This window comes from Episyrphus balteatus, chromosome 2 (assembly GCF_945859705.1).
Source record: "Episyrphus balteatus chromosome 2, idEpiBalt1.1, whole genome shotgun sequence".
NCBI classification, from domain to species: Eukaryota; Metazoa; Arthropoda; class Insecta; order Diptera; family Syrphidae; genus Episyrphus; species Episyrphus balteatus.
In genome coordinates, this window is record NC_079135.1 from 58107459 (window position 1) to 58251637 (window position 144179).

Consider the following 144179-nt stretch of genomic DNA (forward strand, 5'->3'; position numbering starts at 1 on the left):
TTTGGGCACATATCTTCTTCGCTTTTTTCTTGCAGTTTCTGTATTCCACTTCGAGGCGTGACTTTTGCTCTGTATTATTAGAGGGGCACTTCGACCAAGCTTTGAAAGCCATTTTCTTTTTACTTACAACTGCTCTAGCTTCATCATTCCACCACCATGTTTCTTTGCCTTGTTGGTTGTGTCCTTTTGAAACCCCTAACAGTGTTTTGGCTTTTTCTATGCGCTGTAGGAGGTCCCACATACTTTGTGCTGTACTCTCTTCATTTCGAAATGTATTGGTGTTTTTATACAGACAGTTTTGCATATTCGAAATAAAAGCTTATACCATTTGATCTTCCCAAAAGTCTTTGTCTGTTTGTTGTCGTTCACTGTCTCCATAAAAAATTCTGTCAGTAGGAGACGGTGTTGGTGGGCGATCGCTTCTCCCAGAATCACTTTACAATCCTTGACCCGAGGTTTCATGAAACTAGATACCAAATGGTAATCAATCTGGGTCTCATTTCCACCACCGCTGTAAGTGACCAGGTGTCGGCTTTGTTTGATTAACACTGAACCAAATTTGGTAGTCATATTGATGAAAAAGTATGTAGATTTGAAGAAAAGGTGATCAATATATGGTCAACACCTCCTATCCGTCATTTTGAAGAAATGAATAAAATTTTTCGTTGCGAAGGGGAAATCAACAAAATTTTGTCAAATTGAATAATATTTATCGTTATTTCATGAAGTTTAGTGAATAATAATTTTTCAAATTAACTAATAATTCTTCACTTGATTCTTTATAATAAAGAAATTTTCTTCCAATTGACGGATCAAGTTTTTTAATTTAATGAATATTTATTCATTTGAACGTTCTAATTTCTTTGAATTGAAGAAAAGTTGTTATTTTAACCTGCTTGTTTCTTTAATTTGAAGCACAAAATCTTCAATATAAAGCATTCTGTTATTCAAATTAATATTTTTTTCTTCAGTTTAATGCAAATTCGGTTCAAGCAGAAAACATTTTTCTCCTTTTATCAAATTTATTTCCTGAAAACTGATTTAATGAAAGAAAATAACCAAAACAAACAAACAAACAAAATTTTCTAAATACAAGAATTATGTTTTATTTCTTATCTTATGGACCTATGTATTAAATACTAAATATAAGAATTTTTTAACTGATTTATGAGTGAGTTTACTTTTGGATGGTACTTATAATAACTACTCTCAATTTTATAAAGAAAAGTTTTCGGCAAAGTAAAGCCTCATACCAAACTTGAACAAGTAGGGTATATTCTAAATTCAATCGATTAACAATTTTGAAACACAAATTGAATTTTGTTTGAATTTTATACCATTGTCTCCGGAGAATCTCTTCGGCGCTAGAGTTGATCCAACTGAAATAAAGCTAGCTTGCGAGTCCCGAATAGACAAACGAGTAATGGTCTTCTCAGATCCACTTCCAGTGATGAGTTTAGCCGTTGGTATAAGAATGGTGTGGATTAAATAAAAAATGCTACAGGTATCTATGACCATCTGGAAAAAAATAAAAAAAATCATCTATCTTTAAGTTGGGTCGAAGGAAATTCGGAATTCGTAAATTTAAGTACTTACTTTCGGGAAAATTTTGTCCGTTATTCATCATTTCGGTTAATATCTCTCGACAAGTTTATTTTGTTCCGTCTTTAAAAATAGGTGTTCAAAAACATCGGATTCTGGTTCATCTACATTGAAGGCATCATCAGGAAAAAAAATCAATTTTGAATAAAATCATTCTTACCAGAGTTAAAAATTCGTTTGAACAAAGGAACTGGAGATAAGACTGAGTAACACCTTTTTTTGTAAAATTCCACTCTTCTTGAAAAGTCGTGTAATATTATTTATCACAGATCTTCCCCTGAGGCTTTTTATCGCTGTTTTCTAAAATAATAGCCCTAAAAGTGTGGAAGTACATATTTAAACATTATTAACATAATAGAAATCCAGGTATATTTAATGTATTTCTTACCAAAAACACCGTCTTAAAAAGGTTTCCATTTTCCAATTGTTTCTGCTATTTGTTTAGGAATTCCAAACTCCAGTCGTATTTTTTTTTTAAGTACCTATGTACTTAATAATGATTCCAATAGCAAAAATGTTCGTGAACCTTCATTCAGATTTTGACTGCTTTTATATAAACTTAAAATAGATTTTTCTTGACATGATGCTCAGAAAACGCACCAGAAATTATTGAAAATGTATTTATGAAATTACTTACATTTTTATTGAAGATATTAAAGTCCAAAACGACAAAATATGCTTATTTATTAGGTAATATGTACATATATTAATTTGCAATTTTTCCACGACTAGACGCGATCAAACTTAACTTACAAGAATACAACTTATCACTTAAAAACAGTTAACAGCAAAATATTGGACAAACTTCTTCACATTGAATAATTTCTTTAATCTGAAGAGAATATTTTCCTCTATTTGAACACTTTTCTTCAATTTGAAGAAAATGGGACAAAAAATGCCAATAATTATGAAAATTCTTCGGTTTGAAGTAAGATTCATCAATTGGATTAAAACACATTCTTCCATTTGAAAAATCTATGGAAAATCCGTTAGTTTGCAATTATTATTTGGTTACTAAGTATTTTATATTTGTAGGGATATATGTAAGTCATCTCTAACATATTGAGGAAAATTCTTCAAATTGATCAATTTCATCAACATGAAGAAACCACTTTTACGTCTAGGAGATTTGTAGGTTATAGGTAAGAAGATTTATGGCTGTCCATATGAAAAAAAATCGTTCGTTTGAATAAAATACTAAAACTATTAAAGAATATTTAATATTCATTTTCACTAAAAAATTCATGAAATATTGTCGATTTGAATAAATCATTCTTCAAAAGTTAACAAAATATTTCCGTCAATATGACCTACGAGATTTGGTTCAGTGAACATGGTATTTAGTACGATAAGACCATATGTTTTGCACGGGGCCTCCATGGCAATCTTCATAGTCTTCGTTTGTTTTCCCGACATGTCCATTTAAATATCCACCCACGAACAAAAACTCTTCCTTTGGGACTATTAAGAGAGAAAAAAATTCAAAGTAGATAGAAATAAGAAAATCGGCAAAACTTGTATCGTTTTGGTAGACCAAAGCTACATACAGGGTGATTCAGGAGTAATGTGCCAAAAAGCTAGAGCGTGTAGGTTAGGTCGAGACAAGAAAAAAATCGTATGGGAGGGGGGGTCTATTCCCCCTCGTTTAGCGGGGAGGGGCAATTTAAGAAAAAATTGACTTATTTTGGAAAAAACGGTTATACTTACAATAACGTGCTACACCTTTTTGTAAAGCCAAAACCCTAGTCTTTTGCAAACATTTTAAACAAAGCCATTTTATGGCACAGTTTTTGAAAAATTAATTTTTAAAATCAAAATTTTGAAAAAAAAATTGAAAAAAAAATTTCAAAGTAATTTTTTTCAAAATTTCATGTAATTAAGTACTAATTTAGTTCTTACAATTCGATGCTTTTATTCATTTTTAAACAAAAACAGAAAACCAGATTGAAAAATATCTTGTGATTTTCGGAAATTATCAAAAAACCAAAACTACTTTTTTCTAAAAAACCTCTTTATTTTTGTTTTTACATGGCTGGACTTATTGATAAATTAATTTATAAAACATTAACCATTCGTCAATTATTTTTTAAAAATTCAGACTTAAGTAAGGACACATTAAAGTGATACCGTATTGGATTAACCCTGAATTGATCAACGTTTTTCATTGATAACACCTGAAAACTTACCTGAGAATTTTTGTTACTATGTCTGGGGTGCTCGCCGCCCATGGAATATTGCCCAACAACAGGTAAGCGATACAACCAACACACATCATCAACTTGATTCCCATTCGGGAAACGAGTAAGAACCAACTTCGAGGGCCAGAAGCTGGTTTCTGGTATCGATGGCCCCAGAACCAATATTCAAGTCTCACAGACTAAACGAGACAACAAAAGTCTGACAGTAGAGGCAACCATAAACAACAACCAACACGTGGCTACAATTGACACCGGTGCCACTGCCTCTATTGTACGAAGAGACTTGGTGAAGATGTCATGGCTACATAACACCAACAGCTACCGTCTGAAGACCGCCACAGGAGAAGCAGCAAGAGTGTACGGAGAAGTTCGTCTTGAGGTCCGTATAGCAGAACTAAAGTTTTCACATTTGTTTTTGGTGGCAGATATATGTGACGAGTGCATCATTGGAATCGACTTTATGAAGGAGCATGGAATCATTTTGGATATCGGCAATCAAGTCCTGAAATACAGAAATGTAGAGATTCCAATGGTATGGCAGCGAAAACTCGACAACAATTAGAACTGTCATCAAAGAAGACATGTGCCTGCCTCCTTCTTCAAAAGTTTTTGTGTGGACGAAACTAAAGGGGAATATTGGAAGCCATCGATACCTCATGGTTGAGCCAGAAGTTGAACAAAGTTCCCAAAACATCATCATCGGGAAGACTCTTGTGGCACCAAAGAACAACATGGTACCTGTACCGATACTTAACATCAAACGAAGAAAGACAGCTACCCACTGCCAAGAATCAGCGATACTCTAGATGCAATGGAAGGAGCACAATGGTTTTCGACTTTGGATTTGAAGAGTGGCTACTGGCAGGTAGAAATCCATCCAGAAGATCGGGAGAAGACGGCTTTTTCCACAGGAAATGGTCTGTGGCAGTTTAATGTCATGCCGTTTGGGCTATGTAATGCCCCAGCTACTTTTGAGCGCTTGATGGAGTGCGTTTTAAATGGATTAACCTGGAAATCTTGCCTAGTCTATTTGGATGATGTCATCGTTTACGGGAAAACATTTGATGACCATTGTGAAAACCTAAAGGCTGTTTTCCAAAGGCTACGAGAAGCACATCTTAAGTTGAATCCAAAGAAATGTGCACTTTTCAAGACCGAGGTTAAATACTTGGGGCATATCATCTCATCCCAAGGAGTAAAGACTGATCCTGAAAAAGTTGACACTGTGAAAAATTGGCCGACCCCTCAGGACAAGCATCAACTTCGGAGTTTCCTCGGTCTGGCAACGTACTATCGACGATTCGTGAAGGATTTTGCGAGAATCGCCAAAAGCTTGCACCAGCTTACGGAGAAGGGTAAACCCTTTAAATGGTCAGGTGAGTGTGAGAAAAGCTTTCAGGAACTGAAGCTGCGATTATGTGAAGCTCCTGTGTTGGCCTATCCAACTCCCGGCAAACAATTCATTATTGACGCAGATGCAAGTAATGTTGGAGTTGGTGCTGTTTTATCGCAAGTTCATGACGGAGAAGAAAAGGTCGTTGCCTATTTCAGCAAGGTACTCTCGAAACAAGAAAGAAACTATTGCGTGACCAGAAGGGAACTTCTAGCTCTAGTATCGGCAACAAAACACTTCCATAAGGAAGTTGTCGCTGTTAGAAGAACGAGAGCTGATCCCATTTGCGGCTGGAGTAATGAAGAACTCAGAATGGCCCAACAGGAAGATTCGGACATCGAACCCATCCTTGCATGGAAGGAACATCAAGAGATACCAGAATGGGCCGACATCTCCGACCGAGGTCCCACTCTAAAAGCATATTGGGCACAATGGGACTCACTTCATGTGCAAGAAGGGCTACTCAGGCGTAAGTGGGAATCCGCAGATGGTAAATCCTATGTAATGCAGCTAGTCGTACCTCAGTCAAAGGTAAATGATGTTCTCCGAGAGATGCACGGTGGAACTTCTGGAGGCCATTTAGGCATCAACAAGACGCTCGAAAAACTACGACAGCAATTCTACTGGTTACGTATAAGAGAAGACGTTGAAAAGTGGTGTCGAAAGTGTGATACTTGTGCCGCTAGCAAAGGACCAGCTAGAAAAATCCAAAGCAAGATGCAGCAGTATAACGTGGGTGCACCTTTTGAGAGAATTGCAATAGACGTAGCAGGTCCTTTTCCCGAAATTGGTACATCCTTGTAATGATGGACTACTTCAGCAAATGGCCTGAGGCATTTGCCATTCCAAACCAGGAAACCAAAACAGTTGTGGATAAGATCGTCTTTCATTGGGTGAGCAGGTTCGGAGTACCCATGGAACTTCATTCCGACCAAGGAAGGAACTTCGAATCTAAGATCTTTCAAGAGATTTGCTCACTCCTTGGCATCAAGAAGACGCGAACAACACCGCTTCATCCACAATCTGATGGGATGGTTGAGCGATTTAACAGGACACTTAAGGAACACCTGTCAAAAGTAGTCAATGATAATCAACGAGACTGGGACCGACATATTCCATTATTCTTGATGGCTTATAGAAGTGCAACACATAGTTTCACTGGACATACACCATCTGTCCTATTTGTCTCAACAATACGCCTGCCAAGTGAGATAAAATTTGGAAGTGTTCCAAACGAGCCACATCAAATGGATGAGTACGTAGATAACCTGAAAGGAACACTGGCTGACATTCACCAACGGACAAGGATAAATATAAAAGCGTCTAGTGACAGGATGAAAACAAGATATGACGCACGAGCGACAGCAACAGGGTTTCAAGAAGGAGGACTTGTGTGGTTTTACAATCCCCACCGACAAAAGGGACTATCACCGAAGCTACAACAAAACTGGGAAGGCCCTTACACAGTAATAACCAGAATTAACGACGTGGTTTACCGTATACAAAGAGGGGTAAGAAGCAAACTAAAGGTAGTTCATTGTGACCGTTTACATCGTTATAATTGTGAAAGAAGCAATGGAGTTGTTCGGGACGAACAATCCTAAGATGGGGGCAATGTAACGATGAATTACTGAACTACTTTCAAGATAAAAGTCTGAACACACTACCTACTACTGCAAAGGTAGAAATGTGAACGGACCTTTAGTAATTAAGAAACTACCCTCTGAACACATCCCAAAATATCCCACTGAACACATCCCAAAATATCCCACTAGACTGGAAGTATGAAGTGCCCCTCCTGGAAAGGAAGTTTCGAGAGGCAGGGACGAGAGCCTTCGAGGACGTTCTCGAGTCTCGAGATTCCGGTATAAAAGGGCAGCGTAGACACCGACCGGAGACAGTTTAATCTTGAAAGTGAAAGAGTACAGTACAAAGTGAAATAAAGTGTTGCGAATTGTTAGTAGTAAATAAAGTGATTTAAAAATGTGTTTGTTTGAGCGAATAATAAAAGTAAATTGAGTTGAAATAAAGTGTGTTCTTATTTGAACGGAAATATAAGTGGAAATTAAATAAGTTTTATTGTGAACCCGGAATAAAACATTACACTATTTAAAACACAAGCACTTTCAAATATTTAAGACTTTGTTTATTTATTTTTTTCAAACACACGCGCACTTTCTATTTATTCGCGAAATTATCTGAATCGCACAAATAAATAAGTTTTATTCCACTTTTCTGACACCAATGTAATGTTTTATTCCGGGTTCACTTATTTCGTTTATTTTAATTTCCACTTATATTTCCGTTCAAATAAGAACACACTTTATTTCAACTCAATTTACATTTATTATGAGCTCAAACCAACACACGTTTAAATCACTTTATTTACTACTAACAATTTACAACCCTTAAATCACTTTGTACTGCACTCTTTCACTTTAAACTGTCCCCGGTCGGTGTCTACTCAATTTCTTACTTTTATTTCAGAGCAACACACATAAAAATTTGTATTGTGTGACTCTGGTTTATTATTTTTAAAACTCTTCCCAGTATTGCAGTTTTCAAAAAAGTATAAAAGTTTCTAAAGTTGAAGTTAGATAAAAAATATTACAGTTTGAACTCAACAAAATAGGGTTTTTCGGAGCAAAAACCCTTGTATGCATCATAACTTTTTTCTTATAATTTAAGTCGAATAAAGTGTTTTGTCAATAATGTAGAGCTTTAAATTATCTACATTTTATACCTTTAGTTTTTTTGTACAATGCACGGTTTTTGCACTATAGCTCATAAGACTCGAGTTAGGCTCACAGGGTATTAAAATTGTATTTTTGCTCCCAACACTACAAAAAGAAATCTTAGGAGGGTAAAGGGTGATTATCTATTGTTTTGGTTTACCATGAACCCAAAAAGTGCAAATTAAAAAATATTTTTATTTTTGTCGACCTGTGTAATACGCATATGCGCACATGGGCTTATGTCAAAATGGCATGAGTGAGTTGTCGAACATACACAATTCTTATGGGATAGCCATAATGCGCATATGCGCGCTTCGTCAACTTTCGTTTCAAAAGTACTGACTCTGAGTTTATTTTCTCCATTCCAATAAAATTGAGAACAAATGAACAAAAAACTCAATTGTATTGCGACAAATCAACTCAAAAATAACAACAAATCATGCTTGTTTGAATGAAATAAATGCTAGAGAAAAAAATAAACGAAAATTCTGAATTATGTCGTTTTCGATTGGTCTCACTCACAAATTCACTCATTCTGAAATCGAATGGAACAGGTCAAGTCGCTTCCACTCAATTCTGTTTTTTTTTTTTATTTTGTGATTGTGAAATTTCAAATGTCAAATAGTCAAATATTGATATTATTTTTTTTTTCAAACCAAAAAATTATAAAAATTATAAATCTGAAGACGACGGAAGAAGAAAATGTTAAAAAAAAAACCATTCCATTGCATTAAGGTACCCATTTTTATATATTTTAATTTTAATTCAATTTAAATTTTTGAATGACAACAAAAAAAGAATGATTGAGTATTTTTTTGTTGACATTTAAGTGTTCATGTATTAGTGCTTCTGAATTTAAATCGAGAAGAGAATTTCTCTTCTGAGAAGCGTTCTGTCTGTCAGTTTTGTGCGAATAAAACAATTTCAGAAGGCTTCTGAATGATTCCGGACGCTTCCAATCGAAAACGCCATTAGTTTATTAATGATTTCTATGGTGACGACTCCAAAATAATTGAAATACTATTGTTTGCACGACTGGGGTCGCACGTACTTGCTCTTATGATTAAAGTAACTCTAATGTTAAAGCTTTTTATTCAAGAAAATTAGGAAAAATTTGATATTTTCAAGAAATTTCATAGGTAGTGTAAGAAAATAAAATCTGTTTTTATAATTAATTAAAAACCGTTTTAAATGATGTTTAAAAAAAAAAACTAAGTATGCCATTTTATTACTTGTATAAAAAGGTATTTTTAGAAAAATATTTTCGAAAATCGTACACTCAGAGAAAAAATCCCATAAAATCAATAGGAAAACTATTGTTCCAATAGTTTTCTACTATTAAATTTGGTCAATGGGATTTGTACTATTATTTCAATGGTTTTCATACCATTATGTTTAGGCGATGTGAAATAATAGGTTCATACTATAAATTCAATGGTATATCCTATAAAAGATTTCGAAATAAGAAATAAGAAATTTCGAAATTCGAAGTTTAAATAATTTCGAACACACACATTAATGGTTTAATACTATTGAAACAAGAGTATGATACTATTGATATAATGGTATAAGACTATTAATTCAATGGTGGTATACTATCAATTTAAAGTAATGTACTTTTAATATTATGGTATCTTACTATTAATTTAATGGTAGTATACTATTAATTTAATGGCAGTATACTATTAATTTAATAGTACTGTACTATTAATTTAATAGTACTGTACTATTAATATTATAGTATCTTACCATTAATTTGTAATAGTATTAAATTGGATAGTACTGTACTGATTTAACAGTATCGTACCATTAATTTAATGGTAGTGTACTATTGAACTTTTATTAATATTCACTAAGCTTACCAGATGCCGAACTTATCCACAAATTGTTCAAAAAGAAACCTTATTAAATATGTAAACAGCAAAATTTGCAATTTTTTAAATTTCTTTTATTATAATTATATAACCATAACATTTTCTTAAATAATACTTTTAAATGTTAATTCATTTAATTAAATAAATATTATTTTGTTAGTCTCAACACTTTAAGATACTTGTATAAGATTAATTCAAATTAATTCAATTAAGTAGATTAATTTTTTTCAGTCTAAAAACTTTTATGATTATTTGGTAAGAAATGGATATGAATTGGTGGACTGTCGAAATACGTTATACAGTGCCATGACATTTGTTTTTTGTTTTACATTTTTAACTCTTTAAATTATGATAACAGCTTACACGTGTTAAACTTAAAAAAAGGAACTTAACAAATGAGGATAGAAAAAATTGAAATGGGCAAGGAAGCAGGAAGCAATATAAAATATTGAAAATTAAAAATAATTAATATGTATTTAAAAAGAAGGATACACCTACTTGCGCTAATACTCTCGAGATCGTTGAATAGAGCCCATGAACCTTTCTCCTTCACTTGTTTTTTTTTATAACGGGAACGATTTGTTTTATGAATGAAGGCCAGAGTTTGAAAAGTTGCGATTGATTGTTTGGTTTCAGGATATTATAGTCGATTTCAACCTGGAAGTATGTATTTTGGAAATAAAAATTTAATGTTACTATTTATTCAGATTTCCAAGTGAAATTATATGAATGATAACTTACAAGTGTATGTCCGAGTGATGCTTTTCTTCATCATAAGAGTTAAGTATGCTTTGACCCCTCTCTGTCTGCCTTAACAATTCTTTCAATGTGTTGTTGTCGAAAAAGATCGAATCATTTTCAAAGGACCGATGTGAAGATGAGGGTGAACTTATATTACTATGTACTGAACTAGAATTCGGTTCTAAGTAATTTGACTCAATCCAGTTCTTGCATGCCTCAGAAATATTTTTCGGTGGCTAATTAAAAAAAAAAAAATTAAGCTTCAAATCAAGTTATCATTCAAATATATTGTACATACATTCTTTCTCCAGAAATTCAAATGAAACTTAAATTTTGCCCTTGTGCCTAAGAGAGGAGCTGGAAATAACTCGTTCATTTTCGATTCGGTTGCAACCAAAAGGCTCTCCAAGTCGAAACCATTGTCTTAAATGCATGTGAAATGAGTTTATTTTTAAAAATTTGGGAATAGTTTTGAAGGTACCTGCCACACGCTTAAACACATTTTCGTCGAATCCAAATTTTTCGCAATTTAATTCCTTAAGTTCATTTTGCTCGCTTGCGTTGTTTTGCATTCCAAGAGATGATGCATCGAAAATAATGCTGCCCTCCACATGTATGGTTTGTTCATTTTCTAATTCGCATTCATTTTCAATAAGCAATAAATTGCCAAGTGCGCAGGGATCCATAGCTTTTTATAAATAACAATAGAAAAGGGTTTTCAATCGAACACTTTCTTTTATACTAGCGGACAAATGAAGAATTGTTTCATGTTTTTCAAGTGGCTTTTTATCCGTCAATAATGATCGTTAACAAATTTTTATAAAAAATCCTTAAAATTTGAGATCTTAAGATGAAAAAAAATTTGAGACGACTTGTGAACCCCCAATTTCAATGATTTTTTATTTAGCTCACTACTATGCTCTGATCAATTTATAGAATTAAAAAGGTCTGCACGCACGGACAATAATGAAACGAATGTGGAGAATTTTAACAGTAAAAAAAAAATATTACACATTTTAATCGGATACCATTGAAGTTAGTGGTATATACTATTATATATCTGAAGTTTTAATGGTTTAACTTTAAGGTTAATGGTATATACTATTAAAATTGCTCACTAATGGTATTCGTACCATGAAAATATAACGGGACTCTGGCGGCGTCTGATATTATAGCATTTTAGATTATTGAAAAATTATTAGCAAAAAACATTGAAAAACCTTTTATTTTAAGACAATTTAAAGTAAGGAATACTACCTGACTTATTTTCGATTGAAATATGTAGTATACGTAGTTAAAATTTGTATCACTTTTTTTATTTAGCTCACTACTATGCTCTGATAAATTCTATAAGTTTTAGAAAAGGTCTGCACTCACGGACATTAACGAAACGAATGTGGAGAATTTCAAGAATTTTTTAAAAACATATTCCACTTTTTAATGGGATACCATTGAAGTTAATGGTATATACTATTATAAGTCTGAAGTTTGAATGGTTTAACTTCAAGGTTAATGGTATATACTATTAAAATTGTTCACTAATGGTATTCATACCATGAAAATATAACGGGACTCTGGCGGCGCCTGATATTATAGCATTTTAGATTATTGAAAAATTATTAGCAAAAAACATGGCAAAATCTTTTATTTTAAGAAAATTTGAAATATTTTCGATTGAAATATGTATTACGTAGTTAAAATTTGTATCACTTTTTTTTGTATTTAGCTCACTAATATTTTACTTACCTTCCATTACTTACCTACGCAATTCGAGAAAAATTGTAATTTCATTAACATGAACTCCGACAGTTCAAAACTCAATGCTTAAGCCCGTCAGCAAAGATAAATTGCGATTAACTTTCGAAAATGTACTATTTTTTTATTAATTTTATATTTTATATTGATTGTATATATACATATGTAATACTTTTACTTGCTCTACCTATATAATAGAGCAAGTATTGCAACTGCAGTTTTTGAGATTTTATTTTCCGGAACTCTGCGATTAAATATATAGGCCCTTCGTTGACCTATGTTTTTTTCTTTTCAAAAGCAAATAAAAAGGCTTGGAGGATTTAGTTGAAATTTAGTACAGGTGAAATTTTTGATAATGTTTAGGATTTTTTTCTTAAATATTCTCGAATTTAAGGGTCACCATACATCAAAAATGTTTTCTCAAAAACGGCTAAACGATTTGGCTGAAATCCTGTGGGTGTTCTTAACTCTTTCAAATACACCTTGTTAAAAAAAATTTGATCAGAATCCGTCAGGTCGTTTTTGAGAAGAAAATGATCTGTTAAATTTTATTCACCAAATTGCAACAGGTATGCGCGGCCTTTCCGGCTTAGGTACTTAAATTATGCCGACCAAGCGAATCTTATTCATCTTAACTTTATCTTTTATTCCTCATTCAAAATTTTAGTGGGCGCGATGACGGAAATTTCTTGTTTGGGGGCTCCCTACCTATTAATAAAGGAAAATTATTAGATAATGAAAATTCTTACACTCGAAGGAATTTTGGATAATGAAAGCAAGTACGGGTTACAGAGTCGTGTATTTCCTTATTTACTTATAATTAAATCAAATGCTATTCCTAACTTGCTCAAAACTGTGTTAATGATTGAAATATATTCTTAAAAAATGATTTCTTAAAAAAAATCTTCATATAAATATAATTTTACTTCTATACATGATTTTTATTAATATAAACTCTGGCAACACGGTCGTGTTACATTACATTCCTGGCAATCCTGAGATATTGGCAATTCTTTTTATTAGATTAATAATAATTCATAATATAACAACGTCAATAATTGTATTAAATTTGTGTAGCTATGCTGAAATATTCAATATTAATAATATTTTGAGCTGATAATACTTAACAAAAGTATGAACTATAAATTTTAGTCTAAAATATTTATGAAACACTCAATATGACAAAACCTACTAAAATAAGAATGTATGTTTACGATCGAAGCCAATGGTACTGTACTATTAGTATATACGATTAAAACCAATAATACTTATCTTATTAAATCATTAAACATCTAATAGGATCCACCATTAAAAAATATTTTTCGAAGTTCGACAGAGTTAAAAGTACTGTAATATTAAAACTGTAGTATATACGATTAAAACGAATGGTACTTGTCTAATTAAATCATAAAAAATCTAACAGGATCCACCATTAAAAATTACTTTTCGAAGTTCGACAGAGTTAAAAGTACAGTACTATTAAAACTATAGTATATACGATTAAATCCAATGGTATTTGTCTTATTAAAACGAAAATTATCTAATGGGATACACCATTACAAATTATTTTTCGAATTCCGAGACAGTTAATAGTACGATACTATTAATACAATAGTAAATACCATAAGTTTAAATAGTATTTACTATTAAATTAATAGTTTCTGTCCTATAAATAATAATAGTTTCAAAACTATTAATACAATGGTACAAAACTATTGAAATACTATTAAAAAGAGTCTTTTTTTCATTAATGGTAGTCCCATTACCGACTTATGGGATTTTTTTCTCTGAGTGTAGGAGCCGTTTTTTTTTAAATAATTTTTTATATATAAAAAATTTCTAACATTTTTCAAAAAAATAGTTGGTATGCCATTTTGAAGAAATAATTAATTTACACATAAAAACTAAATTTCAAAATTTTTCCTTAATTCGTTTTCAAAAAAATTGATTTTCAAAAAAAAAAAAATTGAAATATTTTTTAAAAATCCAAAAATGCGTTTTTTGTTTTTTAAACACTTGTATACAAATTTTCATTAAAATCGGGTTAATGTTGTACGAGATATTCAGAAACGAAAAAAACCGTTCTATGACAGGTACCGTTAATAACGGTACAAATAATATTTTTTTTATTTTAAAAGTTGGCTCTTATGTGTAATACTACAAACAAAAATTTTAATCAAAATCGTTAGAGCCGTTTTTGAATAAAATTAACTTTTGTATTTCCGTTATTTGGCAGGTACCGTTAGTTTTGGTCATAAAAAAAATTTCAATTTCCACTCTAGATAATCACCAAAAACTGCTAACTACCAAGTTTGAAGAAAATCACTTAACTCGTGCAGCTCCATCATCGTAATGTTATGTAAAATTGTTATCTCGAGTTCGATTTTTTTTACGAATCCTTAACTTGCCCTATAGTACCTATATCGCAAGTAAAAAATAATTAAATTTGTCTAAAACATCGCGTATTTTGAATTATCTAACGATTTTAAAACGTTTCTTTTTAAAGAAAAATCTTAGGAAAAGTGCAATGCTGTCGTTTCATCCCGACAGACAGAGTAGCTTATGTCGCCTAAGAAATTTTTGAAAATTTCATTTTCAATGTAATTTTTTTTTGAGGTTTTTAATTTGAATTGAACTGAAATTTTATCTCTACATTTAAGCGTGATTTTGATTCTGTGATTTTGTTTTTAAATTTAAACTTATATGTAATGAGTACATGCAGATAAGAGTTGTACCTGGATGAATTAAAAAAACAATACGCAATTTTATTTCATTTGCAAAAAAAAAAATTATTTTCAATGCAAATTTTTTTAATAATGGAAGGCAAATGCATTTATAAAAAATATTTTTATAAGCCTGCTTTGGTGTAATAATGAAATAAAATCCTAAAAACTTCGGGTAAATCGAATATAAAATATGAAACATCCAAACAAAAATTAATTATCGCAATAATTATGGCAATCCGGAATTGTTCTTCGATCTCGAATCCCAATTGAACAGTTTGTTTTTATTCCGAAGAATCTGAAGTTTGGTTTAAATGTATTGGTTGAATTTGAAATGTGTCACATATATGTGTATCTGGGCCAAATTTCATTTGTTTTTGTTTTTGGTCAAGTGTGACATCTCACATTTAAATCTATGAATGTGTGAGTGATTCTGCTTCTGATTCTGTTCTTAAAACCAGAAGAGAAATTCTCTTTTTTTCAGAATCAGAACTGTCAGTTTTGACCAATTGAACGCTTTCAGATTGCTTTTTTTTGCTTCCAGATTGCCAATTAAAAACGCCATAATTGAAGTAAGATTATCGTCATAACGATATCGTCTGTGGATAATGAATTGCGGAATGACCCCGTTTGTTACTCAGGTATTCTCTTACAATATTTTCCATTATGTATGACAAAATAGTGAATAAAACAGATAGATTTAGGGCCAGTTTGTTGAGGGTGGGTTAAATCGTCGATTTGATTATTATGGATTCCCCTTAATTGAATCATAGAGCGTTTGTTTACATTTTTTCAGCTTGATCAACAAATCATAGTTTTTCCAAAAGTTGTTCCATTTTCCAATCTATCTGTCAGTTTGGTTGTCGAAACTTAATAAAGAATTAAGTTTTTTTTTTCATTTTTGAAGTTTGTTATTATTTTGTGGAATTTGAAAGCGCTAGCAGTAAGTAAGTTAAGTAAATAAATACTTTTTTATCTAATCTTTTTATATTATTTTATTTGTGAATGTGTAATTATGTATATATTTTCAGGAATGTATAAAAAAATCGAAGACCCTGACGACAAACGAAATAAAAAAAACAACAAATTTTAAAGCAGCAACAACTGCAATATAACCAAGAGGAATAGCAACAAAAGCTTTTGGACGCCGCGGAGGAGCACCGCATTAAAATGCAAATCATGGAGCTCGGGTTATAAGCCGAATAAAAAAAAAAAAGACATTATTACGATTGGCGTTTGTCATAAAACGACAAGAAAACGACTTGATCTAGAAGCGCCAATTTTTGTAAAATTAAAAATTAAACTTCGCAGTGTCCTCCGCTCTCCGCCCTTCTTCCTTACTCCTATAGGCTCCCTAAAAGGGCCTGATAAATCAATGGACAGAATCTTGTCAAGACAGCTTAATACTCCTGGTGCAAGCTCACTTCCCAGGTTGTAACTCTGAATTGGAAAATGATTCTACAAACTCTTTGCACTCATTTTGTGAAATTCCTAGAAAAATTATTACGAAAAGAAAGTTGATCTGGGCCATCAACTCCTTCTCTCCTTATAAATCTCCGGGCCTAGACGGCGTCTTCCCCTTAATGCTGCAAAAAAGTAGTGAATTCATTATTCCATACCTTATCACAATATTCCAAAATAGCCTTCATTTGGGATATGTCCCTAAAACATGGCGTGAAGTCAAAGATGTCTTTATACCAAAAGCTGGTAAATCCAGTTACACAGAACCCAAAGATTTCAGACCTATCAGTCTAACTTCTTTTACACTCAAAACACTTGAAAGGTTAATCAATATACATATCCGCAGTTACTTAAGGCCGAAGGCTATATCACCCTTTCAGCATGCATACACAAAAGGCAGAAGTGTAGAGACAGCTTTACACTGTGCAGTCAGAACAATAGAAAAGTCACTTGTGGTTAAAGAATACACCCTCGCAGCATATCTAGACATAGAAGGAGCATTTAATAATGTTCATAATAGTGCAATTGAAAAAGCACTCACTGATCTTAAAATAGAAAACACGGTCATAAAATGGATCGTGTGCATGTTGAAAAACAGGCAAATCAATAGTGAATTAGGTGGGTCACATATAAAAATGTACGCATCTAGAGGAACCCCACAAGGTGGTATTCTATCACCTCTTCTTTGGATCTTGGTGATGAATGAGATTCTCATTAAAACGGAATAACAGCGGTGTCAAGGTTATAGCCTACGCAGACGATCTAGCTCTTCTAGCGACAGGTAAATACCTTACCACTGTAAGCGAACAATTAGAAAACGCATTTTCTAAGGTCAGTAACTGGACGAGGAAATGCGGTCTTAAACTAAACCCCCTTAAAACAGAACTGGTGCTTTTTACAAACAGAAGGAAAATTCCTCCTTTTGTAGTGCCAAAAATTGATGGCACCCCACTTAAGATTTCGGATAAAGCGAAATATCTCGGAGTGATCTTGGATAAGAAACTTAACTGGGGTCCAAACATTCAAGAAAGATATAAGATAGCCACGTTTGCACTTTACTCATGTAATATAATTCTTGGCAGAAACTGGGGACCAAATCCTAAAATAATCATGTGGATGTATACTGCCATTGCCAGACCCATTCTGACTTATGGCAGCTTAGTCTGGTGGCAAGCTTTGGAAAAATCCACGAACTTGAAGACCCTAAAAAAAGTACAAAGAACAGACTGCATTAGCACTACGGGGGTGATGAGGTCCACTCCAACCGCAGGTTTGGAGGCAATCCTTAATCTCACTCCCTTAGATATATTTGTACAAGAATTAGCAGCAAATTGCCAGTTCTTTCAGACTCCCCGATTACAGCAGAGATACTGGCAGTGAAAAATGCTGCTACACAAATATCCATGATGGCGATATCAACTGCTGACATCACCTTTTTTATTGATAGCCAAGCGGCAATAAAAGCGATTTCTGCCACCTTAATCAATCAAAGCTTGTTTCTTGCTGTCGCGAAGAGCTAAGGGTTCTTGGTATGCAGCATAATGTAAGACTCTGCTGAGTTCCCGCCCACAGTGATGTGTTCGAACAGGAAGATACTACTCACTTCTGAATAAGTCCCAAAATTGTGTTTCCTAAGTCTCCTGAGAATCTGTGCTTGCTAAGGGGGAAATCTTCCCTAGGGATTTCATTTCCAGCTCCATGATATAAGGGTTCAATCTGGGATTCAAAGTGAATTACGCAAAAAAAAATTGTCTTTTTTTTGTGTAATTTTTTGTTTTGTTCAGATTCATTTCTGATTCTACTCAGTACTCGTACTCTTATGTTTCTTTATTAGCTAAGACATAATTTCACGCAAAAAAAATCAGTTCTCCGTTGATTTGTTTAACAGGTAACGGGAATTTTAACTTGTAACAATAAATGCCCTAATTTCAATATTTATTTGCGAAATGTTTCCAATTTTTTTTATGAATCTGAGCCTTAACATGTTCAACAGTTGGATACATGCTTAAAATAAGCAAAATGTATTACTTTACCTTACCAAAATTGAAAAAGAATGCTGGTCAAAATACTTATGCCGCTCAAAAAATAGCACTTCTTATACAAAAAAAGCTGCCTGAAAGCCAAATTTCACTCATATGACTTACTTTGACCACCATGAGATTCACCATAACATACTTAATAAATAACCATTAACTTTACCTATATAAAGTTTAACCGTAAGAAATTATTCTTATCAGATCGAGAATTGTAAATTAGTCAAAATAATTATGCCGACGACGCACATAGGGGTATTAACCAATTTTACGCGGACAAAATTGTTTTTCCGGTTTATCTTCATCAACAAGGTAAAAGCTTGTATTTAGTACTGGAATAAAGTGTTTTAAGTGTTGATTTCAATGAAAACATTTTTCTTCCTAAACCACTTTTTGATCAAACAAAAAAGTGTCAAGAATGGATCCCAATGCTTTGTTAAAACGCTTATAAATGGAGTTCTATTAATGGTATCGCCAAGATTAAGGTCTTAAAATTTAGGAAAAATCATAAGGATTCAGGTTCTGTAATTCAAGAAGTTGAATCTTAAAAAAAACTTAAAATATGGATGCTGAATACAAGGTAACCATTTTTCAAAACCTAAAACCTTTACTTCTTAAAGCAAATGTGTCGAAGTTGCACTTAGTTGCACTTATTTTTTACAGATTCAATTAGATAAGAGTATAACTTTTAGAAAACATTAAATTTTATCACGCAATAATGTGAAATTGTATAACTTATCTCCTTACCAACACAGAAATTTCCCTTTTTTACGATTAATTTATATGTATTAAGATTCAACATATCACTTTTTTATTTATAAAGTAATACAACATTTAGATACAACATCTAGTAGACAGTTTCGTATCTCCTTATCAATATTCCATAAAAACTTTTTTCTACATCCACTTAAAAAAAAGTACTTACTTAAGCACAGTCGCTTAATTACAAAAAAAGAATTAATTTTATTTTTGGGCTAAAAACTTTGAACTCTAGACCGCTGCTGTTAGTCACCTGAAGTGATAATCAATTTTAAAATCATAAGAAAATGCTAAGCAAGTTATCTACTATTAGTAGGATGTTGATTTTTTACGTTTGGATCAGTTTAAAATTTCGTGTTTTGTCTGCCTAAATTGACTAAATACCCCTATGTGCGACGGTAGAATTAATAATTAATTATAAAATTCAAACTTTCAAAAAAGTTATTATTTATTTTTTAATAATCTTTATTTTATTTTAAGTCATTTTTCGGAATTTTAAATTCAAAGCCTGCCAACCCCTGCTTGCGGCAATATTTTAAATGGTAACCCTGGTTTATTTTAAACAGGAATAATAAAACTTTTGTTTTGCATTAGAGTTGACTGTGCCAAAATAAGCTTACAAAGCCGAAAAATTAAATTCTGAAAAGAAAGTAGTTGGTCTTTTTTTCAATTTTATCAAAAACTAGACGACACAAAATCATACGGTTTTCACTATTTGGTAAAAGCACAATAGGGACAGTTAATTTTGCCAGTAATTTTTTTATTAAAATTCAAAACCTTGAAAAATTTATAAGTGATTTTTTTTTAAATTTTGTTCTCAAAATTTTGACTTTAAAATCAAGTATTTCAAAAACCTTTGTTTGAAAAAAACTTCATTTAAAATTTATGATTAAGGGTGATATTTTATCTTTATCAAGTTATTATTTATAACTGTAAGTGTTGCCGTTGTTTGAAATAATTTGTTTGTCATTTTTTGCAATTTTAAATTCAAAGCCAGGGAACCCCTACTTGCGGCAAGATTTTGAATGGCAACCCTAGTTTATTTTAAAGAAGAATAATAAAGCTTTTATTAAGTGTTAGAATTTTCAAAAAAAAAAAAAGAGTGTGTGTACACATGTACACGCGACTGAAGTTATACTTCTCACTCAGTATATTAAATGAATATTTACGTTTTTGTTTTTTGTGGCAACTTGTCACATGCAACTTGCCACATGCAACTTGCCACATGCAACTTGCCACATGGGACTTGCCACACGCAACTTGCCTAACGCAACTTGCCACATGCAACTTGCCACATGCAACTTGCCACATGCAACTTGCCACATGCAACTTGCCAAATGCAACTTGCCACAGCATTTTACCACATGCAACTTGCCACATGCAACTTGCCACATGCAACTTGCCCCATGCTACTTGCCACATTTTGCATATTGAATGCCACATGCCGCATGCACTTGCACCATGATTCATGCCACATGGTTCATGCCACGCAATTTGCGACATAAAACATCCAACTTGCGACGTGTTGTGTGTTTTTTTACCGTACCGCAGCGTACTGCATTTTTAAATACTGCTACCAACTATAAAGGTGAAACGACAGCCCTGCTGCCTAATTGTCTCGGAGTTGGCGTCGCGTCATAATCCCTTTGACATTCTTGTCAAAAAACAATTTTTCATACCCACCGTCCCATAAGAAGTATAAAGGCTTGGCCACACCGGAGGGTACGCGGTAGCGGTACGGGTAGCGGCAACGATATTTGTATTAAAAAACTCCACACCCGAACGTTGATGTGTCAGTTTGGAATTTTTTCCATACAAATACCCGTACCGTTACCTGTACCTCTACCGCGTACCCTCCGGTGTGGCCAAGCCTTAACTTCAAAAAACAGGTGGATGCAATTTGTTCCAAAAGTATAGATACCTCTTTAAACCTGGCAGCACTAGGGTTGCGGCAAGCTGTGACCAGGCAACCCTGATTTTTTGTAATCTTTGGGTCATTTCTTTTGATATGATGTACATTTCATCAAAAAACAGATAGATGCAAAATCGAGCAGTGGGATCCTGTAATATTGGCAGCTTGTGATTTTTTCCTCTTAACACTTTTTTGGGTTGTTCTTAACAAGTTAGGCACATTATTTGTATGGATGCATCATCTGGAAAAATAGAAAAAAAGGTTAGTAAAATGTACATGTGTATTAAAAATTAAAATAAAAAGTAGTTTTTTACGAATTATATTTTGCTGTAGTAGTGAAGCAACTAAAGCTCAAAAATTGGCAATATTAGGGAAACCGGCCGAACAGCTTAGATTTTGATGATCTTTTTTCCAATCGTCGGTAATTAAAAGTACTTTAAAGTCTATAGATTAAAAATTGCCGGTGTTGCCGTTTTGATTTTTTAAATTTAATTGAAGATTTTTGTGAATAAACAAAATTTTTTTTCAAAATTTTTTCTTAAATTTCATAAATTAACTGATGCCAAAAGATTGCCTAGAAAATTCAAGGAAAAAAATATACGGGAATGAGGGACTATCTTCTATCGTTCAAGCGATAGATGCAATTTTCTTATTAATTGACTTCAAACACAAAAAAAATATTTCAACACAACGGCAACACCTTCAACATTTTAATATACATTTTTAAAAAGCTAGAAGTTTAGTCAAATTTGTTAAATTAAAATGAAGTTAATTGAATGAAGGGCTTTCGAAAGAATGGTAATTGAACTCAGATTTTTGAAAAAAAAAAAATTATTGACAAAATTTTAACATGGCGTTTTTAAAATTTTTCGTAATAAACATAAAATGCATTTATTTTCAAATTTTGTTGGCCACATTTATTATGATTTGACATTATAAAAGGAAATGTCAATATTTATTACGGTTTATGAAAAAAAATTAAAAAGTATTTCATTTTCGAAGAACTTTTTTTAAAAGTAGTTTTGAAAACTTAACTTATTTTTTTTTTTAAGTTCAACATTTAAATATAAAGTTGTTTTTTATTCATTCAAAAGCCCTAATTGTTGAAAGTAAATAGCAAAAGTTTAAAGTTCTTATTTGCCTAAGTCTTTGAGAAAATCAATTATTTCAATGCAAAAATTCAGTTTTTATCAAAAAACCCATTGAAATTGAAGTAATTTTTAATTTTTTTTTTCAAAAGTGTGATATACAGGGTGTCCCAAAAGTAATGGATCAAACGAAATATGCTAATAGGCCAACTTAAGGGCTCTCAGAATTTGGTAACTTGTTCATCCCAATTCCTTACGGTTTTCGATTTAATGCAGTTTTTGTGAAATTTCGAAAAATTTCAACTTTGCAACAGTATTTTGCTTCCTCCGCTCATAATTGATTTTTGTTTTTTACAATTTTTTCACTAAAACATTGCCTTATAATAAGAAATGTTTAATTAATCAAATTTTTTTTATTTCATACGCCATTTTCCTCCAAATCAATTAACAGTTCCATGTTTTATAAAAACTCAATTTCTTGCTTTTATTTCAGAGCAGCACACACAGGCGCATAAAATTCTTAACTCATATTTTAATAGTTAAAAATTGAAACAAAGTTTACCTTAAAGAAAAACAACTAATCGCGGTTTATTCCTTGTTGTGCTTTTTAATTCCAAATATTAAGCCGGGAAAGTGTTTGACTTATTTTGAATCATGGATTATGCACCTGGGGATATTTGTCTATGTGTTTTGAGTGAAGTTTGTGTTAATTTCTCAAGTGTTTAATAAAAAAAAGAAAAAAAAGTATTTGTTCGCAGAGCCTAAAAAGAAAACCATTTCATAAGACTTAAAAGTATCAGATCCAGTAACATCGAACTACCTTGTTAGACTTATATAAATTGTACACATATAAGCTTTATATATATGCCAAATTAAGCTGCTACAAAGCGCTACTCTGCGAATTATACACATAAATATTGATTTGAATACGACAAAAAAAAACAAATTTCCTTAATTTTAATTTTGATTTTAAGCTTACTTTTTGTATTATTTCAAGGTTTATTTTTCTGAAAATGTGGTTATATACCGTAAAAACTTAATACGGATCCATATGTACCAGATATTTTAAGAAAATATACAAAAAAAAAAAAATCAAAAAAAAAAAAAAAAACGAATATCCCAAAGAATTGAAGTATTTATTAGATAATGTATGTGTTTATACAAAAAAATAATGGAATAATGTTTAAAATAATTGTTTTTATGAATAAATTATGTTGTACTTAGTATTTCCTTACTTTTTTTTACCTAGAAAAGTGATTTATTAGTTTTGGCCACAAATTTAAAGAAATCCGCCTGTGTGCAGCACCCTGAAAAAAATTTGTATTGTGTGGCACAGGTTTATTATTTTAAAAACTTTTCGTGTTATTGCAGTTTTCAAAAATAAATAAAAGTTTCCAAAGTTTGAGTTAGAACTAAAGATTTAAATGCAACAAAACAGAGTTTTTCAGAGAAAAATAACAAAGAAAAATAAACAAATTTTCTCGACTGTTATCTGTTTATTTCTTTTTGAATAAATGCCTCGATTTTTGTTTGTTATTTTGCTCTGAAAAACCCTGTTTTGTTGCATTTAAATTGTAATATCTTTAGTTCTAACTCAAACTTTGGAAACTTTTATACATTTTTGAAAACTGCAATAACACGGTATGTTTTTAAAATAATAAACCTGTGCCACACAATACAAATTTTTTTCAGGGTGCTGGCTGCTCTGAAATAAAAGTAAGAAATTGAGTTTTTATAAAACATGGAACTGTTAATTGATTTGCAGCAAAATGGCGTATGAAATAAAAAATATGTTGATTAATTAACTATTTCTTATAATAAGGCAATGTTTTAGTGAAAGAATTGTAAAAAACAAAAATCAATTATGAGCGGTGGAAGCAAAATACTGTTGCAAAGTTGAGATTTTTCGAAATTTCACAAAAACTGCATTAAATCGAAAACCGTAAGGAATTGGGATCAACAAGTTACCAAATTCTGAGAGCCCTTAAGTTGGCCTATTAGCATATTTCGTTTGATCCATTACTTTTGGGACACCCTGTATATCACGCTTTTGAAAAAAAAGTGATCGAAGTGTTCGAACGTGATCGAAAAATCATGAACAGTTTGAACAATGAAAACAACCACTCCTAATTTCTACGAGTACTTACTCGAGTACTTACTCGAAAAAAACGATCTCGAACAAACAGAATCAACACAATTCAAATATGTTCGAGCTTTCCTGTTTAGGAGTATGATGACTCGTAAGTAATCCTACATTATAAACGAGTTCAAACGATCATTTTTCTGTTCGAGTAAAATCGAGTAAAATGATCGTGAACAAATTGTTTATGATCAATGTGATCGAAATTACTCGAACTGGAAAGGAAATGTTCATAGTGTTCGAGGGTGGTTTTTCTTGTAGCATAAATAAAAGAGAATCAGTTTGGTACACAAAAGCAAGTTACATTTGTTTTATTTAAATTAATTACTTTGACAAGATAATTAAATGAAGAAAAACATATTAGAATAAAATTAAATTAAATACACAAAAAAAAAAAAATTAAATAAAACTTAATGCTAGATACAAAAATTGAATAAATTAATTTAAATTAAAAATTATGAAAATTGTGATGTTTATGAAAAAAAAAATATTTAAATTGGATTTATCTTTAAGTTTGAATTCGCAATCATCAAATTATTTACAGTTTCTGGGTTCAACCTCGATCGTTTTTCTGTAATTATATTTCCAGCCTGTGAAAATGCTCGTTCTGATGCTGCTGATGTTGCGGGAATACAATTCAAGATTTTATGTGCTTCATAAAGGTTTTTGAATTGGCCTTTATTTTCACACCACCATTGAAGAATATCCACAGGGCCTTTCGAATTAAACTGAATGTATCTTTCTATTTCAATATCAATAGAGTTCACGCTCGTTGTTGTATTTTCATTCATAAAATACGAGAAAATATAACTGGCCCTGGAACTAGTTGTTGGTTGTTCGTCCAAAATATCTTCAGATGCAGCAGCAGTACCAGGAACTATTGACTTTATGTAATCATATATTTCAGTCTTTTCAGTTGGGGACAATAATTGCTTTATTGCACGGGGGATATAAAAACGTCGCACTTTTGAATGACATTTTAATTTCGGGATAAAACAAATGTCTAATATCTTCAATACACAGCTTTACGGACACATCAAAAACTGCGTTCTTATCGGCCATCGACACAATCACTTCTTTGTTTATATTTGGCAAGGTTTCTTTAAAACATCTGTGCCTCAAAAGGTTCGTCGTTGTTTTAAAATTTTTCATCACTTTTTTGCACGATCTGCATGCCACAAAGTTTGGTACAGTATAACCATTTTGATTTTTTATTTCGCCAAAAGTCCCCCATACCTTACTTCGGCAGTTTCTTTTGTCGCAAATAGAAAATATATTATTATTAAGATTTAAGCTAATACTTTGTTCTCCATTGTTTTTTTTTATAAAACTATTACTTTTTTAAATGAACTCAGAAGATTACTATTTAAATATTGTTCTCGCAAGAAATCAGCTTTTGAACTAAAATATTTCATTCATAACTTTCCCTTTAACCCTTTCATGCTGATTTGTAATTTCCCCAATATACCTACCTACCCGAAAAAAAGTAATTTGTTTTAAAACAATCATCCCAAATCACGTTATTGCATATTTTTTAGGGATATGTTTCTACTACGCACCTACCTGCACAAATTAACTGGGCATTCCCCGCCACTACCCCATTTGTATTGTTACCTAACGACTAATTACTTTTTTATTTACACAGTCATTGAAAATCCCTTTCTAAAACCACAATGGTAAAATTAAAATAACCTGCTTTAATTGCATTACCGCAAACAACCAACCCTCACAACCTAAATAAAAAAAATATGCAACAGGTACCTATAGGACGTAGAAATTGGAAGTGGTTGTTTTCATTGTTCGAACCGTTCATGATTTTTCGATCCTGTTCGTACACTTCGATCACTTATGATCATTTCGAGTAAAGCCTAGTGTTTATGAACAGTCAATCTGTTTACGAGTAATTTTGTTCGTGGGTATTGAGGATCGAGTACCTATACTCATGAGTTCAAACAATTTGTATGGTTTTGTTTGTGAGTATTTTTGTTTATGAGTAAAATGATTTACGAGTATAGAGAGAAAACGATCGAGCACGAACGATCATTTTAAAAAATTGAAATTGTTCGAACAGGTTCGAACATACTCATTTGGATCTCTGGTAGGTACCTACTTTTTGTTCTTTCTAATGATAAAATATCTCTATGGTTTTCATCCAGGAAGGAAATCAAAAACAATCGGGTTTTGAAAAAAAAAAAACGGCGACTAGGCCGGGGATCAAACCGAAGTCTTCAGATCATTAGTCGCACACCCTACCACCTGAACTAACCGGGTATAAAATAATTGTTCGCGATTTTTGTTCTAGTGCCAAGTTGAAAAAAAAACTAACTTTTCACTGAAATTTTAAGAAGATTTTCTCTATAAAAGCAATAAGACATCCCTATAGAAAAACCTTATTAATCGTTGATTTTAATAAGATTTCCTTTTAAAACATATGGGCACTAAAACAATAGGTATGGCAACCTGTTAGTTTTTATGTGGTCATATTTTTTTCTGTGTACAGAAAATTGTCGCAGCTTTGAATGCACTTGTTGTGAATTCTACAACTTTGTACTGGGAGCGGGTCAAAATTTTGACTTCAAAATTATGATTTAAAAAATTCTGCTTTTTTCAATAAAATTCTGTTTTTTAAAACTCTGCTTTTTTTCTATTCTGTCTTTCAAAATTCTGCTTTTCAAAAAATTGTGCAAATTTTTTTCATAGCATAGGTATGCGTTTACTTAACCAAAATACACCTAATTAATGTACCTACTAGGTACCTATACTGTTGAAAACTAATTAGGTATAGAAACGATGTTGTGTGGTAAAGTATATTCCTATTCTTATTTAACGTTTTGAATATCAATTTTTGTTTGAATACCTAATTAAATAATGTTCAATTATTATACGAATATTACAAAAAATTGACAAAGTACTGTAAGTACTTTGTATTTTTGACAGAATTTTGAAAAACAGAATTTTGAAAGCAGGGGTCGAATTACCCAACACGATTACGATCATACGTTAACGTTTTGTTTATTGCTCTCTCTATTTAATTAGTAGAACAAGATAGGGACACATAGCAACCATACGTTAACGAACGTTTGCCGTAGTTCGACCCCAGAATTTTAAAGAACAGAATTTTGACAAAAGAATTTTGACCCCGGCAGAATTTTGACGCCAACTTTTTTGTACTGTAGATATCACACACATTACACATATAAGTACCTACCTATTCGTACCTACCTACTTTTAACAGCAAAATTTTGACAACGCGCTGTCGGTCGTTTTTAAAAATTTGCATTGATTTTTACATTTTTACGCAAAATCGCTGTTAAGCCTCAAATTATTTGTGAATGTTACTACAATTGCTGTTAAAAATACATGTTTTGCTTTTATTGTTTAATTGACTGCGACATTTTGTAATTTTGCAGCGAATGTTTTTCTGGGTTTTCATTCAATTATCTTTAAAAATGTGAAAGTTATCCACCAAAATATAAACGTTGAGCCGTTTATGTGGTGGTACCCAGCCTTAAAGAAGGCCACTAATTCATAAGAATCATAAGAAGGTTCCTATTTACGTAAAGTAGGCGCCAACCTACTTCACGCTTCCAACGTCCATTGGATTAATTAATTTCAAATTAAAATTCACCCCCTCAATACCCAAAATTTAGTTCAAACTCAATTAGAAACAAAAATACCAAACCCCAGTCCATTGATACCGACATGTAGCCTATTATCACTGGTAGCATCAAGAATACATCCTATGTTTTTAAATATCTACCTACATAAGTATAGGTACTCGGAAAAAACAATCTATCTCTCAGGTCTCAGTGTTAGTTTTAGTCCTTGGGAAACCACACCAAGTGAAAACAGAATTAATTAAGTTTTATCACATCAAAGCAAAATAAAAAAAACTAGGTAGGTAGGTAGGTATACCTACCACCACTGCTGTCCAACCATCTTAAAAACGTATTATTTCTACGCCATATTTTACGGTCTGAGTTAAAGCCCGAAGAAATCTGCCACAAAACTTTGACGTCATTTATAAAATTATCACTACGGCGCACACCAATTAAGCAACCTGCCAACATATCAAAAATTCTGAACCCCACCAACACCACCTCCGCGCCGTAGCCACCCGCACATGGCCAAACCAAATGGTTTCCACCAAAACCACTCTCAAGCGATTTTGATGCCAAGCAAAAGAGTGAAAGAGATATAAGGACATAATGGCGGCGATATACGGACATAAGAGGGGGCTTCAGTTCGGCCCAAAGTGGAGAGTCAAGGTGACAAAGTCATAAGGTTTCCATACACTACACTACGCTACACTAGAAGAGTGGGGAATGAGTCTGACAACGAATTGCCGATTGTGAAGAGAGTACCTATGTAGTCGGGAAAGTAAATCCTTAAATTGATGAACGAGACGAACATTTTTTGCTAAAGTAGAGGTACAGTACCCGATTGTTATTTGGTAAGTCCTCTCAGAATGGACTCATGCAAATAGAAAAACCTCCGGAAAGTGAACTGAAAATGATTCATGCGCATTTTCTTTAAATCGAGGCGTTTATGTTAACAAATTAAAAGCAAATTGCTCGCCTTAAATCCTATGGTGGTGGTAACTCCCACTGGTAATTCCCCCATCCTAAAGGCATTACACTTTGCTCTCAGCTTGAAACACGGGTGAATAAAACGATATTTCACGACAAAATAATTTCAAACAAAAAAATTACCAGACTCCTCCCATTTGATGAAAATTCCCAGTATTTTTATTCCATTCGTTGCTTAGTTGGCTCTCTCAATCATCAAAGATGTGGTTCATTTATATAAAAGGGTGAGTATTAATTTGCTGCTACAAAGCCAATACCGTGGAACATCTACCATTTCTTGAAACCATCTCTTTTTCACAGTTATATTAATGGAAAATAACCATCTCCCTTTAAAAAAATAAAACAATGGCAGAACTCTCATTGGAAGGAAAATTTGACCCGCCTTTCTTTGAGTGTATGTGATCGAATACTACACTCTGTTACTGGACTTCATCGAGCCCTACAACATTTTTGAAGTTTAGTTCAAGTCGGATAGTTGGGAGTAACGGTCGACGAATTATAAATTTTTTCTGTAAATCTAAATCTGTCAGTCAGAATGTGTGTGTATATGTGCGTGTGTTGGTTAATAATAATTGGCTCTAATTTACTGTAATTGAACTGACAGTACAATAGAAAATTGATTTGCCGTGGCGGGGTAAGCATTTAATTAAATGTGGATTTCTCAGCGATTTCTCGTGTTGAACTTTTTTATTGATGTGCATTGTTTGAGCTTAATTAATTAGTAAAGATTGTTTCAAGTGTTTTTCGTGGAATGATGGTGCTTGAACAGTCGACAGAAGTGGTGTCAAACGTACCGTCGGAAGGGTTGCATCCTACCGCTGCGTTGCAATTATACGCAGCAGCAGCGGCACAATTAGGTGCACCGGGAAATCGGGTGCCGGCATGGGGACCGTTCTTACAATTCGGAGTGCCCGGAGTTTTTGGTGGGGCTGCAGCAGCTGCAGCTGCCATGAGTGGAAACGTAGGTGGTACGGGTGGACAATTTTTGGGGAGACATCGATTTGATGCTAACCCGGTGCATAGTGCAGCCGCCTTAGCGGCCAGTTCTAATGCAAATGCCTTCGCTAATTTAAGTGGATTAAACGCGGCGATGAGAAATGTATCGGCTCAGCAGACTGCAGCAGCAGCAGCGGTTGCATCAGTAGCGATACACCATCGCTTGCTGATTACATCTGGGAACAGGCAAATGCCCCAAGGACCTCCAAGTGAGGGGTCTAATGAGGACAATGGTGAGTTATACTTTAATGTTAATCGAGGTATGTAATTACCGAAGAAAGACGATGACTTAACGCGCACGGATAGGTGTTACATAATACACATGTACGTTTTAGGGTAGTTACCTATGCAGGCAGAGGGGGGCAATCGAGTTCGAATAACACAATAACAGTTAAAAATAGAGATGGGTAGTTCCGGAGCCAAATAGTTCCTGGAGCTAGTTCCTCACTCGGACACAGTTCCACTAATTCCACAAAATGAATTTTAACATATCCATCGTTCCGACTATGTAGCCACAAACACAAAACAAGAGGAACGAGAAACAAAGTGAAAGCGAACATGTTTCTGTTCCTTAATTTAGTTAAATGTCTTTTGTTGTTATTGAATTTTTTTTTACGGAGTATGAGTAAAATCTGTTTGTATAGTTCCTTCGAGTTGCCATTCGCACGAAAATTTTTTCAGTTACTTCGTTTTTAAGGCAATTTCAATCCAAGTTGAATCCAGGTACACGCTCAGATCCGAATCGGGGAGCTGAATCGAAAACATGCATATATACCTATTTCCAAACTTATTGTATATATATGTTATCTATTTTCTTTTGCCCTTTGTGTTTTGGTTAGATTTTTCTATTTTTATGTCAATATATTGAATAGAAAACTGAATACTGATCGATTCCTCGATCTAGTATAATCATAGAACTGGATTCAATCCGATCTTTAAATCGGACTTATAAACGGGCTACATTTAAGATTTAGTTTGAATTTTTATTTTTTGTTTTCATGAATACCCCAAATTTAATGTTTTTTTACCATGGACTTGTACTACCTTCAAAAATAATGGTAAATCTTGATAGTTCCTGGGATATGTTTCCAGGAACTAGTTCCGACCGAAAAAAGAACCGTTCCTTGTTCGTTCCGGCTTTGGAACTATTTAACGCATCTCTAGTTAAAAACAATCGCTGTAAAATAAAAGTGAAGGGCGCAAGGGCCGAAAAGTCATAACACAATCTGTTTCTTACAAAAATTAAGAGTTGTATTAGTGTCAGTTATGGACGCATTTGTTTATATTTTACACCCAATTCAATCGAGGTATTTTTTTTACTAGGGTACCCAGGTACTAATGCAATAATTTAGTTGGCTGTGGCTGCTAGTACGCGCACAGTCACGTTCTAAGCGAGAAATAAAAAGAAAAACCTTCACAATTCCATAAAAATCCTCTGAAAGAAATTTTTCGAAAATGTGTATATCCGTTGAGGCAGATGAAATGTGTACAGAAGGATGTACAGATGCATAGACGTACAGACGCACAGACCGACACGCCGACGTAATTTTCCATGGTCCAGAAAAGATAAGCAAGAAAACTCAAAGCATGCCTATCATTCTTCGGAAGTTTCTGACAAGGAACAAATCATTAAAAAAATTGAATTTTTTTTCATACACGATTCTATGCGTTTAAAATGGATAATACGCGTTTAAAATGGAAGAAATAAGTGAATTTATAAAACAAAACAGGATGGTTATACTTCGTTTTATAAATTCAATTATTTTTGAATTATTGATTTTGTCCACTGCCAATATTCTTTAATTAATTTTTTTGTATTTTAATTGTTTCTGGTTGTAGCTGCAATGAAACTTGGCAGCGAATTTAGAAATAAAGACATCTTGCAGCTCTGCGCTGCATGCAGATTTTCAAGCCATAAGACTCCGTGTTATTTTATTTTACTGCACTTCTGTTTTGGCCTTAGGCTACAATAATAATATTGTAGTTTCATTTCAGAAAAATTACTCGCAAAATTGAGCGTTTACCAACAAGATTAAAGTGTTTTGTCATTTTGGGCGATAGTACCATAATTAAGGCGGTAAAAATTAGTGGATAACGGATTCTTGTAGAAAAGTTAAACGGATTCTTGTAGAAAAGTTAAACAATTATTTTTTATTATGGTAGGGGGTCTATCTCTCCACGTTTAGGAGGGAGGGGCAATTTTCTAAAAGACGACTCAAAATAAAATTTTTATAAATTTTTTTGAGGGTAAATGTACAAAAAAATTGTCTCTCTTTTTTATTCATCATCGATGGAGAGTGAAGTGCTGCGGTACTGAAAGTGGTATAGTAGTGAAAGTGGTAAAGTCGTGTTTCATCTTGTATCCCAAATATTTTACACAAGCAGCAAGCAGTTGAGTCATACTTCTTAAAAAAACACTTTATTTCGTGCTAAATTCAAAACAGTTTACAGATTTATTCCTATCACGTCTAGTTTTTGAGCTATACCTACTCATCACTATTTTCGGTATAAACCCCCATGTTCCGCTATTCGAACGAAAGTGAATTGGAATCACTTTCCAATTTCACGTGAAATGAAAAAATATCATATTCTTCATTTTGATCGATTTCGAAAACTTTGAAATTGCTCCTAACTGGAGGATTATCCATTTTTATTTTGGCAATTTTAAGGAAAAAAGAGAGTTTAAAAGAAAAAAATAAGAAGACGCATTTTTCGGGACAAATCAAATAACAAATATGTAAGTGAAATGCAGAAAAAGGGCGATATTATTGCAAATTTTAATAGAAAAATGAGCTAGGTAAAGTATAAAGCGAATGAGGTTGCAAACACAGGGTGCGATTCTCCCCTATAGAATTGTACACTGCAAACGCAGGCAGTGATGAATTATTATATTTCATACCTCATGTGTTTTGTGTATTTTGTATTAAATTTACAAAAAATAAACATTACAAAATAGTAAAAATATAAGTTTTGATAGTATTTTGTTCAACGAGTTCAGAATCAATGAAAAAGGCACCAAATTCGCGTACAGAAACAAAGTGAATTGAATTCGATCAGAAAATCTAAATGAGTGAAAAAATGCAGACAGAACACTTAATTTCACATTAGGCAAGTGAATGGGCAAAAACCAAAAAGTGAAATGCAGAACGTGAGAAGTCTCAAAAACTAATTTTCAATGAAATTCTTCTCGATGTTTAATCCGAAATATGTACATTAGGGCATTCGTTATTTAGGTTTTTTTCGAAAATCAAGTTCCTAAGTGGAAAAACTGTTTCTAAATAACAAAAAAAAATCCCCTAATTTTTTCAGATTTTTATTTTGACGCTAGATGGCGCCCCAAGAGGGTTAAAGTTTTTTCTTAATTGAAAAAGGTAAATGTTGGCTTATACGGCCATTTTTTTAATTATGGCCCTAAGGTAAATTTTTTTGATGAGGATCTTGTCTACATGAAACACTGTTTTCAAAAAGGTATAAACCATTTTTCTAGGGCAAGGGGTTTAGTCAGGACATACATGTCGTTTTTGGGTTTTATTTTATTTTTCATGCTACTCATATGCTTGTTTAAATAAAACATGCTTGCTTTAATAAACCCAAAAAAGACATGTATGCCCTAACTAAAACTTTTGTCCTAGATGGTTTATACCTTTTTGAAAACGGTGTTTAATATAGACAAGATCCTCATCAAAAAAATTTACCTTAAAGCCATAATTAAAAAAATGGCCGTATAAGCCAATATTTACCTTTTTCAATTAAGAAAAAACTTTAACCCTCTTGGGGCGCCATCTATCGTCAAAATAAAAATCTGAAAAAATTAGGGGATTTTTTTTTTATTATTTAGAAACAGTTTTTTCACTTAGGAACTTGATTCAAAAATAACGAACGCCCTAATGTACATATATATGTATGTTTTCGTAAAATATTGCTTTTTTAATCCAAATCAGTAGCACAAACTGGAATGTGCTTAAAGAAACCATAGTAATGTTGACCACTAAGATTTTGAGATATCAAAAATTTCTATTTCTAATATCATTGAGAAAAATATTATTTTTGAAAAAAGTAAATATGCATAAGACGATAAAATACGGCATTTTGAGATTTCAAATTGGACTAATTGGGCTTGAGCCCACCCCCCTCAATATGCCACTGCCCCCTCCCATCATAAAAAATACTTGTATTTGACTGTTCTACAAAATTCCGTTACTATTTTTCACCGCCTAAGTTATCGTACACTTGCCTTTTTTGAATGATTTAAATAAAATATTTTTGGTAACTAAAAGATAAGAAATAATGTATAAAACAGAAAACAATTCAGAAATTCTTCAAATACTTAAGAAAAAATTGTTTTTCGTCATACAATTCTTTGTTTATTATTTCGTGCACTGTTGAATGTGTTTGCCCGACGATTTCACTGTCAGTTTTTATTTCATGGATCGATTGGGGTGTATTTAAAAGGTTTAAACCCAATAATTTCTCACCACCTGATCATTGTTTTTTAGCGGAGTTATTCACAAAAATGCATTTCGGGATATTTTGCTTCTAAGCGATTATCTTAGCTCCAGTTTGTCCTGGATAAAAATATGAAAACGATGTCTTCCTTATAAGATTGTCTATCGTCTTAATATAATTTCACTGTATTAAAGTGAGTAAATATTTAATGGCAGCCAATTAAAGTCAAATTCTAGTTGTTAAAAAACACATTTTCGTTTTTATTTCGAAAAAAAAACTCATATTATGATTAATATTTTTTTAGCCTATTTTGTGGCCTTCTTTATTCCCTGCATTTTAAAGAAAAAACTCAACTCTTTATCACCAAAGAAATTGATAAATGAACACAAGTAAAACCGGTGTGATGACGATGACACCCGAAAATATCGTTTTTTGAGAATATCTCGGCTTTAGGATGTCTTACGGCAAAAATAAAGAAATTTATTATTCTTTACAACATTTTGTAACGATTTGGTGCACATTCTTTTTGTTTAAACAATTAAAAAATAAATAATATTAAGTCGAAATTGGTTTTTTTTTTTTGTTTAGCAAACTCTTGCTTTATTAATTTGCAAACGGTGTAAGTAATTATTTTTAGAGAACTATTTTTTTTTTAACTGTAGATAATTTACAGGACTATTTCATTACTTGCACCGCTTACAAAATATTAAAGCAAGAGTTTGCTAAACAAAAAAAAATTATTTCGACTTAGTCAGTTAACTTACCTTTTTAATTTTCCGCCCTGCTATAACCTGAATAAATAAAATTAAATACCAAAAGCAAAAATTAAAAAAAAAAAACAAAACTATAAAATTTTTAAAAATTTGTTTGGGTTGCTGTGTGAGTCCCCTGCAAGAGCGAGGCCCCGGGCGATTGCCTTGTTCGCCACCCCCTAAGGTCGCCACTGTTCACGGGAGAAAAATTTTCCGTCGTTATAACCGGATGTCGCTTTATCCGAATAAAAAAAATTGTTTTTAATATATTTTTTTTTTTTAGATTCTGTTCTATAAATTGATTTTCCGAAATTCAAAGAAAAAATCGTACCTATCATCAACAAAAAACATAACTGTATCATTTCTAGACAAGCCAAAAAAAAATTGTCTTGAGCCTTGAGGAACTTGTCTTGTATTTTGATTTCGGTCCTTATATCCGAACTTCAAGACAAACAGCACCCGTTAAAATGGTCGTTTTAACCAAAGTGCAAAGCGGTCGTTATAGCCGAAGTCATCACAACCAGATGATTTTGTTGACAATTTAGTGTCAAACCAAATTTTATCTTAAAATTTCGTCGTTATAACCCAAATGTCGAAATGTTATAGGTATAACCGAAGAGTATCTATGCCAATTTAACTGCATGTGTGAGTGCATAAAGAACGATAAAACTATATGCAGTTCATACAGGAAAGAAACTTGCCCAAGCTCAAAAATATCATTTTATTTAATGTATTTTGTGATATGAATACAAATTCTAGTTAAAATGGATTATAATTTTGTTGACCTCCGAGTTGCAAGAAAGTCAAAAAATATTTGGCAGTGTCATAATCCTTTTGGCTGGTGACTTTCGACAAACTTTTCCAATTATAGGTTCCAGGTCGAAATAAAAGCCTGTTTAAAATCTTAAATTTCGTGGCGATTATGTCCGAAAATTTAGATTGGCAAAAAATGTTTTTGTTTAAATAAAAAACTATATATCTGCGGCAGAATTTTCTAACTAGTTATTGGAGAATCAAATAATGCCACTTGATTCTGAAGGTCAAACTACACTACGAACCCATATATGAAGGAAAAATACAAAAATCAACATTGGTGAAATGAATAAGCAATAATTTGTGGTAGGTACAGATAAAAGTGTTTTTTAAAATCATAGTAACACTTTTGGGCTATATGCATGAGTGAACAATTCTAAGCCTACACAAATCAGTTCACACAATTACAAATAAAAACGATGTGTATGTAGTTAATTACCCGACGGAGTTTTTGAATTCCTTGGATGAACTGGGAACTCCTCAATTTTATTTAGTGCTGAAAGTAGGAGGGCCAATTATATTGATTCGGAATATCAATCAGCCTAAACTGTGATGGTACGTGGAAATTTCAAAGACGAAGATGTTTTGATTCATCGAATTGCAATGAATTTGCCAGACTTTTTATTTGATTTCCTGTTCATCTTACATTCGCTTTAACCATAAATAAAACGCAAACGCAAAGTCCATTGTGGAAAATATGCTGTATTGATTAAGAATAACCTATTTTTCCATGGTCAACTTTCAACTAAATATGCGTTAGCTGTTCGCGAGTAGGAAAACCATCTGATCTTTTTAAAATTTTGTGTACCAAAAAACATTAAAATAAATTGAGAAATGTTCACTGCAATAAACATACATTCTCTTTTCGGTTTTAAATTTTTTTCACACAGATTTAATTTTTTCATGAATGCACTCAGCAGGTAGATTTTCAAAAAGAGGCCAAAAGAGGATTTTGACAAAAAAAGAGGCCCCAAAAAATGTGAAAATAGAAAAAGTACGACAGTCACACGAAATACATCACTTGCGCCTTTCCCGAACTGCAACACAAACCTTTTAACACAATTTCTTAAAATTAAAATTGAATGAACATAATAAGAATAATACAAAAACATTAAGTACCTTCAAGAAACAACTCACAATTTATAAAAAATAACCTTATAAAAATCAAACCAGCGCTAAACAAAACAAAAGTAACGTACATATATATTTTCTTATAATTGAGTCGTAAGAGAGAGATTTTGAGATTTTTCGAAAACTTTTAAAAAGTGGAGGGAAGGTGGATGGGACTAAATAAAGAGGAAAAACGCTTCTTTATAGGCGCAAAGGTAGCTAGTAAGGTAGATAGTAATTAAAAAAAACGTTATTTTAAAATTTGAAAGCGATCAGCAAAGAACTATTCGAGATTAGCTATGAAGGGTTATAGAAATGAAAATGAATTAGTAAAAATTTTCAAATAAGTATATAGATAGTTTTATGATGTTTTAATTCGATTTGAAAGACAAATGCTATAGGTATCAATCGATTATTATTATACCTAAATGACTCAGAGAATTGATATGTATCATTTTCTGATTGAAATTTGAATCAAAATGAAACAAATCGTTCTCAGGTGCAGTGCATTAACGTCCACGGAATTAACACCTGCGGGAGCGGGTGTTAATTCATTAGCCTCAAAAACTGTTAAAACGGCATTTCAGCTTTTGCAACGAGAATATTTCAAATGCGTGATGTGATAAGATTTTGCTGACGTCCAGACGGACGACGCGCAGTGTGGCCAATTGTATCAAAAGCTGGCAAAAATACATATTTTCAAATTGTACCGAAATTGCCAAATAGAGATTTACTTTAATAGAGGGATTAATAGGCTACACAAAACCGGTTTTTATTTCACGGTTTTAGCCTAACGGGGGGAGTAAGAACACTTTAAAATATCACATACATGAAAAAAGTTCGGAAAGATTTAAACAGTTTTCTGAAGAAGAAAAACAGATCACCGCGTCAAAATATGCTGAAATATATAACCACACTTTATTAGCATAGTCTCAAATAACGTTTTTTTGCATTTTATAACGGTAATATTAAAAAAACGCAAGCTAATAGAATTTTCCCGACGGTCTGAACCATGATTTTGATATGATTGTGATTCTAAACACTTACATAACTCGGGATTCGGAAAAAAATAAAATTGAAAAACAAAAGCAAAAGCTGCATTGGGTCGAAAAAAGTATTAAAAGACTTTTTTTTATTTTTAAAATGACCGGTCCCATTGACTTACAAAAACAAAGAACAAAATGGGCTTATAAAACCCATATCTTGCATTTTATAAAACCAATATCTTGCATTCCTTCTTTCAAGACCTGATAGATAAAATGTGCCAAACAACTGAAGATATCTCGGGCAGTAAAAAAGATATTGGAAATATTTAAACAGATCTTGAAAGAAGGAAAACATTGATAGTGATTCATTATATTTTTATGCTTGTCTACATTATAATCTTAATTCAAAATTTTGGGTGTTGTTAAATAGTTTTAACTTTATTTTAAAACATTTTTTTTTAATTATTTATAAAAATTTAGTTTTTTTTTTAAACGGCTCTAACGATTTTCATAAAAATGCATCTTTATAAAAGAAATAAAAATGCATACTTTTTTTGGAGCTCGATTTCATTTTTTTCATTTCAAATTACCGTTAAAAACAAAATGGCGACAAAATGACACTAGATGGAGTTGTACAAAATATAGTTTTCAGCTCGTTTACTTATACTCTATCAAATAAAAAAGTCAAAATTGCCCGAGTAAAAATGGAATTCCGCCGCACCACCGCTGCACCACGTCCGCAGCACTTTTTGACCGCCGCACCTACGCTGCAGCACGTCCGCACTATGATCAAACATTTCTAAACCGCCGCACCACCGCTGCAGCACGTCCGCATTATGATCAAAAATTTCTAAACCGCCGCACCACCGCTGCAGCACGTCTGCACTATTTAATTTTGTATGAAAAAAATTCTATTCTTGTACTTATACAAATGTTTAAGTCGTCTTCAATGTTATTTTGGCTTAAGTAACAACTTGCCAGTTCATGCAAACATGACTTGGTGGTCGAGTGGTTAAAGCGTTGGACTTCTAATTGAAAGTGCTCGGGTTCGAATCTCCTTCTCGTCGGTAGTTTTTTTTTTTATTTTTCCAAATTCCAAAATTATGAATCATGGTGCGGCGAATTTTTCATACAAAATGAAATAATGCGGACGTGCTGCAGTCGTGGTGCGGCGGTGGGTGCGGCGAAAATTCCTGCAAACGGCGGTGGTGCAGCGGTGGTGCGGCGCTCAAGATTTTTTTCTTTAAAAATTCAATTTCTATTTTTACTCGGGTGACCTCGGATTTTTTTCCCAGAGCACCATACAAAAATTTCTAAATTCCTCGTCGGTACTAACTACTATACAATTCTCAAACATAATTATGGAACTCTGATGTTCACCAAACAACAAACAGAATAAATTGTCGTCTATGAATTAAATAACATAATGCTTCGACCTTATACCCTTACTTTTACTTGTTTGATTGATTGAAAAATGTGACTGTTTCTCATTTCTTGTTCCGAGTTTCGTGCACCCCACTCTTTTATTGAAAGTGATTTTCAAAATACGTTGTAGATTGTAGTGTGATTTTGTAAAATCTAATTTCTTCTAGTAGGCTCGTGCAAAAATATGATATAATATAATTCTTGTGAAAAATGTAAACTCCCTGAACGGGCAGCTCGTGCGGATATGATTAATGATTTTTCTCCTTTTATATTATGACACATCATAAGTGAAGTTTGATTATGAAAATTAAATTTTAAAGGCGCATTACCAACCTGCAACTCAAAAGATGTGTTTTGTAATTTTCACTTAGAAAAAATTAACATGGCACACTGAGGGAAAAAATACAACGTAAAATGTAATGTGGTCAACGTTGATTTAATATCGAAAAAACTAACAGAGAAAACAACAGGAAACATCGCAAAATTAAAGTTAAAATAACTTTAAAATAATTTAAAGTTATTATCAGACTTCAGCTGTAGTTGCAGTTTATCACAAGAAATAGCTTGATGGTGAAGCACGCGCCTAGTGAACCAAGTGTTGTAGGATACCTAACGACGGACAGACGGCTGCCAGTTTTTTTTTTTAATTTATGCTCACGTTCCATTTGAGCATTTGTGGTATAGATTGCAATTTTATCTTAAAATGCCCTAGCTATATGACAAGTCTTTAAACTACACGTGCCCAGAGAAAAATAGACCACATAAAATAGAACAAAAACAATAAGATTCCTTTATGGTTTTCATCCAAGATGGAAACCTTATTAAAAAAATCGGGTTTTCCTTATTGTTTTAAAATCTGCACTTGAAGGGTTTTGACAAGACAAAAAAAACGGGGACCAGGCCGAGGATCGAACCGAAGTCTTCAGATCATTAGTCGCACACCTTACCACCTGAACCAACCGGCTATAAAATAATTGTTTGCGATTTTTGTTCTAGTGCCAAGTTGAAAAAAAAATTAACTTTTCACTGAAATTTTAAGAAGATTTTCTCTAAAAAAATAATGAGAAATCCCTATGGAAGAACCTTATTAATCGTTGATTTTAATAAGATTTCCTTATGAAACATATTGGCACTAAAAGAATTTGGCAATCTGTTAGTTTTTAGGTGGTCAGGGTGTTGAATCTTTGGTTGGACCAGATATCAAGGGTACGAGTCCCAAGGCAGCCCAATACTTTTTTTATTTTTTTATAAACAATATTGTGAAATTATTTTTGACAAAAAGTACTCGTACTCAAATTCTCGACCTATGGTACGAAAGACAAATAGTTTAAAGATTTAAATTTTCAAACTGCTGACTCTATACTTGTGAGTTCTGACACATTTCTCTTCCACACCATCGGCCGATGCGTCCTAATAAAAGAGAGACATTGGCAACGGCGACACACAACCAGTTTTCTTATGACGCGACGTTATCACGTAAAATTATCATCAGAAAACCGACTTCAAAGGCAACTATTTTTTTTTTTTTGTTAAATGTGTGATGGCTTTTTGAATTTTGAAAAAACTTTGATTTAAGAATGTTTAATGATTAAAAACATTTAAACTACTTTGATTTTTACTTGCGATATAGGTACTATAGGGCAAGTTTAGGATTCGTAAAAAAAATCGAACTCAAGATAACAATTTTACATGACATTACGATGATGGAGAATGTCAAAAAAGTGGGTCCGGCAATTCTGTCTGTCTGTCTGTGTGTCTGTCTCTATCTGGAGCTGCAGCCTAAACGAGTGAAGTGATTGTCATCCAACTTGGTAGTTAGCAGTTTTTGGGGATTCCCTAGAGGGGAAATTGAATTTTTTTTTTATCACCAAAACTAACGGTACCTGCCATATAACGGAAATACAAAAGTTAATTTTTTTTCAAAAACGGCTCTAACGATTTTGATTAAAATTTTTGTGTGTAGTATTACATATAAGACCCAACTTTTGTAATAAAAAAAATATTTTTTGTACCGTTATTAATGGTACCTGTCATAGATCGGTTTTTTTCGTTTCTGAATATCTCGTACAACAATATCCCGATTTCAATGAAAATTTTTATACAAAAGTGTTTATTAAAAGATAATATTAAAATTTTAGAAAATGTTCAAAAAACCCAATTTTGGATTTTTAAAAATATTTCAAATTTTTTTTTTTTGAAAAATCAATTTTTTGAAAACGGATCGATGAAAAATTTTGAATTTAGTTTTTATGTGTAAATTAATTATTTTTCCAAAATGGCATACCAACTTTTTTTTTGAAAAATGTTAGAAATTTTTTATATATAAAAAATTATTTTTTTAAAAAACGGCTCCTAAAATTGTAAAAATACATTTTTATACAAGTAATAAAATGGCATACTTGATTTTTTTTTTAAACATAATTTAAAACGGTGTTCAATTAATTATAAAAACAGATTTTATTTTTTTTACACTACCTTTCAAATTTCTTGAAAATATCAAATTTTTCCTAATTTTCTTGAATAAAAATCTTTAACATTAGAGTTACTTTGAGCATAAGAGCAAGTATGTGCGACCCCAGTCGTGTATTTTATTTAATTATAGTCTAAGACTACAAGATTTTGTATCAATTAATTATATTTATGCTGTAGATCACTGATGGAAAGAAAAAAACTTACAAACAAAAAAAAACTATTTTGATTTAAATACTTTGGGGGATGATTTTGCGCTGAAGACTATTAGTCTTCAGCGCAAAATCATCCCCCAAAGTATTTAATGTCGTTTTCTTTCACTCCAATGAGAGTACCCTTTTAGTACTTATTTTTGCACTTTTGAAGTTTTTGTGTTCTTTGACGCCACAAAAGTGTAAAAAAAAAATTACTCCGGAGTAATTTTAGTACTACGGAGTACCCCGGATTTACTCCACATTTTTAGTCAGATCTACACCGATTTGCACACACACTTATGAAGTTGAAGTTTGACATTTTAAAATTTTGTTTGAAAAGTGAAAAATGCGAAAAGTTTTTCTTTCAAACTCTTTTGTTATTAACAAAAACAATCATTATGAATATATTTTCTATTGTATTATATTCCGTCAGATATATTTCTTCCATTTTTTCTTTAATTCTTCACTTTTTCCAAAAATGAAATTGAAAACCGAATAAAAAAAATTTTCAGCCAGCGTTGTGCATCAATAAAAAAAAATCCTGTGTCATATAATAAAAAAAACCCATTTTTTTCTGCGTTGATGGGATATTTTTTATTTTACAATTATGAAATCAAACTAAGGGTGTGTGTCAATTAGGCTGAAAAAACCGATCAGAAGCATAATGAAAAATATACCAAAAGTAAAACTTAGTCCGCTTCTACACGAAGACGCAAAGCGCGAGACGCGCATAAGAGCAAGTAAGAAAGAAAATTCAAAAAAAGGGAAGGAAGAATTTCTACCATGAGTCTCCGGCAAAAAATTGTGTGACTCTTTTTAACGTTTCTCTTTGATGTTGTTCTTTTTTTGTTGTTTTGCTTTATTGGATTTCGTTGGTCGCAGAGTCTGCTTCGTCGGTTGTGTATTATTTGCGTGTTTAGTAACTTTTTTAATTTATTCAAGTATATTTTGGTGCTTTTTTTTTTGAATAAAAATACATACGAAAACAAAAACAATATAAAACCAAAGAAAATAGCTGTCAAATTGGCGTCTTCTAAAAAATACTTTAATTTTCAGATAGTTTTGTATGGGCGAGTATGGGAGGAGTTTCATGAAAAACCCTAATATTCGAAATCAAAATATACCATGAAGCATTTGCATGAAGTAATTGCCCCCTTGGAAGTAGAAAAAATATTAACTACTGCGATTTTGTTTTAGTTTTTACAAATTTTTCCCTAGGCCGGTTATCACTATTTTTTTCAAGGAAATTATCCATTTTTGCCTTGTCACACACACAATTAAAAACAAAAAAATTACTCTAATTATGTTCTTTCACTCCAGAAAATGGAGTAAAAATTTAGAGTACTCCAATAGAGTGAAAGAAAACGACATAAATCAAAATAGTTTTTTTTTGTTTGTAAGTTTTTTTCTTTCCATCAGTGATCTACAGCATAAATATAATTAATTGATACAAAATCTTGTAGGTACAGAGGGGGCTATAATAGCGCGTTATATTTACGGTGTAATGAGATTTGATCTCTTTTTTCTATAAATATTAGTCCAGACAAAATAAACATAAAAAAGGGCAAACCCAGATATAATTCGCATAGAGCTGAAAATTGGTACACAGCTTTTAAATGTCGATTAAAGTAATAACAATATAAATATCCACTTTGAGTCGACACCTTACTGATTTCATAATAATTTTTTACTTTTAACAAAAAACAAAAACTTTTTATGCTAAAAGGAGTACCTTGAATGCATTTCGGAATGTTGTCATTCCATCCTCAGCATCACGACTAAAGTTGAAAGTAGGTGTTGTTATTGTTGTTGTAGGTGATATGATGTTAGATAACGCGAGAGAACAAGTACGATTCAATGTTCCCGTTATCTAAATTCATAGCGTTTGAGTCTTTTTTTCATATGCATCAAGCTTTCGGTCAACGAATAGTTCTTTCACCAGTCGATTAAAGTAAAATGTCAAAAGTCCCATATGTGCATAAAAAGTTATTCAAGTTTTAATGTCTAAAATTTAGGTTTTTCATGTACATATAACTTTGAAACGGGAGAAGCTATCAAAAAAAGGTTTACGGATGATTTATAGGTTTTGTAATTCCCTAAAAGATGTTAAGGCATAACTACACTCAAGTAGCACAAAAGTCTAAAATACACCAAAATATTTGGGGTATTTTTTGCACTTTTGTGATATGCATTTTGAATATAAAAAATATACCATTTTCTCGTATATAATAAACTCCGCTGGTTAAAAAATTAAATCGATTTTGGTATATAAATAGAGCTAGTGGTATACAAAATAAACTGGTTTTTGGTGAAAAATTATTCCTTTGAAATTGAAAAATACACAATAAATCTATAGATAAAATACACCATTTAAATTATTCTGATTTATAATTTGAACCAAAGTTTATTTTTTAACCTTAAATAGTACACTATTTCTCATGAAAAAAATGAAAATAAATTATTCTCTATCCTATCACAATACAATTAACTAATGATTAAATATGAATTTGAGTGCCTAATTTAAGAACGAAACAAATTCCATCTACTTATTTTAGACACTACCCCGTCTAAAAATCGAGCGCCTCAAATATTTCAATGAATTAATGATTTTTTTTTTTAGATTTTAAAAATCAGTTTTTCAAAAATAATAATTTTTTTGTTGTTTTTACATTTTTTTAGAAGCATTCTCTTATTATAATATAAACGAATCGAAAAAAGTAAGAATGCGGGATATTAGGCGGATATAGTACTATTATAGTAAAATAATTAATCGCTGTTTTCATTATTTAAATGGCGGCCATGGAAAAATATGACGTCTCCCATTTATGCAGTCTGGTGAATTTTATGTCCACAGGGTGAACTTCCTACACCAAAGAGAGTGTAAAAAATATACCGTTTCGGTTCATTTGAGAATCGAATAATTTTATGCACCAATAATGGTGTATTATAAAAACAATTGAATATCGGCGTATTTTTTGCACGGAATCTTAAAAGAAATGTTGAAATTTTGCACAGAAAAGATGATGGTATAATTTTTATACCATCTTTTTTGATAAATACACCATTTTATTCAAATTTCTCAATTTTACACCAAAATTAATGAATTTACACCAATTTATACACAAGTGTGCTACTTGAGCATACACCACTTTTTGAAAAAGTACAAAAGTGAAAAGATTTTTATTCTGGCTATCGCAATTGTTTTTTAATAAAGAGTGTACAAATTGTTTTTTAGACCAAAAAATAAGCTTTCTGCATCATTTATTTTAATTTTCCAGCCCGAAAAACTATACAAAAATGCGTTTGAAAATTTTCACTTTTGTACTTTTTCACTTTTTGAGCCAATGTAGTTATGCCTTTATACACTTTTTTTTCTACGAGGTATCGTCTAGAAGATATCGGGGTTTTAAAATGTGTCAAATGACGAAAATATCAGTTTTGTGGCTATTATTCTTAAACGATGAGTCCTATCGAAAAGTTGTGTTTGAAAAACTGGTAGATAATGTGCTCCTTTATAATATTACTACATTTTTGTTTTTTGTTAAAGTAGTCTTTCAAAAAGAAAAAAAAATTTTTTTTGAAGATATGCTCAAGTAACACTTATCGTTTTAAAGGTAGTGCGCTCAAAAGAGTGGTATATTTGGAAATATTGTTTTTTTTTTGTATATTTTCGTCATATGGTCAGTGTTATCTAAACAAATTTTCATAGCATGTGTATATTATGTGTTTTGTTTTCATTATATCAGTTTTTATATCTCCAGAGCTGTAATTAAAAAAAAAACTTTAATTTGGACAAAAATCAAAACTATAAGTTTTTTATACTTAACTCTTCTAAAATGCAGTTTTTGAAAAATATTTAAAAATTATTTTATAGCCGATGATATTTTCCATGAAAAATATTGAGACATGCTTTTTAATAAATGCCATCGTTTAGAAGATATTAGCTTTCAGAGAGACTTTTAACATTTTACATTAATCGACATTATTTAAATACTCTGTACCAATTTTCAGCTCTATGCGAATTATTTCTGGGTTGAATGTCAATTTTTACTGGAATTATTTTGTTCTTCTTCTTTGACAGCTTTTAACTACATAATATAAAACCTTTATCTTGCTCTTTAATATTATTCAAACGCACCAGCCCTACTATCTTTTGACAGATTACGTATGTCCTCATCTAAACCACAGTACACTTATGGCGTTTTTAATTGGCAATCCGGAATTTATTGTTCTTCGATTCGGAATCCCAATTGAACAGTTTTTTTTTATTCCGAAGAATTTGAAGTATGGTGTGAATGTATTGGTTGAGTTTAACATGTTTCACATATATGTGTATTCGCGCCAAATTTCATTTGTATTTGTGCTGCAAACATTTTGTACTGCTTACATTTAAATCTATGAATGTGTGAGTGATTCTGATTCTGTTGTTAAAACCAGAAGAGAATTTCTCTTTTTTTCAGAATCAGAACTGTCAGTTTTGCGCAATTGAACGGATTCAGATTGCTGTTTTTTGCTTCCAGATTGGCAATTAAAAACGCCATTATAGAAGATAATATATATTGCGCAACTTGTCACTCATACAAACAAAGAAGATCAAAAGTGAGGAACTACCAAATTCCATGTGTGTAATAAAAAAACTATTACTACATATAAAAAAAAATTGTAAACAATAAGTTGACCAATAAAAATAACAGAAAAGTGAGAGCTCCGATTTGGACAACCTGCGCCAAATTGAAAAAAATGTGAATCTGAACAACTTATTCTTCCCGAGTGTCAGTTCTACATCAGCGCTATTCGCTCGTAGAATTCCTATTACAGCACATGAGGAGTGTGCGGTTGCGGAGCATAGTTCACTTTTACAGAGAACTAGATAAATGCGTTGAGGGAAAAAAACTTAAAATCAACGAAAACCTTGTTAATTCAACTATTTTTCAAAATGATTTTGCGTTGAAGAAGATAATTTTAAAATCAAAGAAGAACATCGTTAGTTTGAAGTGGTTTCTAGCTATAAAACATTATTTTATAAAAGTTTTTTTTTCAACTTAAAAAAAAGCATCAATAAAAAAAAAATTGGCAGCCATTCGGGATCGATCCTACAACTCCTTGTCCTGGGTCACAAGGCTAATAGAATGGCGATTATTGGAAATAAGTGTTAAAAAAATTGCATCAAAAATTTTTTACTTGCTCTATATGTACGGTGACCATATTTCTGGAAGCGAAACCAGGGACAGATAAAAAATTCGTTGGATCGTTTTGAAAATATTGATTTTTCAAAAAAAAATTTAATTTTTTTTGAATGAGTTTTCATATTTTTCCTCATTTTGATATTTAGATATCCTAAACGATTTTATGGGAGCATTTTTGTTGAAATCATTTAAATCTTTTACTTAATCAGAAATCAAGCAAATGGTTTTATAACATGACCCCCCCCCCCCCCCCCCCCTGGATCCACCACTGCAAGGACGTGTAACCGCAGTCGTGCATTTTATTTCAACAAAATAAACAGCAACCTAGAGCAGTAGTAAAATGCATGATAAAACAGCTTGCGCTAACTTTACACCATGCATGTCAAACTTGCGCACAGTGGGAAAAAAGTGGAAAAAACTCATTTGTGTGAAAGCTGGATTTTTTTAAATGTTGGAAGTATTTCTTACAGTAATTATGTTGTAGAATCGGATGTGAAAGCATTTCGTTGAAAAAAATTTCCAGATATTGAAATGTGTATTCAATTAAAAAATTATGAAAACTGATGTAAATATGAGTATTTCTTTGATGGTATAAAATCAGTTAAATTTTGACTTTTCAAAATTTTTTTTTGTAAATACCTATATTAAAAATAAACAGTTTATAACAATATCAGTTACAAGTTTAGCGGAAAAAAAAAATTTCGATTCTTGATTTTAAGAATACTTATAATTTTCAAGAATTTTGAGTTCAAAAATTGTTTTACTACTTCCTCTGTTTGCCTCTGTGGGCGGTGTTGGAGCTCAAATCATCATAAATTACTTTATTTTTGAATTAAATTTTGAATAATTAACTTACTCTTAAATTGAATAAAATGTACTACTTTTAATATATTTATTTTTGAATTTGGCGCTTCATTTATACGATTCGCCATAATAACTTATTGTTGAATTCGCCTTAAAAATGTTACTTAAAAATAACGTAATTAATTTCTCTCTCTAAAAAACTGCAATAAAATGTATGTATAAATAGAAGCTTTCAACTTTAGTAAAATCTCTTTCTTGTTTAAAAACCCTTAGGGGAAAAATCGCTGCATTTTCATTTCGTCGTTTGCTACAAGTTTATAGTTTCGCTTTTATAGTATATCGGCTATAATATAGTAATTTAAAAGTTATAGGATCTAAAGTAATTTCGCTTAAACGAATATTAGATTCAACCACAAAAAAAAATTAAAATAAAGATATGACTAAAATTAAAACCTACAAATTGTTTCTTAAATTTCTTCCTAAGTCTTAAACAATAATTAAGCTTGCAAGAAAATCTTATTTTCTGAAACTTTATTAGAAAGAGAGGGATTAGTAAAAAAAAAAACAAAATTAGGGTTCAAACCTATTTTCTCTTTTTGTAGGCGTGGCAGTGGGCGGTAATTTCTGGAGTTGGTTCCCCTTGCTTTTAATAATCTTGCCTGAAAATTTCATTAAAATCGGTTCAGTGGTTTAATTGAGTTTTTTCCAGTTTCCCATACAACGTGCATAACGGTTTCTATTAGAACTTTTTTCCTTCTTTCAAGACCTGTTTAAATCTTTTCGATATCTTTTTTATTTCCCGAGATATCTTAAAATGTAGTAAGTGGGTTCGGCTTCATTATCATAAAGGAGATAATGACGGTATAATTTATATGGTAGATATACCATGCCAAACAACTCAAGATATCTCAGGCAGTAAAAAAGATATCGAAAAGATTTAAACAGGTCTTGAAAGAAGGAAATCAGTTGTTATATAAACCGTTACTAAATATCTTCAGACAATTTTACTTATATGTATAAAAAAATAAGGTCCGAAATAGTCAAAAAAAAACTTTTTTTGCATTTTCTAACGGTAATATTTCAAAAACAAGAGCTGATTAATTTTTTATGACTTCGGGTTCGAGTTCAGAACATCGAAAACCTTCATAAAAGTATAGTTTGGTTACTGCAAGTCACGTTGTCTTCGTTAAATTTCATACAAAAGTACTAGTTTTTGACTTTTTTTCACTTTAGTGGCCGGGGAAGTGGGCGGAAATTACTGGTGTTGATTTATCTTCTTATTTCCTACTATTCCCCAAAATTCCATCAAAAACGGTCCAGTAGTTTAGATTTTACGGAGTTTTTTCCACTCTCCCAAACAAGGTTTCCCACTACGAATAACTTTGCGGCCCTCCAAATTTTTAATAACTTTGAACTTTAGGTTATAATTTATATTTTCTTTTCAACGCATATTCACCTCTTTTTTTTAATGAACAAATAAATGTAAAATGAACTTAAAATACAAAATTATTATTTTTTAAAATCTCGGCTTTCAAATGCAACTTAGCTGTTTTTGGACATCAGAAGAGAAACAAGAATTTGACATGTGCAACATGTCAAATTTAGGTAAATCTTTATCGTAGTATCAAAAATACTATGCGGAAAAAATCTAAACATTAAAACTGATTTTGAAAGAGGGTTGTAGATACGTTACAATTTCTAGAAAAGAAAAAAAATTGAAAAATCAACTTTTTTGAAAATTTTGACCGTTACATATGAAATTGAGTCGTATTTTAGCGGAATATTGAATAACAAAAAAACTAATCGAGCAACAAAATCGAGGTTTTTGGATTTCGTCTTAATATAGGTTACTTCAAATTTGTGCAAACAAAATTTTTTGAATTTCGCATATTTTTGAATTTTGAATAGTTACTTTTGAGCTATGTTTTTAAAACAAAATCTTGAATATTTCAAAAACAGTTTGAGCTACAAAATTGGGGTTTTTATCAAAAATAATGTATTCAAAAGCTACAATTAATGGCAAAAGAAAAAAACTTAAAAAAGTGATTTTTTAAAAAAGTCTCCACTGGCCTCATCAAACCGGAAGTGCACTTCTGAAACAATTTTGGGCATCAAAAAATATTAATTTTCTCACTTTCGTCCGCTTACTTCAGTCTTATTTTAGCGGAATTATGAATGACAAAAAAATTGTTCAAGCTACAAAAACCAAATTAAAGTAATTGGAAAGCATTTAAAAAGCTACAAATTTGGAGGTCAACTAAACTCATTGATTTCAATCACTTTAGATTTTGTCCGCTAAATTCAGACTTATTTTAGCGGAAAATTCAAATTCAAATTAAAAAAACTATGCGAGCTAAAAATTTTTGGCTTGCGCAACAAGTTAGCATTTAATTAGCTACAATTAATGAGATAATTTTTTTTGATTCCGCCACAAAGTGTCCGCCAAAGTAAGGGACGTAAAAAATTCCATCTTTTAATAGGGTAAATAGGAGTAAAACAAAATTGCAAAAAATTGGCTATTTTCTAAATGCGACAATGTAAATAAAGAGTTGAATTTTTTTTTAATCCATAGATAAATTTATTACAAGACTAACAATGGTATCAAAAAAATTTCAAAACAAAGTCATAAATGTAGTGATTATAGGTAGAGGAAATTTTTTTTGACAATTTGAAAAACGTCATTCGAAGCGTAGCGTTTAAACTTTTAGAACATGTAGTCTTAACCGTGCGAATACATGTGTGTGCAAAAAATTGGTATTTTAAAATGATTTTTGACTGAATAACGGGAAAGACAAGTTTTTTTGTCCCAGGTTTTTTGAACGAACGACAGGACTATTAGTCCTGTCTATTATCTATCTACAATATAAATTTCATTCATTTATCTGTTGAAAAAAAGATAAAAATAAAAAACGGTTAAAAACGTTCAAAAAACCTGGGACAAAAAAACTTGTCTTTCCCGTTATTCAGTCAAAAATCATTTTAAAATACCAATTTTTTGCACACACATGTATTCGCACGGTTAAGACTACATGTTCTATTTTGTAGTCACAATTTTGAGATAACGGTTAACTAAAATTCTTCGGACTTATCGCGGATTTTCCCTATTTCCCAAAAAAAAAACACTCTTTCACCTAAAATATTTATATAGACTGTTTGGATTCTTAATTTCTGTTATAAATGAAACATTTTTACCAATTTTCAACAGACAATATCTTTTGATCTGGAGCAGATACAAATTTAAATTTAACTTTATTGAGCATCCTGATGATATTACCTTTAATTTTATAGATCACACATAGCTGAACATTTACTACAAGCTATACAATGTTAAATTAAAAAACTTCAGAAATACCTCAAAACACCTGTGGAGATCTGTATCCCATGACCAGCCACCAGTGTGGGAAGTACCGTAATCTCAGTTTGGAATTTCGACATGTTTGGCTTTAAAAAATTCTTACTTTTTTTCTAGGCATCGCAAAAATAATATTGAAACGTCATTTGAAAGGTGAAATAATGAGCTTTCACATGATATAAAATTGTTTATAGGTTGTCATTGAAAAAATTGATTCAATAGCGTGAGAAGATAAAATTATATGTTTTTTTTTTGCTTTTTTTTATGAAAATCGATCGATTTCAAAAAATTCTAGCTCTTTTTGTAGATGTCTAATAGACATGATCGATATACATGTATATTTTGAGCTGAAGCAATAAGCTTTCAGGTGGTATACAATTTATTACAGGTTGTTATATCAAAAACATGGATTTTTGGATGGAAGTGATTTTTTCACTTATTTCATAAGAAATGATTGTTTTTAATAAATTATTTCAATACTTTTTGCGCATTGCAAAAATTTAAAAATGGTTGTAGGTATTCTTTAGAAGAAATATTTGGCTTTTTAATGATATAATTTTTTTTGTAAGCTTTTAAAATAAAAAAATTAATATACATAAATGAGAAAAGAAAAAGAGGTATTTTTTTAGCTTTTTCTTGTAAATTAAGATTGTTTGAAATAAATAAACGGTTCAACAACTAGTTTTCTTACGACGTTATCACGTAAAATCATCGCCCGTAAACCGGCTTTACAGACAACCTCTTTTTTTTTCTTAGAATATACCCATCTCTCAAAATCTACTTATCTCATCCCGGGACACCCTGTATATGTAAATCCACGTACCTAATTATACAAAAGAAATATCATTTAAAATTTTTTTAATAATAAAAGAACTTTAATGAATAACAAACAAATAAATAAAATGTATTTTCTTCAACAAGTAAAAGCAACTTAAATAAATTAAAAAAAAAAATTAAACTCAGAGAAAATCGTTAGTAATTTCAACAATTTTATACTTTATCGTAATTATGTGGGTTAAAAAAATTCCCAACAACATTATTCTTAATTATTTAAGAATGCAAAGTGTTAGGAGCAAATATTTATTTTTTAAGAATAAAATGTTAAACCAACAATTTATTTCTTTTAAAACCAAAAGTATTAAAAATAAAATTGTTGTAATAAAAAAAATATTTTTGAAGCAAGAATTGAAGGCTTAAAGTTATTTAAAAATGGATTGTTAAGCAAACAATAATGTTTTTTTCTCTGAGTGTTGCTATTAAATTGATAAGTTACATACCGTCGGTCTCATAAAAAACCTCGTAACTCCCAAAATCAAAATTTTACAGAAGATACGAAGGAGTAAACAAACAACAGAGTAGTTGGGAAGAAACGCTCTGTGCAAAATTTGAATTTAAGTCTTTTTAGAGTTTTCGGAATGACCCCAAAATTTCTGGGTTGCTCCGCTGACATATTTTTAAAAGAATGGCATTCAAAAGTCATTTTTGAAAAAAAGTGGAGTTACGAGGTTTTCTTATGAGACCGACGATATTACATATTTTTAAAAAATATTTGACAAAGGTTTGTTCGATGAATTAAATTTCTTATAGGAGTTATTTCTTATTATTAATTAATTAATTCTTTCTTTGTAGGTTTCACAGCAGATGGGGAAGATGATAGTAGTTCATCAAAAAGACGCCGATCGAGAACGAATTTCAATTCCTGGCAACTTGAAGAACTTGAAAGAGCATTTTCCGCAAGTCATTATCCCGATATATTTATGAGAGAAGCCTTAGCTATGCGTTTGGATTTGAAAGAGAGTCGCGTTGCGGTAAGTTTAGTTTTAATTAAATAAAACTAAAATAAGAACTGTGTTCTTTTCTTCTCCGATTTTATGAATTATAATAAAAGTAACATTTAGGCTAGGCGCACACATGCGATTTTAGTCGCGCGATTATTCAGTCGCAAAAATGGATCACAAGGATTTCAATGGCTATGCACACACATGCTTCCCGCGATTAAAAATTTGAAAATTGTGTCTACAGTCATTGAAATTGTTGTCTTCTAATTTGCGACTGAATAATCGCGCGATCAAAATCGCATGTGTGCGCCTAGCCTTAATGATAAAGGCATCTAATAATATACAGGGTGATTCAGGAGCAATGTGCCAAAAAGCTAGAGCATTTAGGTTGTGTTGAGACAAGAAAAAAATCGTATAGGAGAGGGGGTCTATTCCCCTTCATTTAGCGGGGAGAAGCAATTAAAAAAAAATCAACTTAATTTGAAAAAAAAATTATTAAAAATCAACTGGTACCTACACCTACAATAACGTGCTGTACCTTTTTGTAAAGCTTTTGAATTTATCAACTTTTTTCATTGATAACACCTAAAAACTTACCTGAGAATTTTTCTTATTATGTCTGGGGTGCTCGCCTAGAACCGGCCATGAAGCTATGATGTTGGGGACATCAACAAATTAAATATTGGTTCAAGGACTGCGACTTTAAAAGATGCCACCTTTCCACTAGACCTTGTAATGTTTTTGCATTTTACTAAGTTTTGATCATTGGAGATGTTGTTTTGAATAAAGACAGATTTAATGTGATTAAGAATATCGGTGAGAGATGTTGAAATATCAAACTTTGGAGCAGAATTAGAAATAGCTGAGGGAGGGGTGATACTAGTTGAGTTTTGAGCTAGAATCAATTTTTCAATGTTATTATTGCGTGAACTAACATCATTAATTGAAAGATTATTGCTGAAATGACTGAAAATTTGCAGTTCTTCTTGAATAGACGTTGGGGCAGGGTTTTCGAAAGCATTAACCTATGTTTGGTTGTTACTGGGAATTGTGAAATTAGAAATTTCAATATTAATAAATCTATTAAAACTACCTTTTATACTTTTTAACTCTTGCTCCAAAGTTTCAAAATGATTGTTGCATTCATCAAAATTTCATACTCTCAAAATCCTTTGAAAGTTTGAAAACAGATTCAGAAATTTTAGTATTGCTTGAATTATAAAATGTATTGTATTTTGTAATGTTATTACTAATCAAAATCAAATTTTCATTGATTTTTGTCAAAAGTCGCGAATTTTTTTCAATTTCCGAATTAATTTTATATATTTTACTGTCTAATACCTCATTAAGGGTATTGTCTAAGTTATTCAATGATTTTACAACTTTGGAGTAGTTTTTTTCACTGCTAAGAGTGTTAAGTGATACAGCTCTTGTGCTGGAATGTATAACTTTTTCGATTTTATCGATATTACCGGTCAGATCAATAAAATGATCATAAAGCAATCCAACTTAATTTTCCAGTCTAAAGAATCTTTCGGAATTATTATCCACTACAAACCTTACCTCGTCTACATTATTTGTGACACTAGGGAAACTAGTATGTATTTAAATTTTGCAGTTGCAAAGAAATGTTTGAAGTTTTGCAGTGGTTACACAAAAGTGAGAACTTTTGCAGATCGATCGTTTGCATTCTTGTGAGTCTTTCTGAGGCTTCAGTAATTTTTGAATTACAAAAAAAACACATTATTAAATCCATATTGTAAGTACCGAAAAAAAGACAAATATTTGAAAAATAAAATGGCAGGTGGTAACCTAGAATTGTCTATGCCACTGTGTATGTATGTAGCATCAGATCACACAATAACACAACACACAAAAAAAAAACAAATATTAATTGAAATGCAATTGAATTAAAAAAAATATTATTTTTTTAAAAAGATGATTGATTATTAATTTAAAGTATCACTTACCCCTGAATCAGAAGAAAAATAAATCAATTTTAATTGTTCAAGCAATAATAAAAAGAGAAGTGGAAATATTTAGTACATACTAAAAAAAAAGAGAGTGATGGATTGTATTAGGTTTAGGTTAGACAATAGACTAGACACTGTAAAAAGCTACCAACAACAATAGACCAAGAGAACAAAACTGAAAGAGTATGAAGCACACAACATGTACGTGATGCAACATACAAATACACTATTATAAAAGTCGATACAAAATTACATCACATTTTTTTTTTATTTAAATAAAATTTATATATTTAAATTGAAACAAAAACATTCATAGTGGGTATATGGGTTGTAAGGGTCTGCTGATCGTGATCGTGATAGGATGATGAACTCTGCAATAAAAATTAAAAGAAACATATGAGCACCGAAAAGAAAATTTTACTTCGGAAGAAAGATAGAGAGGATAAAAAACAACAAAAAAAAAAATATTCAAAATTATCTATTTCCTGATAATAATTAATTGCCTGTATCATAGATCGCCGAGATTAACGATTTAACGATATTTTTATTGAACAGTAATTATATATATACAATTTGCTTAAAGCTAGTTATCTAAAAATTTACATTGATTATATTAGTATTATGTTGGCACAAAAGGGGCCCAACGTTTTTACGTTTTTTTTTTTTTAATAAGCTAAATTTACAGTTAATTGTAATTGTGTTTGTTTTAAATATTAATTCTGCTGGCAGCTTCTTAACTCAGGTTGTTCAAGTCCGGTTGTCATTGTGAAGGTTGGATTAGGGAGGGGGTGAGGCTTTCAGCCACGATGGTGAGCTGATCCAGGATCAGCGTAGAAGGGGATGTTCTCTTCGTCGTTGGTTGATATCAAATCCTCATCCAAAAGTTCCTTAGCTTCTAGGTACCGCTGCACAGTGTGTCGTCCCCTTATGATAAATCACTTTTTTTTTTGTTAAAAATTAATATTTTTGCTATTAAAATATAATTTAGAAGTGTCAACTCATATGAAAACATATTTATCTTACAAAATAACCCAGGTTATGTATTCAAAATAAGCTCCGAAACATGAGTACCTCGGAAATCGAAAATATTTTGAGGAATTTATGGGAATCTTTGAGAGTATATATTTCACATTTGGTAATTGTTTGAAAAATTTTGTTAATGTTATTTTGTTTATTTGAGTGTTGTTGTAAAACGTATAACAAAAAAAAAATTAAATTTATAAAATTATATAGGCCAAAAAAAAAAAAAAATTAATTTTTAAACTTAATTTAAAAAAATACTTATTAAATCATATCGATAATTTTTTTATATTATTTTGCCATAGGCTTATACTTAATATTGGCAAAGTTTGGTCTGCTTCTGTTTGCGATTACCAGAGATATTCACATTTATGTGCTACGAGTCAAGTACTCAAAATAATTCATTTTTTGAGAAACATCTTCAAGGGGATCACAAAAATGAAAAAATCGATGTTTTTAATAATTTTTAGCCATACACAAGTAACAAAAAGCTGTTTATGTAATTAAAAATATTTTAAATATTGTTTTCAACAAGAAAAAAATTATATTTTTCTGCATACTAGATTTTTAATATAATTACTTGACCCGGCCACGCTCTACTGTGTATTATAGCGTATTTACCAACCTCGCCGATATAAGAATTTACGAAAATGCAAATAAAACGTTATTTCAAAATTTGAAAGCGATTGACAAAAAACTATTCGAGATTTGCTATGAAACGCAAATAAACATACGATTTTTTTGTATAGAGAATATAAACAAAACAAGTTGACTCCAACTTAAGATTTCTCAAGGTAGAAAAAAGATATTGAAAAGATTTAAACGGGCTTTAAAAGAAAACATTTAGTTCTTTTAGAAACTGTCACAAATTTATTTAAAATAAATCACCACGTTCAAGAACATAACCTCAAAAACTGTTAAAAAACGACATTTCAGATTTTCTAACGGGAATATTTCAAAAACGTGATATGATAGAATTTTTCTGAGTTCGGATTCGAGATCAGCACACCAAAAACCTTACGAAAAGTATATTTTTGTTTATATATAAAAAAAAAATTAATTTTGCTCACAAGTGGCTTCTTCAATAAATGTTAATTTCATAAATTATACTAAAAAAAAAGTAATAGGTTGTTTAATTTGTTAACTTGTAATTTTTTTTTCTATTCCTGCCATAAAAACACAAAAAAAGATATTAAAACTCCAAAAACTTAGCTGCAAGTATTTATGATAAACTTTTGTATGGGCTCGACACACTGTGCGCTGGTTAGACTGTCTTGGCTGGTTTATGACTCTTCCTATAATTGGGTTTGGATGGTTGCTCAGGTTCTGTAGGCATCTTCTGCTTGATTGGATAAGATACTTGTCGAGTTTTATAATTTGGGATTCTTCATACAGTCTCTTGTTGCTGACGTGTTTCCTGCGTATCCTGTCGTAGTGCATGCCTGTATAGATCCTTAAGATCTTCCTCTCCAGGATTGCTAACTTGTTTATGTGGGATTTTGTCAACGTGAACCAGATAGGAAAACAGTAGGTGATGATAGGCCTTATAAGCTGCTTGTACAGGAGAAGCTTTGTCTTTTGGCTGAGTCCGTTTCTTTTCCGCATAAGTGGATAATTGCGATGAAAGGCGAAGTTGGCTTTTTTCAAAACGGCTGCTGCTTGAGGGTTGAATCGGTTCTTCTCATCGAATTGTATTCCCAGATATTTGACGTTATTTTTTGCTGACATTTGTGTTCTATCGGGAAGGCTTATCTTGATTAGACTGGGCCAAAAAAAATAAAATATTTTTTTTTTTTGAAAGTTACTTCGAAAATCTTGTTCAGGATGATGAAAAAAAAAATTGGTGAAAATTTGAGCTGTTAAAAATAATTTTAAGAGGTCTATCATCGGTGTTTTTTATTTTTATACATGATATGATGTGTTACAACAGAACTGCTAGACGATCAAAGTAAAAAAAAAATCTGTTCATTTTTTCTTATATAAAATTAAATTTCTAGCAGTTCTGTTGTAACACATCATATCATGTATAAAAATAAAAAACACCGATGATAGACCTCTTAAAATTATTTTTAACGGCTCAAATTTTCACCAAATTTTTTTTTCATCAAAAAAAAAATATTTTATTTTTTTGGCCCAGTCTAATCTTGATGTTCCTGCAGTTCCTGGCAGATCGAATTCTAGGACTTCCTGGGGTGGCTGGTCGTCTAAAGCATATCAGTTCAGATTTGGCTGTGCTGATTTTGAAGCCCCAGCGCTTATAAAACTCGTAAAGTCGTCTTATGTGGGCTTCAACTTTCCTTGCGGCTAATATGGGTGACTTAGACTTCGCGTACGTGAGAGAGTCGTCTGCAAACAGGAGATTCTGAGCTAATTCTAGGTATGGCTGATCGGATGTGTAAATATTGAAGAGGAATGGTCCTAGCTTCGATCCTTGGGCAACTCCAGCATTAAATGTCTTCATTGTTGATTGGCTGGATTGGATTGGATTGTACAAAGAACGATCTGGAATGAAGAAAGCTGTAAATAATTTTGATAAGTGAAATTGGAAATCTTAGCTGGAAGAGTTTGTGAATAAGTCCTTGTATCCAGACACTGTCAAATGCTTTTTCTATGTCGAGAAAACACCCAACAGTGACTTGGTTTTCGTTTAGGGAGGCGACAACATCGTGTTGGAGTTTTAGGAGTGGATGGGGTGTAGAGTGTTTTTCCCGGAATCCGAACTGCATGTCAGGCACTATGCAGTTGCCGCTGCAAAATGATTTCAGACGCCTAAGTATAAGCTCCTCGAGTATCTTGCTCATATTGCTTAGAAGTGAAATGGGCCTATATCCAGAGACGTCCTTGTTGTTTTCCTTATTTGGTATGGCCACGACTTTAGCTTTTTTCCATTTGCTTGGAAAGAAGCAATTGACAACGCAGTTGTTTAAGATAATTGCCAAGAAAATTATCGCTGAATGAGGCACTCTTTTCAGAATAAAATTAGAGATGTTATCTGGTCCTGTTGACTTCTTTTGATGGCTCCTTTGTAGAATTGCCTGGTCTCAGTGATTGTTTGGGCGCGTTGCACTGAAGTGTTGACTTCTTCTAAAAACTCGGTTCGGTTTGAAGTGATTTTCAAAGTAGTCGGCAAACGCTTTTGCTTTATCTTCGCTAGTTGTAACTTCGCTATTAGGTGTTGTGATGATGACTGGCATAGGAGGCTTCTTTCCGATAACACTGTTGATCTTCTTGAAAGTGTCCGGACCTGGCTTGATTGCTTGGAGTCTCTTCTGGAGCTGGATATCGTTGAAGTGCTGTACTGAGTTCCCAAACATAGTGTTTACACAGTTGAGTTCGCTGAGTACAGTTTGGTAGTTGCTGTTGTTGGTATTTAACTCCCTCTGGTGAATCCTTTGGAGCAGTTTTCTCAGCCGTTGTCTATGGTGGTAGAGGTTCTGGATATATATGGGCAGATGTTGGTATTTATCTTTGGAAGTCCTTCGCTGTTTCTGATTTTCTAGGGCAGTACTGACAGCATTCTCCAAGTAGTCAATTGCAGCATCGATCTGATTGTTTTGAAGATTGCTATTCTCTGCAGGTAGAATGATTGCTCCGTCGATGTCTCTCTGAAGCCTTGGAACATCCAGCTTAGAATAGTTGATGAATCCTTCTTCTGGCTGGTTTGCGGTGGAATCTGGTGTTGTAGATTTATAGAGAGAATAACTGCTTCGTGGTCTGAGTCACTAGTGAGTGTTGTGCAGATATAGTTTCTCAATTCTGGTAGAATGAATACTAGGTTTGAAGTTGCAAGAAAGAAGTCAAGCGTTGATGGTGTTCTCGGGAATGTGGGCTTAGGTTGAGAGATGATGACTAGGGAATGTTGATCACTGTTATCGTGACTTTATAAACTTTATACGAATAAAAACTTTATAGCACTGAACATGAAAGGTTCAAGTCAACGATCTAGCCTCGCACGGAGAGTAAAAACATACCCTCCGAACTGGATTCCCCAGAAATTGACTTCTTCCATTTCAACACTATTTTACAAACAAAATTCACACGGATACCCCAGTGAACCATTCCGCAAACCAACTCATTGGCCAGAACGAGAAAGGAAAACACACAACTAGAACGGATACCCCATTGAACGATTTCGCAAACCAACCCACTAGCCAGAAAGAGAAGGGAAAACACGCAACTTAAACGACGCAACTAGTCGGCAATATCAGAACAAAAGGGCCCAACCCATAGAATCCGTTGCGTTCGTTCCGTCGAAGTTTTCAACTGACAGCTCGATAAAATACACACGTTCTTATGGGAAGCGACCCATAAGCAGAGCCGGTTTTAGGGGGGGGGCAGCCTGGGCCGTCGCCCAGGGGTGCAAGAATTGAGGGGCGCCGCAGGCGCCCCGAACTTTTACAAAAGTTATATAAATAACGAAGTTTTCCAATCGATGTTTTATTTTTTTTTACATTCACAAAGGCGCCCCAATTTTTTTCTATTTTACATTTTCAACGGCGCTCGTATTGTTTGTCCTAAACTTTTTGAAGAATGAAGGCGCCCCCCAATTTTGGGTTAATTTATTTGGCTTCCGGAAGGACAATGGGGTCCAAAATCTTCGTTCATCTTTGAAGAACAAGGCGCCCCAATTTCTTTTGAAAGACTAAAGCAATCCTATTCCTCCTACCAATTTAATTTTTGCAAAGGTGCCCCTATAATAATGAATAAGGAAAGAGAAGGGGACGGACAGAATCCCGAAATTAAAAATCCAGAAAGCCCAAAATCCAGAAAACCCTAAATTCCGAAAACCCAAAAACACAAAATCCCGAAAACCCACAATCCCAAAATCCCGAAATCCCGAAAACCCAAAATCCAGAAATGCCAAAAATTGACAGCTTCTCCATTTCTCATAAAAACTACGTTTGTGTGTGAGAATAAAAAAATAGGTCTGTTCGTTGTTCCCCCTTCCAGGGCACTCTAAGTCATTTCAATTAACTGTGAAAAAAAATCAGAGTTTCTCGGGTTTTCATTTTACATCGAACACCTCAGAGCTTTAGTTTCATCAGCGAACATCGAACACAGAGGAAATAACTCTGGTTGAAAAAGGAGCTACAAAAAACGCTTGACAACGAATTCGGAGCGACCCAGAGTGCCCTAGAGTTCACAACGAACAAACCTTATACATAATATTATAAAGGTATGTTGTTTTCGATTGGCCGTCCGGAAGCGCCTGGAATCATTAAGAAGCGTGCTGCAAGTTTTTTACTCTCCTAGTGAAAAAACAATAACAAAATATTTGATTTTTCACCAATACAGATATTAAATTTTAGAATTGGGTGGAAGCGATTCAAAGTTTTTTATTGGATTTCAGAATGAGTGAATCATTGAGTGATTCCAATCGAAAACGACATTAATGTACCTAGTTGAAAAAGTGTTTGAAAAAATATTGTTCAAATAAAACCAACTGTACCTAATCTTTAAACAAAAAAGTCAGAGATAAAGGTAGTCTTGTCAATTGAGCCTAAATGACATGAATAATTAATTTTTTTTTTTAAGTTAACCTTTTTAAATTAATACACTGCACATTTTTAAGAAATGCATTAACAAGTATATGAGAGGTAAGACATAATCTGCTATTGCTTTTTTTCGTGATTTTAAAAAATTGTTTTTAGATGAATTTTTTTTTTAGAGGCGCCACTTGCAATCTTGCCCAGGGGCGCCGGTAGTACTTAAACCGGCACTGCCCATAAGCGACGGATCGGAAGGAGACGGTCGGATTCGACGGAAGAAGTAGCCCAACTTTCTACTTTTTCATCCGTCGTACCCTTTGACATTGGTTGTCAACAATAGACCAGTTCGATTTTCTGTTTCTGAGTGCACGCCGGGGAATTTTAGAACTGTGTTCTTTTCTTCTCCGATTTTATGAATTGTGAACTTTAATTGTTTATTTGTGAAGAAAATGTAATAAAAGTAACATTTAATGATATATCTAATAAATTATATCAATTAAATACTAAAATTCTGTTGTAGAGTTCAATTTCTCTATGCCAAAGTCATATCTACAAATGATAATCTGTTATTAAAAATTGTTTTTAACTGAAGAGCAAGTACCTACATGAAATCTAGTCGCGCATTTTATTTTATTAAAAAAAAGAACAACAATAATAGTTAAACATTTCTTGCATCAGAACTTCCTTAGTGCACATTCAGCGATAAAATATCGAACACACCTTGGAATTTGGAGTGAGCTGTCAAAAAGCAATCCGTCATACGACGTATTCTATGACGGTGTTCTCATTGGCCTCAGTCAACCGACTCATTTTGACGTAAGGCCACACCGTCGCGTCGTGTTCAGACACAAAAGTAGTGTGAACACTCCGCATTCATTTTGCCTTTTGTAGTTGTTGAATTCTATTCCAATTACTCATCTTAATTGTTTATTTCAAGAAATCAAACACGAGTTTGCAACTTTGTTTCAAAATATTTATTTATAACGGTAGTATTCGTTGACATAACACAAAGGAAAATGTTGAAAAAAAAATTATTTGTTTTCTCGCTCCAACCTTAAGGCAAGATTGGGAAACTTCAAATGTCAAAATAGCAAATGTCAAAAAGAGTCCAAAAATTTTAAATCTGTTTAAAATTTCTGCCTCACTTCGCCATCTCTTTCTCACCATAAAGTGCGAGTGAGAAAAAACACAAAGACGTTGCAGTGTTGCCAGGACCGGCTAATTCAAATTCTGATTTCCGATTAATCAAAATTTGGCTCCTTAAGTTTTCAATTTGGCGATTTTTGGCTCCTTCAAAATTAAAAACTTTATAATAAAAGAACTTGATTTTTTATATTTTATTATGATGACTCCTTAAAAGTCTTCGAAGTACAACTAAACTTCTTCCTAATAGAATCTGACTTCTTGCTGAAAAGCGCAATTGTAAATATATCTACTTCCATTTCGTTCATATGAGGCGTCAATATAATAATGGGTCAAGTCCACTTCTCTAGGTTGGATGTTTTAAGGTCTTAAAAATTAAGGGTTTCGTTTTATATCCAATAAAATAAAAGAAAGACATTTTGGAGATATGTATCGATCTGTGAAACATTTACATATTTCAAAAGTTCCTTTAGTTTCTGAAGAAAAAAGCTTCTCAAAGTTCAGAATAATGCACAAATTTCAAATGGACTTGACCCATTATTATTCTGAACGCCTCATATTTTGTTTCCACTTTTCCACAATGTATATTTGTTTTGTTATTCATTACTAAAATAAAAATTAGAGAACCTAACTTGAAGTCTTATAAATTTAATACAAAGTATTCATTATTTCTTTTTTTAATTTTTGTTTATGTTATAATACCATCATCTAAGTTAATTAGAAGTTGAAAAAAAAAATGATGAAAAAAAATTTAAAAAAAATAGTACAATATAAATAAATTATGAGCTTTCATGAACAATTTTTGAAATTGCCGATTTTTGGCTCCAAGGCTTTTAAAATTCGGCTCCTTGCCTATAAAATTCTCTGGAAACACTGGTCGGTTGACTGAGGCCAATGTGAACACCGTGTATGGGTCACCCCTTTCTGTCCCATCCTTCAACTTCAACGAATTGATTGACGGAACGGACGCAACGGATTGGGCTGGGGCCTTGAGAACAATCAAAGGGAAAAGAACAGTTTGTGGTTAGAGTGAAGAATCATAAAAAAGGAAAAAAAAACAACGACTGAATTTTTCTTGCTTATTCCTACACAATGGACACATATATATTAGGTTTATTTTTTTTGTTATGTATTATCTTTTATTTTATTTGTGGTTAATTTGTTATCTTTTTTTTCACCAATTCATAACACCGGCACACAAAAAAAAAGTGTCATGCACCAGAAACCAGACCTATCTTTCCATATGTTTTTGGACACGTTGAATCCGAATTTCAAGTCCGTTTGGCCCTGTCACCCTCCAGTTTTGAGCTGTGACTGCATTTCGTTTGAATTTGTATGACTTTTATGGAGTTTTTTGCATTTTCCTCAAAACTGGAGGGTGTTCGGGCAAAACGGACTTGAAACTCGAACTCAGAGGGTCCAAAAACATATAGAAAGATAGGTCTGGCTCCTGGTACATGAAACTTTTTTTTTGTGTGCCGAAGATGAAAGTGACATGTCGACGGTTAAACTGCAAAACCTCGTAAGTCGTTTTTGCAAGTTTTTCAGAAATCAATAAACAAAATGTTGTGTTTCTTGTTTTTGTATGGGATCTATCAATACGAGTGTTTGAATTTTGTCATTTCTGAAAAATGTTCAGAACAACATTGTAAAGCTGAATATACCAAAAGATAGCTCTGAATTTTCTGAATTGTTTGCATTAATAATATTTTTTTCGAATTTTTAGACTTACGAGGTTTTGCAGTTTAACCGTCGATGTCGCGAAAGTGCCAGCACACCAAAAAAAAAGTTGTATGTACCAGGAACCAGACCTATCTTTCTATATGTTTTTGGATCCGCTGAATCCGAATTTCAAGTTCGTTTTGCCCGGTCACCCTCCAGTTTTGAGAAAAGTGTAAAAAATAAAAAATACCCCAAAAAAGGCAAAAAACTTCCTTTTTTTTTAGTTTTTTGCATTTTACTCAAAACTGGAGGGTGACAGGGCCAAACGGACTTGAAATTCGGATTCAGCGTGGCCAAAACATATAGAAAAATAGGTCTGGTTTCTGGTACATGACACTTTTTTTATTTTGTGTGCCGGTGCAATTAAATTAAAAGAAACAAAATGAAGTACACTAACAAAACACAGAATTTACATTTAAAAGAGGGAAAATTATATTTAATAGTTATTCAGACAAAAATTACATGAAAGTTCAATTATGTGTCTTCTACGAGGACACTAGTGATCTAGTAAAAACGGACTTTAAAAGTTTATTTTTATTCATAAGAAGCTCCGAGTGGTTCGGCTAGGGAGTTCCTAACTTGGTAGTCATTTGTGGTATCACAATGGACCCATAAGGGCCAACGTGTGTGTACTGTGTGTAGTGTACTTCGCCCGACAACTACTATAACCTAACCTATTCCATAGTTATATTTGGAAAATTAGTACTTAAAGTATACTTAATATTATTGAATCTCCTAAAAAAAGATATAACAGCCTGTATAGAAATTATCTTTTATTTTTAAATTTATGCACTACACTCTCGCTGATTAATGTTTTTTGCGATTGCGCAAAAAATATATAAAAACAGATAACTATTCTGAACGAACAAATCGGTAATTTTCTAGTGTTCTAGTGACTCACGGTTACGATTTTGGTAGAATCCTAACAAACTTGGTAGGTTTTTTTTAGATCACCTTCTTAAAGAAGTCAATTTTCATAAACCGAAATTGTTTCGTATTGCACAAAATAATTGTATAGTTTTTAGAATGACTATTAAAAGCATTATTCTCAGGTCAGTAAATTACATTTAATTAATTTCTTTCTTAAATATAACAAAATCTGTTTCTAAAAGTTGCAATTTCAATGTAAGGGGAAAAAAAATATAGCTTCAAAACTTCAATTAAAAGTTCCAGTGTCCTCTACTTCAAAATGCATTTCATCCAGATAATGTCGGAAATCGAACAAATTTTTGGGCCTTTGAAGGGTATGACTTTTGAACCACATTGGGTTCATTTAGACAAAACTCATTTTGGAGGAGAGGTCACTATAACTTATAATTTAATTTCATCCAATCACTCCGCTTAAAATATAAATATTTTTCATAGTTTTTCTCCTTTGTAACTTCAAATCTTTGAAATCTTTTTGAAGAGCATCAGAAAATCTTCGTAAAGTTTTTTTTTTGTATCAAAAACTAGAATTTAACCTCTTTTATTTATTTTGCTTCATTTTAATTCTCTGCGATTTAAAAATTTTTTTTTTTCATTACTTTGCTTCATTATTTATTCTCCGCAATTTAAGCAAAAAGTGGTCTTTGAAGTTATTCATACATTTTAAGGCCGTGTGCGAATTGTGTTAAATACCTCTGTTAAATTGTTGACACTAGGCATATACATTAGGGTGGGTCAAAAAAATGGAAATTCGTTTTTTTGATTTGGTACTTCGAAAATTCGATTGCTAGACACCTCTAGAATATACTCACCTAATATGAGCTCTTTATCTTAACGGGAAGGTCCTCCGCTTTTCAATTTTCCATTTTTACATCAAGCTTCTACCAAAAAAAAATAATAGAAAATTGAACGCTCTACAAAAAAGGATAAAGACACTTTTTTCAATTATCTAACCGTTTAGTAGATATTTGAGGTCCAAAAATCGGGAAAACCTTTAAAAAATTCGTTTTTTGTTCTTAATTTTGTAACAAATTGAAAAATTATAATAATCAAACGCGCATGACATATTCTTGTAGGAATAAGATTGCTCCACAAAAAAGGTCCTATAAACTTTTTTATTAATCTAACCATTTGAAAGATATTCGAGGTCGAAGTTAAACAAAAATATAAAAACTTTTTTTACTTTTCAAAATTTTCTACTTCACTGAAAAGTCATTATTATTAAATTAGTAAGAGAAGCGGACCTTCCCATTTAGATAAAGAGCTCATATTTGGTGAGTATATTCTAGAGGTGTCTAGCAATCGAGTTTTCGAGGTACCAAATCAAAAAAACGAATTTCGATTTTTTTTTTGACCCACCCTAATATACATATAGCTTCTTTTGCAGTAGAGGGTTAATGTATAGTTATTAGTTTTAGTGCAACAGGTACATATTCTTAGAAAACCACTTCCCATCCCATAATGGTAGAGGGATAAAATTCGGCATGAACCTAATAATGCATATAATTTTGTGTGAAAGGGTGTTTTTTACGAGAGAAAAAACGTTGTGCAATAAGTAGCAAAACACCCTTTTAAAATAATAGTAGATTTAAAAAATTTTTTTAAAATTGGTTAAAATATTTCCATGGCCATTAGATCAAAAATTAAAAAGACCATAATCATATGATGAGTGAGAGTGTTTTTTAAAATACTGAATTTATGCATGTATTTTTACTTGTTGCGCAACGTTCTTCCTCCCTTAAAAAACACCCTTTCACCCAAAATATTTTGATAGCCTTTTGGTTTCTTTCTCTTTTTCTTGTTTCTCATTGCAAATTAATTGTTTATCCCGAATTTTATCCCTGTACCATCATGGGAAGTGAAAATATGAAAATATGTACCTGTTGCACTAAAAATAGTAACTACATTAAAAGGACTTTTATAAAAGTCCTTTTAATGTAGTTACTACACCTGGAGTACTTAGTAGTATAAATTTGGTTTTAATTTTGTTAGATTCAGCATACAAACAAGATCGTTTTTGGTTTTTAAATTACATCTCAAGAACAATTAGTTTAAAATATAAAGCTCGACCTATAATTGCATTATTGATACAGTTTTTTTTTATGATGGTGGCCAAACCCGAAATGGGATTCGCTGAAACTTTCAACATTTGAGTAAGGATATTGCTGCCAACGATTTCCACCAATAAAAATGCTTTTGTCCGGGTTAGCTCTCTTTTATGTCTATACTAGCCTATACTAATTTTCTAAAATACATATCTAACAAATATTTTGTTGTTTGTTTATTTCTTTTTGAATAAATTCCCTTTTTTGTTTGTGGCAGTTTATTTTTGAAATAATTTAAAACAAATTTTAAAATTCTGAACTGAAAATTGCAATTTATTCATTTTTTTACCATTTGCTAAATTATACACTTTGTTTCAGATAGGTATGGTTCCAGAATCGACGAGCAAAAGTACGAAAACGTGAGCATACAAAGAAAGGACCTGGCCGACCTGCTCACAACGCCCAGCCGCAAACCTGTTCCGGTGAACCAATCCCGCCAAACGAACTCAAAGCCAAAGAAAGGCAAGACCCTTCAAAATGTTTTAAATTATGTTTTCTCTGTCAACTTTGGGTTTTTTCTCATAATTTCAGAGCGCGACGCCGTAAAAAACTCGCAAAAGCAATTGACCGACAGGCCAGAAAACTGCAGGCTAAGGGCATAACAGTTGATCTAGAAGCCTTAAAAGCTGAATACATATCTCAACATCGAGGAAGTGGGGCTTTCTCAGATTCCGATCTCGAAGATGATGGCATTCAAATAGACGTTGTCGGTGGAACAGACAGCGACGATGAGCCTGAAGATTTCTCATTTCGAAGTTCCAACAATGATTTGGCAAGTTTTCCCTCGACTGCAAGTCCAACCAGTATTGGAAGTCCACGTTCCCAACAGAATCCCGCCCACCACCAAGAAGACGTCAATGAAAAGCCGTTGTTCCTGTTCAATAACACCCAAACGCATTACATAAAGAAGGAGTCACCAACCCACCATCAGATAAGTATTCGAAGGAATAACCCATTTAGCATAGAATCACTTTTATTTAGCAGTAACTCATCGTGAGAGTAGAGTAAGAAACTGTTTTTGAAACACAAGACAATAGTTGCATTTTATTATAAATATGATATGATTTGGGTCATTTTAAAAAAGGAGGTCCGTCAGTCTGTGTAAACTCCTTTTTTTTGTTATTGTAAAAAGTAGAAAAAACTACACATAAGTATTTACATACAAAAGTTACTAAAGCCTAGTACGCAGATCGCGCTACGAGCTAAATCTCCCATAATAGTTATCTATAATTTGTAAGGGATACATTTTAGCTCGGCTAAATTTTAGCTCCCATACAAGTTATCGATAAAATTTAGCCGAGCTAAAATGTATCCCATACAAATTATGAATTATGGGAGATTAAGCTCGGCTATCTGCGTACCAGGCTTAAGAGTTAAAAGATTTTGTTTGTTACAATTTATTTGATCCATATCATATCATGATAATAATTTAAATCAGCTTAAATCGCAATATTACTTTAAAAAGTGTTTATCGATCCTTTTCATATGTATGTTAAAATAAACACCTAAAACAAAAATCGTTTGAAACGATCGGAAATCTGAATAACATAAATAAATAAATAAAATAATTTTATTTAACTACCTATTTAAGTTGAACACAAAAGACCTATGTAATTATAGTTAGGTACCTATATTAATACTTGTAGAAAAGATTATTTATTAAGAAAATAAAGAGAAAATGCAATAATTATTGTAGAGTAAAACTTAGTTTGAATATTTTGAATTAAATTAAAACCTAATACAACCCAACACTATTATCTGTGTGATAATTTGGTAAAATCTTTGCAAATTTAATCTGAGGATGGAAAAAATATGCTAAAAAATGATGACTTTTAACGGGATTATCCAAATGATTAAGTGACGATTTGTTTGGTTAAAATTTTTCTTAAATAAATGTTGTTTTGTTAAGAAAAAGTTTTCCTCGACACAGTTAAGTAGGTATGTATATCATAAAATGAGTTTAAACGCAAAACAAAATCATTTGAACGCAACACAATTGGACTCTTGAAATACATGTCAGATTTTAACTCGAAAAGAAGCTACAATTCGAGAATTTTGAAGTTGTTTTCTGTGCTACCAGTGGCGTACGTTGAGTCGCCGGGGCCCCGGGGTAAACCTAAATTTTGGGGCCCCTTTGATATTTGGGGGCCCCTTAGTTACAAAAAAAATTACGTATACGCCATACGTTTTTTTTTTTTGTATAGCTTATTTATTTTTAGGTTTATTTTAATGTTTTAATATGTTCGTAATACACTTTGCTCTACTTACTTAAAATGTCTCTCATAAAAGTAGTAAACACTTGTACTAGGGGCCCCCAAAATTAAATATTTAGAGACCCCTAAAAAAAAAATTTGTTTAGCTTAGAATCGATAGTTCTTGGGGCCTCTGAAGTAATAAATACATATTTTATTTTCCATCATCAGACATAATTTTTTTTATTTTGGGACCCCTGAAAAATTATTTTTAGAGCCCCAAAATTAAGTGCTTAGAGGCCCCTAAAATATAATATATTTTTTTGGAGCCAAGAATTAATAGGTACTGGGGCCTCTGTTCTGAAGTAATATTCGGAATGCCACCAATAACGTAATGTTTCTATTTTGGGCCCTGATGTATTTATGTTGGGGCCCCTGAATTTATATTTAATTTTCCATTTGATTGTTTTGAACCACTTTTGAGGATCCTCAAATAATATTTTTTTGCTTTTTTGGGGCCCCTAATGTATTATTTGTGGTGGCAAAGATTTTTCAAGTAATAGTTTTTGGGGCCCTCAGATAAAATTATAGTTTTTCTTTTAAAAAAGCAGTTTATTTTTTTTTGGGCTCCTGGGGTAACCTTTTTTTAAAATCAATATACACATATATTGTGTAGCTACCAATGCATTATACATTACACTGAATGACATAATTTGTCTCCCTGGTTACTTCGTAACTCAATTTATTCTGACAGTTTCCTTCTCTAAATTGTCTCCAGTGAGGGCCCTGGGGTCGGTCGGGGGCCCCGGGGCACCGCCCCGCTTGCCCCAAGGGAGTGTACGCCCCTGTGTGCTACTTATCCTGTAAGCAAAAAAGCCCAATACGATCTACACAATATTATGTTGTACAAACTTTACGTTTTAATAAAAGAAAAAATCCATTCTCTGTGATACGCTTTATATCTCGTTATTTTAATGACCAGTTTTCGAAAAAAAACAAACAACTACAAAATAATGATTTTGAAAAATAAAAATGTTCAAAATAATTTTCGAACTAAGGGTGGGCTAACGAAAAAAAGTGATGTTATTTCTTGGAATTAGCATGGTTAATTCAGTTAAAAAGGACAATTTTTAAACTGCAAAAAAAAAACAAATTTTGATTTTTAAGAGGTTTGTAATTTGAATAAAGTTTTTTGTTATAACTTTTGAACTAAGGGTGGGTTAACGAAAAAAGTGATGTTATTTCTTGGAATTACTATAGTTAAACAAATTTTGATTTCAAAGAGGTTGGCAATTTGAAAAAAGTTTTTGTGTCATAATTTTTGAAGTAAATATTTGAAAAAAAAGTAATGTCATTTGTTGGAATTAGCATGATTAACCCTCTGTCAGTATCACACCAGTGCGAAATTGGCACGACAAAAAATAAAAAATAATATTTTTTTTTTTCATAGTCAATGTGGGTAAATGTAAGCAATTTCATGTCTTTTTTTTCTTTCGACTTTAGATTTTTATATGTTTTCACGGAACAACTTGAATGGTATCTTCAAATGCAAATATGAAATGATGGCAATTCTTCTTTATAAATATAAACAAATATTTCCCAAATTGTTTACATTACTGTCAAAAATGGCATGTTTACAAATACCCCACCATGTTTGTGTTTTTTTACAAATTCGGGGTAAATGTAAACGGTGGTTTAAAATTTAGAATTTTCTCTTTATCATATGGATAACAACTTGAAACACGTTCAAGAAGGTATTTGACAAAAACTTTTTCAAATTCCAATAAAAGTTTTTGTTTTCTTCCTTTGATTCTTTATATAGGCGCCCAATATGCATCCTGAGCAGCTATGAACGTCATATTTTTTGTTTTTTTACGTCAAAGACCGGTTTTGCATCATCATCCACTGAAAATGATGGTGTTGGCTACTTTAAAATGTGACTCCGCGGCACTTTAGCAATAGTTATTGACTTAAAATACGTTATTTTTATTAAAACCAATAATTTCAGCAAAAATATATGTTTATATTTACCCCCAGAATACGTTGTTTACATTTACCCATTATGAAAAATATTCTGGGGTAAATGTAAACACATGCAAATCGACATAAATGTCCTGTATTTTAAAATTTGCTTGTATCACATAGAATCTACATCAAAATTATAAACAAAAAAGTATTTGCAAATTATACTGACTTAATTGAATCTGCAAAAATATTTAATTTTTCTGAAAGACTAACGACTTGTATGGCACTTTAAAAAATTATCTTTCACGGAAAACACGCTCGTCGAATGAATTCTCTCTTGACAGCAATGAGCTTGACGTATAAGTTAAAGGATACATGCGTCCGCGATTTGTACTTATGTATGCATCAAAGAGATTTAACTTAAGCTTGTTATGAGCCATGTTTTCATTTACCCCTGTTTACATTTACCCACATTGACCCTGCGTATTCTCTTTAAAATATGAGACATAATAAAGATCTAGCGACACGAAAAAGTAGAAGCCAAATTCGCACCCGTGTGCCTGCCACTTTAAAAAAAGAGGTGTGTCTATGTCTACAGAGGGTTGATTGAGAAAAAGTGGAAAAGGACAATTTTGACACTGAACAAAAAAAAACAAATTTTGATTTTAAGAGGATGGAAATTTGAAAAAAGTTTCTTTGTTATAACTTTTGAACTAAAGGTAGGGTAGCGAAAAAAGTGATGTTATTTGTTGGAATTACCATGGTTAATTGAGAAAAGTGGAAAAAGCACAATTTTTACACTGAAAAAAAAAAAATAAATTTTGATTTTTAAGGGGTTGGTAATTTGAAAAAAAGGTTTTTTGTTATAACTTTTGAACTAAGGGTTGGCTAACGAAAAAAGTGATGTTATTTGTTGAAATTAGCATGGTTAATTTAGTTAAAGTGGAAAAAGGACAATTTTTACACTGAAAAAAAAAACAAATTTTGATTTTTAACAGCTTGGTAATTTGAATAAAGTTTTTTGTTATAACTTTTGAACTAAGGGTGGGCTAGCGAGAAAAAGGGATGTTATTTGTTGGAATTAACATGGTTAATTGAGGAAAAGTGGAAAAAGCTAAATTTTTACACTGAAAAAAAAACAAATTTTGATTTTTAAGGGGTTGGTAATTTGAAAAAAAGGTTTTTTGTTATAACTTTTGAACTAAGGGTTGGCTAACGAAAAAAGTGATGTCATTTGTTGGAATTAGCATAGTTAATTGAGAAAAAACGGAAAGAGGACTATTTTTACAATGAAAAAACAAATTTTGATTTTTAAGAGGTTGATAATTTGCAAAAAAGTTTTTTTTTTTCGTGTTAAGAAAAAGAAATCACTTCACACCATTTTATATTTATTGTTACTTTGGAAAAATGTTTGTATGTAGCTTTTCTAGGTGGTTATATGGCAATCCAACAAAAATCAATGATTTTAAGACTTGAAAAAATATTGTGGTTTTTAAGGTGAAATGTCAATTTAAGCTTTTTAACAAGAATATTACACGGTTAAAAATTCTGGAGTATTTTTTAATGCAGCTCTTCTATTAAAGCAATACAAAACAAAAAATATTACATTTTAATACTTCCAAAATATTAAAATTATTTTTAATCTTTTTTGTATTAAATTTCAATCTTTTAGTATTAAGTTTACTACTTGCTATACAAAAATCATTAGAAAATAACCTCCGTGGGTTAAATTCTAATCTTGTATTGAATTTTAATGCCGCTGTATTAGATTTTAACATTTTTGTAGGTATTACATTTTATTATATTGTATTACATTTACAACATTTAACATTTTTGTATTACATTATACAATTATATTAAAATGTAATACAATTATATAACATTTTAATGTAATTGTATTAAAATATAATACAAATTAATTAAAATCTAATATAAAAAGTATTAAATTGTAATACAAGAATATTAAATTTTAATCAAACGACAGCAGCAGTCATTTTAAAAAAGAAAAAAATCCAGTGTTTGAGGTACCTACCTTTTTTAAAAAAAATTTAAATCAAAAATTGCAAATTTGTACTAATTTGAAGGCGCTTTGTGTTTTTTCGAAGCAAAACGCATACATTGCATATGAAATTTGATCGGCAGTAAGATTTTACATGCCACAGTTTGTGTAACAGATAAAATAGAGACAATAATATCACTTTAATTAGGGTAAGGTGGTATAAGAGTGCGCACTTTAGACAAAACACCAAATAACACCATAACAAAAAGAATTTAACAACTTTTTTAATATATATTTTTTAATTTATAATCAAAGCAACGAAAAAAACTAAAAACGTATTAATTCAATAGTTATAAACAAAATACCACATTAGGTCATTTGCGAACTCTTGTACATACTATTGTGTAAGAGTGCGCAGCTTAGTTTGTAATAGTGCGCAGCTGCGCACAGGTGTAAGTTCGCACAAAAGTCGCAAATAAAACTGCCTATCTTTAAATATACACAGAATTTTTCGACCTATCACTCCTTGCACGAGGAACATTCTATTTAGTCTTCGATTAATGGTTCCGAGAAATTTTCAACATTTCCTGGTTGCTTCCATTCGCTTGTTTTTTTGCAAAACTTGTATTTGGTTTCTTTTTGGTAGGAATTGCCTTATCTAGCTGCTGCTTGCTGGTATATGGACAAATGCCAGTTTTTTTGAGTCCTTGGATAGCATTTACTGCTCTTATAACCCGCGCACTCATATACTCCATCATGGTGCGCACTCATACACGTTAAGACATGTAATCGAAAAGTATATGTATTTCACAATGCACTTTATGACCAATCTTCCGTGTTCCTCAAATGTTGTCTTTTTGTCGACTTTTCAATATCCCATACTTTGTTTATTGTAATTTTTTTGTTGTTTAACGGAAAATTTAATTTGTTTCGCAAGAAAAATTAGAAAAAAAAGAACTAAAAAACTTAAACTTAACTAGCACTTCTGTTTACAAACACATTTGCATGAATTTTTGACAGCAGATCAAACTCACTTAGATCTTTCGAAAATAAGTGCATTCAGTCTAATATTCCCTTTCAAATCGTAGGCACTGGGGTGCCAATAATAAGTGCATCGGGACCAGAGAACCAAACGAGTCGAGTATTGTTTACGAACATCGAGTACTTACTCGAAAAAACGATCTCGAACAAACAGAATCAACACAACTCAAATATGTTCGAGCTTTCCTGTTTACGTACAGTAACCCTTTCATGCAGATTTGTAATTTCCCCAATATACCTACCCGAAAAAATAGTAATTTGTTTTAAAAACAATCATCCCAAATCGCATTATTGCATATTTTTTAAGGATATGATTCTATTACGCACTTACCTGCACAAATTAACTGAGCATTCCCCACTACCACATTTGTATGGTTACCTAATGACTAATTACTTTTTTATTTACTCAGTCAATGATAAACCCTTTCTGAACCACAATTGCAAAATTAAAATAACCTGCTTTAATTGCAACAGGTACCTATAGGGCGTAGAAATTGGAAGTGGTTGTTTTCATTGTTCAAACTGTTCATGATTTTTCGATCACGTTCGATCACTTCGATCACTTTCGATCATTTCGAGTAAAGCCTAGTGTTTATGAACAGTCGATCTGTTTACGAGTAATTTTGTCGGTGGGTATTGAGGATCGAGTATACACATGAGTTAAACAATTTGTATGGTTTTGTTTGTGAGTATTTTTGTTTATGAGTAAGATGATTTACGATTATAGAGAGAAAACGATCGAGCACGAACGATCATTTTAAAAAATTGAAATTGTTCGAACAGGTTCGAACATACTCATTTGGATCTCTGATCGGGGCATCAATCTTTGTCACTGCCAATAATTGTACTTTTTATACTGAAAATATTTATACCCTGTATCCGTTGAAGTTTCAGTTTGAAAAATTAGAAAAAAAAAGAGCTCAGACGGATTTGTAGTTTTGCTAAAAACTCGGTACAGACGATTTGTACGTGATTTCCAGGAGCCGTTTTTATTTTATTTTAATGTCTCCATATTAACGGATATCTCCAATTAAATATAAAAGTTTTCGAGACATTGCAATTTTCTCAAAAACGGCTAACGATATTGCATGTAATGTTGCAAATAAGGCTGCACTTTTAAAATAAAAAAAATATTTCTTGGACCGTTTTTAATGTTTCCTTCATTAAGCTATTCCAATCCTATTAACTGCTTAATTTTGTTCGAAAAGTTTTAAATTTTCACAATCGAGCCATATTTTGAATAAGTCACCACTTTTGATGAACGCATTTGATCCCATAAAATTTCAATTTCATAAAGAATTGCAAGTTGGAGCAGGATTTTTTTAGTGATTTAGTTTAAGAACACGTTACTGATTATAAAACAAAAAAGAACCCAAGACCCATTTTCGACCATTTTTAGAAAATACTTATTAAAGTTAAGAACGATGCTTTTTTTTTAGGCACAAACAAATACACTAAAAATGGACATAAAAAACACAACCACAAAAAAAGTCCGCTTTTTTAAAAACCATTTTTAATGAAGATACCTTCATTACTATTATTAATCATTGTTGAATTGATTTATAACCACACAAACAAAACTATCAAAAAACTTTCAAAAAATAATCCGAAAAAATACAAATGTTAACCCTTGGATTACTCGTACATCAATTGATCAATGTATTTTTTTTTTACATTTAGAACTTTCACCATTATCTTTTCCAAACTATGTCCAATTCTTAATATTTTTTTGTAACCAATTAAGAACTTATTACAGTTTTAGTTTGTCAAAAAACTTTTTTTCTGCGGACAACCGTTTCTCCGCAGTTTTGCATCAAACCCAATTTTTTAATTTGTTTATTTTTTTTTTCCACTTTAATAAAAAAAAAAAAACAGAAACAAGCAAATAAGCAGTGAATTTGGAAAAAAAAATATGGAAATTTGTATCAAAATATTTTCATATATTTTAGTTGACATAGAATGGTTATAATTTAATCTATTATAAAATAACACAAAGTGATCAAAACCAAACAACTGCATTACTTTACTGCAAATTTCAGTTTTATTTGTAAAATCATATATAATTAAGCTCTCTGATATTCCTATTTGAAACCATAGGAACAACGTAAGTCTCCTATGAAGTTAAATCACAGAAAAATTAGTTTCAATTAAATATTCTTAATAGTTTATTACAAAAAATCAGCTTTAAAACCACAATGTTACCCTGATTTGCAAACAATTCAATATAAATTTGGGTTTCAAACTTATAAATGTAAATTAAATAATGACTCCAAAATAATTGAAAAAATAGCAAAAAGATATGGCTTTCTGAGGTTAAGCCCAGTGGCGTACGTTGAGTCGCCGGGGCCCTGGAGTAAGACTAAATTTTGGGACCCCTTTGATATTTGAGGGCCCCTTAGATACAAAAAAAAAGTTCGCATACGCCATACATTTTTTTTTGTATGGCCTATTTATTTTTAGGTTTCTTTTAATGCTTTAATATGTTCGTAATGCACTTTGCTATACTTACTTAAAATGTCTATCATAAAAGTAGTAAATACTCGTACTAGGGGGCCAAAACTAAATATTTAGAGACCCCTAAAATAAAAATTTGTTTAGTTTAGAATTGATAGTTCTTGGGGCCTCTGTTCTGAAGTAATATGTACATTAGGGTATTCGTTATTTTTAATCAAGATCCTAAGTGGAAAAACTGTTTCTAAAGCCTAAAATTTTAGCTAAATTTTAGCTCCCATACAAATTATCGAAAATTTTTAGCCGAGATAAAATGAGTCCCATACAAATTATCGATAACTTGTATGGGAATTTTATCTCGGCTAAAATTTAGCTCAAGGCTTAAATAATAAAAAAAATACTCTAATTTTTTCAGATTTTTATATTGACGCTAGATGGCGACTCAAGAAGGTTAAAGTTTTTTCTCATTTTAAAAAGGTAGGTATATGTATATGACTTATGAGGCCATTTTTTTAGATATAGCCTTAGTGTAAAGGTTCTTATCAATATTAAACACCCTTTTCAAAAAGGTTTAAACCATTTTTCTAGGACTAGTAGTTTAGTCAGGGCATGCATGCCTTTGGAGCCAAGAATTAATAGGTATTGGGGCCTCTGTTCTGAAGTAATATTCGGAGTGCCACCAATAACGTAATGTTTTTATTTTGGGCCCTGATGTATTTATGTTAGGGCCCCTGAATTGATATTTAATTTTCCATTTGATTGTTTTGAACCACTGAAGTAATAGCTTTTGAGGATCCTTAAATAATATTTGTCCTGCCATCAGAAGTATTGACTTGAAGTAATATTTGGTATTAACAAAACTTTTTTTGCTTTTTTGGGGGCCCCTAATGTATTATTTGTGGTTGCAAAGATTTTTCAAGTAATATTTTTTGGGCCCTAAGATAAAATTATAATTTTTCTTTTTAAAAAGCAGTCTATTTTTTTGGGGCCCCTGGGGTAACCTTTTTTTTAAATCAATATAATATTGTGTGGCTACCAATTCATAATAGGGGAGAGTGGGGCACTTTTGAAAACGGGGCACATTTAAACATTGCATATAAAATTTTAGTTTATCAATCTTTTTTAGAAGTTATTCGATATTTGAACCCGTCAACACCATATCCATAAACGTAAATGACTTTCGTTGGTTATCTCAGATATCTTTCAGATTTATAGGTCGAAGGTGATTTTTATAGTGGTTTTGCATTATTTCAGTTTTTTAGTTGTAAGAGTTTAAAAAAAAATTTGTTGCGTGGTTTCAAAACGCAATGAAATTTTTTTTAATGTTTAATAAAATTTTAAACTATGAATGAATATATTAATGTTAAATATTTATTCAACATTTAATGTCGTTGACACAGTTGGGGCAGTTTTGAACAAGTGTGTTGGGGCACTTTTGAACATGTTCAAAACCGCCCCGAAAAGTTTGTATCAGACATTTTAAGGAAACTTTAATGTGTTTTCTTTAATTAGCCGTAATGTTCTTATAAAAAGAATAATGAAACTACCAATTGTGGGCAAAATTAAAGAAAAAAATGGAAATATGTACAATATGATTGAAGATTTAAAAAAAAATTACTGAATTCGTCAAGTTCTACGAGTACTAGACTGATCTCGATGAGAACTCGATTATATACCGCTAACCGCTTAAGCGGTATAGAAATTAAAGTCAAGCTGCTTACACCAATTAACGTTCCTGGTACATGAAGAACATCCACTTTGTTAACATTTGCATTTAATGTCTAGAAATGTAGCTAGGTTGATCACAAAATAAATTAACTTTACTCTGAGAAGCATAAATGGTAAGAATTCCATTTTTCTAAGTTATGTTTAAATGAATTTTTGTTGTTTTTTGTTTTTCTTTTTAACTAATAAATGTGAAAACTATAGTTTAAATTTTAAGGTTATTTTTTCAGAGTTTTTATTATTTTTTGGTTCCTTGAATATGATATAATAATCAATTTTGAGTTTGTGTATGTTCTTATAAAAAAACTAATAATAAGTTGAGTATTATTTATTCATTACAACGAAACTAATAGGTACTGCTGTTCAAAAGTGCCCCTTCCATGTTCAAAGCTGCCCCATACCTGGGGCACTTTTGAACATCAGAGCCTATATTGGTTAAACATCAAAACTTAATATAAATATTTCGTCTAACTAACCAAATGCTATTTGAAATCGAAGTTCAATGTTACTGTTTAATGTTAGTAAACCTTACAGATCAAGAACACGAACATATTTCGTTCAAGCAAGAACACGAACATATTTCGTTCAAGCAGCTGCGAAAGCAAAAAGTGTTCAAATGTGCCCCACTCTCCCCTACATTACACTGAATTAATGTATCCGAAGTGATTCAAATACATTTTAATTTACATCGTAACTCAATTTATGCTAACAGTTTCCTTTTCTGCATTGTCTCCAGTGGGGGCCCTGGAGTCGGTCGGGGGCCCCGGGGCGCCACCCCGCTTGCCCCAAGGGAGTGTACGCCCCTGGTTAAGCCTAGTACGCAGATTGGGAAAATTTTTTTTTCTCATACAAATTTTTTCTCGGGACAAATTTTGTCTTGAATATTTTTCAAAGCAGTACGCAATTCACGCGCAAAATTTAAATATTTGGAGCCGCTGTAAAGAAAAAGTCTCCACTTAATTTTGCGCGGACAAATAATGTTCGAAGCATTATTCTGCATCTGCAGGCAAAAATTGTGACAAGGAAAAAAAAATAAAACAAAATTGAAAAATATTCAAACAAAATTAAGGGTGACTCTTTAATAAAATACTTGGAAAGTCAAGACGAGGAAAATACAACTCAGAATCAAATCAAATAAAAAAAAAAAATAATTTAATTTGAAAGAAGAAAAAGACTATAGATAGAAATTACTTAGGGTAAACTATCCTATTATTGCCACTCCCTATGTGATTAGCACCTTGAGTTTAAGCTACTGTTTTTATTTTTTGTTTAAAAATTCACTCTTCCCACCTTTTTTGGCATAGGTATTCTTAGCAAACGAGATATTGATAATTACAAAAAAAGTATTAATTACACTGGAACCAAAATATACTTTTCTGAAGGTTTTCGGTGTGTTGAACTCGAATCCGAAGTCAAAAAAATTCTCGCAGCTCGCGTTTTTGAAATATTACCGTTAGAAAATGCAAAAAAACGTTTTTTTGACTACTTCGGACGTTTTTTTTTTCATGTAAGAAAATTTTTTAAGTAAGTAAGTGTATTTTGCTCAAAAATCATAGAGGATATAATAACTTTATAATACATTGGTAAGCCAAGCAGCACATGTGTTTTCGAAAAAATTTTAGCTGTTGCTGACTACATATTTATTTATTTTATTTATTTATTTTCAAAAATGTAATTAAAAGACTTTCATCAGCTCAAGTTTCTTAGTTTCAGCAAAGTAGATATAAAACAGAAAAAAACATGTATTTACTTAGAAAAACTTTAATTAAAAAAATAAATTAACCATTAGTTTCCAAAAAACTTCGTTTTAAGGCTCTCCTCTGGTGTGCTGACTTTGGAAAATGACCAACAATAGTCGGACATCATATTCGTATCCCAGAAACCCTGGTAGCGCTCTTCCATTACGCGTAAGTCCAGATATTATAAAGTTATTACATCCTCTATGATTTTTGAGCAAAATACACTTACTTCATCTTAAGATATCTCGGCCTATACGAAAGATATCGGAAAGATTTAAACAGATTTTGAAAAACAGGTCTTATAGAAACCGTTACTATTTTAATTTAAAAAAAATTTCTTACATGAAAAACAAAAACGTCCGAAGTAGTCAAAAAAACGTTTTTTTTGCATTTTCTAACGGTAATATTTCAAAAATGCGAGCTGCTAGAATTTTTTTGACTTCGGATTCGAGTTCAGCACATCGAAAACCTTCAGAAAAGTATATTTTGGTTCCGGCAACAAAAAAAAAGTTTAATTCTGTAAACCAGTGTTATAGTTTTATGCTATACGAAAAAAACTGCGAACTAAAGTTGGTGTGACATTCGCTTAAAGTGCCAATGATTGGGCAGTTTACCCTAGGTAATTTCTCCAACTTCAAAATTTTGCGCAGGATTAAAAAATGTTCTGTAGAGATTAAAATTGTAGAGATAAAATTTGTTTTTTCCCGATCTGCGTACTAGGCTATAGTTTGGCAAAATAAAGCCAATCAAGGGAAAAGAGAGCATAAGTCTTAAAAACCCGTCACAACTTTAAAATGGGACGAAAGCGCGAAAATTACGTTTCAAGTTTTTTGACTTCAAATTACCACAGGAACCCATGGTTTCCATTTAAGGCGGTGACTGTGGGCCACCCTGTATAAATATATGTACATATACTATATACAGAACAAAGAAGTGTCGTAGAGACAAAATTTTTTTTGTTAATTTTTTTATGAAGTTTAAATAGGAAGCGGAAAAAAAATTTGCCCACGGGAGAACCAATTTTGAGGTGTGATTATTTTCACACCTCAAAATTGATTCTCCCTCGGGCAAATTTTTTTCTGCTTCGTGTTTTGGTTCTGAAAGTAAATAGATTCTCATGTAAACAGTTTTTTTTTCCGCTTCGCGTTTGCCAAGTCATAGCACAAACATATCTTTGTTGTTTGGTATGCACATAAATACGATAATAATACCCAGTATCGAGGCGTATAAGTATGTTTTGGGGGCTGGGGGCAAAATGTCCTTCTGCAATCCCCTTGATTGGATACACTATTGGATGGACTTAGATATGTGCCAATAAGGTGGGACATAAGTCCAAAATCGCATTATGTAGCTAAGCCATATCCAGTTGGGATATAATTTTATAATTTGTTAATCCTTTGTTAGTGAGACATAACGCCCACCTCTTATATCCAACTTAGATAAGTTTGACATGAGCCCCACATTTAATTTGGGGTTTATGTCTCAATCAAGTGGTACTTAAGCCCCACAAATAAAAAGTGGCCGTTATGTCCATGGGCCTTATGTTCCTGTGCCAACAAATATGGCATTTCAATACCAAACATAGAAAATATTCCTTAGCTCCACTTAGCAGCATTAGGCTCACTGAAAAAGTGAAATAATGCCGAATCGGCGTTAATCCACTTTGTCATGGTGAAATAAAACCAAACATCAAAATTCGGTGTTCGTGTTGTTTCACTTTCAGAAAGAGAAATAAGACCAAATTTTGAAATTCGGCGTTATTTCACGGCACCATGAATCAAACGTCTCTACCAATATTTAGCTCTATGCGAGTGTGTCCAGGAGAATCTCTATTATGACTGGATTTTTCCTTAAACCAATTTATAAAAATTCCTTGAAATAGCAATCATTTATTTTTAACCTATCCATTTGTCTATGAACGATACAGTTAATCAAGAATAGCATCTGATGCTACTTCATGTTTCATCTGATGAGGAAGACAGACGACCCTTTGATGCATTTCTGGAATTTTTTTGGAAGACCAGGTTAAATTCTTTATTACTTTTTCCAGTCACGTTCGCTTAATAGCCACAATCAAAAATCCTGGATTGACGGTAGTTTTAGTTCAAAATGTATGGAAATCGATGCAATTGATATGCAGCTTCAGAACACCAAAGAACCAAAGGGGGTAGATTTCGTGTGCAAATTAAAGGAAAGTTTATGAATATGAATCGAGAAACAATAAAGTGTACAGTTCAATCTTCATACCAATGACATGTAAAAATATTACTGACTTGTTCCTTTAGAATACCTAGCACCAGCAGCGCTACAAAAGGAGAATAAACGTTCTGTTAAGCTGATTTAAAGCTTACTGGTAGAGATTGGGTAGTGAGGTGTGAGGATAAATGCAAAAAATTTCATATCATACTTAATCAAGTATGTTCGTAGCTACGAGTTGTAACTCAAAATTTACTATTACAATTAAATAAGACACAAATTTGGTTGTTCGTAAACATTCCCGTAGCCGGGATTTCGTTTCGAGGGGGTTTGGTTCAAAATCTGACAGGGAATTTAAAAAAAAAGAGCTTTACCTGTTTAGGTTTTTTTTTTGTATTCCAATATATAAATAGATATTTCATTTTTTCTACAACAAAACTAAGATATAAGAAGGATTTAGTCAAATGACCTTAGATTTACTCAAATTGCTCTTATAATTGGAATGACCGGTCACTGATGTTAGGAAGTTTTTAACTAGAATAATGAATGGATCTATTTCATGTTTATCCTTTTTCGGTCGCATAAGCTTCAATGTCAGTCAGACTAGTTTAAGAGGGAATTTACCCACTTCGAAATATTTTAGCAGATCAACACTATGGTGTTAACTTATGAAACGAGCTACGAGCTTCAGGTCAGGTCAAATGAAACAAATGTATTGTTGTCACGACGTTTCTTTCATGTCTATGAACATCATCAGGTGATGGCAAAGGAATATTTATTAACATTAATAAATACATAGGTTACAAATTTGTTTTCATACATCAAACACAATAGTAAACTTACACTTGTTACTTTTATATTGCACTTTTAAGTAAAAATAACAAAATCAATTATTACGCTTTCCTGTTTACGAGTATGATGACTCGTAAGTCGTAAGTAATCCTACATTTCAAACGAGTTCAAACGACTGGACAACCGGGACGGAACACCCCGAGGATAACCTAGTCAGCAGACTTGTTAAATTAAGTCTATTCATGTACTATATTTATTTATATTTTATCTTTTATCCATTGTATAAGGTTAGGACCCATATGTGTCAACAAATTTTATATCTATCAATGTATCTAATTAGAAATAAGTTAAGCTTAAGTCAATTAATAGTATGTTCAATAAAACAAAATTGAATTGAAAAAAAAAACGAGTTCAAACGATAGTTTTTCTGTTCGAGTAAAATGATCGTTCAGGATCAATGTGATCGAATTTTCTCAAACTGGAAAGGAAATGTTCATAGTGTTCGAGAGTGGTTTTTCTTAAATAAAAAGAGAGTCAGTTTGGTACATACATAAAAGTTACATTTGTTTTATTTAAATTTAATTTGAAAAGATGGCAAGTGTTCGATAACTAAGGCGGTGAAAAATAATGACACAACGGCAATACTTACAGTTATGAATGATACCTTTTTCAAAAGCCAAAATTCTACACTTAAATCTAATTTTTAAATCAAGTTATTTTAATCAATGGTTTTCGAAATAACCGATTTCAAAGTCAAAATTTGTGAAAAAAAAGTTTAAAAAAACGCATTGAATACAATTTTTATCATGACTGTGACATTAAATATGAAATTAATAGATGAAAATAAGTGAACATTGCTGTGAAAGTGATTGTTTCAATTTGCGTATCGCTTCTTAAAATTTTCAAATTTAAATAATAAATAACTCACAAAACTTTTAAAAAAGTATTTATACAAGTTCCGCTTATTTATTTACTCAAGAAATGTGTCAATAAAATAATTAGTTTACACTTTAAAATAATTTATAAAGGCTGGTATCGATGTCACATGACCACTAAAGAAAATTAATTCACACTTCACCAGAATAAAACAGATCCAAAAAATCCTCTTCATTTACTTCCGCTCAATTCAATACACTGCACAGTGTGTCGAGCCCATACAAAGGTTTATCATAAATACTTGCAACTAAGTTTTTGGAGTTTTAATATCTTTTTTTGTGTTTTTATGGCAGGAATAAATATTACTTTTTTTTAGTATAATTTATGAAATTAACATTTATTGAAGAAGCCATTTTTTTGTTATAAAAACAAAAATATACTTTTCGTAAGGTTTTTGGTGTGCTGAACTCGAATCCGAAAAATTCTATCATATCACGTTTTTAAAATATTCCCGTTAGAAAATCTGAAATGTCGTTTTTTAACAGTTTTTGAGGTTATGTTCTTGAACGTGGTGATTTATTTTAAATAAATTTGTGACAGTTCTTACAAGAACTAAATGTTTTCATTTATAGCCCGTTTAAATCTTTTCAATATCTTTTTTCTACTTTGAGGAATCTTAAGTTGAAGTCAACTTGTTTTGTTTATCTTCTCTATACAAAAAAATCGTATGTTTATTTGCGTTTCATAGCAAATCTCGAATAGTTTTTTGTCAATCGCTTTCAAATTTTGAAATAAATTTTCGTAAATTCTTATATCGGCGAGGTTGGTAAATACTCTATAATACACAGTAGATAGAGCGTGGCCGGGTCTATTGAAAATTTAGTATGCAGAAAAATATAATTTTTTTCTTGTTGAAAACAATATTTAAAATATTTTTAATTACTTAAAAATTATTAAAAACATCGATTTTTTCATTTTTGTGATCCCCTTGAAGCTGTTTCTCAAAAAATGAATTATTTTGAGTACTTGACTCGTAGCACATAAATGTGAATATCTCTGGTAATCGCAAACAGAAGCAGACCAAACTTTGCCAATATTAATTATAGGCCTAAGGCAAAATAATATAAAAAAATTATCGATATGATTTTCAATGTTTTTTTTTTAAATTAAGTTTAAAAATTAAATTTTTTTTTGTTGGCCATTTATCAAAGAAATTTTAATAACTCATAATATATAATTTTATAAATTTAAATTTTTTTGGTATACGTTTAACAACAATACTCAAATAAACAAAATAACATTAACAAAATTTTTCAAACATTCACCAAACGCGAAATATACAATCTCAAAGATTCGCATAAATTCCTCAAAATATTTTCGATTTCCGAGGTACTCATGTTTCGGAGCTTATTTTGAATACATAACCTGGGTTATTTTCAAAATGTGGTGAACAATTTTGCTATGTATAAGTTAAAGATTGGGCATGCTAACTGTAATAAAAGCTATATGACGATTCGTAATTTCAAATTATGTAGTATTCTTTCACGTAAAATTATTTTCAGAGGAGTCAAATTGTCTTGGTTTTAGTTCCATTAGACTCAGCATCAAATAAGCCATAACCTAAAATTATTTTTTAAATGCCGCTTTGCTTGTTTTTATGGAAAATGTACATGATGAACTAAGAACCCACACCCATCATTAGGCGTGTTTTTTTGGCAAAGCTATTCCCATTAGGATTCCCTACATATTAACATTGAACAAAAATGTACATATATGCAGGCACAAAGAGAAAGGAAAACGTAAACTTATACAGTTCGGTAAAATTCTATCCGCAGCTTGGTTTAACTCTTATTCTTATCGAAAGCTGCGTGTTGTTTTTGTGATGCATGTAAACGCCAACTGCGGATACGGATAGCAATGCCAAAAAAAGCCCAGCCATTAAGTAGGTAAGGTATGTGGATCTGTTGATACATATCATAAAATAATTTCCATCTTGGATGGGTCTTTGATTTGAATGTATAAGATGTGAAATTCTTGCTGAGCCAAGTGCACTAAAAATGAACTAAGGATGATACGTAAAAAAAAAACGATACCATATACTGCCCTACACACGATCAGTTATTTTTGTCAAGTATTTATTATTGACGTCTTTTTCTGTCAGGTAAAATTGATGAAAAATATAGTCACCACACGTATCAGTTAACATTGAAAATAATATAGCTTTAACTTAGTTTTAACTCTTTATTTATATAGTTTTTCGACTTTATTTTGAGCAAGAAATCATTTTCCGTTTATAAATTAATAAAAGTACTTGAAAAATCCCGAGTACAAGGTAAACATTGAATGTTCAGAACAAACCATCAATATTCTGTCAGGTAAATTGACCAAACTCAATTTTTTTTAATTCTCATCAATGTGACTAACATTGATGGCCCTGCGAACGATCAATATTACCTGAAACGAGACTCGTTCAAGTAAAATTGACAGGCAACATTGATGGTGTGTAGGGACCTCATGATTGAATTTCCTTCCACGATACGAAAAAGTTTAGTTTGAAAACGGTGTAAATCTTTCCTTCTGACAATAAAATGTACTTGAAAACGCATACTTTAAATGCATGTTGTGGTAAGATGTATTCACAAAAAACATTCATAAACCAGACAATTTGGTAAAAGCTAACAAGATCTATAAGCAGATGCACATAATGGCTGTGGGTCCTTAATCCATCATGAGAATTTTGCATAGTCTTTTGTGTTATCACAATGGAACCATAAGGGTCTAAGTGTGTCTGGTACTTCGCCCGACAACCACTATAACTACGGTGACCATCCGTCCCGGTTTACCCGGGACTGTCCCGTATTTTTACAGCTTGTCCCGGGTTTTTATTTAAGAAACCCGTGACGTATAAGTGCCCCGTATTTTGTAATTTGTCCCGTGATTGTCCCGTATTTGCACATTCTCTGATTTTTGTATTCAATATTTTAAATACTTTGTACGGAAAACAAGAAAACCGTGGTTGGAAATTAAATTTTTTCAAATTTTTCGGATAAAGCAATAAGCCTAGTACGCTGCTGAATGTTGCGGGAATACAATTCAAGATTTTATGTGCTTGCATTCTTCAAAAAAATGTTTCATCTGAGGTGTTTCAGCACTCGCTTTCTCCAAAACATTGTGTAAAAGATGACCGAAGCAATTGAAACGAAGATTATTTTCCAAAGCTTTGATGACATTGGATCCTCTGTCAGTAACAAAACGAATATAATTTATGTTGTCTGTGATTCCATATTCCAAGAAAATAGTTTTTATTTTGTCAAAAATATTTTCTCCTGACAATGGTGCTTCAATTTCATCGACAGCCAATACTCGTTCAAATAAACTTTCATTTATTATGTAATGAATAGTAAGCGCCAGGTAGGATCTCAATTTAAAGCTGTCAGTCCACAAATCTGTTGTTGCCGAAAAGTTTTTAACAAAACCGAGTTCTGTTTTGACTATTTCCACTAATTTGTTTTTAATATTTTTTACATTGTTGCTTATGGTTGTTCCAGTGGGAAGCATGTCTTTCAAGTTAACATGTTCTCCGTATTTAGCACCGATTTTTATACACTCTTTAACAAATGCCTGCATTCCAGAGCCTTCTACAGTAGAAAACGGTCTAATATCTTCAATGCACAGCTTCACGGACACATCAAAAACTGCTTTCTTATCGGCCATCGACACAATCACTTCTTTGTTTATATTTGGCAAGGTTTCTTTAAAACATCTGTGCCTCAAAAGGTTCGTCGTTTTTTGTACGATCTGCATGCCACAAAGTTTGGTATAGTATCACCATTTTGATTTTTTATTTCGCCAAAAGTCCCCCATACCTTATTAGAAATCAGCTTTTGAACTAAAATATTTCATTCATAACTTTCCCTTTAACCCTTTCATGCTGATTTGTAATTTCCCCAATATACCTACCCGAAAAAATAGTAATTTTGTTTTAAAAACAATCATCCCAAATCGCATTATTGCATATTTTTTAGGGATAGGTTTCTACTACGCACCTACCTGCACAAATTAACTGGGCATTCCCCACTACCCCATTTGTATTCCATATGGAATTTATGGTACCTAGAGGAGGTTGAAATTGGAAGTAGTTGTTTTCATTGTTCAAAGTGTTCATGATTTTTCGATCACGCTCGAACGTTTCAATCACTTTCGATCAATTCGAGTAAAGCCTAGTGTTTATGAACAGTCAATCTGTTTACGAGTAATTTTGTTCGTGGGTATTGAGGATCGAGTATACTCATGAGTTCAAACAATTTGTGTGGTTTTGTTTGTGAGTATTTTTGTTTATGAGTAAGATGATTTACGAGTATAGAGAGAAAATGATCGAGCACGAACGATCATTTTAAAAAATTGAAATTGTTCGAACAGGTTCGAACATACTCATTTGGATCTCTGATAGGTACCTACTATCAAAATAGATTTTTAAAAATTGAAATTTGGCACGAGCCCCCGCCTACTTAAATGTAGTAGTAATAGTAGTGCCTACTTACATTATGTTTTAGACATAAACAGCCTTATTTATTAGATTTCACTAAACAGCTCTAAACGGCTGCATAGTTATACAATACATAAAGTTTTATGTAGCCTTTATGCAACGTTTCATAAATTTCTATTTATAAAATATTTTCTTAGCCATTATAATTATGCTAGGTTTGTGTCCAAATAAGTACTAAAAATGGAAAAGTAGTACTTTTAAGCACGACAAACAACTCCATCTGTCAGTAAAATAATTCCATCTGATTCGAAAATAAGCAAAAAACAAACAAAAACGTGAGTGAAAGTTCTCAATGTCAAATAATTTATTATAATAAATCTGGAAATTATATCAGGAAAAAATCTAAAAATTTCTTATTTTTTGTTTTAGTTGATTTCAAATTGTCAAAAAATTAATTCTTCAATGAAAAAAAAAAATATATACAAATCATTGTTGTTTTCTTTTTCAGAAAATTATGTGAAGTTCAAATGACATTTAAGCAAAATAAATTCTTATTCAGGCTCTAAACAACCTAAAAACACGTTTAGCTTATACAACTTCTATTAAACGTTGCATAAAGTTTATAAATAACAATTTTCTGTTTACAATGAATGCTATGAACTGTCTATGATAAGTTTATAAATAGGGCTGAAAGTGTTTTTTCTATTACGACCGCGACTGGGCTAAACTGGACAAAAAACACTACCGGGGCTAAGCAATTTGCATGTTAAATGCAACAACACCTTAGCCTCTCGGGCCTAGCTAAATCGAGTGGCTAAGGTGTTGTTGCATTAAACTGCTTAGCCTCAACTGCGATTTTTTTGTCCAACTAATCCCATTCGTTATATAAAAACACACCTATTTAAAGTAAATTATGGACGTAACTGTTTCTAAATTAAATTTTTAGCCTTTTTTACAAAAAAAAAAAAAACAAAAATACGTAGAACATTATTAAAATTTGTAAAGTGGAAATCATTTCAGGGGGGGGCTTGAGTCCCCCAAGCCCCCTACCCCCTGGCTACGTGCCTGGGTTCGAGGCCAGATGCTTAATATCGCTGACCCTCAAGAAAAGATCGAAGGAGTCACAAGTCTGCGGCTAGGAGAAGCGCGGCAAATGTTGGATGTCGTCAAATTAATCGAAAATAATTCAGTTATGAAGTATAAAATTGATACTGGCTCCAACAAAATTACATCAAATATGTTGCGGAACTCTGCAAAGCTCAAAGGTACAGGTGTCTTTGTTCAACGTGATTTTTCAAAGCAACAACAACACAAACGCAGAATCCTCCTTGGCTACAGAAAAGCGATTAAAATAAAACAACCAACTGAAGCAGTTCAATTAAAAAACAAATCTTTGATAATATCCAGCAAATCTTTTTATTTAAATTATAATAATGAACTTAAATACGAAAATGAAGACGGGGAGAACAAACTTCGAGAAATGTTTGGCGAACTAGATTTCCGAGCTGTCAAACGAATGGTGCCCTTCAAGCAAACAAGTCCGACCTCGGTCCAAATCCGCTCCGCCTGAGGCGGAGTTGAGTCCTACCTCGGATCAGAAACTGGTCCGAAGGCGGCTCAAATTAGTATGGAAATTATAATCACCGCGAAGTCGATTGCATATGTATTAGTGTGGTGAAAATCTCCATTCCGAGAAAACGGAGGCGAAGTCGGAACGAATGACTTCCGGCATTTAGACATCGATCGATACTCGAGTATCGAATATATTTGACATTTCTAACCTAAAAAAAATCCTGTATTAATTTTTTTTACTGAAATTGTTTTTTTTTTTATTTTAATGTTTTTGTAGCAAAAGAAATTACAATAAATACAATATTAAATATTAAATTAAATATTAAATAAAATATATCTTTTCATTTGTTGTTGCTGTTTTTGTATGAAACTCATGTAACAGAAGATAACATAGGCAAGTAAATTTTCAAATTATTTTAGAAATTTTAAATTAGTTTGGAAAGCAGCAATAAAAAATAATGTTAAAGGTCGTGCAAGTGGAGGTAGCCTCTTTGGTATTAAAATATCGCTTTTAACCCTCTACTGCATACGAAGCCAAATATGGTTTTGTCTGTTTGTATGAACTTTTCTCTTCTCTGTCACAAAAAATGGTAAAGATTCAATACAATCCTCTTCTTTGTGTTTCTGAGAACCTATAGAGATAATTTTTTCGTGTGTCCGACACAAAATAAAGGTGTATTTTATGATCACAGGTGAGTCGATCAGTCGTGTGCATAGAAATCGAAAGCGTAGAATATATTCATACTTTAAGTGTTAATTACTGCGTTTGTTTGGAAAGTAAAGTGGAATTAAAAATTTATTTTTGATCGATTGTCTAATTGTGTATGCTATGAACCAATTTTTATTGAAAAAAAATTATTGGCCTGGTCTTGGGAGGGCAAAATGTACGGAAGCCATATTTGGCTTCGTATGCATTAAGGGGTTGTAAATCTACACAATTTGTAAAAATTTTTTGTTGGAAAATTTTGTTCCTTTACATTTTTATTTTGAAATGGAGCCCCTTCGCTTTTAGAGAAATTTTTCTTATGTTAACCCCATTTCCAGGGGCGTAACCACAAAAATTTTAGGGGGAAGGGGGCTCACCTATAATAATATTTCAATCATTTTATTACTTTTTAGTTTTTTTAAGACCTGGGAGTGGGTGAAAATGTTTGAGCAAGACTTACTTCGACAGTGGAAAGAATGTGAACCAGAAAAAATATATATAACGGAAAAAACAAATTGCTTTTCTCGGTTCCATGGCTTAAAATGAGCCAAATATGAATTAATTCTTAAATTTTTGTAATGCTATGTATTTATTTTGCTTTATTATGTTTTTAAATGATAAATATTTATCTTTTGATATTTTTAATTTCATTCTTTACATAATCTGAATAAATAAAATTAGTAAAATTTCTTACCCCTTAATGCATACGAAGCCAAATTTGGCTTATGAACAAATTTTTTAAACAAATTAATTTAAACAAATTTTTTTAATGAAAATAGTTTTGAAACAACCCAAAGAACCCATGTAAAGCATTTTTTTAATTTTTTCTTCCGCTAATATTAATTCATGCAGTAGAGGGTTAAAACTTAAAAACTTATTTAAACTACTTAAACTACTTAAAAACTTATTAAAACTACTTAAACTACTTAAAAACTAGAACAGCCACAGCAAGCAATTTTGTATTTTTTTGTATTGTTTTTGTATTTTTTTTTTTTTATTTTTTTTTTTTTTATATTTTTTTTTTTTAATTTTTTTTAATTTTTTTTTTGTTTTTTCTTTTTGTGCCACCCCGACTGTCCCTACTTAAATCTAAACACCTAAAACTATGTAAGCCGGCCAAGGCATAGAAAGAAACAAAGACCACTTTAACGATTTACACTATTATGAAGCCACCAAAACTGGTTCTCCTGCCTTACCCTATCTCTTCGGTCCCGATCGAACACAGTCCTACTGAACCGAAGACGCCCTTCTCCGCCTAATGCGAGGATGTCCCTGTCATACAGCAGTCGCCTGTCCACGGTTCTTCGCCCGACGTGGTAGATTAGCGGAACTGCCAATCTATCCTGTACAAGCCCCGGACTATCTAAATAGAGGAACGCCTCAGGCGGAATATAGCCGCTTAAACACACACTCTTGAAGTATTCGTCGTTAGGGTAGTGAGCTCCAAAAATGTAGCTATTTGAAGAGGCCATCGCTCTTGAAACGTGGCCACGAACAAGCTTCAGCATAAAGTTATCAATTCTATTTATGTTGGCCCTATTGTATAAAACCTCATTGGAATAGTAATGCGTGTAATCAGATTCAGGTGTTCTGTGCAGACCAAGGCAACGTCTAAGACACTGCCTCTCAAACACCCGAAACTTTTCCATTTGAGTTGGAGCAACGTTGAACCACACAGGGCATCCATAGACAATCATCCGCCGGATTAGGGCCATGTAGCAAATCACCTTAACCCTGGTGTCAAGCCGACTGCTATAAAACAGCAGTTTCGTCAGATCAAAGGCTCCCCTAGCCCTAGCCAGAGCAGCATCCATATGTTTATTGAAATATAGAAATTGATCTAGCAAGATGCCAAGGTCCGTGTGGTCCAGCGATCGCCAGCTTCCGCCAGTTCCTTCGCGTATTCCCTGAGGCCCTAGCCAAGGGAGTCCTAAATAGAATCGTTTCTGATTTCTGAAAGTTAATTTTCAACCGGGAACGGGTCGTTATTCTGTATTCCAAAATTCTGTATTAGCAAAATTCTGTATCTGAAGAAAAAATTCTTCATGAACATAATTCTGTATTCCATTATTCTGCTTTTCTATTATTCTGTATTTCAAAATTCTGTTAATCCAAAATTTTATTTTTCAAAATTCTGCAAATCCATTATTCTGCTTTTAAAAAATCTGTAATTCTAAATCTCTACATTAAAACATGTCCCTCAAGTAAGCAGAGCAAGTACCCCAAAATTATATCAAGTGCTTTTTTCTGTGATCGTCGAAATTTTTTTTTTTTGAAATTATCTTGAATAATTAAGAGCTTTGAGTTAAGTACCCAATTTTCGAAAAAATTTTACATTAAAAAAAAATATTTTCATTTTCCATACAAATTCATGTTCTACCAACTTGAATTTGTTTTTTTTTTTTTTTCAAAAAATTCCACTTTTTCGAAAAAATTGTACATAAATAATTGAATGTTCGACTTATTTGAATTAAGCGCTCCATTTTCCGATAAGTTTTCCGAGATTTTCATGTTCTGTTGGCTTGAATTTCATTTTTCTCAAAAAATTCAATTTTTTTCGACAAAATTCGAATGGAGTTGTCATGCACTTTTTTTTTGTAAATTGTTCTTTCTTCGTTATTAAACATAAAACCATCGACACACAACTTATCCTTTCCTTTATTAGGTTTTAATAATTTAATATTTTCCATTTTTCTGAATTCATTTTATATCACGATTAACTCATAACACTTAACTTAAGCTGTCGAACGCAAACTGCTTCAAGGTTCTGCATATAAAATATCAAAAATCTGTGCTCCAAAATTCTGTAAATGATAAAAGAAAAACTGTTTTGATAATGAAAAAAGTGCGCACTTTTTTCATTATCAAAACAGTTTTTCTTTTATCATTTACAGAATTTTGGAGTACAGAATTTTGGAATACAGAATTTTGAAATCCAGAATTTTGTGTTTACAGAATTTTAGAATACAGAATTTTGAATTTACAGAATTTTAAAATACAGAATTTTGGAATACAGAATTTTGGAATCCGAATTTTGGCCCATACAGAATTTCGACCCCAACCCTTTTCAACCTTCAGTCATCACAATATCGCTGAATTTTGTCAAAGTCACGTTGCAAGAGAATTCTGATGACCTCAACTTTTGGAGCTGTTCTGTACGCAATTAGATCGTCGGCATACGCAATTGCCTCACTTAGACTTCCTATCAAATCGCTGGTGTAAATACTAAAGAGAATCGGTGAGTTCACCGCTCCCTGTTGAAGACCATTTTTAATATTAAAAACTCCAGTAGAAGTTACATTGCCACTTTTGACAACAAACGTTCTACCATTGAGCATGTCATAAAGCATATATAAAAGTGGTTTACTTATACCAAGCCTTGTTAATTTTAGATAGAGACCTTCTAATCAAACGGTGTCGAAAGCTTTTTCCAAATCAACAAGACAGGCACCCGTGCACTGTTTTTTAGATTTGTTCCACTGAATATCAGATACAAGTTTAGACGCAGTATGTTTAGTGTCATGTCCTGCCTTAAACCCGAATTGATTATCCGGTATGATATTGTTGTCCTCAGCCCACTGAGACAGAGCCCTATTGATAACTTTTTCAAATACCTTGCTGATACTTGGAAGGACACTTATCGACCGGGGATTTGCCGGATTCGAGTTGTCCTTTCCCTTTTTCGGTAGAGGATGTACCACCGCTGTTTTCCAACGCTTTGGATAATATGCATTATTCAAAGCGTTGTTGAACAGAGTGGCAAAAATGTCAATAGCTTCTGGCGGTAGATGTCGTAGTACAATATTGGATATACCATCGATTCCTGCTGACTGGGTGTTAGCCCCAGCATGCTCGGCGATGAGGGCGTTTGCCAAGTGCTCTTCATTAAACCCGGTAAAACCGCGATTCTCAGATCGCCATTGCGTAATATCATTACGTAGATAGAAGTGATGAAGGAGGGCCCTGTTTTCCAGGTCGTGGTTCGGGTTAATGCTAGCATTTACCTTGTACACTTGCTGGAAGGCAGCACCCACCGCCTCCACTTTCTCTTACGGATCTTCGATTATAAAGAGGTCGTCGTCCAAGATGGCTTCCCCTGGATTTATGCCTGCTGTCAGAAGTACGTCTCTGTTTTCCACAGTTCTCTGAAGCATAAGACACGGAAGCTAGTTTTGATCATTCCATCTAAAAATCTTATTAATCTGCGGAAACATACTCGGATCGCTAGTACTAACGGCCCGAATTTTTTTGTCCCAATACTGATTAATAGACAACCTATAATTTTCTTTGATGTTTTTGATCGACGACTTCAGTGTTCTAATCTCCATATCGTGTGGGTCGGTAAATCGCCGGTATAAACGTTTAAGTCTTGTCAATAGTCCGCTTTTTTGTCTGTGAAGTGCATCAATAGTCGCGTTACGGTAAACGTTATTTTGGTCACGTTCTTTGTATTTAGGTATCGTTCTGTTCATCGTTTGTTGGATGGTATCGTCCATCTGTTGGAGATAACCATCGATCTCACTTTCGACACATTTCTGTCGTTTGGAGGGGCTATGTTATTCGAACGCAGTTCTCTTGCTAAGGCGTTGGTGAAGCGTGGCCAGCGCATCTTACCGTAGTTGTAAGAATGCTCCGGTACATACTCCTCCAATTCCACAAGCTCGTTCGGAAGCTGTATTGCGGCGGCGAGTCCGCAGTGGTCGCTGTCGTACTCAATTGTACAAAGGCAGTTTCTTGGGTGTTGGCCCACAGAGTCTGTTATTGTCAGTCTTGAGTCTAGAAGCAATAAATTCAGAAAAGAACCGCTTCTTGGAAACGATGGCCTTTCAGTAGCCAGCAGATCAACCCTATATTCAATATTGTTTCGACTCATCCAATTATACAGATGATAACCCCGCTGATTCTGTATTTGATTTCCCCAATCTTGGTGTTTGGCGTTCAGATCACCGGCCATGAGGATATAGTTTTCCTCCAAATTCAGTCGTAGGACTTGAAAAAGTTTTTCGAGTTCTGCCATAAAGTCAGCTGGTTGAGATGCTTCTGGCGCATAAGCTGCGACTGCATACACCCGCTTTCCATGTTGAAGAGAGATGCATACAATGCACACCTCAAGCGATCGAAATTTTTGCACTTCACTATTGTATATTACCTTATAACTAATGCCTTTACGTATGAAGATTGCAACACCGCCTCCTTGAGTGGTCTCTTCTTACGATATTGTAATTAGTATTTGTCAGTTTATGTTTCTCGTTTAGCTTAGTTTCGCTAGCCATAAACACATCGGGACATAGATCTTTCAACAATTGGAAAAGGTTAGCTCTACGTTCGACCCTAATCAGTGAATTTACATTCACAGCTAGGATCCTATGGGGCCTCTCTGACAGCGCGCCCATTACGACCTAGGTTGCGTTAAGCTAGGCAGTTGAGTGTAGATATGATCTACCCTCACTGTCTGCTCCCTTATCTGGCTTTGAAGCCCTGTTAACTGTGCTTGAATGCTCAGTAACAAGGTCAAAACCTCTGATTCTGCCGCCGGTGCTTTAGGCGCGGGGGCCTGTTGTGCAACCTTTGGTGGCTTCTGTGTCACCTTCGGCATTGCTCTTTGCGCCATTTGGGCGAAAGAGATGCTTGGGTTGACAATCGGAGCACGTCCTTCTGGACGTTTTTCAACGACAGCCTGCTTCGCCGTTTTCTGTTGCTTCATTTGCTGAAACCTCGGACAGCCCCGATAATTAGCAGGGTGCCTGACACTTCCGCAGACTGCGCATTTTAGCTGGGCCTTATCTTCGACCCGTTCCTCCCCGAGTTTGCACCCCCCCTTATTGTGGTTCTCTCCACACTTTACACAGCGCGACTGCATTTCGCAGTTGGCTGCGGCATGGCCGAACCTTTGGCAGCGCACGCATTGAAGCATGTCACCTTCTTCTTTTAACAAAATTCTAATTTTTTTATGATCGTCCACTGTATTGCAGTGGATCGCATGTTTATTACTATTTAATCTTTTAATATAAAATTTTTCGCCAATGGTCGACTTACATAGCTTTATGGTGTCCTCTAGCTCCATTTTGTAAACATTGATGGGTGGCACGTTTTCCTTTGTGCTACGAATTTTCTGTGCCTGCTGCTGGTGTACTCTCCCTCGCTGCTGCTCCGGGGCCTGCTGCTGTTGAGTCCGCACCTGCGGCTTGCTTCCGCTGGGCTTATCTGCCTCTGCTGGTTGTTGTTGTTGCTGTTTATTTTGCTGTTGCTGTTTTTGTTGTTGTTGCTGCTGTTCTTGCTGCTGCTCTGACACTTGGACGGGCAGCTGTAGTTGTTGTTTTTGTGCAACTTGCTTAGCTTTCTGCTTTTGCTTTGGAGCTTGTTGTTGTCGCTGAGGTTCAGGGACTTGCTGTTGCTGCAATCGAAGCTGCTCTTGTTTTTGTTGTTCCGCTGCTTTGGCTGCTTTAGCGGCTTCCTTGTCGGCGAACTCTTGTTTGTCTTTGGCTCTGCGCGCTTGTTGCTTTTCTTTCAAGAGCTGAAGCAGGGGCGCAACTTCTTGTTTAAGGGCCTCCATTTGCCTCTCAAACTGGCTGATTTTTATTTGGAGGGTCTGCTCCTCCTCATCGTCTTCGTCTGATGACGGCTCTGATGATGTCAGACCTAGAAGATTGTTGCTATTGCCCGAAATGAAATACCCTTCTCCCCCCTCGGACATATAATTTAACTCCTCATCTTCTTGATGTGGCTTCATCTGTTGATGAATTTTAGCTGCCGCTTCGATTTTCGCTATTCGCGCCGCCGTCTCCCCCTCTTCAGCAGGCAGCTCGGCTGAAGGGTCTTTGGAACGACGCTTCGGATGGTTCGGCAGGTTCGGCTTCGCAAAGATCCGCCTTCTCCTCTTGTTTCTTCATCCCATATCGGCTGTTGTTGCCGTTGGCTTGATTGCCGTTGGCTTTTTTTCTGTTGTAGCTGGGGCACCTTTCGATGTCCCCGCTATATCACCCGATTGCATATGCTCTGAAGCCACGCGAATGATATTTTAAAATTCTTAGTTTTAAAAAAAACCTCCAAATATACGTTGACCCAGCTGGGAATCGAACGCCGTTCCTTCAGCTCTCCGGTCCTACGCCACTACCACTGAGCTATCGATGTGTTAATGGCCTTACTGGCTAACTTAATACTTGTTTACTTATAACTTTCGGATTACGAATTAAAAACACTGTGAAAGCCGATCTTCCACAGTACAAGATCGACTCTAGGCGAATGCTTTACCACCGTGCTATCTCACTGTTGAAAATTAGGGTGATTTATTAATTTATTTAAGTTTTTGTATTCTGAAAGGTTCTGAAAGGGTACAAAACTTAAAAAATATGGACAAATTACCTAATAAAAAAGTCGGATTTCTTAAGAAAAAAATTTTATCTCGGTTATTTATGGAATATTCTCAACAATGTTATACCTTTTTGAAAAGAGAATTGAACACACCAACTTTTAAGGTAACTTGCCGAAGCATCGTAGTGTATTTTTTTTACACTACGGTTCATTGAACTAGAGTCATGTAAAATTTTTTAGTACTTAGTTGGGCAAAAAAGTAATTTTTGCTTTAAAACTGATGCAGCTGAGTTAAAATTTTTTTATGCATTTGGTAGCAGGGTTATTCAAGGTTCCGTAACAAAAGAAAAAAATGAGAAAACTTAAGATTTGTAGTCACGGCACATGGGTGACCATTTTTTCGACTTTTTTTCAAATGTCCATAACTCACAAAATATATGGCTGCGATTTTTTTATTATTTTTCTGATAACTGTCACCACCTACCCTATCTACCGTTTTCGTTTCGACGCTAACTTTTGGGACACCCTGTATAATGCATGTACCAAGAGTAAGGAAAACGTAAACTTATACACTTCGTCAAAAATCTATCCGCAGCTTGGTTAAGCTTCTGTACGCCAAGGTACGGATAGCTATGCCAACAAAAAAAAAAACACAGCAATGGGAAAAAAGTCACTCAATGAAAGTACACATATGTTTGATTTTCTAAAAATTGAACGAGTTAAGCACGTTCCGAGAAATAATCCATCTGGTTGTGGCAAGGTAACGTTTGCACCCTGGTACTGAGTTAGGTTTTTTAGCAATAATTTTTATTTATATTTTTACGATTGAATTTTGATTAAGAGAACTGCTTACTTTACTTTTTCCGACAAACTCCATTTCTTGCCCATTTGTCCATTCTTCCTCCCCCACTCCGCTCCCAAAATTGAACCCGATTGAATTTATTGAAATGAATAAAAACAAAAAAATAAATTATTTGCTGCGTCGAAGTCAAGAAGCCGCCATTCAAAATCTCCTTTCCAATTAGTTTAATGTTTACAGTTGTGTCTAACATGTCTTAAATTAATCCCAACGACTTAATTTTTGTCTTTTGGTGTTTGACTTGGTCCGTAATCATATAAATTTTTTGTTTTTGTGTTTCCTTTGGGAACAGTCCGAGTTCCATTTGGGAGCATGGGACTACACTAGTTCAATATCTCATGATGACTCTTCCCAAGACGCAATTGTTGATGTCATAAATAACAATGATTCCTATTCAGGAGCACATATCATCTGATTTTATTGGGGTATCTATTGATGCTTACAAAAATAATAAATCTTTAATATTCTTATCTTTAACTTCACAGGCTTCGTAAACCGAAAATGAAAGGATGAGTTATAGAATTTGACTTTCAGTTTCTCCTCTCTAGACACATTTATAAATCAAAGCAATTTGATAATTTTACTTGTTATCATTAAAAAGCAAAGTAATTAAACAATTTGTCAGTTCAATTACAAAAAAAAAGACATGAACTCTAGATTGCAGTGAAACTCCAGTAAATTTTTTGGAATAATTTTATTGAAGCATAGTAATCACTAATCCTTATCAAACAGTCAAAGCGAGCCTACTTTGTTAAATATCTACTATTTCTTTTGATCATAACCTAACAGGGTAACAACTTTCTGAAACCGTTGAGAAATAAATCACTCAACAATTGACAAGTCGCTGGCTGAGAATTATAGGGTTGTATGTCTGCTGGGGTTTCCATAAAACATACAACCTTTTAATTCTCGGCCAGCGAAGTGGAAAAGTCAAAATGCGACACTGGTGCGAAAAATAAGCAACTACATATACACCTCATAAACCAGGAGCCAGAAGAATACATGTGTTTATATTCAGGGAAAATAATTAATTAAAAAATATAAATGAAATTAATTTCAAACAAATTACATCTACCTAAATAACTTAATTGACATTTTTTATTTCCGTAGCATTCAAGTTTTACCCCAAAAACTTAATCACAATCAGAGTAAAGGAGAAATAAAAAAGATCCATTTGATATCTCTATTCTGTCAGTAGGTATTATTTGCAACAAATTTTTATTTTACACAATATTCCAGTCAGATAAGGGTTTAACCTCGGAATGAATGCTAATAGAAATTTTTTTGCTCAATACCCTCGTTTTGGCATTCTATAACATACCTCAAAAGTCTAGAAAAATCTCATGTCTGCAAGTCGTGATTTTCAAGGTCAAAGCGCGAAATGGAGATTTTCAAAATTAGCAATAATATACAATGGTATTATATACACATATGATACATGATTTCAAGGTATTTTTTAATGCTGATTCCAAAAAATCAAAATCAATCAAAAAATCAAGGCAATCTGACATCTCTGAAAAAAGTTATATCTATTTTTCATCTGTCAACCCATATTATTATAACAGTTGCAATCTTACTACCGAAAAACCCTTAATAGTTGTGGTAGAGGAACCAAATTTTGCATGAAGGTTTTTTTGTCCATTATCATTAAGAATCAAAACAATGCAATGCAAAAAACATTCCTATCTGTGACAAAATGGTAAATTTAAAAAAAAAAGGGGAAATTTTGGGATATGCACTAAAAACAATCCTGGTACAGTCTTTTAATTAGTGCTAATAGGTTTATTTTTTGGTTTCTATGTTTTATGTTAAAAGTCCAAAAAAATCTCATGCCCGCAAGTCCTAATTTTCCAGGTTAAACTAAAGCTATGTGCAGATTTAAATGCTAATTTTGAAAATCTCTATTTCGCGCTTTGACCTTGAAAATCGCAACTTGCGGACATGAGATTTTTCTAAACTTTTGAGGTATGTTATAGAATGCCAATAATAATTTTTATCAAAAAAAACAAAACCGACTTCCATGATTCAAAACGAGGTTTTATAGTTTTTTTAATAGTTCCTATGGCTTTAACTGAACAAAATTAAAATGGGACCACACTGCAGCGACCAGCTTTCCAATACAAAAAGAATTATCAAAATTGATTGACTCCGTCCAAAGTTATGCGGTAACAAACATAAAAAAAAAAAAAAAAAAAAATACATACGAATTGAATACCTCCTCCTTTTTGGAAGTCGGTAAAAAAGAAGGTATTGAGCAAAAAAAATTTCGAGGTTTACCCCTTTTTCACATTTTTTTTTTTTTTTTTTTTACACTTCAGAAATTTCCGATGTAGTGAGCTTAGAGCAAGCTGCAATCTACAATCAGAGGCTCATCATAAGTGCATGTGTTAGTGGTTAGTAAATAACACATGCACAAAAATATATACTACGATACAAAACTAACAATTAACATATATTACATTATAAAATTAATACAGACATTGAAAAACAATTACGATAGTGGTGCACTGGTCCGAAAACTTGTTTTCAATCCCACCTTACTTATATTAAAGTCGATATAAGATGTGTTTAAGTTAAAAAGTTTACACATACGATTAAGAGGTTCATGTATGCCATAGTTTGTTCTATGAAAGTCAACATGTAAAAGTTCAAATCTTCGAAGGTGAGACCCTCCGCGATAACACCGGCACACAAAAAAAAAAAGTGTCATGAACCAGAAACCAGACCTATCTTTCTATATGTTTTTGGGCACGCTGAATCCGAATTTGAAGTCCGTTTGGCCCCATCACCCTCCAGTTTTGAGCTGTGAGTGCATTTTGTTTGAATTGTTTTGACTTTTTTGGAGTTTTTTGCATTTTTCTCAAAACTGAAGGGTGACCAGGCAAAACGGACTTGAAAATCGGATTCAGCGGTCCCAAAAACATATAGAAAGATAGGTCTGCTTCCTGGTACATGAAACTTTTTTTTTTGTGTGCCGGGTATGACAGCGACATGTCGCGACAGTGCTAGCACACAAAAAAAAAAGTTGTATGAACCAGAAACCAGACCTATCTTTCTATATGTTTTTGGGACCGCTGAATCCGAATTTCAAGTCCGTTTTGCCCGGTCACCCTCCAGTTTTGAGAAAAGTGTAAAAAAGACCCCAAAAACTACCTTTTTTGAGTTTTTTGCATATTACTCAAAACTGGAGGGTGACAGGGCCAAACGGACTTGAAATTCGGATTCAGCGGGTCCAAAAACATATAGAAAGATAGGTCTGGTTTCTGGTTCATGACATTTTTTTTTTTTGTGTGCCGGTGTAATTAATCCCGATACAGGCTAACAAGGTTGGAGCATCAATGTATCCGTTAAGAAGTTGATGGAGAAATATTAGGTCATTATTAACTCGTCTTTGATATAAAGTTTGAATCTGAAGAAGTTGGATCCTTTGTTCATATGGAGGCAGGTTATAAGGATCAGACCAAGGAAGTCCCTTTATTATTTTTGTATTACAATAATAATAATGTAATAACCAAATTCTTTTTTCAATTATTCCAAGATTAAATGCAGAATCTTCTACTTTTGTTCGTCAAAGCACAAGAGGTACTGCAAAGGGCTTGAGGTTCGTCAACATACGTCAACATACCTTCTTGCAAGGGGTAAAGTTCTAGCCAAAAGTCGTTATGTTATTTGATCATGTTTTGGAGGAACCATGGGTTTTTGATGATTCTTTGAAGAAAAAGAACCCCTTTTTAAAATTATCATCGAATATATTATATTATTCTTATAAATGTCAGGCTTTCTATATGAGTTTCTCATGGACTCACAGTGTCCATGATTAAATTCAAGTGCCATTAACTCTTTAAATATTGACCACCTAACAACTTTTCGTTCATTTGAGAAAACGGAAACAAATCGCAAAGAAAATTAGCAGATCACACTTAAACTACTTAAAAAAATGACAAGAAATGCAAAAAAAAAAAAAACAAAGCAAAACAAAACAAAACAAAAAAAAATTACAAAGTGGGGTTTCATTTCCTTTATTTTTAATAATGAATGCTGAAAACAAGAAAAAAGATAAATGACGGCCAAACAAAAACTCAACTAATCCACAGATGCTTTTGGAAAGCCGGAACATAATTTTTTGTAGCAACATCGTCACAAAAGAAGAATGGATTCCTGTGAACTCGGGATTTTCATTTATTATTTTAAATAAAAAGCAAACCATTAAAATATTATAAAAAACATTTGTTTTAAAGTCGAAATTTGTTTTTTTTTATTTTGTAACTCCAAAAAATTCAAAATCAAAATCACAAAACGAAACGAAAATATCAGCTAATATAATTCACTTCCTTAGTGCATCTGACATTTCAATGACGCTTTTAAAATCTAATGAGCCAAAAATGGGCATTTAGTTTAAAAGGGTGTTTAAAAGCTTGTTAAATTTAAAAGTGGTTGGCAAAACCAAAAAACCCCATTTTAACCATGTTAAATGTTTAGAAGTCCTTCGTGAAATAGGCCATTAAGCTTAACTTATTTCTAATACGATACATTGTTTGATTTAAAATTTGTTGATACATATGGGGCCTAACCTTATAGGTACATACAAATATACAATGGTTAAAAGATAAAAAATAAAATACACTGAAGTCTGTCTGTCAACCCGCGAGCCTATTAGAGGTGAGTCATAAATTTTCATGGAGTAAAAGCTGCTCACTACCTCACGGAGCTAGTGAGCCTTGTCAGACCTGCGTTAAGTGCCCAAAGATGTACGCAAATGCAAATGTACGAACACAACGCGACGCAACTGGAATCGGAGCCGCAGCCGGAGTCGGAAGAGTTGACCAACTTTTGAACTTTGACGTAAGACACATGTGACGTTTCCATTTTTGAAGTGAATAATTTGGTGATTATATTTTTTTTAAATAGTTTTTCAATAAAAAAGTGGAAAAATATGTAAATAAGAAATATAAGTGAACAAAAAAATATTTTCTGAGAAATTTGATGTGGGTTTATTAAACTGCAAGTATACCAAATAACGTACGACACATTGTGACAGCTTTTCCGACTCCAGTTATCAAGTTACGGTTCCGGCTCCGATTTTGCATTGTGTTCCAGCAGTTAATCTGATGCACGATGCATGCTAGAATGGTTTAAGAATATCTTCAAGATTTTAATATGCCAGCTTTGGATCGACCACACAGAAATCCTGATTTAAATTCAATAGTACATGTCTAGGAAATGTTGAAGAGATGCATTCGCGACCGAAATCCAACTGAAAACTGCAGTGAAAGAAGATTTATAACAAAACCTTCATTTCGTAAAAAGAGCAGACGACTCCAAGTGCCCATCCGCCTTGTCGTGGCGGATGGGCTTACGGTGACTACTACTATGAAGCTAAGTGCTTTGCGTTCGCGAAACTTGTTTTCCATGGTCGACAGGTCGAAGCGGAGTAGGCTGTTGCTACTAATTACCCCCCGAGAAAGTAAGATATTTGAAAATAATCTTGCATTAAATGTGAGATATAAATTCTGAAAAAGTGTTCACGGTAATTTATTTTTGTATCACTTAAATTTTTAAAAGAAAAAAAAATAATTTTAATAATTTTATATTATTTTTGTTATTTTTTTCTTCGTTATGAAAAAAAAAGAATATTAAAGAAAAAAATGACAAAATCTGCACCTTATCTTCAAACCAGGAAAATTAGGACTTGCGAACATGAGATTTTTTTAGATTTTTGACATAATTTATAGAATATCCAAACAAAGATAGAAACAAAAAAATTAGCCTATTAGCACTAATTCCAAGATTGTACCAGGATGTTTTTTAGTGCATATCCCAAAATTTCCCCTTTTCTCAAAAAATACCAATTTTTCATAGATATGAATGTTTTTTTCATTGCATTGTTTTGATTGTTAATGATAATGGATATGAAAACCTTCATGCAAAATTTGGTCTCTCTCCCATAACTTTTAAGGATTTTTCGGTTGTAAGTTTGCAACTGTTATAATAATATGGGTTGACAGATGAATGACAGTTATAACTTTTTTCAGAGACGTCAGATTGTCTTGACTTTAGATTTTTTGGCATCAGCATTAAAAAATACCTCGAAGTCATGTATCATATGTGTATATATGTAATACCATTGTCTATTATTGGTAATTTTGAAAATCTCCATTTCGCGCTATGACCTTGAAAATCGCCACTTGCGGACATGAGATTTTTCTAGACTTTTGAGGTATGCTATAGAATGCCAAAACGAAGATATTGAGCAAAAAAAAAATTCTATTAGCATTCATTCCGAGGTGAAACCCTTATTTGACTGGATTAATGCCTTAACTGTCACTTGAACTCGGTACCCTCCACTCGCTGACCGACTGCTCTACCTTCGGACTACCGAGTCTTGGGATATTTATTGTAAAACTATGTCTATATGACCTGCGATGGCCAAAGGTACAAATATTTTCTATTTTTTTGCCAGATTCCAGTAATTCCAATGGAATAAAAAATTTACAGGGTTGCTTCTCACTTCGAAATACAGACACAGGTTATTTTTGTTTCAAAATTTTTCGATGCGAGAAGTTCTCGACTAAGTTAAAGAACGTTGGTTTTTAGGTGGTCAAAATTTTTCTCTGTGCATATGCTCCCCAAATTGGATTTGAGCAGGTGAAAAAAGATGCATTCTGGCTAGACTTTCACAACCTCATTAAAGACATCCCAAAGGCAGAGGTTTTGTTTGTGGGTGGAGATGTAAATTGACATGTGGGGAACGGAAACAAAGACTATGAGGACTGTCATGGAGGCCTTGGGTATGGGCGGAGCTAGGAACAATCCTGGTGAAGAAATTCTAAGCATGTGCAGGCGACAGGGTCTTATAGTTTTAAATACCATGTTCATTAAACAAAGCCGACACCTTGTCGCTTAAAGCAGTGGTGGAAATGAAACACAGATCGACTACCATCTTGTACCTAGTTTTATGAAGCCGATTCGACAAGCTATAGTTTGCATAGGTTTAGTTTAAGGCTTGATTACGCAAGTCAACCATTTTGGAAAGAAAGGAGGTCTCCTTAAGACTACCTAGAAGTGTATAGAGGAAGCCTTGTAAATTTTAGTTAAAGAAGGCCTTTTTAAGACCTTTTTGAACCGTTCTAACATTTTATCCTGCAGATATGCAATGTTTGTAACGCATTAAAAAAAACATTGCATTCAAATGTGAGGTTTCAATTAGCTCCCTATTTTCCACTCATCTTTAATATCATGGTCTACTGGTAAGGTGCTGGCTTGGTATGCAGAGGTACGTGGGATCGATTCCTGGCCGGGCCATGTGAAAATTAAAAAATGTGTTCTTTTTCAATTTAAATAATATTCTCATCATTTAGGAACAACAGAAAAAGCAGTGGATTATCCAAAATAGGAGAAAAAGAAAAATAGAAAAAAATTAAAATAAGTAAAATAGGTAAAATAAAAAGTAGAAAACGCAAAATAGAAAAAATCAAAAGAAAACAAAAATAATGAAATATAATTCCATAATTTTTGTTATGGATAGGGTAAAAGCGGGTGATATGGCGCGGCGGGTGAGATGGCGCACTTTAAATATCTTTTACATTTATTGCTCTAAAAATGTACTAAAAATATTTTTAGGTTTCTTTAAATATTTTGAATCGAAGTAGCCAGTAATCGTCTCTTTACCTGTGATACAAAAAATAAAAAAAAATTTCAAAGCAAATCATGTGATGATTTTTTTCGAATTTTTTTTTCTCCCTTTTTTTTTTGTTCCGATATTTTGTGAGTTGTTGGGATCTTAGATGCCCTTGATACACCAATACATACAAGAAAGTATAAGTTATGCATTGCGTGTGAAATCTGAGCTCTAGTTCTATCTGCTTTTTATGGGTGCTTACGAATATAAGTTATGCACAAAAAGGTGAGATGGCGCAGTTTTTTGAGGGTGAAATGGAGCATTCCCTACTAGAATTTTTTAATTGAGTATAGTTTTAGCATGTGCCATATCACCCTCAAAATATTTTTTTAAGTAATTAAGCCAAGTTCAAATTTTATAAAAAAGACGACTAGTTGCTATCTATTATACAGCATGCATTGGTGCTTGACTCCTTCACATCGTTCAACCATTTTTGCAATGAATTTGGCAATAGAAACCTAAAACAAACTCATGCGCCATCTCACCCACCCTATAGGGGGAGATGGTTTTTTTTAAACTTTTTTTCTATATTAATTTAAAAATATAAATTTAAAATATAAAATTCTGTAAAACAAACGATACGTTGGATATTGAATATAGAACATTTTTGCATTGTTAGAAATATGAAATGTGGTTTACTTTGAAAAATATGACAAAAACAAAAAAGGTATGCCATCTCACCCGCTTTTACCCTAAATTCAACATCTTATAACAACTTCTATAAGGCCTTATAACATCCCACGCAAGTAATCCGGTTTGTGCATTAGATAAACCCTCTGCAGTAAGACCTCCGTAAGGCCATTTAAAGCTGTTTGTCATAAGCTATCTTGTGGAAAGAAAGTCCTATGCAATTTCGGTAAAATGCGCCAAAATGATTTGTATAAGACCTGTCCTTCTTCTAATGCAAGTCAAAAAATAGCTTGCTTGACCCTTATGAAAGCTTAATTGTTACTTGGGATGAAGAGTGCAGAGTACAAAATATTTTCTTCGTTTTGTATAAATAGTTGGCTTCTCTGCATTATCTCCATTCAGGGCCCCGGTTAACGCCCCGTTTGCCCCAATGGTGTGTACGCCCCTGCTGGAATCACGTACTAACTTTGACAACTATGAATCTGTTATCGGACTTTTGTAATGGAATTTAAGTGCATCAATATACAAATTTTGCTCAGAGAGGAGAAAACCCAATTGCAGTTACACTTGCCCTTTTGGATTCGCATCTGCATTAAGTTCCTCAATTATATCATTCATTAGCACAATAGACGTCCATTCCACCACAAACCAACACTCAAACAATTTTCCTTACTCATGTTTTTGTTTATTTTGGTACTTGATTATTATCACACTCAAATCAACCCTAGAAGAACGCGTGTCTATTGTGTTCCCATCCATTATAGAATTGTTTAGAAAAGATCCTGTGGTCTCATCCCTCACGAGTTTTTAGAAAGAATAGAATAATTTATCACTCCTGAAATCGAAATCACACCCTTCTTTTGGGATATATATTATCCAATCAATCTTTAACAAAACGCAAGACTTGTATGAGAAATTGAAATCAGATTCAGCCACATCGTCGCGTCGTCGTCAAAAGAAAACTGTTATCAACGCATGTGTCATCTGAAACTTTTGATGATCCATATCTCACACACAGTCTATTCGCACGGTTTATTTAGCAAACATAAGCCCTTGTGACATTTCATTAAAGCACAAATGCATTATACTTGTAACTTCATAAATAAATTTAATCACGCAATAAAAACTATAAGTTTAGGAGAGATTTTGTTTCAGAGAACAATAAGATATTCGCTTGCGATAGGTACCTTTTGTACCTAAATAACACCTAGATTTTTTATTTATAGATAGAGGAAGTGTACACTGTACAGAATATAGAATACTTAAATATAAACTCATTTTTTAACACAAACAAATCAAATTTTATTCAGTCTTTTGAATTCAGGTTTATAAAAGTACTAATAGGGCACGTTCAAACACCTATCGGATTGGCTATCTGGGATACCCGTATCTGGAATATCTCTTTGAACGAAAAGCCATCCAGATAGCTTGCCACAGCAGCTACAAAAAAATATGTAAATATTGAAAAGAGGAAATTGTTTCTTTTGTGCAAATTCCTTTTTTTATTGTGTCATAGTACTTGCACAATTGATTTAACTTCAATTCTTGCAAATTTATTTTATTTTCAAGCTGAATAATCGCGCGAATAAAAATCAAAATAATAAATAGCCAAATGTTTATCAGCTGATCACTCGTATACCTGAGGTATACCAAAAATTCTCGGATACCTTCAGATTTATTTTTTGACAGAAAATGGTTCGTTTCTTTGCTAATTTTTAGCGTTGATTACAACAACAAAAAGCTATCCGATAGCTTTATGTTTACTGTTATAGAGTTATATTTTCTGAAAGGTAGTGTCTAAAGAAATATTTTGCAAATGGGTTGCCTGGAGATATCCTGTCAAGGCATAGGGTTGCCACGCTATAAAGTAAATTTTTTGAGTTTTTTCGACAACGCCAATTAAATTTAAAAATTTGAACACTCAGGATTTTTGGACATTTGCCATTTTAGTAGGGTAAACTGAGGGGAATTTAGAAAAAGGTTCAAAAGCAGTTTCCTCAACAAAAAGTGATATAAAAAGATTGATACTGGAATCGATAGATATTATTAATATAATAAATTCAATCCTGAGTGGGCTTGAGGTCTTGTTTATAAATTTTTTCGTATATTTTCTCCCCTACAGGAAACATTCAAATCATGCAATGGGCAAGCATTTAATGATAGTAATATGAATATAACGTCAAGTGAAAGCTTCATCATAAGAAACGCTCGCCGAATTAAACAAAGAAATTAAGAAGCTAAAGTCAAAAAAGCACCAGGATACGACTTAATTACTGCGGAAATTCTTAAAATGCTCCCACGGAAAGGTTTAATAAACCTCCTCTATATAATGAATGCCACTTGAAGGTTAGAATATATTCCAAATCAATGGAAAGTCGCAGAAGTAATAATAGTCTTGAAACCTGGAAAACCATTACACGAAAAGAAATCATACAGACCCATTTCACTGCTTCCTGTAAAATCAAAGGTTTTTGAGAGAATATTTCTTCAACGTCTTCACCCAATAATAGAAAAAAAGTTCTTTTACCTGTTCGGTTTTAAAAGCAAGCATTCGACGATTGATCAAATGATAGAATCACCGATGTTATTAAGAAAGCTCTTGAAGAAAAGAAAATTTGTTCAGCGGTCTTTTTAGATGTGTCTCAAGCTTTTGACAAAATATGGCACGGGGCCTCAAATTCAAATTAAGACTAGTCCTACCTGAAGGAGTCTTTACCATTCTTAATAATGTCAATGAATGGACACAAACATGGCGAATAGCACTTAACGAATTTAAGTCAGTCCACGTAGACTTTACGTACAAGAAAATAATAGACTACCTGTTTTCATTAATACTACTCAGGTCCCATTTGCAAATGAGGCAAAATATCTCGGGATGACTCTCGACCCGAAATTAAACGGAGACCGCATGTTAAAAACAAATGTGATCAACTTCCACTCAATTCTGTTTTTTGTGTTTGTGTTAGTTATTCTGTGAAATTTTGAATGTCAAATATAAATTAATTTTTTTTCCTTCAAATGAAATATTACAAATTAATTTTCAAAAACAGTAATATTCAGCTAATAAATGGGACAGTTGGTTTGCAGAATATTTTAAGTGAGTATATAATGCGTTTATTTGTTTAATTACAGAAAAAAATAACATTTTGAATGAAAAACCAAAAAAATTAGTGATTGAGTGATTATTTTGACTTTTAAATATGCATGTATTAGTGCTTCTGGATTTGATTCTGATTTAAATCGAGAAGAGAATTTTTCTTCTGAGAATCATTCTTGCTGTCATTTTCAATTCAATAAAACGGTTTCAGAAGACTTCCAAACGCTTCCGGACGGTTCTGGACGTCCAATCGAAAACGACATTAGTATCGAACACAAAATATTAGTTTACAAGCAGGTAATTAAGACTGTCTGGACATATGGTATTCAACTCTGGGGTTGTACGTTGTACCCGCGATACAAATTTAAAAGGATTACAAACTTTTGAAAATAAATTATTCGCGAAGAAATAAAAGATTTTGCCCAAAAGCATAGAAAACGGTTAGTCGAACATACTAATAAAACAATACTAGACATTTTCGACGAGACAAACTTATTACGACGTTTGCGAAGGACTAAACATTCCAATTTGGTACAGTGAAATTTTTCAATTTAATTCCTTTATTTCAAATTATCGGCATTGATTAATATAAATTTAAATGTTTATAGACTTTATTTGTTTAATCTTATATATAAAAGAGAGTTCGTTAAGTGTGTGTGGCCGATAAACTCGCGTTTGGCTGGTCCGATTTTGGTAATTTTTTTTTTGTTTGAAAAGTATTAATATGTAGATGGTTTGTATCAAAAAAAAATAATACCTTTTCTCCCATCTTCACATATATGTATGTCAATTTGTACGAGCAAAGAAACACTCTCACTTAAAAAAAAAAACTAAACTTGTGTCGTTTTCGATTGGTTTCACTCAAGAATTCACTCATTCTGAAATCGAATGGAACAGGTCAAGTCGCTTCCACTCAATTCTGTTTTTTTATTTTGTGTTTGTGAAATTTCAAATGTCAAAAATTGATATTATTTTTTTTTTTTCAAACGAAAAAAATTATAAAAATTATAAATCTGAAGACGACGGAAGAAGAAAATGTTTAAAAAATCATTCCACTGCATTAAGGTACCCATTTTAATCTTTTTATTAATTTTAATTTTAATTTAATTTAAATTTTTGAATCACAACAAAAAAGAATGATTGAGTATTTTTTTGTTGACATTTTAGTGTTCATGTATAAGTGCTTCTGATTTTAAATTGAGAAGAGAATTTGTCTTCTGAGAAGCGTTCTTTCTGTCAGTTTTGTGCGAATAAAACACTTTCAGAAGGCTTCGGAATGATTCCGGACGCTTCCGGAGAGCCAATCGAAAACGCCATTAATTTGTAAACAAATTTATTAGACAGGCTTTCAAAATAATTATTATCGTTTAAGGCCTGATTTTGACAACATTTGCGTACATGTTAATGGTTCACAAATATGAATTTAATCAGATTTTGTTGTGTCATGCTGTGTATATGTATTTAGGTATGTATGCAAAAAAAGAAACAACGATTAAATTCTATTTGTTTTGATCAAAAGAAGCTCAATTCTGAGGAGTACCTACATTCAACTTCGTGATGCCATTAATGATGGTAATGTTTATGATATTGGTCAATTCACTATTTTGCTAACTTCATACACTGTTGCACACTGGGGCCTACTGTATGGGAGGCTGATGTGATAGTCTTATATATAGTAAATTAAAGTTTGGTGTTGTGTACGTTCGCTAACCGGCCAAACAAAACCGGTTGTCTGATTTTCTTTAATTTTTTTTTTAATCAAAGAGGAATAAGAGTAGAAAGTTTAATACAAAAAAAAATTGATGATTTTATAGGGTAAATAGGAATAACAGGACATTGAGGCTATTTTCTAAACGGTAAGTTTTAGAGATCTGGTTTTTTTTTTTAAATTGATAGATACATTTATTGTTAGTTTGGAAAAGGTAATGAAAAAATTCCAGTCAAAACATGTGATATACCTTCGACAAAAGATTAATTACAGGTAGGCAACATTTTGTAAAGAAATTTGAATTACACCATTAGAAAGATACTAAAAAAAAATTAGGCGTCTCATACGGATTTTTTTCATAGACCCTGTACCTACTTTTAAATATGAATTCTTGAAAAAACAAGGTATTTTTAAAAAACTGCGAAAACATATTAATAGGACATATGGGTTTAAATTATGCACATGCATGTGCAAGTAATTGAATTTTTAAAATGATTTTTGACCGAATAAAGGGAAAAACAAGTTTTTTTATTTTTATCTTTTTTTCTTCAACATATAAATGAATGAAATTTACGGTGTAGATAGATAATAAGCAAGACTATATTTGTACAAAATTTCGAATTGTAAACACAATCTTGAAATAACGGTAAAAGAAAGTTCTATTTTTCAACACCTCACATCTTTTGATCCAGAGCACATAAAAATTGTATTTAACTTTATTGAGCATCTTGATGATATTACCTTTATTTGATATATCGCACATAGCCGTACATCAACTACAAGCTACATAATGTTAAATTAAAAAGTTGAGAAATACCTAAAAACACCTGTGGAGATCTGTTGATGATGACCAGCCACCAGTGGTGACCAGTGTGGGAAGTACCGTAATCTCAGTTTGATCTTTTGATATGGTTGGCTTTAAAAAATTCTTACTTTTTTTGTAGGCATTGTAAAAATATTATTAAAACGTCATGTGAAATGTGAAATAATAGGCTTTCACATGATCTAAAATTTATTATAGGTTGTCATCGAAAAAATTGATTTATAGCGTGAGAAAATAAAGTATATGTTTTTTTTTTGTTTTTATTAAGAGACAATTAAATTGATTCTCTCCATTGCATCCATGTTGCTTACAATCAATTCTGAGAAATTCACATAATGCCGTGCTTTTCAGAGCGTAGGAATAGCTTGCCGAAAGTTGAGCGAACCACGCTCAAGCACATTATGGGGAAGAATATTTTCGCTGACTCCACAGAGAAAAATAGACCACATAAAATAGAACAAAAACAATAAGATTTCTCTATGGTTTTCATCCAAGAAGGAAACCTTATTAAAACAATCGGGTTTTCCTTATTGTTTTAGAATCTGCAAAAAAATAAAAAAAAGATGACCAGGCTGGGAATCGAACTGGAGACTTCAAATCATTAGTCGTTCAAACCTTACCACCTGAACAAACCTGCCATGAAAATATTGATCGCGATTTTTGTTCTAGTGCTAAGTTGCAAAAAAAATCAACTTTTCAGTCAAATTTTAATAAGATTTTCTCTATAAAAATAATAAGAAATCTCCTTAAAAAACCTTATTAATCGTTGATTTTAATAAGATTTCCTTATGAAATGTATGGACGGTAAAACAATATGGCAATCTGTTAGTTTTTAGCGGGTCATATTTTTCTCTGTGTCGCACATACTTCACGAAAAAATTTAACTATATGTAGGTACCAAAAAGAGAGATCAAAATATTTTCTAAAGTGGAGTAAAAATGGGCGTAAGAAAGGGCAGGGCAAATGTTACTCTAATGTAACATTTTTTTTAAATTCGTAAAAAATATTAACTTAAACAATTTTTTAGGTAACGATGGCTTAATTGAAAGATAATAATGCCTAGCTACTGGATTATTACAAAAAGTTAGTCAAATATCATACCTTTAATTTTTTTTATCGAGAAAGGGACTGAAATTCACATTTTTTTTTTTGTAAAAAAAAATTTTTTTATATATGGTCATAATTTAAAAAAAAAAGATATAAAATATGTTAATGCTGAAAGTGTTTTGCTTTTTTGCTTAGAAGAAGTAGCATACATTATAGTTTCATAAAAAGTTATTTTCTCAGTTCTCCGACTTTTTTTGCTGGTCATAGGCAGTGCATGTTACTTACATGTAACATGAGAAAAACACATTAGTTTTGCTATTTATTATTTTTGAAAATAACTTTTTGCTATTCATATTTCTTAGTTGTGATGTTTTTGACCCGATAATACCGAAAAAACATTTTTTAATACTGATTTTCATGGCTTAGGTTCGAAAGGGTAAAGTGCGATATTGGTAAAAGGGTGTATTTGTAAAACGCTTAATTTTTAAAGTGCCGTAACAAGCCGTATTGAAATATTTATGGAAAATAGGTTTGAAAGAGTTAATAACTTTGCATTATGAAATTTTGTGTGGTGCAGCATTGTAGTGCATGAAGTGAGCATTTTACTTAGGCTACTTTTTGCTAAAAGTTTAAAATTGAATATTTTTAGACTCATTTAAAGTTTTGATCCCCTTTTTTTTTGTTAGAAAATAATAACTCATTACAGAGTCGAAAATTAAAAATAAATACAAGAAATGGCGGAACGAAGTCCGCCGGGTCAGCTAGTTTCCTATAAAATACTTTTTTTTGATAACAAAATGTAAATTACTTTAATGATTTAATTTAAAAAAAAAAATGTTATTAAGTTATTTTTAGATATCATCAGTAGGAACTTTCACCGGAAAGTTACCTACAACACGTAACTTAACTTCGAGAAAGATAAATTGCGATAAGTTCCATAAACAAAAAATACCAAGACTGGAAACTCGGCGGTCAACTGACGTTTGCCTACAAGCTGCGACCTGCGAGGTGTGGCCAATGTCGTGAACCTATCGTTGTGTTCGTGTCCGATGTGTGGTGAATGTCGTGAATCTATAAATGTGTGCGTGTTAACGTCATTTACCGACGTGGTGGCTTTCACATGTATTCACAGACAACACTGTACACAAAAGGGTTTTGGGGGGAAAGACGTACGAAAGTTTCCAGGTTTGGTATTTTTTGTTTATGATAAGTTCCATCTGAACTTAGTTGCAATCGGGAGGAGGAGGTGGTTTTATGAGCAGAGGCGTACGTTGAGTTGCCGAGGCCCCGGGGCTCCTTTGATACAGAAAATAAAAACAAACAAAAAAGAACGTATACAAATACGCCCTACATTTTTTTGGAGCCTCTGATGTATCATTTGTTGGTTGCTAAGATTATAATCTTAAATAATTATAATTATTCAAACAACATTTTTTCTTTCGAAAAACCAAAGGTAGTATTTTTTTTTGGGATGAAATATTATGTGGCTGGCTACCAATTCATTAAGCATTACAATGAAGAATATAGTTTGTCTCTCTGGTGTCCGAAGTGATTTATTAGGCCAATCATTATATACATTTGGAAATGCAAAATGGCCGAGAAAGCTAAATTTTGGATATGTTGTAGAGGATGCCTAAAAAAGCTTAACTTGAAGTTTTCGACCAAGATTTCCTATGAGCTTTTTCCGCCATTTTGAAAAAAAAAGGTTTTTTGACAATAACTCGGCTATCTGACGAGATGCGAAAATTTTACAAGAAGCTTTTTTGTAGCTTTTAACGAGTTCTACAATTCATGCATACACATTTTTTGTGTATCATGAACCGTTTTCGAGATATCGATTAAAAAAGTAAACAATTTAGGACATGCCATTTGTTTTCTGACATACTCTATTTTTGGGTCATGAATATCGAAAAAATTATTAAAATAAAATTTGTAGACCACATCCAGACCTACAATGTGGTATTTTTATATTTTTTTTTGACAAAAATTACGACTTCCAGCCGGCCGCAAAGTCGGCGGAAAAAGCCATCGTTGGAAACCTTGTTTTCATAGAAAATACCAAGGATAAATTTGGGAACTTGAAAATTCTTAAGGAAAGTGCCCAAAAACTAGATCTCGGAAGCATTTTTACGTTCGAATAGGACAATATTCCAACAAATACGGGCAAGGTGGTAAAGAAATGGTTGCTGTGCAATGTAAGTACGCAAGTAAAACATTCCACTTTGGCTCCAGATCTGAATCCTATTGAGCACCTATGGGTTAACGTAGAAAAAAAGGTTATCAGCACGCAATAATCAACTAGAAAGACCTCAAAACAATGGTACTTGACGAATGGAACAAAATTTCTCCAGACGCGACCGCCAAGCCTGTAAAATCGATTAGACACAGATTGCAGGAAGTGGTCAAGAGCAAAGGAGGTCCTAATAGTTATAAATTAATTATTTCCTTGACTAAAGTGACTTTTATTTAGTTTTGTTCAACGAAAACTAGTCAAAAAAATTAACTGTACGGAGACTTTTTTGTTCCTTTTTTTCCTTTTTTGTACTATGAATTTTTGTTATTTAAATTTTTTAAATAAAAATGGTATAATTTTGTTTAAAAAATATTAATTGATATACACTCTTTAATACCTGGTACTTTACAAAAAATTTCGATATCTTAAATTCAATATTTGAAGGAAAAAATTAAAAAAATTGTAGCTGTCCGGAGACTTTTTGGACTATGTGTATATAAAAAGTGTCATGACACTTTCTTTTCCTAAGACCGACCGTTTCTTAGGTATAACGATTCAAATAGTTGAAGTTGAGTTGAAATCGTCATAATCAGGCCTATTCTGAAAAAAAACTCCCAACTGAAAAGTTCTTAAAATTTCATTATTTTTTAGCTTGGATTTCGTTCTTCAATGGTTAAGAATATGGGGAAAGCCAAAAAAAAATGGAAATTTTCACCATTTTTCCGATAGGGGCCTTTTTCCCGATACCATTTCTCTGGGAATTTTTGTTTAGAATAGGTATGAATATATCCAGGGTGCCCGTTAGAGAATGGACAACCCTAAAACGGCTGATAGCTACACTTATGACTATTCTAAAAAACAGATAGAAAAAAGTTCTATCGCAACCAGTTCATAAAATATTGTTTTTTTTCGTTCAGTGTATTTTAAATTTTATCATCTTATGTTTTCGTTCACTACAACCAGGGCCCTATTTCATAAAACTATTAGTGTTGTACTTGTAGACTTGTAGTTACAAGCACAAATAATATATGGAGTTGTAGTTTTCTGTTTCATAAAAAATTTCATTCATTTGTAGTCTGGCGAATTCAAACTATTTTGCTTCTAAAAAACTACAAGTGTAACTAGGGGTAACAAAAATAAACAAATAATAAACAAATATTCGAACTTTTTGTAGCAGCAGCGAGAGACGAAATATTATGAGGAATTTTTGTGAAATATAGGGCGTGTTTTTTCTATTACTCAGTAGCTACTCATTTTTGATTTTATTCGCAAAACAATAATAAAAATTACACAAGTAAGTATTTGTTTTTATTGTTTTTCGAATAATATAAAAAAATGAGTACCTACTGAGTAATAGAAAAAACACGCCTATAATAAACATTATTGGCTTTATAAGCTAAAAGCTTGATTTTTAAAGATTGGTTTTTGGTAGATTATGGTCTTAACATTTAGTTTAAATATTAGGCTATAGAAAAGTCTATGTTTCTTGAGAAAAAAGCTACAAACAAATGAAATCGAGCTTTAAAGATGAATCAGTGTTGTTGTGTTCGATTTTTGAATGGCAAAATGTTGTGAAATTCCTTTGAACTAAAACATTGATGCACTAAATATTACTTGGCAAAACAAATCATCTTTTGCAACTTTCGTCAAAAAAGCTTAAACTCATAAATGAAGTAAATATTTATCTCTAAGTAAATTAATCTTTAAGGATAAATAACCAAATTTAATATTCATTACTTTTCCGCGTTATGGGGTGGAAATGCGTCGGGAACTTTTTGCACTTTTTGTTTAAAAAATTCTTTACCATCTAAAAAAATATTTTAGTGGTCTTAGCGTTATATTAAGCATCAAAAGTTCCTAGATAGTCTTCAAACCCATGCGCTCCAAATCTAACGCAGTAGGTAACGAAAAATTTAAACCAATGAAACTATCGAATTGTGTGTATGAATGTTGAAATCCCTACAGCAAGAGCATATGAAAATTCAATGCTATAACAATGCAATTTTTTTTAAGTACCATACAAATTCCCGGCACCAATACAAATCCTTCTTACTATATCAAAAAGTTAAATTCAAGTCGTTTCCTTTATATCCTTAAACCGCAATTACTTACAATCAAAAGCTTCTATTTTGAGTGCATATTGCAGGAAGATGAATGCATAATGATTTAAAAGGCAAGACTTTTTGTAACTAGGAATGGAAGATTGATTTTAGTGCCAACTAATTTTTGATATCATAAAAATTTAAAAGACTGCATTGTTATTGCACTTTAACTGCCAAACGACGTCCATTAAGGCTCCTTAAAGGGACAACTAAACTAGTATATTTTTTTCTGTCCATGACACCCAAAAATTGTTGTAAATTCTTGATTATAATGCTTGATAATTTAAGATCCATTTTTGTGATGCAACGTTATCCATGAATTACATTTAAAACCCAAAGGAACCAAAATTAGCCATCATATTTTGTTTTTATTAGTCTTTCTACTCTTGTAAAAAAATCGCTTGTAGCTACAAGTCTATCACTAATAAAAATTTTACAAATACTTTTATGAAACAGAAATATTCGCCCCACTTGTAAATTTCACTTGTAGCTACAAGTCTACTTACTTATAATTATTAGTCTATTGAAATTCTTTATGAAACAGAAATTTGCTGATAATTTACAAGCTACAAGTAAATTCACAAATAATTATTAGTCTTGTAGTTTTATGAAATAGGGCCCAGGAATGAATTAATTTTATTTATTTCTCTTTTTTATAATTTTCTACAATAATTGTATGAGTACATAAACGCTTTAAAAACTGCATAACTATTGCAAATTTTCGTAAAAAAAATTTTGAAATCTGTATTTTGATGCAAAATGTAAAAAAAGTATTTTATGAAAAATTTTAAACATCTGTGGTATAAAATAAATCTATAGAAACCTAGGTGTCCAACTTTCTTAAAAATATTCCCCTTAGACGAGAATATTTTTAAGAAAGTTGGCCACCTAGGTTTCTATAGATTTATTTTATACCACAGATGTTTAAGATTTTTCATAAAATACTTCTTTTACATTTTGCATCAAAAAACAGATTTCAAATTTTTTTTTACGAAAATGTGCAATAGTTTTGCAGTTTTTAAAGCGTTTATGTACTCATACCATTATTGTAGAAAATGATTAAAAAAAAAAGAAATAAATAAAATTCGTTCATTCGTGGTTGCAGTGAACGAAAACATAAGATGATCAAATTTAAAATACACTGAACGAAAAAAAGCCAATATTTTATGAACTGGTTGCGATAGAACTTTTTTCTATCTGTTTTAAGAACAGTCATAAGTGTAGCTATCAGCCGTTTTAGGGTTGTCCATTCTCTATCGGACACCCTGTATTATATTATATTACCAGGGAAATGGTTTCGGGAGAAGGGCCCCAATCGGAAAAATGGCGAAAACTTCCATTTTTTTTTGCTTTCCCATATTCTTAACCATTGAAGAACGAAATTCAAGCTAAAAAAATAATGAAATTTCAGGAACTTTTCAGTTAGGAGTTTTTTTTTCAGAATAGGTCTGATTATGACGATTACAACTCAACTTCAACTTTTTGAATCGTTATACCTAAGAAACGGTGGATCTTAGGAAAAAAAGTGTCATGACACTTTTTATATATAATGATCTGGTCTACAATTCATGCATTGAAAATTTTTTGATAAGACTTACCGTTTTGCTGAAAATTGTGAAAAAACAGTTTTTGTGACCTTTGACCCCCCGTAAATTTTTTTCCAGGCCTCGGATCGATGAGGACTTTTTAGATTTAATTTATGATGGTGTTTCCAATAATCCTACAAATTTTCAGCTTGCTGGGAATTAATGTAACCTCGGATGTCTAAATTGACCGGACTATTTGCTTCAATCTCAATATTATTTAGTTCATCAAAATTGCAATTAGATCAGTGCCAATAATTTTTGAAAATAAAAAAATTATTAGCAGCATATGGGTGGTTGGAAAATTTAGGATAAATGGTATATGAAAGCGGAAAAATAAATTGCCCACAAATCAAGCGAACTTGTCTTTCATGAAATATTCTGCAAGCCTTTTTCGTATTCAATTTTATAGTTTAGATTTTTTGCGTAGTATTTTTGATACGTCAAATTCTAGTTTATCTTCTGATGTTCCAAAAGAGCTAGGTTGCATTTGAATGCACATTTGCATTTGTTCACATATTCGTTATATATTATGAATTTTCCTCGCAGTTTTGATTTTAACTCAGATAAATGTTTTGCTACATCTAGGTAGGTATCGTGAATTATTATAAAAAAATTCCCAAGTCCCAGAATCGTTGGAAGGTTAACTCAGAATATTCGCTTCCTAGTTCACTTTAAGAAATCACAATGATTTAACCCACGAGATCTTATACAATTTGTTATTTTTTTTTGGTTTTGTCCCATATTTATTTTTTTGCTTATACCTCTACTCCCAAAATCTGCTAGGTCTAATAGCAAAAAACTTGCTTTTTTATCACTTTTGACTAGTGCATAGAGAATTTCGAAGTTAGATTACTTCTACAATATGATGGTTACAATGACGATTGTGGGCTCATTTTATAGATAATTATGAGTACTATAATTCATTCTTGAAGAATTACCTTGACAAATTCAAAGTTCGTCAGATATATGAAAAAATGTCATTTTGCCTCAACCTTGCGACACAAACCCGCACTTTAACCAACTATAAAATTTTATTTAATCAACTCACGGAATTGTTTTGTAAATCATTTTTTAGATAATTTTATTGGTAATAAGTCTCACCTTCGTAATTTTTTGTTAAAATGAATAACAATGGAGCTATTCAATAAAAACGATACCAATCTCTTTTCCAAGATGGCGGCTGTTCCCAACCTCCAATCATCCCAACAAATTGACTTTTATGATAAGGACAACTCCCAGAACATATTCCATGAAAAAAATTTTATCCCGCGAAAAATGCGATTTAATTTACTAATTTCCCTGGGCTATAGTTATAGCTGTGTTTTATTCTCCTTGTGATTAATATCAGATCATTGTATTTAGTTGCGAAACAATAGGCGTGTTTTTTTGGCATCGCTATCTGCAGCCAAATTCGATTTCCCAAAAAAACGTATCCACAGTTGACCATCCGCAGCTGTCTAGCTGTCAGATAATAAAAAAAAACGAATTTTATTCATTATTATTTTTTAGTAGTTTTTACGCATAATTAATTTATTTTTGAAACGTTAGATATAAACCAAACCAAATGAAATTGCTAAAAATGTATTTTCCGGATTTTCCATTTGTATTTCCATCTGCATTTGTTCAAAAATTGATTTTTTATTTTGGTTTTGTTTTCGGATAAGTTTTTGACATATTGGGGTATGTTCGTAGATATCAAGGGGCACGGTAGTGCCCAGCCAAGTTCTCTAGCAACTTTGGCACTACACCCTTATTTACAGGAAACAACTCAGGCCATTTTCGACCACCTCTAACTTCCACACCAAAGATGCTAGAATTTACATTTGTTGAGCTGGTCAAAACCAAACACCTAACAAAATTTCAGCCTCCTACGATGAGTAGTTTCTGAGATATAGGGGTTTAAAAATCGCAAAAACCGTAACTGACTCACTGATTCACTGACTCACTGACAGATCATCAAAATTATGGAGAACTTCCCGATATCGTAGAAACTTGAAATTTTACACGGTGGTAGGACTTGTGGTGTATAAAAACAATCGAAAATTTGAGATTTTCAATTCAGGGGGCGTGGCAACCGCCCATTTTCAATCCATTTTAGCCTAATTATTCGACACTCTGGTGCAGGTTTGTCTATAAAATATCTAAAAAACAATACCCATCCATTGTTTACTCAAGGAGACCAAATAACCCACACCGAAAGCATAAGCAACAACCCCCATACCATAAACGAATCACTGCAGTTTTTACCAGTACCTTCCTTTCTTTTCGGATCTACTTCTTTTCTCGGTTTTCTAGAAATATTGGCACATCCATAACTCATATGCACGCAAGACGAAGTGTACTGCTCAGATGGACCTGGTAAAATTTGGAGAAAGATACAAAAGTAACAAAATCCCATCAAAAAGCTGGTACTGGTAAAAACTGCAGTGATTCGTTTATGGTATGGGGGTTTTTGCTTATGCTTTCGGTGTGGGTTATTTGGTCTCCTTGAGTAAACAATGGATGGGTATTGTTTTTTAGATATTTTATAGACAAACCTGCACCAGAGTGTCGAATAATTAGGCTAAAATGGATTGATTATCTTCAATAAAGGTAACGGCCCTAAGCAAAACTCGGTATTTTTGAGTGAATTTTTGATCAAAAACTTTCAAAACCAGATCCAAACGTCCCCCAGTCACTCGATTTGGATACTATTTAGCATCTGTTGGACCATTTGGTGAGAAAAGCAAGGAAGCATTCAAAGGATTAGCTGAAACGAGTCTTTTAGGAAGAGTGGAAAAGATTCGGCCCAAAAGTTGCAAAAAATCTAGTAAAATCAATGCCTTCAAGTTAGTTTGACCTCGTCAAGTCTAGGGGGTAGCCTAAAATATATTAATTCCCAAAAAAATTTAGATATTTATACTTTTAACATCGATTTTCATAGTTTTTTCTTCTCTGTATACTTACTTTTGTAATGCAAAATTTTGTACTGTGTTTAATTTTTTGTCACTTTTTCATTTAGTATTGATTATTTGACAAATTTTTTTTTGTAAATATGTAGGCAATGATTAATGAAATAAAACCACATTTAAATTTTTTTCGAAAATGTGTTAGATTCTTTTTTTTGAGGTCTTGGTTAAACAAAGTTAGGGGTGTATACTTACTTTTGTGACTGAGTGTATATGCAGGGTCAAAAGATCGAAATTGAAACTTTTGAAATTTTTTCTGGTAAATAGTAGATGAAATCAAGTTTTGTAATGGTTTACAATGGTTTCATATAAACTTAAGTTTTTAAAATAAAACAATAACAAATGTTCAGAAAATGTCAAACAGAGAAGTGTGTTTGAAAGTGCGTGTGGTGAATCAACTATTATTCCTTTCTTCGAGACCTTTGTTAAATAACTAAACTTGTTTTTCTGTGTTGGCTATATGTAGTTTTTGATAACTTATTATTTTTCGTCGACGTTTCAAGTGTGAATACACTCTTCTTCAGGACTAAAATAATAAAATAATTCTAAAAAAAATATAATATATTTATAATAGATACTTTTCTTAAACTTTTCTTTTCTTAAATTCTTTGTTATGGTTCTCAATAAGTTGCTTTTAGATTTCTTAAATCGCTCAAATACAGGGTGGCTGATGAAAGCCGCTACCAAAAAAAACTTTAATAACTTTTTTTCTACTTAGTGAATCTGGTAATTTTTTTTTTTTAATTTACAGATTGGTTTTTAGATTTAACAAAAATGCATATTAGAAAGTGGATAATGTTTTCGCAGAATTCCTACGAAAATTTTCCGATAAGCTCATATGCATAGTTTTACCATTCCGTTGAAACCCCAAATCGCTTGCACTTACTCCATCCGACCTTTTCTTTTGAGTTTATTGTAAACATTAAGGCCGCAAAGCAAAACCAGCAAATTTGAATGAAATAAAACAATCCATTCGAGAAATATTTGCGTTTATTCCTGTCTCAAATCTTCAAAAAACAACTTTTTTTTAAGGCACCCCACATGCATTAACGACCAGGGGAGGCATTTAAAATCCATTATTTTTAAAACTAATTAAGCTATATTTAATAAAATTGAATGCGCTTTAACATGAATAAAAGAAAAATAAATTCCATACACTGAAAAAAAAAGTTATTTGAATTTTTTAATGTAGCGATATTCATCAGCCACCCTGTATTTTAAAAATTCAATAAAAATGTATTGAAAAAGACGTTTGAAATCATTGAACTTTCAAAATATAAAAACTTTTTATTCACTGATAAGAAATTCAAAAAATTTCTTTATCAAATTTAAGTGAAATTAAGTTGATGATAAAATTCACCTTAAGAAATAATTCTTTTTAACAAACTGACTATAAATACTACTAAGCCCTTCACAATCCGATCTCCTATTTACAGTATTGTCTGTATCTAAAATATGTAGCATTTCTAAAACCACTCTTTTATTAAAATGCTTCTCTGTTTGTAAAATATCTATATTGTTATAATCTGGCCTATGTCCCTCATCTATACAATGTAAAGCTAGAGTAGTTTTTTGTGAATGTCCGTTGTTAATATCCGATCTATGACCAGCTATGCGATTTTTGAGCTTCTGCATGGAAGTACCTACATAAACTAATGGACAATTGTTTGCTCCATCACCTAAACATTTTATTTTATAAACTATATTTGATTTATCATTTTTTGTAAGTTCACTTTTTAAATTCGAAAAAAGTGAATTTTTTTAAAACATTTACTGACTTAAAAGCTAAACGAACACTATCTTTGTTTCTAATAGGAGCATCAAAATTCGATTCGAAAGATTAGGAATGTACAAACAACTTCTGTAAGAAAACTGCGTTCTGTTATTAACTAAATTTGGTTGAACCAATGGGTTAAAGTATTGGTTCAATAATGTTTTTATTATACTTATGTGAAAAGAATTTGAAAGCAGAGTATCCATGGTTCTTTTCTCAAAACTCATTCATTTTTGGAAAATTTTCAATCTGTAAGCGTTGATCCATAAGCCTTAACAATATGGGTATAGTTAAAACACTAATGAATAATAGTGAAAATTACATAAATACTATCGAAAAAGTTTTCATTATTATTGTAAATAAAAACGTTAGTTAGTGAGGTAGCGCAGTGCGTAGTGCACTGGCTTCTGAACTCGCTTGGTCTAGGTTCAATACTCAAGTGTGACGGAAGAAGTTTTTCAAATCAAATGAAAAATTACTAGACCAAGCACCACACACAAAATGGAATAAAAAGGAGTCTGATGATCGGATTGGCATCCGTGAAACAGTACTGTAACTCTAGCCATAAAACACTTGGTGGTAGCACCTTCAAGATGTTGTTGTTGTTGTTCAAAGATTATAATGGAGTTAGTTACTATTGTTTAGTGCTGATTTGATATTTACAAGGTTATTTTTGATAAATTTTGTGTTGTTTCTTGAAGTAATTATGCCCAATTTCACATTTCGTGTGACTATCGTACTTAATTTCTTCTATTTTCACATTTTATTGGAGACTCTTTTTTTATCAAAATCCTCTTTTTTGGCCTTCTTTTGAAAATCTTCGAAGGTAGTCCTGATCATCTTATTTATTTTTTTTTCAATATCAATTTTTTGAAAAGAGGCATTTGATTTTTTAAATCTTAGTTTTTAGTGTTAATAAACAATTACTATTACAATTAATATACTTTACAGTGAGTTTTTACAGTAAAAAAAAAATAAAAGTGTTGGTAATCATCAACTACCTACAAATTTTGCGTATAAGAAGGGTACAACAGCATCTTACTGATGAGCCCAACTGTTGTGCCTGGGCCAAACGGATTATTTTGAACTACAGTTCAGAACAAAACATCAAATTGAATTTATTTCATATAAAGTCCACATTCCACAAAACAACAACAAATTCTTGTTTACCCCAATCCCACCCCAAACTCAATTACTAGATCCGCGCCTGACCCAACCATTTGAGAAAAAAAAAAATGCATGACTGGGTCGCACGAACTTGCTCTTAGAGTTCAAGTTGCCTAAATTTTTAAGACTTTTTATATACAAATTTGAGATATTAACAATTGGTCATATCGCAGGCATTAATGAACCGATTTGAAAAATTCAAAAATTTGAAAGTCTTGCTAGGCATCAATTACAATATTTACTTATTTTGTTTAAAATGACACTTAGCGATTTTGAGATAGTTCCTTTTGTTTATAAAATTTCAGGTATTTTCAAAAACAAACATTGTAGCTAGATTTCTCATCCCCAAAAACATATAAAAACACTCCCATATTGCGTTGATCTTAAAATTTATACTCAAAGCGGGTATAAAGTTTAAGCTGAGTAGGGGTATGGTTTTTTTTTAATTAACTCGAAAAATATGGGTCATATAGAAAAATTTATTAAGATAACGGTTATAGAAAATAAAATTTCCTACAAGTTTTATCCATATAATTTTTGTCAAAAATCAAAAATGGCCGCGTTATTCACTAAAACGTGTTTTACCTTTAATCCAAGATGGTGACTTTGGCTCAAGGTCGATTTTCCCGAAAAACTGGTTTTAAGCTCTCAGTGATCCCCTCTACGGTCCTATGAAAAAAAAATTGCACGATCTAATTTTTTCCATTTCAGCTTAATTTTTTGTACACCCCGACTGGGCAAAACAAAAAAACATAAAACTCGTTTTTTAAGAAAATAAAACAAAATCTGAAATCGAATTGCCCTCCAAAACAAGTATGCAGTTTTGATTGATATAAGTTAAAACCCTGTATGCTGTTTACGCAAAATCAAAAGATAAGATTTAGTAAACAAGTTACAGTTGCATTTGTCAACTCGATAAACAACATGTAATGGAATTTGCATAGGCAAGAAAACATTTGCTGACCACTGCATCGATTGACTATTAGCTCTCTCGTAAACAACTCTCTGTTACTTCATTTCTCTGATTGATTTATTTAATATTTTTGCTGGTGATGCTGAGCATGTTCAGTTGCAGAAGATCAGTCAGCCGAGAACAATAGCTGTGTTTTTTTGGCATTGCTATCCGTATCTGCAGTTGGCGTTTACAAGCATAACAAAAACAACACGCAGCTGCCGATAGGAATAGAAGCTAAACCAAGCTTGGCATAGAATTTGACGATGTGTATAAGTTTACGTTTTCCTTTCTCTTGGTTCGTGCATATACATTTTTGTTCAGTGTTGATATTTGGGAAATCCTACTGCGGATAGCTTTGCCAAAAAAACACGCCTAATAACTTAATTAGTTTTTCCTTTTACTTATATTAAGATGCATTTTTAGAAAAAAGAGGTATTTATAGGTAAATAATTTTTTGGAAAAAAAGTTTAAAAATAAAGTTGGTATGCCATTTTGTAGAAATCACTAATCAACATCTAAAAACAAAATTTCACGCTTTCGATAAATTTATTTTTCAAAAAAAAAATTTCAAAATTTTTTTAAAAATCCAAAAATTATTTCATTCGAAATTTTATTTTTGGCTTATATTCGAGTTATACAGGGTATCCTAAAAGTCACAGTCGAAACGAAAACGGTAGATAGAGTAGGTGTTGACAGTTATCGGAAAAATAATACAAAAAATCGCAGCCATATATTTTGTGAGTTATGGGAAAAAAAATCGAAAAAATGGTCACGGTTTTTCATGTGCCGTGACTACAAATCTTAATTTTTCTCATTTTTTTTTCTTTTGTTTTGTATTCTGAAAGGTTCAGAAAGGGAACAAAACTTAGATAATATGGAAAAACTACCTAATAAAAAAGTCGGATTCTTAAGAAAAAAAATTTGATCTCGGTTATTTATGGAATATTCTCAACAATGTTATACCATTTTGAAAAGAGAATTGAACATATTAACTTTTAAGGTAATTTGCCGAAACATCGTAGTGCATTTTTTTTACACTACGGTTCATTGAATTAGAGTCATGTAAAATTTTTTAGTACTTAGTTGGACAAAAAAGTAATATTTTCTTTAAAACTGATGCAGCTGAGTTAAAATTTTTGAATGCATTTGGTAGCAGGGTTATTCAAGGTTCCGTAACAAAAGAAAAAAAATGAGAAAAATTAAAATTTGTAGTCACGGCACATGAAAAACCGTCACAGGGTAACCATTTTTTTTGATTTTTTTCGAATGCCCATAACTCACAAAATATATGGCTGCGATTTTTTTTATTATTTTTCTGATAACTGTCACCACCTACCCTATCTACCGTTTTCGTTTCGACGTTGACTTTTGGGACACCCTGTATAAGTGCTTCTTCACAAAAAGTTTCGTTGAAATCGAATAAGCCGTTTTGGAGAATATCGGATTTAAAAAAAAAAGGTTCTATAGCAGGTACCGTTAGTAATGATTTTCCAAAAAAAAAGTTTTCATTAAAAGATATACCTTGTCTTAAAACTTACATTTGAATTTTTTAAACTAAATCCAGGGGCGGACTGGGGGTCAAAGGGCCTCCCGGGACTTTAAGGAAAAGGGCCACAAATACATAATTCACTTTTAAAATTTTTAAAAAGAAAAGTTGATATGCAGAAACTGTTTCTTGATATTAAGTTTTTTCACGTTTATTGATCTATAATCTGTGAACAGGCGGATCAATTTATTTGAGTGATTGAAAATAAAAAAAAATGTCAGGGCTAAGTTATATAACATTCATTTTAAAACGGTGTTACTTTCAGTTTAGTCAAAAGAAAATATGTATTCTTTATATATCTAATATAAGGGGTTCATATATCAATATATCGAATGTCAAATACAAATACAAATCGAAAAAATCTTTATCTTAATTTGTTTGACTAATGTAGCTAGAATGTTATTATTATTATTATTTGATCTCAACACAACGTTCTAGAATGATATTATAGCCCAGGCAAATTAGTAAATCAAATCGCATTTTTCGCAGGACTAAATTTTTTTTCGTGGAATGTATTTGGGTGAATGTCCTTATCACAAAAGTCAATTTTTTGGGATGGTAGGATGTCGAAAGCAGCCGCCATCTTGGAAAAGAGGTTGGTACTATTTATATTTAATAGCTCCATTTTTACTCATTTTAACAGTCTTTTTCACAATAAAATTATCTAAAAAATGATGTTCTAACGGAATTCCGTGGCTATATTAAATTCAATTTTATAACTGGTCCCGGTTTGTCTCGAAAGGTGGGGACAAATTGACATTTTTACTTGCGATATTGGTACTATAGGGCAAGTTAAAAATTCGAAAAAATAATCGGACTTGAGATAACAATCAGACATGACATTAAGATGATAGAATATGCTAAAAAAGTGGGTCCCGCTATTCTGCTCTGTCTGTCCGTCTGTAAGTACCGCGAGTTATAGCCTAAACTAATGGAGCGATTTTTTTCAAACTTGGTAGTTAATAGTTTGGGTGATTCCCTGGAGGACAAATTGAATTTTTTTTTAGGGCCAAAACTAACGGTACCTACCTGTCTTTTGAAAAATCGATTTTTTGAAAACGGGTTGATAAATTTTATGGAAATTTCGTTTTTTTATTTCTAATAAATGGCATACCAACTATATTTTTTGAAAATTGTTAGAAAAATTTTATATATAAAAATTATTTTTTTATAAAACGGCTTTAACGATTTTCGAAATTTTCTTTTCATGGAAGATATCAAATAGCATAGGTACTTAGTTTTGTGTAAAAGATCATTTAAAACGGTGTTTAATTAATTACAAAAACAGATTTTGTTTATTTTGACTACTTATAGAATTCCTTAAAAATATCAAATTTTAATTTTCCCTAATTTTGTTCAGTAAAATTCTTTAACATCAGTTACTTTTACCATAAGAGCAAGTGCGTGGGACCCCAGTAGTGTATTTTATTTAATATATTTCACAAACTTTTGAAACTATAACACTTCTAATTGCACTGGTTTACAGCCAAAATGGACACTCAATCCCACTATTTTTACTTGCTCTATAGGGCAAGTGTTCGTTTTGTATAGACAAAAAAATTGAGGTTTTAATCAAAACCAACATTACCATGATGGAGAAGATCAAAAAAGTGAGTTTCGTCATGCCGTCCGTCGTCGGTCTGTCCTACGAGCTAGGGCGTAAACGGATAGATGGTAGATGGATTTCCTTTTAACTTGGTACAGATGATTTTTACCTAGTTCCAAAGACCCGTTTTTTTTTCAATATACCGTTTTGGAGGTATTGCAATTTTCTCGAAAACGGCTCTCGAAATTTTGTGTACGTAATAGTCTTTTGGATTCTAACAAAACTGCATTTTTAGTTTTTCTCAAAAAATTCGGAAAACGGAAATATGGCGTTGTCGTTTTTGCAAAAATTGTAATATTTTTTAGGTTTCTATATTTCATAAAAGCATAAGCCAATTTAAATCAAAATCTACAGACAGGTATTTCATATCATTTTAAAGTGTAAAATGCAAAACAAAATTTAAAAAAAGTTTATATTTTAAATTTAATTTTTTAACTTTATATTTTTTTAAATTTTTTTTCTCGGAACTTAACAAAATCTTAAATATCCAATAGATATTTAAGATAAAGATACTTTTAACTACAAGAGCAAATAAGTGCGACCCAGTCATGCATTTTATTTTCTTACGTGCTTTGACCTAAGGGTCTCGGAAATTACTTTACAAAAAATTACGATGGATACGTTTTCGAGACATAATTTCTCAGTTTTTTGTCGTTGTTTTTTCCCAGCATAGGTAGTACCCATTCGGGAAATATCTTGAGTAATTAACGACCAATCTGAACAGAAAAACCGGCCCTGATAGCTGAATAAATAAGCAACAAACACTAAAATATTTTTTTGGGTCACTCCAGATGTTTAAGAGAAATGTATAAAAAGATTTTTAAATTAAATTTTTGACAAAAAAATTTCTTACTGAAAGAAAAAATCAAAATCTTTCGAATCCTCATCGTTTTAAATTTTGCATGTGTAGTACGTTTTTTGGAAAAGATAACAAAATACTTTTCTTCAAAATCTATGGATTTTGTGACTATCACTATTTTCGACCCTTTAAAATTTTTTTTCAAATTAAAAAATTGTAAAAAACTCAAGAAAAAACTATTCGAAAAGGGAAAAACGACATTTTTGATGTTTTTACTAATAGTTTTTTTGTATCCTTTGAGTATTTTTAGATATAAAGGAGAAAAGAGAATACTACTTTATCTTTCAACATAATGGTCACAAAAATTGAATACGGCTAAAATTGGATAAAATATGGACTTTGAAAATCTACTGTTTTTGATCTTTTTAAGCCATTTTTCTTTAACAAATGCAAGTAGCGTATTTTTATCAATTTAAAGCATTATTTTATAAAAAAAAACGATCTTATATGATGTTGTTTATCCTAAATCCCGAAACTATTTTGTAAAGATAAAACCGCGGAGTGCTATTAAATGAGAGGGTGAAAATTGAAGATAGGGGTGCAAAAGCCCCATTTTTGAAGTTCTCAATATCGCACCCTCAGTGCAAAAGAGCGATAAGTCAAAAAATGACATTTTTGAGATAATGATGAGGAAATGTTGCTTTTTAAATTATCTTTCTTTTGAAGGGCTTGTTGTTAACGTAAACGAAAAACTCGAAAGATTATGACTGTTTTTATCCAATTCCTACTATATTAAAAGTCAAACTCTTTCCTAATTTAAACAATTTTAAAAAATAAATTTATTAAAACTACAAAATAAACATAATTGTTCTTGTAATAGAGCTTTGACATTATGGAAATTGCTGTCCCATGGAAAGTTATAGGGGAAAGTTTAGAGTCAGTATGTATTTTGCAGAAGGGTTTTCTCGAAATGAGCTTTTTTGAGTTCTCGCTCTTTTGCACTGAGGGTGCGATATATCTCGCAAACAAAGCAAAATTTGTATGTATCGCATTTAAAAATTTCCTATAAGAATAATATTTTTTTCATATAAGAATAATATTTTTTTTTTTAATTCAGAAAAAAATTTGCGTATCTAAACAAAATTCGGTGGGCCTTCAAAGATCTATAAGGGGCCTACATTTACTAAAACGGCCACAAGCATAATTCTGTGAACCTTGAAAGATCGAAAGAAGGCCTACATTGACTAAAGGGCCACAAACAAAACTCGGTGGGCCTTCAAAGATCTATAGGGGGCCTACATTTAATAAAAGGGCCACAAGCATAATTCTGTGAACCTTGAAAGATCGAAAGAGGGTCTATATTGACTAAAGGGCCACAAACAAAATTCGGTGGGCCTTCAAAGATCTGTAGGGGGCCTACATTTAATGAAAGGGCAACAAACAAAATTCGGTGGGCCTTCAAAGATCTATGGAAAGCCTACATTTACTAAAAAGGCCACAAGCATAATTCTGTGAACCTTGAAAGATCGAAAGAGGGTCTATATTGACTAAAGGGCCACAAACAAAATTCGGTGGGCCTTCAAAGATCTGTAGGGGGCCTACATTTAATGAAAGGGCAACAAACAAAATTCGGTGGGCCTTCAAAGATCTATGGAAAGCCTACATTTACTAAAACGGCCACAAGCATAATTCTGTGAACCTTGAAAGATCGAAAGAAGGCCTACATTGACTAAAGGGCCACAAACAAAACTCGGTGGGCCTTCAAAGATCTAAAGGGGGCCTACATTTACTAAAACGGCCACAAACATAATTCTGTGAACCTTGAAAGATCGAAAGGAGGCCTACATTGACTAAAGGGCCACAAACAAAATTCGGTGGGCCTTCAAAGATCTATAGGGGGGCTACATTTACTAAAAGGGCCACAAGCATAATTCTGTGAACCTTGAAAGATCGAAAGAGGGCCTACATTGACTAAAGGGCAACAAACAAAATTCGGTGGGCCTTCAAAGATCTATAGAGGGCCTACATTTACTAAAAGGGCCACAAGCATAATTCTGTGAACCTTGAAAGATCGAAAGAGGGCCTACATTGACTAAAGGGCCACAAACAAAATTCGGTGGGCCTTCAAAGATCTATAGGGGGCCTACATTTAATAAAAGGGCCACAAAAATAATTCTGTGCACCTCGAAAGATTTATAGGAGGCCACAATATGTTTATATTGACTAGCAACCGAGCATTTTATGAGAAAGTTTTCTTTTACAAAATAGAATTTCAAGTGCTTTTAAAAATTTTCTTCTTGCCCGAGGGCCTACCGGGAAAATTCCCGGTTGCCCGGTGGGCCAGTCCGCCCCTGACTAAATCGTTGGAGCCGTTTTTGAGCAATTTCAACTTTACTGAAATCAGTATATGACAAGTACCGTTTTTTTTTGTCCAAAAAAATTTATTCCGAAAACCCCTGGAGAGTCTCAAAAAAATGCACTGACAATTATTATGTCAATTTCGTAAGGTTTTTTGGTCAATTTGTATGAATTTACTAGAGGTAGTTTTGATTTTATGATTTTAATTTTGAAGAAGCCATATGTAGATACTGTACAAGTATAACAGAAATTGTAGTAGGAACCACGCCTCTTAATCAATAAATTATGACTGAAAATACAATATTCATAAGAAATAATTTCAATGATAATACATTGTATGTCATACATTTTAAATGAGTCTTTATACACATAAATCTGTTTAAACTTAACAAGGGTTGCGGTTACCCGTCAGCACGCTGAGTTGACATACCAATAAAATGACCAACACAACTATTAATAACAATATAGATGAAGGAAAATAGATATCTAATCCCCGTGGTACAAGTCATGCGGTGAAACATCAATTGTTAGCTAAAGGTACAGAGATACCCGATACATCTCATCTCATCTCGTAGTTCGAAATGTCGGTTTTATTATGTATGTTGTGTTCACCATCCCTTTCAAAGTGTGTATTCTCCAGCAGTAAATTAAAAGCCACTCACCCTCCTTGATTGTTGTTAAGATTTCGGTTAAGCAAGAGAGTCTAGAGTAAGAGCCGTGGTAGTCAACGTGAATATTGGGGGAAAACTCAATTATAACAATCTGTTCGGATTTTTGTACACATCACCAATCGCAAAATAAATTTCAACACCCTTCCCCACTTCATGTGATTATTAAACTTGCGCTTGTTTAGTTCGCTGAGTAAAAGAGATAGTTATCAAGTGGATTGTTTTAAAAGTTATTCTTGTTTCTAAATGTCTGTTTAACATGGTAAATATTACCTATATTTACGAATTCAAATCCCAAAATCGTATTGAACTTTTTTGTGTATAATATTCTGTACCTCTTTTATTACATCTGATTAATATTTCAAGTAATAAGCTACTGCAAACTTTTATTTGTTTTTGGGTTTAATCCTTATTTGTTGTCTTTTTTTAGACAGTTAAATTTCCTATCGGAATAACTTTTTTTTCACAAATTTTGACTTTGAAATCGTTTACCCATTTCAAAAATAAATTGATTGAAATAACTTGATTTAAAAATTAAAATTAAGTGTACAATTTTGGCTTTTGAAAAAAATACAACTCATAGTAGAGTAAAGCTCAAAAAATGGCAATATTAGGGAACCCGGCCGAACAGTTTAGGTTTTGATGATCTTTTTTTTCAAACGTCGGTAATTAAAAATACTTTAAAGTATATAGATTAAATTGCCGGTGCTGCCGTTTTGATTTTTTTTAAATTTAATTAAAGATTTTTGTGAATAAAAAAAAAAATATTTCAATTTTGCTTAAATTTCAAAATTGTCTATGGGAGTGAGGGACAATCTTTCATCGTTTAAGCGATAGATACAATTTTCGTATTAATTGACTTCAAACACAAAAAAAAAATATTTGAACACAACTTCAACACCTACAATATTTAAATTAACATTTTTAAAAAGCGAGAAGCTTATTGATATTTCGTCGCCGTAAAGCAAAATTGTTCTAAGTTACAAAAAGCAAATTTTACAGGGGACGATTTTTAAGTTTCAAATTGGTTTAAAGCGACAATTTTCTGCTCGTTTGCCATTCGAGTTATGTTTTTTATAAAGTTTTTTCTTTTCTCTTGAATAAAATATACAAGTTTACCTCTTTAGTAGGTGCATACTATTTTTAAGTATTTTTTAAAACTATAAACCCAAAATTGGACATAGAACAAGTACGTTTTTTCCTTAAATAGAAAGTGGACTTAAAAAAAAATATGATGGGACTTAGAACAATCGAGTATACTCGGGCTCATTTTCAAAAGGCTACTTCCCTGTTTTTATTGTTCTATGTCCCATTAAATTATATTATCTGCGGAATAAAATTTTTTTTTGTCAAAATCGGTTTTCAAATTCGGAAAGAGCGCCCTCAAATTAGTAAAACTGCATCATTACTTCATATTCGGTAAATAGTGGATTAAGAACAATTTTGCTTTACGCCGACGATTTTTAAATTAAAATTTAACGATTTAACGATTAAATTAAAATTGAGTAAATTGAATGAAGGGCTTTTGAAAGAATGGTAATTGAACTCAGATTTTTGAAAAAAAAAAAATTATTGAAAAAAAAAATAAAACTTTTTCGTAAAATACAATGCATTTATTTTTTAAATTTTTTTGGCCACATTTATTATGATTTGAAACTATAAAAAGAAAAGTCAATATGTTTTACAGTTTATGAAAAAAATTAAAAAGTATTTCATTTTTGAAGAACTTTTTTTAATAGAAGTTTTGAAAAAAAATTAACTTATTTTTTTTTAAGTTCAACATTTAAATAGCTATTTTTTATTTATTCAATAGCCCTTATTGTTAAAAGTTAAAAAGCAAAAGTTTAAAGTTCATATTTGCCAAAGTCTTTGAGAAAATCAATTACCTATTTCAATACAAAAATTCAGTTTTTATCAAAAAAATCCATTGAAATTGAAGTAATTTTTATATTAGGGGAGAGTGGGGCAGTTTTGAACACGGGGCACATTTGAACACTGCATATAAAATTTTAGTAAATCAATCTTTTTTAGAAGTATTTCGATATTTGAACCCGTCAACACGATATCCATAAAGGTCAACGACTTTCCATCGTTATCTCGGCTGACTTTCAGATTTATATGTGGAAGGTGATTTTTATAGTGGTTTTGCATTATTTCAGTTTTTTAGTTGTAGGAGTTTAAAAAAAAATTGGTAAGTGATTTCAAAACACAATACAATTTTTGTTAATGGTTAGTGAATTTTAAACTAATTGACGGTGAATTTTTGAATGAATATATTAATGTTAAATATTTATTCAACATTTTATGTCGTTGACACAGTGGGGGCAGTTTTGAACAAGTATGGTGGGGCACTTTTGAACATGTTCAAAACCGCCCGAGCAGTTTGTATCAGACATTTTAAGGACACTTGAATGTGTTTTATTTAATAAATCGTAATGTTCTTATAAAAAAAAAAATAATGAAACTAGCATTTGTGGGTAAAATTAAAGAAAAAATGGGAATATGTACAACATAATTGAAGATTTAAAAAAATGCCTGAATTCTTCAAGTTTTGCTAGACTGTTCTCGATGAGAACTCGATTATATACCGCTTAAGCGTTATAGAAATTAAAGTGAAGCTACCTACACCAATTAATGCTCCTGGTACATGAAGAACATCCGTTTTGTTAACATTTGGATTCAATGTCTAGAAATATATCTATATATATTAAAAATAAACCTATTTTACTCTGAGAAGCATAAATGGTATGAATACCATTTTTCTAAGATATATTTTAAATGAATTTTTCTTGGTTTTTGTTTTTCGTTTGAACTTATAAATGTGATAAACTGATAACTATAGTTTACATTTTAATGTTATTATTTCTGAGTTTTTATTATTTGTTGGTTAATTGAATATAATATAATAATCAATTTGGAGTTTTTGTATGTTCTTATTGAAAAACTAATAAAAAGTTAAGTATTTTTTATTCATTACAACGAAATTAATACTGATGTTCAAAACTGCCCCTTCCATGTTCAAAACTGCCCCATACATGGGGCACTTTTGAACATAAGATCTAATATTGGTTAAAAATTAAAATTAAATATAAATAATATGCTAAAATAACCACATATAATTTAAAATCGAAGTTCAATATCACTGCTTCATATAGGTAAACTTAACAGATCAATAAATCGAATAAATATCTTTCTAGCAGTTGCGAAAGCAAAAAGTGTTCAAAACTGCCCCACTCTCCCCTACATATGTTCGGCCGGGTTCCCTTATAATTTTCTTTAGTTACTACCAGGGATGAGAATGCTAAGCCCGAAAAGTGAAACGTACTGCCCAAAAAAACGAAGTAGATTTGGAAAATATGTAGCAGATAATGAAAAAAAAAAAAAATATACATATAAAACCAAGGAGAATGCCCAAAAATAAATATATTAAAAAAAAAAAAACCAGCACCGATTTAAATGAGACCTGCATGGCTTGAAAGCGCATCACTCGTAAATAACAAATATGATTTTTTTTCTCAAAAAGCCATCCCCGTGATTGCTATAATGATTTTTAATTTCAAATTATAAAGTGTTTTTTATTACAAAATTATTTTCATTGACTTGGTCTTAGTTCCATGAGCAAAGATGTGCCATCTTCCATATAAGAACCTAAGATTGTTTTTTAAAAGCCGATGTCTGATTTATTTTATGCAAAATGCATAACCGGACCCACAGCCATTATGTGGATTTGGGCGGTGACATAAAATAATTAATATCTTGGATGGGTCTTTGATTTGGATGTATATGATGTGAATTTCTTGCAGTGCCTAAAGAGCACTAACAATGCATTTTTTTAACAAAAAATGAAACAAGATGACACATCTTAAATGAAATTTTGTTCGTTAGAAAAAATTTTTTAAACGAAGTAGAAATAGGTTGCTACGTAGCAGATACATCAAAATAAATTAATGAAGTAGATCTGCTACATATGAAGTAAATACTCATCTCTGGTTACTACACTATCATAACATAACTGTAGGGTGTAGGTGTTGCCGTTGTTTTTTGATATTTTTTTATTTAAGGTCAATTGCCCTTCCCGCCCTAACGAAGGGAGATAAACCCCGCTCTATAGTATTATAGTTGTATTAAACTCCTATAAGAAATTGAAAGTTTTGAAAATGTAAATCATACCTATGTATACAATAACATATTATACACACTCCTACTCAAATTTATCGCACATCCAATTTTTTTTACAGAAAAGTCCTATCAAACTTTATGTCACATTATCATGCTTTTTTTTTCAAATGAGACAGGAGTGATCTTAAATTTAAGGTATCGAATATAATGTTTGTGGGATGATTTTGGGAGAGATTTGCTGAAGTGTCTGTCATCTTGCGAACCTTTTAGAGAAGAGTCATAAATTTTCATGCAGTAAAACCTGGTTTACAACACGTACGGAGTAAGTGAGCTCTGCTAGACCTACGTTAAGTACCAAAAGGTACTTGACTGATATCCTCGAACAGCATGCGGTTTCAATCACCACTAGATTTGGTCCACAGTTCAGTCTGATGCACGACAATGCATTTTAGAGTGGTTTGAGAATATCTTCAAGATTTTAATATGCCAGCTTTGGATTGACCACACAGAAACTAGGACTTAAATTCAATAGAACAAGTCAAGGAAATGTTGAAAAGATGTATTCGCGACCGAAATGTACCTCCAAGCAGTCTTGATGAACTGAAAACTGCAGTGAAGGAAAAGTTACATCAAAACCTTCAAAAGTTAATTCGTAGAATGAACAGATGAGTCCAAGTTGTCATAATGCGCTAGAGGAGACAATACCAAGTATTGAATAAAATTATTGGAAAGAACTGTCACTTCCTTGCATTCTTTAAAATTTGTTTTCTAAAAAAACTAAAATTATTTTAATATCAGTTTTATGACCTTAAATTGCTAAAATTGGTTTATGTTTTTTTTGTTGGTAATACTGTTGCAAGTTAGCATATTTTCAACTTGCTAAACAATATGCAATCACAAAAAAATGCACCAAAGAATTTTAAAGCCATTTTTAATAAAATACAGGGGTATAACTTAAGAAGAAAAAAGTGTGCGTTAATTTTGAGCAGGAGTTTATATACCTATATGAATTTTTCTATTGTGGTATCACTATTAATTAATTTTAAAATTTTAAATTTTTAAACAATTTTTAATATATGTATTTAGTAAGTCCCCTTTAACTGAAATTTACGTAGGTTTTAGTTTCTTTAGTTTAACGATCGACCAAAAATTACATGTGAAAAAAAAATTATTCCGATAAGAAATTTAACTCTCTACAAAAAGTTTTGAGTGAAATTTATCAAAATTTTGCTTTTTTTATGAGATATATATAAAAACAACACCTATCTTCAATGTCCACCCATTGAACGATCCCTGCATTAAAAGCCCATGAACGTCCTTGTTCCTTTTTGCTGTTTTTTAAGACATAATCAATGGCCTATTTTCTATACAAATAATAGTAGCGGGGTAAAAAAAATTTACCAAAAAATTGACCGGCAAAATCCACATTATTGATCATTGACCTCTTCTGAACTCAAATCCATTGGTGAAACTCGGTCCTCGGTCCTCTATACACCAGTGTCAATAATTTTGAAAAAAACAAAATTATCAGCAGCATAAGGGTGGTCATAAAATTTATTAAAAATGGTATATGAAAGGGAAACAAAATTGCACACAAACAAATTGGCGGAAAGGGGGGGTGGGTGGTCGAAAAAGTGGGGTTGGTGTCAAAAATTGTGGTTTAATCCGATTTCTGTCAAAAGTAGTTCCTATCGAAAAAAGTTAAACACAAAACTTGTAGATAGTAACAATGTCTTCAACTTTTACTCAAATCATTTTTTTATATAACCTTAAAAATTTTGAGAAAAATGCAAAAATACGAGTTATTAAATTTTTTATTTTTATCATCATAAAAACAGTGTTTTTGGAAGTTCAAAAACTTTGAACGAAAGAGTCGTACTTATACAAGATTCAAATTAAGAAGGTCAAAGGCCATTAGAAAAGTATAATTTGGTTCCTATCGAAAAATACTTCTCGCTAATATTACTGTCATTTACGGAAAAATCGATCTTAAAAATCGTTTTTTTTCAATTGTTCTCCATATTTTCTAAAACAAAAGTATAGTTTTTCTACAGAATCTTAAATAAAAGATTTTAATCTAAATAACTTTTCAAAAATCAAAAATTTTTGCGGTAACTTTTTTGATTGAAAAATAGTTTATTTTTTCAAACTAAATTTGTTAAAAATCCAAAAATTAATTTTTTTGTTCAAAATACATTTATAATATGTAGAAAACATAAAAATATAATTTTTAATTAAGTTTTTTTTTTCACTTCAGATTCTTTGATGTAGTCAGCTTAGAGCAAGCTGTATACTACTATCAAAGGGTTCATCATTAGTGCATGTGTTAGTAGTTAGGAGGACAAAAACAATTAAATACTATCCACATGCACAATATACAATTAATATTAGCTAAAAATGATATACTAACATATTTACAATTTAAAAATCTAATTAAAACATTAACTGACAATCACGTCTGTGGAGCACTGGTTCGAAATAAAGTTTTTAATTTCATCTTGCTCATATTAAAGTCAATATCGTTTAAATTATAAAGTTTGCTCATTCGGTTAAGAGGCTCGTTTATACCATAGTTTGTTCTATGAAAGTCAATATGTAAGAGTTCAAATCTTCGTAGGTGGTGAGATCCTCCCGGATAGTTAAAGCCAAGGCAACCTAATAAGTCAGGAGCGTCAAGTTGGCCATTAATTAATTGATGAAAGAATATAATATCGTTATTGACACGCCTTTGTTGCAAAGTTTGCATGTTTAAAAGTTGAATCCGCTGATCGTAAGGAGGTAAGTTGTAAGGATCTGTCCAAGGTAGACCCTTCAGAGCAAAGCGTATGAAATTATGTTGGATTGATTCTATACGATTCTTATGAACCTCATAAAAAGGACTCCATACTTGGGAAGCGTACTCGAGGTGGGGTCGAACGTAACAGTTGTACAAAGAAAGTGTGACAAATGGATCGTCAAACTCCTTTGCCCAGCGTTTTACAAATCCAAGCATTGAGCTCGCTTTGTTTACTATGAAATTAATGTGTTCGGTGAATTCTAAGTTTGAACTGAATTGGACACCCAAGTCCTTAAAACTAAATACTCGACAGAGCTTGTGTTGCGATATACAATAATTGAAGGCATTCGGGACTCGTTTTCGAGAGAAAGTAATTGTTTGACATTTGACTGGGTTGAGAGAGAGACCGTTTTTCCCACACCAAACACTAAAACTGTCAATGTCAGCTTGTAGAAGAATCCGGTCATGGTTGTTTTTTATTGTCTTAAAAATCTTCATATCATCGGCGAATATAAGAATTTCACTTGAATTAATGCATGAAGTTACATCATTTATAGCAAGTATAAAAAGAAATGGACCCAGATGGCTTCCCTGGGGTACACCTGAGCGAGCAATAAAGGGGTCAGAAAGACAGTTCCTGAATTTAACTTGATAGGATCTATTCTCAAGGTATGATTCTATCCAGGCTATAAAAAAAGGCGGAAAACCAAAAGCTTTTAGCTTGAAAGAAATAATTTTATGATTTAATTGATCAAACGCTTTAGAAAAATCAGTGTATATGCAATCAACTTCACTTCCTTTTTCTAAAGCATTTGAACATTTATATAAAAAGGTAAGGAGATTAGTAATAGTTGATTTTTTCCTCATAAAACCATGCTGTTGTTCACATACTAGATTCTTGCTGAAAAATGCTACACTCTCAAAAACAACTTTTTCGAAAATCTTCGGAATGCACGATAGTTTTGAAATAGGTCTATAATTCTTTATATCTGTCTTATCACCCTTCTTGAAAATAGGAGTTAGAAATGATGATTTCCAAATGATGGGAAATTTTCCAGATTTGAGGGAAAGTTCAAACAAATACGTTAGGGGCTTAGATAACGAGTTTCTACAGTTTTTCAATAATATTGGAGGAACACCATCTGGTCCAACCGAACAATCATCATTCAACGATGAAAGAATTTCTAAAACAGTACTTTCTAGTACAGGGATATTGTTACAACACGTTTGGGAATAGCTTTGTAGATTTCTAAAAAATATTTCGTCAATTTCAAAAGCCTCATCAACAAAAGATTTACGGAAATTTGTCGCAAAAGCATTGCAAATGTCAAAGGTTTGTTGCATTGGGACGTTTTCATAAATAAAATTTGCAGGGTAGCCATCTGAGTTTTTCTTAGAGTTAACGAGTTTCCAAAAAGACTTAGGATCTTTTTTTAAGCTATTTCCTTTCTCAATTAAATAATTGGTGTAAAGTGTTTTCGAAAGAGATTTAAATTCTTCAAACAGAGCGCTATAAGAGGCGTAATCAGTTAGAGATAAGGTTTTTAGGTAAGTTTTCCATGCTTTATTTCTCAACGATTTCAGTTCTTTTGTGTACCAAGATTGATTTAAATTCGTATTTTTCATTTTTTTCATGGAAAGAGTATTAACAAGACAATTGTTTAGAATAGGTACTATAGAAACTGTTAACAGCTTCATCAATATTAGACAAAGACAATACGTCTGATATTCCATTCGGATAGCAACTCAAAATTTGCTTTTCTGAAATCAAAAAAATAGGAGCAATCAATGTCATTACTGTTTTCAGTAACATGACTGCTACAGTCAAAAAAGATTTCCAAGGGTGGATGGTAATTATCTATATTAGTAATTCCAATTCTAGACTCTAGAACAAGGGTACTAATAGCGTCAGAGGAAAATACCAAATCGAGAGTTCGATTTTTAAAGTTTTTAATACAGCTTATTTGCTGTAAGTCAGAATAACTAATTTTATCAAGAAAAGCCAGTTCATTTTGAGAGGAAGTCAACGAAGGTTCTTGGTAAGTTTCGTCTTCCGACGGAATCCATTGAATGTGTGGTAAGTTGAAATCTCCCACAAGTAATATATTGCTGTTGGGGCAAACCAGGTCAAGTACGAAGTCTAAAGCAAAGGAAAGTTCGACATAAACGGATGCTGAACTTTTTGGAGGAATGTATGCGTTTAGAATATAAACAAAATTATTTTCTACAGTAAGTTTTACACAAATTAAATCAATTGATAGTTTAAAAGGGAATGAAATAGAAGAAGAAACAAATTTATTATGTACAGCTATTAAGACACCTCCCCCCAATTCCTTTGAGTTTCCAACATGACGATCCTTTCTATAAACTAAGAACTCTTGGCAAAAAAGTTCCGTGTCCAAAAAACTTGAGTTTAACCAGGTTTCTGTCAGAGCAAAAATATCATGTGGGAATGTTTGAGAATTGACGAAAATGTCAGCGGTTTTGCTACGAAGCCCTCTTACGTTTTGGTAGAAGAGGGTAATCCTACTGAGTTTTTTGATGGAAGATCCTTAGGCAAATTGCGTTGTCTTGTGGAGCAGAATTCCTTAACTAGTGTTCCAGGAGGCCAGTTATTAATATTGCAAATAGAATCGAAATGCAGTGGATTTGTAATTATTTTAAAAGAAGAGATAAAGCTATTGGGTTTACTGATTTTCGTACATTTTATAGAAGTGTTCGATGGTATGCTATTACAAGAGACTAAGTGGGAGATAACATCTTCAGGAGCTGTGTCAGGATCCAAACGTGAAACGAAAATAGTTTTAGGTTTGGAAACAGCCTTGATAAGTTTAGGATTGGAAATGGAATTTGTTGTGGAAGTGGTTTCAATGGGCTCAGGAAGTTCTAATGTGTTGGCAGTGTTGGAAAGGTTGGATCTGAGGTTAGTTCTTTTTGGAGGTGGGCCAGAATTTTT

General features: G+C 32.2%; 1 protein-coding gene and 1 long non-coding RNA gene across 2 annotated transcripts; one reads left to right on the top strand and one right to left on the bottom strand.

The window, feature by feature from the left end:
- Window positions 1-10176: 10176 nt before the first annotated feature.
- Window positions 10177-11104, bottom strand: LOC129908845 (uncharacterized). Its single transcript, XR_008771351.1, has 2 exons — window positions 10544-11104; window positions 10177-10459 (listed from the first exon to the last, which is right to left on the bottom strand). It is a non-coding gene; the product is annotated as an uncharacterized LOC129908845 (long non-coding RNA).
- An 18203-nt stretch (window positions 11105-29307) lies between these two features.
- LOC129908819 (homeobox protein unc-4-like) lies at window positions 29308-69746 on the top strand. Its single transcript, XM_055985623.1, has 4 exons — window positions 29308-30232; window positions 53166-53344; window positions 68016-68155; window positions 68225-69746. The coding sequence occupies exons 1-4, from the start codon at window positions 29755-29757 to the stop codon at window positions 68688-68690; spliced, it is 1263 nt and encodes a 420-aa protein (XP_055841598.1). The 5' UTR covers window positions 29308-29754; the 3' UTR covers window positions 68691-69746.
- The last annotated feature ends 74433 nt before the right edge of the window (window positions 69747-144179 follow it).

Bases quoted from the DNA above. Each gene is read 5' to 3' on its own strand.
- LOC129908819 (XM_055985623.1), top strand. From the start codon at position 29,755: ATGATGGTGCTTGAACAGTCGACAGAAGTGGTGTCAAACGTACCGTCG. The intron at 53,345-68,015 runs GTAAGTTTAGTT...TGTTTCAGATAG, and splicing joins TGAAAGAGAGTCGCGTTGCG to GTATGGTTCCAGAATCGACG. The intron at 68,156-68,224 runs GCAAGACCCTTC...TCATAATTTCAG, and splicing joins GAACTCAAAGCCAAAGAAAG to AGCGCGACGCCGTAAAAAAC.